The sequence below is a fragment of the Trichosurus vulpecula genome, chromosome 4, assembly GCF_011100635.1.
Source record: "Trichosurus vulpecula isolate mTriVul1 chromosome 4, mTriVul1.pri, whole genome shotgun sequence".
NCBI classification, from domain to species: Eukaryota; Metazoa; Chordata; class Mammalia; order Diprotodontia; family Phalangeridae; genus Trichosurus; species Trichosurus vulpecula.
Genome location: NC_050576.1, coordinates 143,261,079 through 143,405,257, shown reverse-complemented (window position 1 = coordinate 143,405,257; position 144,179 = coordinate 143,261,079). Strand labels below are relative to the sequence as shown.

Below are 144,179 nucleotides of genomic sequence, written 5' to 3'. Positions count from 1 at the left end.
TTTGTCCATGTATTCTTTTATATATAGCAATACATACATTTTGGACAATGACTACTGTATTATTATGAGAAACAGTGATATAAAGCTATTAAGAATGAGTGCATTATATAGTTTCAAAATATCACTGTTATATTATATATATAAGTATATTTATATATCTTTATACACACTTGTATAAACACATACACAAATAAACATACACATATATACTTAAAACTTGAATTAAACTGTTGGATACCCTGTATATGTGTGTTTGTATTAAGAGAGACTAATTTTGGGGAACTAGAAACTAGGGGGCTTAGGATCAATTTGGTGTAGGAGATGGCATATGAGCTGAGTTTTGAAGGAATCTAAAGATTCTTAAAGTCAGAAGTATAGACGAATGGATTCAAGTCCGGTGGATAAGATGTGAAAGGCACACTTGTGTTTTACTATTTGGAGTATGCCTAAATTAAATTAAAATAAAATAAAATTAAAAGCCTAAATTACTGTAGCTACTATGCCCATGAAAAGAAATGGATGGATGTGAGAAATGTTTTGGATGTAGTACAAATGACTTGACCGATAATGGGTAATGTTAGGTGAATGAAAGTTGAGGAGCCAAGAATAACATGAAGGTTTTGGACCTAAGTAACTAGAAGGATGGTGCCACCCTTGACAGAAATAAGGTCTTTAGAAAGATAGGAGGGTTTGGAGTGAGATATAGTCCATTTGGTCTTGGACATGCTGACTTTAAAATGCTTATGAGACATACACTTGAAAATTACTTTAGCACCAAGCTTGATCTACATAATAAATGATAATGTGAAAGAATAGGTTGATTCTCTCATAATAATGTAAATCTTTGATATTTCATATAGAGATTCTTATAAACTGAGACATACACTATAATATCTAGTTCCATATTAAATACGGACATCTTATTTCATGTTCCCATAAAGTTTTTCAATGAACTCCCACTGACTTCAATTAACAATCCATGGATCAAAGAAATAAATTTGTGCAGTGCAAGACTTCCTTTGAAGTTTTTAAAACATATAATTCCACTCAATAAAATTAAATATCTATTAAACCTGTACAAGAATTAGATTCGGTATTCAGTAATGGGTGAGATACAAATTCTTACCGAGAAATCACCAGAGTTTATGAAACTTACACTCTACAAAGGGCAAACAGTGTAACATACACATTACATATCTATACATATATGTATATGTATACATACTTATATATGTGTATATATTATATATACATACATGTATACACATATACACACGTATATACGTATATATATATATATATATATACACATATATATATACATACACACACACACACACATATATAACTGTGTCACTTTGATGAATCTGTGAGGATACTTCCCATCCATGTGAATAATAAACCCACTATACTTTCTCTTCCTGCAGTATTATTGTCCACAATTGTGGTAGAAGCCCCAATACAGGGTAGCTTTTCCTTAAATGATATTGAGACATTGTGTCTTGGTTGGCTTAGGGACTAAGGATTCAAACTTTTGATGTTACTTCATTACACGAGTGCAAAACCAGTCATGAGGAGCTGGGGTGCCTCTTGAACCAATCAACTCAGTGTCATCAATGCCTAATCAGTTGAAAATTCTTCTCCTGCTAGGGTTAAGTAAATCTCTTTTAGCTGTTGAATGACCTTAGTATATCAGTATCAAGTTTAAACTACCAGGAGACTACTCTGTCAGACCAGTCCAGGACATCTTCCCATAAATCTAATAGGGACCATGTACTCATAATGTAAGCTTCTCTTTAAATCTTTTAACTGTTGGTGGCTACTGGAATAATAAAGGAACTGTCCTGAATTTTTTCCCTTGACCCTAAGATAGGACTGTTCCAATTACGTTTTTACTCTAATTATATATTTACTCTGTAATATCTTTATTATTATTTCTAGTGCAAAAATCATTATGGGTAATTTGATGAAGCCTATTTACACTCACTACATGTCTGTCCAGTTTCCAGTGACACTGCAATTTTGTATTAAGGTCATTGGAAGCATTGCACAATTTCCCATGCATAATACAGTCCATTCATTTCCTATTCAATTCAGGGCTCAGCTGACTGCTCAGTTGCAATGCCTGTCCAAGATATATGAACTGAGGGACTACAAAGGTTGCCTATCCAACTGCATGTTACAATTTGTTTAATAGTTATTCTTCACCCTCTGTATGTCATTATCTTCTGAGTAATCATGAATCTCTTAAAGGAGAAATCTTGTAGTATTTTAGAGGAACTGGACTTCATAAATAATGTCATTCTTACTATTAATGAACCCAGAAGATATAAAGAAGTTGCAGGTAATCCACAGGTTCTCCTCAGAGGCAAATCAAGAAATTGGTGGAGTTGGCTTCATTATATGCCTACAGGCAACAGGAAACATAATTTCATGTAATACTTGCTCATCCAACCTTACAGTACTAATGGTGAGAAATTTAAAAAAAATCATTATTGACTTGAGAGAGTTGGAGAATAAGAAAAAGCTTCAGGGAAAATGTAGGACAGGGTTAGGCTTTAAGCAAGGATTAGGAATTCAACAGGCAGAGGGAGGGAGGAAGGAAGGCATTTCAAGTGTAAAAGGCAACATTAGCCAATGGTAGAAAGACAAATATATTTGGAACCATAAGATGTGTGCCTTTGAACAGAAATAAAAAAGTAGGGAATACTTGGAACATAGAGTAGTTTAGTTTGGCTAGAGCATAAGTTTATCCAATCATTTCATTTCACAGAATAGAAAACTAAGGTTCCAAATGGTGAAGAGCCCTTTCTGAGATAAATAGAAGAGCTGGGATTTGATCTAAGGTTGCCTGTTTCCAAACCCCTTGCTCTTTCTAATATTCTGTGATATCAGAATATGAAGGAATCAAAGAACCAAAGACCATCATGGAAGGGAAGAACAAGATTTGTGTAAGTGAGGAATTAGAGTGAGTAGAAAGATAAAGAACTGTTCACAGATGGAATTTCCACCTCTGAGATATCAGATGTAGAACAGTTCTGAAAAACAGTATATGCCTTTACTTATTTCTTCATTTTGCAAATTTTATTGAAAGCTTATTACATGCAAAATACTTGTTGGGTAACATACTATCTTCAAAGACACTAAATTAAAATGAACTGGATGAGACAAGCACATGACTAACTCTAATACAAGGTAGAATGTGATAAATCCTTAATATTAGTAATATACACACACACTAATGTTATTTGAGTTCAAAGAAGAGATTGCTTCTATCTTTGGATGTCAGGGGAAAAATCTGTGAGGAGGTTGGGTTTGACTGATCTTTACAGGATGAGTAGCATTCAAAGGGGGCGGGGGGGGGATGAGTTATTCCAGGTGGGAGGAAAGAAGCACAGAATAGTAAAGCATAAGGACATTTAAAAAAAAATAGCAAGTTGTCCAGGTTGTTTAAAGGCTAAAATATATGAAAAATAGGTGAGAAGATAAATTGAGGGTAGATTTGGATGTCATAAAGTTCCAGATATTGGAGAGCCCCTGAAGATTTTTTGAGGTGGATGATAATAATTACCCATAAGATAAAAGTATACTGGAAGCATTGGTTGAGTGTTGGAGGAATTCAATAATTCTAACAGAGAAAAATGAGGAAGAAAAGCATTCCACGTCTGGAGGTCAGTCACTACAAAGGCATGAAAAACAAATGAGGTGCTGGATGGATTAAAAGGGTTAGCAATTAGACCTAGGAATTCACACAGCTCAAATTTAACAGAAATTATGAATTGCTTGGGAAACAAACAAAAACATTTGGTTAGGTGACCAACATCTTGTCAGGGAGAAAATACTTTTTCTTTTGCTTTATTTTTTAGGTTTCATATATTATAGTGTATTAGCTTAAAATTATATTTTTTAAAAACCATTTATCCACACATTATATGTTTGTTAGAATATAAACTCCTTAGGGCTATGGGCTATTTTTGCTTTCTCTTTCTATCTTTAGCTTAGGGAATTGCCTAGTACATGGTAAACCCTTTATAAATGCTGGTTGATTGATGGGTAATGAATCAGTGTTATAGGTCCTATAAATTCTATGCAGTTGAGGGGAAGATGGATTGCAGACTTGAACAAGGGGGTACAATTTAAAGGTTTTTGCAATATTCCAGGAAAGGCGTAAGGAAGATCTGAACCAATGGATTAGCTACATTTGTGGTGAAAAGGGGATTTTTGAAGAGGGAGATTGTGAAGACAGAAATGACAAGATTTGATGACTGAATGAACTGTGTGTGGTGATAGAAGGTGACAAGGTGAAGCTGACAATGAAGTTGTGGACCACAGCGATTGGAACAATGGTGGCACCCTTGAAACCAAGTAATAGCAAAGTTGGAAGATGAGTAGATTTGCGAATAAAGATAACTAATTCTGTCTTGAACCTACTGAGTTCAATATGTTTATGGGACATTCAGTTTGAAATGTCCAACAGGCAGTTGTCAAATGGTATGTGTCAGGAGAAGGACTAGGGTTGGATATTGAGACCTGGGGGTCTCCTAGAGTTGATAATTTTACTTGTAGGACTTGATGAGATCATCAAAATGTGATTACTAAAATATATTTCCACCTTTGGCCTAAGTTTAATATACTGAATAACAAAACAACTTATATTTGCAGTCATAGAATTTTACATATGGAATGGGAGTGGGGCGGGTTTGGTGCATGTGCAGAAAACTGGGGAGATGGCTTCTAGGAGAATTATTATATGTAAGGGAAGAGCCATAGAGAGACTCTGGTACATGTATGGAAATTCTATTGTTGGTTCTAGATGGCTAACCCACATGATTGGGGTGGGGGGAGAGCATGTTTTAATTAACTGCAAAGCTAAAACTGGTTGTGTTTCCAAAAAGCTTTCGGCATCATTGACCTCTATTAGCTTCATTTAAATCTGGAGGGAGCTCAGTAGCTCTCTCTAATGGTATCTGGTGAGAGCAGAGTTTGTTGATCTTTAAGAGTGATCTTGGGCACCCCATCCCAGCAGAAAGACTAACACAGCAAGGCATTAGTGTTCAACATCTAGACATGGTGGAACCAAAGCTATTTAAGAATTTTTAGCCACTCCCATAGAATGATGTGTAGGGAAGAATCTGCCCCAGAGGTGATGGGGAAAAAGGTTTATAATTTGTTATTTCTATGTATTTGAAGTAAATATCCATTTAAAAAAGCTACCAGGTATAAATGGAATTGGAATACTAGTCACTGGCCCCTAACTAATGAGACAGCTAGTGGTGGCTCAAGCCAGGCAATAGAGAAGAGACAACCTCTCTCTCTCTTTATATCCTAGCACTCAGAAGGGGAGATGTACTAGTAGGTCCTGAGGGAGAGAGGACTAGAAAGTACACTACACATACATTATAACTTTTGATTCTCTGATCAATTATATACAGTATGTAACACAATTTTTATTTTTCCATGTCACAGATGAGGAATCTGAGTTCAAGTGAGAGTAGTTCACTTGTCTAATGAAAACACATTTTTGTGTCTTTTATAAACCCGTTATCCTGAGGGGTTCCTCATCCGCACATATGGAACCTACTAACCACATAGGGCCATTGAGAGGATCAAAGAAAATAATGTGTTACTTTGTAGTGATACAGTGTTATACAAACGTGAGTCATCAATCATCACCATCATTTGTAACTTTTCCCTTGAGCATCTTTTCCCAGTCAGTAGACCTTTGCTCAGATGCTTTCTGGAAGCCCCTGTCTTTAGAAGTAACTTTCCAGATGAATGAAATGAAGTAGGTGCTCGAGAGTGTTTTGAAATGTCATTGAAGATCTAGTACACAGGCTTCAAGTCCTTGACCAGACCAACAAAAAGGTCACTGCCTGCTATGCTGTTATTGTGTGGCTGGCAAGAAATCAATGTGAAGAGCCTTGTTGCCAAAGCAGAATGATTGCTCAGAGGTGTATGTGTGTAAGCGTAGGGGGAATGTCAATTAACTGGGGTGAATCATATTGCTAGACTTTGAAAATAAAAACCAAACTTTTAAATTAATGGCAGCCTTCTCTCTGGATCATGTCTTGATAGCTTATGATCAACATCCGCTCACTTTGTGCTGAGTTATAAAAAGGAAATGCATTTACGATAATGAAATGTTGAAAGGAATTCAAAGCCAATTACTTTTCTTGGCTGTTCTATCTTCTCCTTTGACTACATTTTTTAAGGTTATTATATGCAGAGTACATGGTCATTGAAGAGTTTTCGTTTAGAGTAAGGGATCTTAATATTTTTTGTGTGTTCTTGGATTAATATTTTATATGCCTAAAATTGTGAGGGAAACCAATTATATCAAAATATCTTATAAAATATTAAACAATGCCAAATTCACAACCTCAGGCTAAGAACTCCTGGTTTAGGAGAGTGAAGAGTTGTAGGGTTGGTGTACCTACATGGGGTTCTAGCAGTTCTGGTAAAGAGGGGAGGCCTAGGAAGTTGAATTAATTGAACAGAGGATGTGGAAAAGAGAAGAATATAGTTCTGAAAGGTACATCATAGAGACCAGTAAGAACACCACCTTATTTTTATATGAGGAAACTGAGTCACAGAGAGGATAGGTGAGCTGTCATTGACAAACAGTTAAAAAGTGTCAGAGTTGGTATTCAAATAAGGTTGATTTGCTGGATTTTGCAAATCCAGTGTCCTATCCATTATATCACACTGCTGAACAGAAGGAAAGATGGGCACAGTCTTCACCTGTGTGCCTAAACTATACAGACTTCATGTCTGTCTTGTAAGCTGGTTATGAAACACCTCTTTTAAATATGCAAATGGATTTCAAATCCATTTATCCAGTCATAATCTCTTTCTAGAATTCTGGTAACCAACAGCTGCCTGCTATAGATCTTCTCTTGTATGTCCCATAAATATTTCAAACTCCACATGTCCAAAAGCTACCTCTCCTTCAAACTTTCTTCTGTTGAGAATGTGAGCATCTATCCAATAACCCAGGTTCATAATCTTGGCATCATCCTCATCTCTCTTCTTGAGCCTTTCTATATTTAGTCATTTGTCATGACTTATCTATTTTATCTCTATGAGGCCTCTCTCATCCACATCCTTCTCCCCACTCTTATAACCATCACTCTAATTGAGGTCTTTTATCACCTCCCACCTAAACTACTACAATACTGTCTCTCATTTCTACTCCATTCTCCCAAAGGTAAGACAATATTCCTAAGATACATATCTGATCATGTTATTCCCCTAATGAAAAACTCCATTGGCTGCCCACTGCCTAGAGAATAAAATAGAAACACTTTAACCTGATATTTATGACCCTCTATAGTTTGGCTACCATCTACCCTTCCAGCTTCATTTCATATTTCTCTTTATAACTTCCATGTTATATAAAGTAGACTATTTCTAGTATTTGATGTGTCCCCTAAACACAATAGCATTTTACAAACTACTCCTCATGCCTAGCTTGCCCTTCCTTTTCATCTCGAAGTCTAATCATAAACTAGTAGTATCATAAATATATCCAAATTACCTACACTAGAATTAAATATGTTTCATTTTGTAAAAGGGAAAAGCAATAAGTAAAAACTCATATAGAAATGAGAGCTTTTCAATAATGCTGAAATCAGTCAGATTTCACTCAGGTTCTTGTTGGTTTCAGGTCCAACTTTCATATAATTATATACAAATAAAATTGTTTATAATTTCTCCAAAATACGATAATTTAAAATGGACAGAAATAGAATACTACAATTGTAATAGCCCCAGATACATAGTCAGAAGACCACAGTTCAAGTGCCAATTCTGACACTACTGGTTAGTAACAAGCTCTTGGTCTGGATTTCTTCATCTTTAGAGGGAGATAAAAGCATTTGTACTAACTACCTCACAGTTTGTAAACCAGAAGAATAAGGTCCTTGAGGGCATGGCCTGACTTTTCTTGTATCCCTAGAACCTTCTGATGTTGATATATGGCTTCTAGACAAAGAATACCTTAATACTGAAGTATTGAAAATGAATATCACATAGAGAAATGGAAGGTGCAGGGTGAATGTGAATGACTACTTGCTATAACTTCTGAGAAGAATTAAAGATATCATTAAGAAAATGTACAAAAGGATGAAAAGATAGACTGGACAGCCAGAGTGCTCCATGGGAGGCCTCTAGCATATTGGGTGGACTCCCATTAGTAAATTTGTGGGAGAACATAGACAATAGTCATAGAGAATTTTGCAAGCATAAAGGAGTTCTATTTGCATAATTTGAGGGAACATCCAAATCAGTGAGTTCAAAGACATATTTGCCTAATGATTTATTATTACCACCTAGCATCGTGAATTTAATAAGTGCTTATTAATGAGTAAAATAAATATGAACTATTATTTTAAAATATTTTTCAATCAGCAAAACTATACTATTCCTACTTGACTTCAAAGCTGGGCTCAAATATTGGCAAGTCCCTTAATCTGTTTGCACCAATTTCTTCATCTGTAAAATAAGGTGAATAATAGCACATACCTGTCAGGATTGTTGTGAGGATCACATGGGATAATTTTAAAACATTTAGCTCAGTGCCTGGCACATGGTAAACATGATGTAAATGTTAACTATTGCTTCTATTACAAACATGGATAGTCAAGCAAAACAAATTGCTGCATTAACCATAATGTACCATCTTCCCCATGCCCCTGCCTCCACATGCTAAAAAACAAACACAAAAAACCAGGTCTCAATCTGCACCTTGAGTCCAACACCTCTATCAGAAATTGGATACAATGAAAAACTATCCTGATTTCTGGCTTATTTTTTAATAGTCCATCTTCCCCAAATTCATAAGTTTTGAAAAATAAACACCTAAATACATTAAGTAAATTCATGTGTAAATGAAACTTTGGCTAGATTTTTTTTTTTGTAAAATGAAGACTCACATTTTAATACTAGCAATCATTATCTAATGATCTTTTTTGTGAATTCAAATGAAAAGATTCAATTTTAGGAGACTCTTGTATACTTTTCTCTCAAATCAGGACTAAAATGAATCAGTTTTCTCAAAGTTGGAATTATTCATACAAAAATAATTATTCATTTTCCTTCATCCCAAAATGTAAGGAAAACAAGTGGGCTTCATTGCAGAAAAGGCCGTTTTTGAAATTGTTTGGTATATTTTACAACATTTGAAACGGTATACAAATTCTTCATATGAATCATAAGATCTTTGCAAATAGACATTTTTCTTTATCAGAATGTGAGTCTGAGATTTTCTAAAAGATTGTTGTCTCCTCTGTTCCCTCGGTTTTTTCTCTTTCATGTTTTGATCAGTCTTGCTTCAAAAGTTCCCTCTGTATATATATGAGGGCGTGTTTTTAATCTGGACTTCAATGACCATATGTCTTTGTTTTCAGCTTTTCAATTTATTGGTTATTTTCTTCTAGCAAATGTCTCCCTGCTGAACCCTTCCATTTTTTGTTTGACCTGATTTCTGTTTGTGCTCACCTCCTTTGCTTTTGTTCTTAGTAGAATTCTCTATCTCATTTTGTATTCTTATTTAGTTTCCCACCCATCCATTTGAATGCTTCCTTTAAAAAAAAAGGCATTCTAGATGTATTGGTAATTAGGGTGGGACTTTTTTTTTTTTTTTTTACTGTTTTCTCTTTTAAAATACTGGAGTAATCATGTGCCTTTGAGTCTGGCCTTTATTTCTTTGATTAAATCAGTAGTCTTTGATGGCCTGCTTATGTCAAGAGAAAGCCTAGTTCACATAGGTTTGAGTCCTATGGTTGTGATGCCTGAAGAAGTGTCACATGGTTGTAACACCCTTTGACCCTGAACAGGGTATATAAATTCAGAGGTTAGTGTTTTGCTTGGGGCTCTCACTCACTGGAAGAGTGTTGGGTGATTTGAGCAGATGAGACTCTGGGTAGCTAGTGGAGTCCCCTGACTTTGAAAGCCCAGATGTTAGTGCTTCCCTGGTAACTACATGATTTTTGTCAGGCAGAAATGTCTGTTGATCTGTTTATATTGTCTCTGTTTGTAATTTCTGTTTGTATTTATTCTGAAGTTCAGGGTGCTGACTTTTTACCCTGAACTAAGTGAATGATATATGTATGTTTGATTAAAGTGAGATTGTTAACTCCTTAAAGTTGCTTTCCTTAGAAAAGCAGATCAGAGAACCTATGCTAGCAGCCTTCTTGTGTGCTGGTGTTGTTGGTCATATGCAACCACAGTAGAAGCAAGCAACATTCTTGTTATACTAGATCTCGACCTCCTACCTTCATAAAACAATTTTTTGCATTCTTATTTTTCTGTTTAGAAATTATTGTGGCTATATTTTTCTCATGTACCAATCAATATATAAAAGAAGGCTTTTGATATTCCATCAGTGTAAACCTTTGCTTTAGGTTGCAATTATAAATTGTAAGTCAGAGGCAACTCCTACTATATAAATCCTAGAATCTCTCAGGGTAGATATAGAATAAGTTTTATAGTGACTTGTTACTTGGAGTCAAAGAAGTCAAAATAATTATTTTTTAAACAAATTTATTTATAGATTTTTAGTTTTCAACATTCATTTCCATAAGATTTTGAGTTCCAAATTTCTCCCAATTTCTCCCTTCCTCTCACCTCAAAACAGCATGTAATTTTACATAGGCTCCACATATGCATTCATATTAAACATATTTTCACATTAGTCATGTTGTAAAAAAGAATTAGAACCAATGGGGGAAACCATGAGAAAGAAGAAAGAGGGGGAGTGAGGGAGGGAGAGAGAGGGAGTGAGAGAGAGCAAGCAAACAATATTCTTTGATTTGCATTCAAACTCCATAGTTCTTTTTCTAGATGTGGACAGCATTTTCCATCTTGATTCTTTTGGAGTTGTCTTAGATCCTAAAAATAATTCTTTCTTAAAGTGTTTTATAAATGCTAAGAAATTCTTACTCATTGGCCTTCCTTTTCTAGACCCCGTACAACCTTTTGATCTTCTGTTATGATACAGTACAAATAAGTAGATTAGAAGTTATTTTGCAGTTAATTAGAGCTGGTCATCTTAATTTGATTTTGGAGGCTTTTCTTTTTCATCTTAACTTAGTTACCTTCAGGAGACATACTTTTAATGTTACAAAACAGTCGAGAAGATCTTGCCTTATTTTATTTTGATTAGACTTCATGTTTTACTTTCCCAAATAGTTTTATGAGCTATCCTAAAGTGATCAACATCCGTTTACTTGTCATTCATTCATTTATGTATTTATTAAGCATATATGAATGTGAAAGAAGACATTGTAGTAGGCATTAGGTTTGCAAACAGATACAAACAGTGGACTATTCCACATTTATAAGCTAAAGGGTAAATGAACAATTAATTCTGAACTTAATGCTTGCATTTGATTGCATTCATCATGTTTGTATTCCCAGTGAATGCCTAGCACAGTCCCTGGCACATAATAGGCTCTTGATAAATGTTTTTTGCTTGCTCTCCTCAAAAGAGAGGTATAGGAAAATGCTTTGAAAATTTGAGGAAGATGAAATCGCTTTCGCCTGGTGGAGCCTGAAAAGACTTCATGGAGGAAGTGGTGTCTGGATTGGACTTGAGGGAAGTGAAGGATATTAGCAGAAGGAAATGAAGGAGAAGAATGCATTCCAGACATAGGAAATAGTGTGAACAAAACTATGTGAAAAGGAGAGGGCAGGATCAAGTATGGTCTAGTTTTGTTGGAACAGAAAACACAAAAGTGAGTAATATGAAAAAGACATCCCCTTACCTTCGCATATTTCAATGTCTTTTCTCAGCTGCTAAATTGAAAGTTTTCTTGGGGTGGACACTATCTCTATGTTTTCCACCTTTTTATATTTATTCAATATGCATTTGCTGACTGGGAAAAAAATAGTTTATTCGTTTTAGTTTAAAAGTCCTTCCTGTACAACTATTTGAACTATTCATTGACCAAGCCTGTCAACTTGAAAGCTTATTTTTAGCTGTTAATTCAGATCCTTCATTCACTGAACTACCCCCTCTGCCCCCATCCCACATGTCTAAATTTGTGAGTATTGCTGCACTATTAAAAATGTAAACTTCCCAAATCCATTCACGGCATTAATATGCTTTACTAGGATATTTATTAGGATTTTAATAGGATTTTAAAAACCCTTACAATGGCTATTGGGTTGAGGAGAACCCAACTCTTATCCACTAAGTGGTCCATACTTTAGACCTATACATATGGACCAAGGTCAGTCCTAGGGGAACCTGGCAATACACTTTCTCAGGCCTTTTTTTTGGGGGGGGGTCCTCCCAAAAGAGGAATGTAATGGTACCCAACATACAATGTAAAGCATGTATAAGCCAGGGGTATTTTAGAGACATCTCTAACTGGTTTTTAAGAGCCCATGGAGAGAGAACATTTACACTTTAGGAATTAGCAATAGGTACAAATTAGGCATTGATTTATTCTTTTGTTGAATATTAAGTCTAATGGAAATGTTAGTAAGGCAGATTAAATTTAAAAATGTGTTCATATATTCTCTCTGTGACTTCTTTCCTCTTCTTCCCCTCTCCCACCACCCAGTAATTTATGAGCATATCACTGGAATAGGACATTTATTTGTTTCCTCCACATACCAAAAAATGTTAAAAACACCTTAAACTCACAATCGCAATTTGACAAGGACTTGAATATGAAACAGAAACTTACAACTGTTATAATGTCCTGGGAAGTGGATACTTAAAGTATAAATACATGGAACATTTTGTGGGACTAATGAAATCAGCATTTTACCTTCTACTTGGCTCTGTATTGTGTCCCTGAAGTTCCATGGGTCTTTTTGAAAATCAGGTCAGGGATTCGACTTCTCCTGCCAATGGCATTCTTCTCCAAGAAGTTCTGTAGTAGTTACAGCAGGTTCCTCCTGAGGTAAAGTTGGCTCCACATAAAGACCCCACAAGTTCCCATACTCATATTGATTCCAAGGTTGGAAATATCTACCTTAGGTTTTTTCTTTGGTAACTTATACACAAGAAAAAGAAGAGGGGTGTGTGGGAGGAGGGGGTGGGGGAGGCGGAAGGACTCCCAAGAGGAGGTGGGGCGACCCCGGGCACGGGGTGGGAGTGGAGGAGGCGTACCCAGTAATCCATAGCTCTGGGCTCCGCCCCACCTCGGGCGGAGATTCCGGCTGTCGTCCTGTATAAGGTCTGAGGGGGGCCGCACCACGCCAGAAGCGCTCTTCCAAAGTCCGTGGACTCGCTGTAGCTGTCGGCGTGTTCGGGTCCCAGATCGAGCGTGTCTTACAGCCCGCGGCCGGCGTTGACGATGGAGCCCCTCACCATGAAAGCCTACTTGATGCACAAGGAGGACGCGGCGCCGGAGATGCGCCGCTTCACCATGGAGCCGCTCGACGGCCCGGGCCGCTGCGACCAGCTGCCCCGACGTGTCGCCGAAGTGTTTCTGGCGCTGCGGCCCGCCGGCTTCCAGGCGTACTACAGAGATGAAGATGGGGACCTGATAGCCTTCTCCAGCGATGATGAGCTGAGCATGGGGATGCGCTACATTAAAGACGACCTCTTCCGCATTTACATTAAAGAAAAGAAGGAATGTAAGCGGGAGCATCGGGACCATAGTCCCCCCTGTGCCCAGGAGATTCCCATGGACATGGTGCATCCCAACGTAATTTGTGATGGCTGCAATGGGCCAGTGGTGGGTAGTCGCTTCAAGTGTACCATCTGCCCTGACTATGACCTCTACAGCACTTGCGAGGGCAAAGGTCTTCATAAAGAGCATAACACGATTGTCTTTCAGAATCCCTTCAACCCCCACCTGCCTGAGTGGATTTCCCGCCGACGTTGGTTTCAGAAGATGAGACATGGGCCTTTCCCCCCTTTTGGGTGGATGACAGGCTGGGTATTCCCTCCTCACATGCATCATCATCCTCCACAGGCAGAAGCTAATGGGACTCCCCCCAATCCAGGAGCAGAACAAGCTAGTACCAGTTTACAGCAGGATCCCAATGTTACCTTCCTGCGAATGTAGGTGAAAGTGTGGCAGCTGCCCTTAGCCCTCTGGGTATTGCTGTTGACATCGATGTGGAGCACGGTGGAAAAAGAAGCAAGGTGACTCCACCCTTTTCCCAGTCCAACGGTGAGGACAAGGGCAGCCCTCAGCCAGGCACCTCCTCGTCCAGCCGGAGCCAAGCCGAGCCAAGGTTTTTCACTACAAATTATGCAGAAGTTTTCCATGGCCTGTATATTAAATCAAATATGTAATAGGTTTTCTCCGTATGTGTGTGTTACACATGCATATGTATGTATATATATCCACTACATTTATATTTATAGATATAGTAGATACATACACACACAAAGTAGTTTTATCTGACCCTTCTACTGTTGCTACCAAGATTTGCAGTCTGATAATGACAATTGACATATAGTCTAACATCATTTGAACTCCAAATGGCTTTACAGACCATTTTAAACTCATTTACCCTCTTCCTGTACTAATTTTCACTTATGTAGAACACATTTTTATCAACTTTGGAGAATGCTAGAAATGTTAAGTTTTCCTTAGCATTTATTTTAAGTCTCAGCTAATATGGCACTTTCGGTCATGTCCTATTCTTCATTACCTATTTGGCGTTTTCTTGTCAAGGATGCTGGAGTAATTTACCATTTCCTTCTCAGTTTCCTCATCTATAAAATGAGGCAAACAGGGTTAAGTGACTAACGCAGGGTCACATAGATATTAAGTGTCTAAGGCCAGATTTGAACTCAGGAAGATGAGTTTTCCTGGCTGTAGACCTAGCACTTTCTCCGTTGTGCCACCTAGCTGCCCATATGATACTATAAGCTTTATGAAATCATTATTATACTCATTATCATTCATTAATCTTTTTTAATCCTTCTTCTCATAAAAAATCTGAGTACTTGTTTTAGTTTCCTGTGTGGCCCATTGGTCTTCCAAGAATCTCTATCCAGTCTGAATCTTGGACATTAAATGTACTATCTCTAGTTAACAAAACCAAGAAATTATTTTTTAAAAAGCTGGTTATTTCAAGTTTATTTTAGACATATTGTGGTTAATGTTGGAACTTTTATGTACGAGTAGTAAAAAAGCACTCTAATCATCTGTCATGGTGAAAGAATTTAAAGTAAGAAAATAGAGTGTATACTCCCTCATCCACCACCTAGGTGGAGAGGTGGTTCAGTGGATATAGGGGTGGGCCCGGAATCAGGATAACCTAAATTCATCCACTTATTAGCTGTGTGACTCTGAGTAAGTCACAAAACTCTCTGACCCTTAGTTTCTCCATCTGTAAATGGAAATAATAGTACTTATAATACCTATATCACTAAGGGTATTGTGAATATAAGATAATGTATATAAAAGCACTTTTTAATGTTAAAAATTTATAAAAATGTGAACTATTATCATTAACCTGATGAAAGATTATAGCATAACAATGTATTTAAATAATTTGAATATTTTAATGCTATATAAGTTTTATTCATATATCGATTTGATCAAATTTCACTCTTTGTGGTTAAATTAAGCAAAGTTAATAGTACAGTTCTTATGATCACTTGTCAGTTCACTCTTCTGCCTATGTGGTCATAGCATCAGTAAGTAAAGAACTAGAAATATTGGATGACCCAGTTGTATAGCCAGAGCTGTAACCTGAACAGGGCCCTGGTGCTGAAATTTTGAAGCTGTAGACAATATTTATTCTTTTTCATCGTTATAGAAATGACTTACCTTAACAGTAAAAATATTCAACAGGATTTGTCAACATCCTCATATTGGAACTCTCTGGTCCTAGGGAATTGCCTGAGGAAACTGAGGCAGAGGTTAAGTTACTTGCCCAAGATCATATAGCTAGTGAATGTCTGAGGCATAGATTTGAACTCAGGTCCTCCTGGGCTCTATCCCCTGAACCATCTAGCTGTTTTAGAAATGACAGACCTTCAAAAACTTAAAGAGACCTATCATGTCCTTATCCCCTTAGGATCAATCTTCTCCTCTCTAGGCTAAAATCCTCCCTTCCCCCAACTAATCAAGTTCTACCCAACTCTAACACATACTAACTGTTTGACCCTGGGCATATTTCTTAATCTTAGAGCCTCAGGCAACTCTCTTAGACTTTCCTTTCCTTGATATTTGTGGAGAGAGTTTCTATACTAAAAAAATTAAAGATCCAAATAAAAAATAAAAGCATAAGGGAAAAAATAATACTATGCACATATACAAAGGTTCTGATCTGCCATTCCTCAAGGCAGAATTTTTCCAAAGCTTTCCCATTCCTCGACTCCTGAACTGTGCTGCTCCTTGTCTGTTCACATATGAGACTTGGATGAGATTTGTCATTGGGTTCTTTCAATCACGTCTGACTCTTCATGACCCCATTTGGGGTTTTCTTGGCAAAAATACTGGAGTGATTTGCCTTTTCCTTCTCTAGCTCGTTATTACAGAAGATGAGACTGAGGGAAACAGGGTTAAGTGAATTGCCCAGTGTCACACAGCTAATAAGTATCTGAGGCTGGATTTGTACTCACATCTTACTGTGTCATCTAGCTCCCCACCTAGCTGATGACAGGAATTATCAGCTCCATTCTTTCTGGTGGTATCAATAGGCCTTACCATGTATCCTGCAGCTAACTCTCTTTTAAATCCTTCCAGGCTTTACAGGAAGGCCCTTGACACTGTCATCTGACCTTCTGGCATAATCTAAATGCCTGTGGACCTTGTGGTCTGCCCTTGAAAGGTATGCCTAAAACTTGTAGGCTGAAATTTCTTTTATGTGTTGTCTTACCTAAGTCGAATGAGCTCCTTGAGAAGAGGGTACTTAACTCAGTGCCTGGCACATAGTAAATACTTAATAAATGTATTTCAATTATTTTCATTCATGTAAAAAATAATAGCATTCTCTCCTCTTTTAAACTATTCACCTATGAGAGAGGATGCTGACAAGGGAATGCAGAAATACAGCACAAATGCTATAATGTCAGAAAAAAACCAAAATTCTAGATAAATGCAGAAATATTGTAATTGGGATCCATATTTTGATAACAGGCATGCATAAAGTTTCTGTGTTTAAGGAACCATGATAGATGACACATTGCTCATGAGCATTCATCTGCAAATTAAAATTTAATTATTGAAGCACATAAGTCTTCCACACCTTCATTAAGTGCTAATCGCTCAAGAAGAAACCACCTGGAACAGATGGTTTAACAGTAACATTTTGCCATATTTCTTCGATTTTGTGTGAATCATCCATTGCTTTGTAGTGTTGCCTTTGAAAAGGACAGGGGGAGGGAGGCAGCTGAGAATGACTAAGACCGTGACTCAGGACTATTAACTATTATTGCTAAAGAAGGTGCTAAATCAGATTTGGTTCATATTATGGTATAAACAGACCCAAATGAGGAAGGAAGTAGAATTTGGCATCCTGAAATGGTGACATGAATTGATTTTTTTTTTTTTGCTTTTGATAGCTTTCTCTTGCTTCAGAGAAGAAAAAACCCCTCAGTTTCTCTACCTTTTCTCCTAATTCCATTTATGTAACAAAGAGCTAAAATGTTCTGATAGATTCAAGAAAACCAGACTCTGCAATGAGCATTCTGAAATAATTTTGGGGGTATGCTTATGACTACAATTTAGCACTAAGCAAACATTATGTAATTATATCGAGACAAACTGTTCTCCATGACTGCAGCACTTTCTGCATTTCTAAAGTCAGGCGGCCTGTTAGATTCTAGAAGCTAAACTGTAAGCAGCTTTTGAATGGCTAATCAGAAGCTATTTTGCAATATAATTTTTTCCTAATCTAGCTCAGGATTTTACATACCTAATGATTAAATTGCTACACTCAGTATTTTTGGTTGAGAGGAAGGCAGCTCAGAGGTTCAAATTTCATGAAAAACTTTTGGACTCTCAGGTCAAGAAGTTCATATTAATTTAAAACCCCCAACCTTAAATGAGTCTTGCTTAGTATACAGATAACTTAGTTCCAATTCTCAGGCAGCTTGAAAAAAAAGTGTGTTTTCTTCTCCATTTCTTTTGCTCCAAAAACTTAACCTTTCTGTGTTTTGGAACTACACATTTATTATTCCCATCCCCATTACCCCCCCCCCCCCCAGTCAATATGTAAAATACTTTCAAGGACAGAAATTGTCCTTCTAGTTTGTTATTTACATTTTCACCATAATTTATTCTGGTTGAGTACATTGTGCAAGTATCTTTATACCACTACCTTTGCATGGTCACTCTAGATCATGAAGCCACTAAGTCAGACCTTTAGTTATATGCTAGAAGACAGAACCTTTTTTATTTACCAGAATTTTCATTTGTTTTCTCCATTGTAAACTTCCTATGTTATTCTTTAGTTCAGAAAATGTTGCTGCCAATACCATTTATAATTATTAATAACAATCCTTTCAAAGGTAGCTTTAGCAAGAAACTCAGAAATTCTTCCCATTGGTGATCACTATTTTCTGACAGACACCCCAGTTTCCAGCCATTTGGTGTTAACCCTGCTTTGCCAAAACAGGGAGTTTCCTTTTGCTACTATTTTCAAATGCTCATATGGCTCCTCACAGTCTAAATATAAATATCAGTCTTAACCCAGATTGAGGGTCAGAACCACAAAACATATTTTTGCCACTTAAAAGTAACTTTTGGTAAAGCTTATTTTCTTTTCTTAATGCCAGAGATCATTTAGATGGATCCATGTTTGTATCACTGTAGGTGCCATCACCACTGGGATCATGCATAGCCCTTTGTGCCTTCCTATCTCCTTCAATTTTCACTCATGAACTGTAATATTCTCTTTAGAAGATCTGCCTAAAAAGCTTGAGGGCCTCCTGTGGTTCACTGTACACATTTGAGAGTATAAGTGAAACACTCAAGCAAGTGATCTATCTTGTGTCTCTCATTTTCCCTACATGACCAGTTCACCTCCATTTCTAGTCACATATGTGCTTAAATATTTTTTTTTACTTTTTCAGCTTACAAATATTTACTTTTTCTTTTTAGCTTAGCATCTCCTCACCCACACTGAGAAGGAAGAAAAAAAATAAACCAAACCTTTGTAACAAATATGCATTATTAAGTAAAATAAATTCTGAACTGGCCATATCCATTTACAGTTCTTGTGTGCATCTTATCTTCAATGATGTTACACATCCTGTTTACACCTATCACTCTCCATTTCCACTTGGGTCATCTACTAACGTGATTTTTTTTTGAGATTGTGACGTTTCCTGGTTTGTAGCCCTACAATATCTCTCCACAAATACTAGTGGTATTCACAGAGATGAGCACTGAGTCACTTAGAATCATCAAAAGCCCTGTGACCCAGGGTGATCTCCCAATACTACAACAGAGTGACATCAAAATCAATCTTAACTTGTATACATTCAACTGCGATATGATGAAGCAAAGAGAAAGAAGAAGGGGAAGGGAGATAAAACACTGACCTTACGCCAAGGGTGAGAAAAATCTCCCTCAGTTGGCCTCATTTCCTGTGTGGTCATCTTGCCATTCTAGAATTTCTAGTGTGACTTAGAATTTCCTTTTATTCATATAGATAGTCATTTCATTCTACTTACACTGGTACAGCCAATAAGGACTGATGCAAATATTCTGTTAAGGACTAGAAAATCAATTCAAAACAGGTGATTTGAACTGGCTCAAAAGGAGTTCCCTGCTCCAGAGAAAATTATGGTGAGAAACTCCTTTAAAAAAGAGTCAAAAAAGGAGGAGAATGCCATCAAAGTCTTAAAGAGAGCACTTCCAGGTCATTTGACAAACAAGATAGAAGCCTAGATGTTTTTTCTTATTGTCATGACCTCTCAAACCTCTCCAACATAAATATTATGCACCAAAGCTAAAACAGTGTTATTGTCTCCATGGTTTAGGACACCAAGCACTCCAAAAAGGTGAAAACTCCATGAACTAAAACCTTTATGCTTACTCAGCATGAACTCTTCCACAAACCACTATAATCCAGGTATATGTTAACATAACAGAGAACTTAAAAATGAAGGAATATCTTCAAAAATATAAAATACTCTAATTTTGAGAAGACCAAATAGAGATATAGCTATAAAGGAACTACCAAAGATGTAGTAGGGTGAAGCGTGGTAGAAAACTCCTGGTCCTGGTGGATTCTTAGGCAAGTCCCATCAAAATTCTAAAGCAAAATTAAAACCTATGTTGCACAGATTGTTTTCAAAAATTGATATAGAAGTCCTTTATCTGAATCCTTTTATGGGATAAATATAGGCATAATACCTAAACCAGGGAAGGACCAAACACATAGGAAAACTATACACCAAAATCACTAATGTTCAAAAATGTTAAACAAAATCCTGTCAGCATTTTATCCAAGAAGTCATTCATTATGACTAAGTTGGATCTATACCAGTGATGTAACGATTGCTTAACATTATAAAAATCATTAATATAGTTAATCATATTAAAACCCAAAATATCTAAAACTATGTAGTTATGTCAGTAGATTCAGAAAAAAGTCTGACAAAATGTAGTATCCATTTATGTTAAAATGCTATGAAATATATACATAGAAGTACTTTTTAATACCATAAAAAGTATGTCTAATTTTTTTAAATTGTGCAGTTTAGATATACAAAAGCCTTTTCAAAAAATGGGACTAAAGCAAGAGTGCCTACTTTCCCCACTATTATGTGATATAGTTCTGGAAATGCTAGCAACAACAAGACAAGAGAAGGAAATTAAAGGTATAAAGATAGGTAAAGAGTAGTAAACACCAGCCCTGTTTGCTAATGATATGATGGTATACTTTGAAAATCATAGAGAATCAACAAAGATACTAATTTAGACAATTAAGAGATTCAGCAAAATTGCAGGTTACCAACCTTGCAAGAGAGAATGTTGGTAAAACAAAAAGATAAAACTTGCTAGGGACTTTTGAAGTCTTGTGGTTTTTAGCAAAGTAAGAAACAAGTGGCAAAGCAAACCTAGCAATGAAACTTTGTTTAATGAAATAGCTGATACTAAGTTGAAAAAGCTACAGTGGATCAAAGTTTATAGATTAAATAAGAGACAGTATTTTTTTGTACTTAATATTTTTCCACTTCATTTTCTTCTCTTTATTTTGGAAGTATCTCATTTACGTATACTTGGGAATATGAATTGGTTTCTGTTCTTAGAAATGTCTGTGTATATATTCAACATGAAAATTAAAACAATAAAATATTTTTAAGTATCACACAACAGCAACATACAACATCATACACCAGAACCTAAGAAAACACAAGAAACCTATTTTCTTTACCTACAATATTCTTGATGGTTCTGTCCTAGTGATTCTAACCTTGTTTTAACAATCAGAATCAAGTTAACAAGAGAAGACAGGCCAAGGGATAGATAGCTCAAGAAAGAAAAGACCTTGTCAGATCTACTCCAAATAGTCTTCTGCATCTGAAACTATTCTTTACTGGAGATTTTTCTTGACACAATCTTTGTCTTTTTGAATTATTGAGATGAAAGGACCAATCTCACTTGTCCTAAAGCTGATGACTGTTTTTCTTTACAGAGTACTATGTGACTACTCCTCTAGACAAAAGGATCATGATGGAACTAGAGGAGTCTTTAAAGGTCATTGAGTTCATCCCCTTCTTTTCATGTTTAATGAGTTACTCAAGATTATACTTAAGTAAATGGAAGAGCTTGATTTTGAACTCAGATATTTTGGTTTCAAGTTTATCTCACTTTTACTATATGCCAAGAATTAGTTTTTGTATAGCTAAATTAACTTGGACCTTATCCACAGATTGAAGTTTTCACACAAATCTTAAACAAAGATAATATAAATGAGAGGCGATGTTTATTCCTTTAAGTCTATTCCCTTTTATATCTGTTTCCAGCTTCATCAGACCTAGATTCATTTTTGCCAAGGAATTAGGAAAAATATTCTATACCCCATACTCTAACGACAAGCTGAGAAATTACCTCAGTTTGGATTAGAGAGGGGGTAGCTCATTGGGCAGGAAAACAGTCAGGAGGGTGGAGGTGATAACGACCTGAACTAGGGTAGTAGCAGTGTGTGAGTGTTGAGTAAAAGCAAGAAAAATTTGGAGCTAGAAAAGGCAGAATATAGCACCAAAATGAAAAAGGCTTAAAGGAAAGGAAAAGAAAGAGTCCAATATAACTCAGAAATTAAGAGATTGGGGTAGCTAAGAAGATGAAAGTGACCCTAATAGAATAAGGAAGTTGGGAGGAAGGATGAATTTAGGGGAGAAAGAGTTCAGTTTTTAAAATATAGTGTTTGAAATGTTGGAGAAATGGATCCAAGTCGAGATGTATATTAGGTGGTCAGAAATAGGGGAGAATTTGAAGTTGCATATATAGATTTGTAGATCATCATCATATCTCATGTTTACTTAGCACTTAAAGGTTTACAAAGCACTTTCTTCCCGATACCCTTGTGAGTCTGGGAGTGTAATATTACTCCCATTATACATATGAGGAAACTGAGGCTAAGAAAGGGAAGAGCCAGGATTTGAGAATTTTTTTAATCATCACAGAATTTCAGGTTATAGAACCTTCAGGGGCAATGTGTCCTAACCCATACCTGAACAAGAATTTTCTCTACAACAAATTCAGGAACCTAGCCTGACCTAGCCTGGTCTCTACTACTTCTAGACAAGTTGAACTTACTACCTCCTCAATTCAGTAAACCATATTATATCTTACTATGTTTTCTGCAGTGTTAAAATTAAACTAGGTCACCTGATTGGGTCACGTGGGGATAATGAGTAGAGAGAGAAGTTAGGTACACCACCTTGGGAAACTGACGCTTTAGGGAAAGGTGGTCAGGGAACCAAACAATAAATAAGAATGAAAAGGAATGGGTAGTCAGATCAGAGAACAGGGGAAGAGTCTTGAGGACTCTGAGTGTAACCAGAAGGGAAGAAAAAGATCATTTAAAGTGTCAAATACTGTAGAAAGGTCAAGGATTATGATAACTTGTAAAAATCCACAGGCCTTGGTAATTAAAAGATCACTAGGAATCGTGGAGACAGCAGTTTCAGGGGCGTGGCAAAATCCAAAGTCATTTTATAAAGAGTTGAGTAGGCAGTGAGGCAGTGGAGGCTGTTACGTATGCCACTTTTTCTAGAAATGTGACAGTGGGGGAGAGGGAAGATGTAGGGCAATAGCTTTCACAGTAAAGTTTTATTTATTTTAGACTTTATTTTAGGATATGTGAGACACATGCATGTTTGTCTCATGGGAAGGGGCCAGTAGATATGGAGAGAATGAAAGTAAGCAAGAAAAGCAGTGATTGATGGAATAAGTCCTAGAGAAGATTAAAAGTGATGGACTCAAAAGTGGAGGTGTTATCCCTAATAGGGAGGTGAACCATCTTATCCTATAAGAATTAAATAAAGAAAGAGATGATGAGTGAGCACATAAAAATGTAGTGTATTATGGAGAATGGGGGATTTGGGAGCTCATGATAGATAACTTCAATTTTCTTGGTAACAAAGCAGTTAAGATCGTATGACTGAGCAATGGGTGGGTAAAAGTAGAGTTAGGGCTTAGGGCTTGAGGGAAAAGGAGAGGGTCTGGATTACTCATTGAGGGAACATGACAGACCACTACTCCAAAGGCCCAGATGAGGCAATATGGCAGAAGATCTGCATAACTTCTTAAAGAATTGCTCAGGGGCTAGAGACAAGTAGGAAAGGTAGATGATGGGGTGGTTGGATACTGGGGCTATAGTATCGAGACTATAAAAGGAGGAAAGTCAGATGGGAACAATGATGAGAATGGACATAGAAAAGAGATAGGTATTGAGGGAACATATTTGGATTGAAGGTAAAATATCCTGCCATTTTAAACCTCCCAGATCTTCTAATTTAGTAGCTATCTGACTTTGGACAAATTACTTCTAGTGATGTGGGGATTAGTGTTTAACATTTGTTTTTCCTGGAAAAAAGTACACGACTTATGTGATATTTCTGTCATATCTTGTGGTTTTAAGTTTCATCTGCATTATTAACATTTCTTTCCATCACTTTAAGTCTAGACAATCAAGAAAACAATAACTCAAGTTCTGATTTGTAGAGTTTGCTGATTTCCAAGGTGTTAATGCTCACACTGAAAATTTAACCTTTGACTCTTGCACACTGTTGGAGCTCACTCCAGCACACCCCTGAGTTAATCCTTCTTGGCCTCATTTTCCTAACATACAAAATGAAGGGGGTATAATGATAATTTTTAGCCCTACATTTAAAGTCTTGAGTTATTTGGAGATTACTCAGAATGTGGCTGATAAGAAGTTCCCTTTGTAATCATGCCAAAGATCTGATATGGATTGTTTCATTCCCAGAGTATTTTGCTTCCCCAAAATGTACTGTCAGTTCTACTCTTACTTTTCACTGCAGAATCTCAAGTTATTCTTTCTCCCCTGAGTTCCACCAAAATGGTTTTCATCTTATAACTTCTCACTATAATTGTTTTCTTGCATTGGAATTGTCAGGAGTCACTGCTGGTGTCAGGAGAAGGCTGCTCAAATGATAAATGTGTGATTCTCCTCTGTCACCTGATTTTCACAGTCATGATACCATCTGCAGCAGCATTATTGCAATTGAGATCTGTGGGCACATTCAACCTATTAAACAAGCAGAAACATGTAGACTAATCAAATAGATGCTAATGAGCAAATAATTGTGGACATGATTAAGCAACTGATGTTACTCATGAAATTGTTTTGGAGTAAATGTGGAGACTACCAGATATTCAGTTTGTGATAAAGATGTGATTTTACTGAATAAATTCTCTGATAGCTATTGATCAAATTTGCTCACAATGAAATGCTCATAGAACATCATGCTCAAATGAGTGGGACTGATCAAACTTCTATTCTTTCTCAGAGAATTTTTTTTTCTGACAAAAGCTGTACGTTTATGTAAAAGCACATTTTAATTGGGAGTAGCATCAATACCATTAGATGTTCAAATTAAGGAAAACTATACTTGAATCATTTGAAGAAACCTCCAATTTTATAATCTCAAAAAAGGAAATATTCACCAAATCTATCAAAATTAAATTTGGAACCACAAAATATGACAGAAATGTCATATAAGATAAAAGTCATATGAAATTACATCAGAGGATTTAAAATACTCTCTCAATTCCTAGCCTTAATTCTCTTAAAAGCCTCTCTCAGTTCCTAGCCTGCTCTACAATACGGGATATAACCTGAAAAAGCAATTTGGTAGATTTGTGTTTCCATATCCCTTTCTGGCTCTTCCTCAGCAATATCTCATTTTGAACCACATATATATCCTGCCAAAGAGGCAAAAATTACTTATCCTGCTCAGTCAGGTGAAAGAATGAGAGTATATCTAGGAGTGGGTGGCTGGAGGACAGGAAGTCATTTGGCAAATTAGAAGGGAATGGCACTAGAAACCTTACAAGTCAGTTAAGGTCTTTGCCCAAAGTCCCTGAGGTGAGACCCAGCCTTTGCTCTGGGTAAAGACGCAGTTAGACACTTATACCCAAGAACTCAACTAGGTAGAGAATGTCTAGCTTCAGAGGAAAAGCCATGGATTACAGCTGTAAAAGAGGAAGGGGCCAAATAAAAAAAGGAGGGAGGTGAGAGATAAGTTATTGAGAATATAAGATAAAAACTAAAATTCAAAACTCCAAGACAACATGGCTATATTTAAGACAGGGATGTGTTTGTAAAGACTTGCCAACTAGTTCTCTGAAAAAAATGTAGCGAGGACATACTTCATTATTAAAACTTTATCCATCACTTTATTAAGGCCAGACAATCAACAAAACAATAAATCAAGTCCTCACTTGAAGTGTATGCTAATTGACAAGGTGAAAATGCTCAAATTGAAAATTTATCAGTAGGCCCTCAGGTTGTTAGAGCATGCTCTTGATTAAATTATAGCACCCAAGCAGGAAAACCAACAACAAGATTCATAAATACTGAAGGAAAGAATGACTATATAACTGAAGACAAAGTGAAACAAAGCCCTGCAGTGAAAAATTTCTGAAGGGTATGCAGAAATCTTGGAGCAACAGTTAGACATTCCAAAACGCTTCAAAAGAGAAATAAAACTTTGAAATGAACGCATTAGTATGGAAATCAGAGCTCCCAAAGAAGAAATAACAAAGACATACAACATAGCAAATAATATACAATGCATGATTGAAAACCTCCAAAGTAGTAAAGGTTCTGAAAAAGACAATGATAGATCAAGATCTCCAAAATAAATAGAAGGAAATAAAAGTTGGTAGAAATGAAGCAAAAGCAACTTTGAAAGAACACACAGATCATATGAAAGCCAAAGCATGACTTTGAATACAGGATGGGCAGATGGATCTTGTGCCTCATAGGCCTCCTCAAAAAATATGATAAGCACCATACAATAGAAAATGATATAAGACTGCCACAAATTGCTAGATGAGAAAAAGTCCACATGAGAAACTGAGGCATGCAGTATTTAAATTTCACAATTTCAATGGCAAACAACAGTGTGCAAGCAGTCAGGAGAAATGCCTTCAACTATGCAATAACATAAATTCAAATGCCTGCCATTACTCTGCAACCACAAGAAATACACACACAAGCACATACATATGGTATAGTAGCACAAGAAAGCAGAATAAAACGATAATGAAAATAAATTAAAAGGAGGGTACCCTTGACACTACCAAAACTCAAACTAACTAACCCATACAAACGTGCATAATATTTTAATTTTTATAAAAGAAAAGAAAATCCATGGAATAATCTAGCTGCAAACAATAGTCATGAGCTTAGTAAAAGCCAGAACACAAATTACTGGAAAATGGATAAGAATTGTAGGGAAAATTAGAAGTCAGTCAAATAAAAAATGGATTTTAAAAGTTGTCTTACACTTTATTTGGTAACAAATTACAATAAATGTATTAAATATAAGAAGTCTCAATTGAAAAATATTATGGCATTAGAAATGAAATCTTTTTGTTACTATGTGTGCATACAAAAAGTGTCAAGGATTTGGCCTCTGCTCCTCCATCATTTCAAAGTTTCAAGAGGCCCTGAACCAAAGAAAAGGAGATACAAACAGCAGTCAGTCTTTTTTCAGACACAAGCTTACCAAGGAGGCCATACCTTCACCCCATGATAATAAATGACTCAGAGCCCTATTTCAACATATAACAAGCAAAGTTGGCAACCTGATTTCAAGTAGTTGAGTAACAGGGTGATAAGTCAGTGATATTCTTTAAAGAAATTCAACACTGAAGGGCAGAAGAGACACAGGAACGTAGTCTGAGCGACTGATGAGATAAGGAAATTTTGCATTGTTTATTAGGGTAAACAAAATCTGAGTGTCTATAAATAGGATGGAAGGTGATATTATACAGGGATAGAGATGAGGCAGTCAATTATAAATGGATAAAATTCTGTAGGAGATAAGAGAGGATGGTATACGTGCAAGTGAGGGGTTATCTTTGGCAAAAAAAGGAGAGCTGATGTCCTCTGAAAATGGAGCAGGGCACAGTAAGTATATAATAAGACTTTAAAATATTGAGGATAGATGATGAAACTCATGGTAGGAAACCTCAATCTTGTCAGTAGAGTAAGATATCATACTTGAGGGAATACCTCAATCCTTAATCGTGTAGCTACTTTGGTTAGTCTGTGGATCATATAAAGGCGCAGAATGGTAGAGTGACAGAATGCTATACTTTAGAGTCAGTATGCCCTGTTTCAAATCCTGCCTCAGAAACTTAAGAACTATGTACCTTTGGGTAAATCACTTAAACTTTATCATTCTCAACCTTCCTATTCTTAAAATAACCATAGGGCTTCCCTCACAAGTTTGTTGTCAGTCATTCAAGAAACATTTATAAGTACTCACAATGTATTTTAAGGATCAGAAACATTAATAAATGTAAAGTTTTTCAAATAGTGCATTACATAAATGTCAATTATTAGTATTATATTTCTTGATAAAAATTTTAATTTTAACCTGGAATTATATGTTGTTTTAGGAACATCAGGAAATACCACTGCTCTTATGAAATAAAACTTCTGATCACACAGTGAGTAATGGAGAAGTGCAGGGTGGAGGTGAACAATGAAGAATTCTAAGGAAGAACAAGAGTAAAAAAGCCATCAAGGACTTGTATGATAAGAAGAGATGACAGTTTGGTCTGTGGCACACATAAAGAGGCGTGATATCTAGACTGCAAGTGTGCTCCAATACCAACCCTGCAACACTGGGAGAAAGTAAGGAGACCTTCTAACATGTTGGGTGGACCCCCCATGTGGCAAACTTTGGGAAGTCATGGATAAAATGCTAAAGAAATTTAATCTGCATGGTTGCAGGGAACTCCATTCAAATTGGATTGGTATGACATCATAGACAAGAATATATACATTTTTGGGGAGGCTGTACCCAAGTTGAATCAAAATGGCTTACTTTGAGATGTCCAGGTTCACTTTCATGCTTTATCTTTTCTACCAATTGTGTGTTTTTATCAATTTTCATGGAATTCACTTCCTCCTAATTATTGACCTAGGAGTAGAATTATAGATAGGAAAGGCATTTGTTGGAAGGAAAGGTTCATATAAAGGATTTCTCCTGAACTATCTAATACTCCTCTACTATCCAATACAGCCATGTAGCTATCAAAAAACATGAACATTGACAACTAATTTGTGGAAATAATGGGCATAATTTAATCTTTGAGCTTCTTTTTTTCCCCCTGAGTCTGATTCTTCATCTGTGTGTATGCCCTTATATTGAAAAATATTCTACGGCCTGAGCAATAGTTTTCTTTATCGAGTCTGGCTTGATCAACAGGTCAAAGACCTATATCTATGAATGTCATTACTTAGTAATGATGGCTAAGCAGGCAACTGCTTGCAGGTTTATAAGATTACGTTATTCTTCTGAAATCATATTTCTGTTTAATTATTTTTGCCCTTACCAATCAATTGGTCTGACTAGTTCTATAGCTAGTATCATATACCCTACTTTATTCTTCGTATACTCCATCTTAGTTCACTCCTATTTATGTGAAATAATAAAGGAATGATATTCAAACTATAGTAAAACATTTGGAAGTGTTTCAACTCTCAGTCCTGTCTTTTAGAGAGAGGTTGTTCAGTTCCTAAAATTTGTTTTATAATGCAGTTAGTTTTGGGGAGGGGGTGGTGGCGGTGAGGATTGGGAGAGGGCAATAGGAGGAAGTTCCTTAAAATTCCATTAATATGATCTTCAACTATAAAAAGGGTAATTTGTCTTATATAATTGCAATCAAAATAATGAACATAAAAAAAATCATGTTTGCTATGGATTTATGCAAAATGGCAGTTACAATTAATGTCGGGACTCTAAAGTTAAGTGTTACAGTACATTAACAATCATGAATCAATATCAATTTTACTGAACCGGAGTCATGAGGGAACCTGAAATGAATTATGAAATTTGACTATATTTGATATTTAAGAAAATGATTTATGAGTCATTAATATTACAGAATATTTTACTATGCAAATACAATAAGTCATAGATAAGGAAGCAAATCAATGGACCTTTAAGCTTATTTTTCAGATCACTTCATCAATTTGATGAAGAAAATTTTGAAATGGATGCGTAATGAAGCATTCTTTTAAAATAATTCTTTGTTGTCTATAGTTGGGACAGCAAAAACTGAAGGAAATAGTAATCAAAACAGAGTAGACAGATTTTAAAAATAAAAATGGAGGGGGGCGGAGCCAAGATGGCGGCTGGTAAGCACGGACTAGAGTGAGCTCCGTACCCGAGTCCCTCCAAAAACCTATAAAAATGGCTCTGAACCAATTCTAGAACGGCAGAACCCACAGAACAGCAGAGGGAAGCAGGGCTCCAGCCCAGGACAGCCCGGATAGTCTCTGGGTGAGCTCTATTCCACACGGAGCTGGGAGCTGGGAGCTGGGAACGGAGTGGAGCAGAGCCTAGCCTGAGCGGCGTGGACGATCCAGTCCAGAAGCCGGGCGGAGGGGGCCCTAGTGCCCTGAATACGTGAGCAGTTACCAGACCCTTCGACCCACAAACACCAAAGACTGCGGAGAAGGTTAGTGGGAAAAGCTGCAGGAGTGGAAGGAGTTCGCGGTTCGGCTTCCAGCCCCGGGGGCAGCGGAGGTGGGGCAGCTACAGCTGTTGTTACTTCCGGCTCCAGGCCCACCTGGTGGGGGGAATTAAGTGGCGGATCACAGCAGGGGTGCACAGCCTGCCGAAGATCTGAGCCCAGTCTGGACTGGGGGTCCTTGGGGAAGGAGGAGTGCGGCTCTGACAGAGCTGGCACCTCCCCCCCAAACGTAGAACATAGAACTCTGTAATCTACAAGCAGTCATACCCCACTGAAAAACTCAAGGGTCAAGTTAGTTGGTTGGGAGTATGGCCAGGACGCGAAAACGCGCCCAGATTCAGTCTCAGACTTTGGATTCTTTCTTTGGTGACAAAGAAGACCAAAACATACAGCCTAAAGAAGACAGCAAAGTCATAGAGCCTACAACCAAAGCCTCCAAGAAAAACATGAACTGGCCCCAGACCATAGAAGAACTCAAAAAGGATTTGGAAAAGCAAGTTAGAGAAGTAGAGGAAAAATTGGGAAGAGAAATAAGAAGGATGCGAGAAAACCATGAAAAACAAGTCAATGACTTGCTAAAGGAGACCCAAAAAAATACTGAAAAATACACTGAAGAAAACAACACCTTACAAAATAGACTAACTCAAATGGCAAAAGAGCTCCAAAAAGCCAATGAGGAGAAGAATTCCTCGAAAGGCAGAATTAGCCAAATGGAAAAGGAGGTCCAAAAGACCACTGAAGAAAATACTACTTTAAAAATTAGATTGGAGCAAGTGGAAGCTAGTGACTTTATGAGAAATCAGGATATTATAAAACAGAACCAGAGGAATGAAAAAATGGAAGACAATGTGAAATATCTCCTTGGAAAAACCACTGACCTGGAAAATAGATCCAGGAGAGATAATTTAAAAATTATTGGACTACCTGAAAGCCATGATCCAAAAAAGAGCCTAGATACCATCTTTCAGGAAATTATCAAGGAGAACTGCCCTGATATTCTAGAGCCACAGGGCAAAATAGAAATTGAAAGAATCCATCGATCACCTCCGCAAATAGATCCCAAAAAGAAATCTCCTAGGAATATTGTTGCCAAATTCCAGAGCTCCCAGATCAAGGAGAAAATACTGCAAGCAGCCAGAAAGAAACAATTTGAATATTGTGGAAACCCAATCAGAATAACCCAAGATCTGGCAGCTTCTACATTAAGAGATCGAAGGGCTTGGAATGCGATATTCCGGAGGTCAATGGAGCTAGGATTAAAACCTAGAATCACCTACCCAGCAAAACTAAGTATCATGTTCCAAGGCAAAATATGGACTTTCAATAAAATGGAGGACTTTCAAGCTTTCGCAGTGAAAAGACCAGAACTGAATAGAAAATTTGACTTTCAAACACAAGAATCAAGAGAAGCATGAAAAGGTAATCAAGAAACGGAAATTGCAAGGGACTTACTAAAGTTGAACTGTTTTGTTTACATTCCTACATGGAAAGATGATGAGTATGATTCATGAGACCTCAGTATTAGGGTAGTTGAAGGGAATATGCATATATATATATATGCATATATATATGTTTATGTATATATATAAGTGAATGTGTATGTATGCATGTATCTATGTGTATATGTATGTATGTGTATGTATGTGTGTATATATATATATATATATATATATATATGTAAAAGAGAGAGAGCAGACACAGGGTGAGTTGAGGATGAAGGGAAGATAGCTAAAAGAAATAAAATGAAATTAAGGGATGAGAGAGTAACTTACTGAGAGAGGGAGATAGGGAGAGATAGAATGGGGTGGATTATCTCCCATAAAGGTGGCAAGAGGAAGCAGTTCTAGGAGAGGAGGGGAGTGGGCAGGTGAGGGGGGAATGAGTGAACCTTGCTCTCATCAGATTTGGCCTGAGGGGGAATACCATACATACTCAGTTGGGTATCTTACCCCACAGGAAAGAAGAGGGAGGAAGATAAAAAAAAAAAATAAAAGGCAGGGGGATGATGGAGTGGAGGGCAGATGGGGGTGGAGGTAATCAAAACAAACACTTTGGAAAGGGGACAGGGTCAAGGAAGAAAATTCAATAAAGCGGGATGGGTTGGGAAGGAGCAAAATGTAGTTAGCCTTTCACAACATGAATATTGTGGAAGGGTTATACATAATAATACATGTGTGGCCTAGGTTGAATTGCTCAACTTCTTAGGGAGGGTGGGTGGGAAGGGAAGAGGGAAGGGAATTTGGAACTCAAAGTTTTAAAATCAGATGTTCAAAAAAAAAAAAACTTTTTGTATGCAACTAAAAAATAAGATACACAGGCAATGGGGTGTAGAAATTTATCTTGCCCTACAAGAAAGGAAGGGAAAAGGGGATGAGAGGGGAGGGGGGTGATAGAGGGGAGGGCTGACTGGGGAACAGGGCAACCAGAATATACGCCATCTTGGATTGGGGGGGGAGGGCAGAAATGGGGAGAAAATTTGTAATCCAAACTGTTGTGAAAATCAATGCTGAAAACCAAATATGTTAAATAAATAAATTGCATTAAAAAAAAAAAGAAACATAAGCAACTTAAAAAAAAATAAAAAATAAAAATGGAATATTTTGTTTAGAAATTGAAGATAGATTTTTATTAATTTCTTCCCTTTTTGATTTTTGGATTATTTTTTTTTTGTTATTCTTTCCATTAAAGTCACTCTGAGAGGTAGTTTGGAACAATGTATGTAAAGCTAGGCAGAAGGCATTAAAACCTGGGTTTAAATCCTGCTTCAACACATAATAGCTACCTGACTAAGGGAAAGTCACTTATCAGCTCCATTACTTGAGCAATTCTCTAGGTTGTGGAACAGTTGCTTATCTGGGACTGTGTTTCAACAATCCAGCTAGCAGCTGCTGTGGGGGGTGTAAAACCAACAACAACCAGCTCACAGAATGCTGCAAGCCCAGGTTCTTTTGATCTGCTTTACTAAGGAAAGCAATGTTAAGGGGTTAACAGTCTCAGTTTAATCCAGCATACAAATATCATTCACTTAGTTCAGGGGAAAAAGCCAGCACCCTGAACTTCAGAGCAAATACAAACAAATTACAAACATCAACAGATCAATTACAATTCATAGTTATCAAGAAAACCATCAACATCTGAGTTCAGCTGGAAGGCCCTTAAAACAGCTGCCCAGAGTCTCATGCCTTCAGGAGTGAGAGCCTTAAGCAAATAGCTCTGTTCTCCCTTTTTATACAGTTTCATCAAACATCATCTGAGTGACCAGGACTCAGGCTTCTATGACTAGCTCTGGTGTTAGCACCTCCCTTCATTGGCCCCACCTGGAGCCCCACCTTAGTTACCAATTCATACCCACATAGGCTTAGCACCTAGTAGATAGGAGCTTGGGCCTGGGGCTTAGCACCTAGTAGGACTCAATCAAAGACACTGAATTAATCAAAGGAAACAAAGGCCAAACTCTTCAAGGGCACTTGGCTGAACAAGTGTTAAGAGCCCATCCTGAACCCCAATACACTCCACCCCTTTTCAAGGTTCCATGGCCTAACAAAAATCTAAATTAAATGTCCATGGATCCTGGAACAAATAGAATCATTATACATTGTGATCCAATCAACATATCATTCACAACAAAGCAAAACATATCATTCAATGTCATTCCCAAATACTTGTTTACAATACAAACATGATCCACCCCTAGGTCCAAGCAAGTTAATCTCTTCAATCAATTATTCCCAAAATACTTATTTACAATTCAAATGTCCACCCCTAGGTCAAAGCAAGTTAATCTCTTTAGCTAATACAGAGTGTCCAAATAAAATTCTCTTGGGGATGTCTCCTTCTCCCCACACTGCAGCTGCAGGCTTCCTCTTGGTACCCAAAGTCCCAATTCAAAGAAAAGTCCAAACAAATTTCTGCTGGGGGTCTGTCCTCTCCATGTTGTTCCAGTCCCCACTTCCAAGTCCTGAGGGGCAGCTGGGCAATAAAGCCAACAGGGTGGGGTCCCTGGGGGTCCAAGCCACTTCCTCCATCCCACCATAAACAAATCTACTCCTCCTTCCTGGGTCCCAATGCACACTGGTAGAGAGTTTCCTCATGAAAGCTCCTTATACTGAAGAAATCACATATCTGTCCCCTTCCCCATAATATTCCCACCAAAGAAAAACAAACAAAAAAATAAAAAATCCTTCATCAGACAGAGGTTCACCAGTGAAGATAATCCTCACTTCTTAAAGGCTATGACAAAGGAGTGAATGCTTTGGTACCACATTTCAGGGAGGGCATGTACATGTGCTATTCAAGAACCATTCCCGTTAAATTTGGAAAGGAGTGATGTATTTTTCAATCACAACTACTCACAAAGATAATATACTAAATTATAAAAGGTTTATATGATTGATGTCCAAACTGCTTAAAGTAGTAAGTACTTCTAGCAATATTCCTTTGCCTAGTAGTATTTCCTATACATCAAAAACTGAATCTCACACAATCCCTGAATGTCTTCCAATTTAAAACTATAATCTCTAAGAAGGGGGTCTTTAGACTTCTGTTTCCATTCTCAATGCATTGACATCTAATGATCATTTTAAGACAATCTTGCTTAAGAGTTTATTAAGGTAACAACATTCTCATGAATCCCAAGTGAATTTTTGTTGTTGTTCAGTTGTGTTTTACTCTTCATAATCCCATTTGGGATTTTTTTTGCAAAGATGCTAGAGGGGTTTGCCATTTACTTCTGCAGCTCATTCTACAGATGAGGAAACTGAGGCAAACAATCAAGTGACTTGAGGCTGAATTTGAACTCATATCTTCCTGACTCCAGGCCTGAAGCTCTTTCCACTGCTCCACCTAGCTGCCCCCAAGTGAATATTAATTCTATACTAATAGAATTAATTTTCCCTAATAGAATGAATATAAATTCCAAGAGAGCAGGAACTGTTGATCTTTTCTCTTCATATCCCTAGTGCCAATCTAGTATAATGTGCTTGACACACATAAGGTGCTTAATAAATGCATGCTTATTGATTGATCTAGAAAGAATGTTTGATAATCCAGTTATAGGTGTGTAATACTCTCTTCTCAAGATATAATACTGTATTTTATATCTGGCACATTTTTCATTGGAAAGCAATTCAAACATTTGTGAATGCTTGGCAGTAGAAAGTCTGGCAGACATTTGGGGTCTTTTAACAGATTGTCACAAAGCTATTTACCACTTAGTGTTTTCCCACCTAGAAATGAGTGGCAACATTCATAAAAGCCTTTGGTTGCACCTCCAAAATCAATATGTGGGCATATCAAAATGAATATGGCCAAGTGCTTGTTATGCCTTGTGAGAGAAAAAGTAAAGATTTCATTGGGAACATACTTCCAAATGCATATGTCTGTCAGTCTCTGTGTATATCTCACTGTTTCAAGAAGAACTATGTTATTAAAAGACCAAATATCTGAAAAAATAAAAATTTAGTTGTGTATCTAGATGTTTCAAATCTTTTAATTAGGCCCATAAGTTAGAGGTGTATGTGATCTTTGCTAATTGGCTGGCCAAAAATAGCACCAGACCAACATATGATTTATTTATTTTGAAATAATGGTCATAGTGATATGGCTTTCACACATGTCTGTGATAGACCACTTTTTGCTTCCTATCTCTCTAACTTGCTTCCCTGTCTATCTCCACCAATTGAGCTACACTCACAAACTTTATTAAGCAGCTACAATGTGAAAAGCACTTATTGAGATTGTCAGTAGCACTTCTTAAACTGTGGGTCACAATCCCATATGGGATTGAAAAATATTGGCAACAGTAAAAGGTTTCTGAACATGCAATACCAAAAATTAATTAAAAATCAAATGTGCAATAAATCCGAGGTGTTTCTGGCAATGCTTGCCCATGTTTCATCATGTAACTTCACTGTAGCCTTGGTTCTGAACAGAAAGAATGCACACTTTGCACTGCACGTGCCCTCAGGCCATGTAACATCAACTAATGCTGCTGAAATGCAAAGAGGGGTTCTGAGCAGAAAAAGTTCAAGAAGTATTTATCTGGAGGACACAAAAATTAAATAAGGCATGGTGATTACTTTCAAAGAATTTGTTTTTGTGGATTGCCAGAGTTCTGTACTTGCTCTATTCCAAGCACCAATTTTATTATTGACTTAACTGAAAAGCATAAAAACTATGCTTTTCAAATCAATTAAATGAAACTGGAGTAAATATTCAACGGGTTAGATCCAATAAAATGGAATCTGCATAGCCTAAGAGCCTTACGATTACAACAATTCAAAAATGGAATCAGGAAGGTCAGGAAATAACCCATTTCCCCAGGGGGAGGCTCTAAGCAGAGGTATTTCATAAAGACCAATCTTGTTTCACTTTGGATGGGACTAAATGGCCTGGGAAGTTCTTTCCAGTTCTAAAATGTTGTAATCCTACAAATCTTGCCTTCTTTGTCTTCCCCAAAATCTCCCCCACTCCTTAACCCAATTTGAGTCCTTTAAATTGGTTTCCGATAGCAAAGCATATTATACCCAGCAGTGTGCTGGTAGATGTTCAACAACCAACTTAAAAAAAAATATATTCAAGACATGATGAGGTCAGGGAACTATATGTTTTTAGGGTTGCTTGAGACCCCAAAATACCAACATGCCGGGTCCTGCTCGAATGAATTCACCTCAAGCCTTCTCACAACCAAAGCAAAACAGTTTATTACAGATTCACCATATTGGTTAGTCTTGAGAAATCTCACCATTTGAGACCCTTGTTTTCACAAGCAGACCAGATTCCATCTACTGAGCTAGATTGAATCTGAGCACCTTCATGGAGGCAAGATGAAACTTATATATAGAAAGATTGTGGGAGGGATCTAGAGTGGTCCTGGGGTGGTGGGAGGAAGGATTTAGAGAGGGTCTTGAGGAGGAGTCTAAGGAGGAGCCAAGAGAATGGGATTAAGGGTGGGAAGTAGTTTAAGGCTACCTGTAGATAACAGACAATGTAGGGCTAGGCTAGTTTAAGGGTAACAAATTTGGGCATAAACATTTTGATAGTGTCAAGGTGGAAACTAGCCAGAGAATGGAGGGCTAGGCCAGGTTAAGAGTAACAAAGATTTGAACGTAGTGATAATGAAAGACTTATGGCCTCAGGCAAAAGCCTCATCCAGTGGGAAGATTCAAGGAGAATTCAAGGGGGCTCCCAGATCCTATGCCCCATCAGACACATTTAGAAATTTAATAAGCCCTACTATTTTCTTTTTTATTTCTTAAGTTTGGACCAGTTTAGGCCAAACTCAAACAGAAATAGGACCAATAAGGGACTACTAATCCATATAGAAGGATCCCTGTGGGCCATATTAACTTAGTTATAAAATGAATGTTATCTTTTTCATTGAAATTTAATTTATTTTATTAAATATTTTCCATTGATATTTTAATCTGGTTTGGGCTACAACAGGAGTGTTTGATACCTCTGTATAGATAATCAACAAAACAATAAATCAAGCCCTGATTTGTAACATTTCTGAGGTAATATTGTAGTTTAGCTACACGTGGGTCTTACCTGAATGAATTCAATCCAAGCCTTCTTTCAGACAAAGAAAAACAAAGTTTATTAAAGATCTGCCATATTGGGTAGACTCTTAAGGAATCTGAGCATTTGTGAAGCTTGTATTGACAAGCAGGCCAGAATGAATCTGAGCCAGATTGAAATCTGAGCTATACAGAGAAAGACTGTGGGAGGGATCTAGGGTTGACCAAGTAGTCTGGGGTGATGGGAGAAGGGGTCCAGGGAGGATCTTGAGGAGGAGTCTAAGGAGGATCTTTTTTTTTTCTTTTTTTTGGAGAGGGTAAGGCAGGGCAATTGGGGTTAAGTGACTTGCCCAAGGTCACACAGCTAGTAAGTATGTGTAAGGAGGATCTTGATGGGATTGGAGTGACTAGAGGTCAGATTCCAGGAACCAAGAGAATGGGATTAAGGGTCAGAGGCAGCTGAAGGCTACCCAGAGATAACAGAGCATGGAGAGCCTAGGTCCAGAGTAACAGAGATTTAGGCCTAGAGATAATGGAAGGCTTATAACCTTAGGGGAACACCAGATCAAGTAGGGGAGATTCAAGGAGAGTTTAAGGGAGTTCTCAGAGCCTATGCCCCATCACTAACATTTCAGCTTACACTGAAAATATAACAACTGGTCTTTTCTAGCTAGTTTGAGAACAACCTTGGCTTAATCCATCTCAGTCTTCCTCCCCTCCTTATTTCATTTTTTTTTTTGGTTTTATAAGAAAGGCCCATAATAGATACTAGACTTCTTTTAAAGGTAGCTTCTATGAGGAAATAACAAAAAACACCTCACAGAAGGTACGGACAGGAATCCAAATCACTTACTGAACTACAGTCAGTGTATATTATAGTACTCTGCTATAAAGAGAACTATACTACAAAGCAGGAAACTTGGGTTCTATTCTGTTTCTTTGTGTGTCCTGTGTACGCAGACGCATGCACATGTGTGCACGCACATACACTCACACACACACACACACACACACACCCTCTTCTTGCTAGAAGCATTTAACTTCTTAGGTCTAGGTTGCCTCATTTGTGAAGCAGGAATAAATAATACCTATCTTTCCTGAAGCCAGGAGCATAAACAGATGATCTCCTGAAGTCTCTACAAACTCTAAGACTTGATTCTCTCAACTACTCATTCAAATAAGTCCATTATAATGAAGATTGTCAAATGGAATTTCTGAAGGTCAGGATTTCTTTTCCTTTATCTTCATCTAAAAGTTGGAAATACTTCTTAAAACAGAAATCCAGAAATCTCAATTATAACTTCCTGACAACACATGGTTTTTGAACAGTTTATATTGTCAATTTTTTTCATAATTTTAATATTGTACAATCCTAAGCATTCCATGATACAGGTACATACCCTGTATCTATCTTCTAAATTAAAAATATGGGATTTTAAAAGGTAACCAATCCATTAATATTTATTTAGGACATTTTTGTCTATTTGAGAAAACTTCTGGAGAAAACACTTGGAAACAGAGATAAGGAAACAGAAGTAGGTCTCATCAAATGTTGCTTCCTTTAATTGCGTGCCCAAATGTTAAAGTATAATTAAATGCTGGTGGAATGATTATGTCCTAACAATAAGCCATTTATTTGGCTGTTATAATACTAAGATTATAACCTGATTTGAGTTCTGCAAGGGACCTTCATCCCTTCTTCTGATTTGTTCTGTTAATACTAATATTTTCTTGGTAACTGCTATGCTAGAAAAGAGGTGGAGCCAAGATGGCAGAGAAAAGGCAGAGCTCTCCCCCAAACCCCTCCAAATACCTAAAATAATGCCTTAAAACAAATTGTAGAATGGCAGAATCCACAAAAGGATAGAGTTAAACAATTTTCCAGCCCAAGACAACTTATGTCGGCAAGAAAGGTCTCTTGCACTAGAGTGAGAGTGGAGTGCCAGCACAGAATGGGCCCCAGCAAACCAGGACTAGGCCACAGGGCAACACAATCAGTGGCACCAGTGGCAGTTTCTGGACCTCTCAGCCTACAGATGGTAAGAGGCATCAGACACCAGTCAGAAGGACCAGGCATGGGGTGGAGGGAAGGGCAGGACTCTGTCGCATCTTGGATCTGGGTTGCAGTCCTAGACTTCAGTTCCAGGTGAGAAGGAGCCTTGCTACACTAAAGGTTGTGTCCACAGGGGAAATTGATCCTGGTCACACTTTCAGGGCTGAAAAGAGTGCTGGTAGTCACTCACAGACCAGTGCATATTACAGGATAGTAGTAAACACACTTCACCCTAGATCATACCATCTTGGCAGAACAAAAACTTACATATCCTCAGAATTAACTCAGAAAACAGCTGCACAAAAAAATCTGAAGCTCGACTGCTCCTTCCACTCATGAAGCAAAGTCCCACTTCAGCATAGAGTTAAAAGTCAAGAATTAGGCTGCAAAATGAGCAAACAGCATAAAAAAGATCCTGACCATAGAAAGTTACTATGGTGACAGAAAGATCAAAACACAAACTCAGAAGACAACAAAGTCAAACCTCCTACATCCAAAGCCTCTAAGAAAAATAGTAATTGGTCCAAGGCCATGGAGGAGCTCAAAAAGGATTTTAAAAATCAAGTAAGAGAGATAGAGGAAAAATGGGAAGAGGAATGAGAGTGATGCAAGAAAATCATGAAAAATAAAGTCAACAGCTTGGTAAAGGTGGCACAAAAAATACTGAAGAAAACAATGGCTTAAAAACAGAATAGGCTAAATAGGAAAAGGCAGAAAAATCCAATGAGAAGAAGAATGCCTTGAAAAGCAGAACTGGCTAAATGGAAAAGAAGGTAACAAAAGATCACAGAAGAAGATGATTTCTTAAAAATTATAATTTGGCAAATAGCAGCTAAAGCTTTATGAGACATCAGAAAACAATAAAACAATATCAAAAGAATAAAAAAATAGAAAACAATGTGAAATATCTCATTGAAAAAAATCCTGACCTGGAAATAGATCCAGGAGAGATAATTTAAGAAGTATTGAAATACCTGAAAGCCATGATCAAAAAAGAAGAGCCTAGACAGCATCTTTCAAGAAATTATCAAGAAGAACAGCCCTGATAGTTTATAACTAGAGGGTAAAGTAGAAATTGAAAGAATCCACTGACCACCTCCTAAAAGAGATCTCAAAACAAAAACTCCCAGAAATATTATAACCAAATTCCAGCTCTCCAAGATAAAGGGGCATAGGAAGAATCAACAATGTGGCAATATCCACTCTATCACCTGAAGGCATTGGTATTTTTTTAGAATGAGGCACAACAGGAAAAAGGGGAGCAACGTTTACAAATCAGTAACAGAAATTACTTAGAAAGGAGAACCCAGAATGGGTACCTCAAACACTTTACTTCCAAAGGAATAAAACTGGACTAAAGTATAACGACTATGAACCAATAGGGAAAAGGCTAGAACAAACAGAAAATAATAAAGGAAGAGAAAAATACTTTCTGGAAAAAGATGCATAAAATACGATTTAAAAATTAATAGACAAACCAGGAGAAAAGATTTTATTTGACTGCTCGAGAGAAAAAAAAAGAATTAAATAAGTAGGAAAAAAATGAAAGGAAAAGGAAATAATAAGCAAAACCTCAAAACCAGGGAAAGGGTTAACAAGTGATGAGGGGGTGGAGGGAATGGAGGAGGAAAGACGAAGAGAGCTGGTGGAATAGGGGTACCTTAAAAAATATGTTAAAAAAAAACCTGAAGAGACAGCACTGACTTTACAGGACAAGAGAGAGAAAACAGTATGAGATAAATTGAGGAAAACAAATCTAATTCTTATAAATTTAAAATGAATGGATTAAACAGTCCAATAAAATAAAAAGTGATATATTGGATAAGAAAATAAAACCCAATGATGTTTTGCTTATGAGAAACATTTAAAAATCAAAGACATACATAGAATAAAAATGAGTGGTTGGAAAAAATTACAAATATGCATCAAGTAATTTTTAAAACAGTTGCAATCATGTTATCAGAAAGCAAAAAAAATTCAAAACACAAAAAGGGATAAACAATTTAATTACATTTTGCAGAAAAGAACCAAAGACAAAAAAACAATATCAGTACTAAACTTACATACTCCAAATACTTTAGCATTCAAACTTATAAATAAAACATTAATTGAAGCTACAAGAATATATAGACAGCAATACAACAGTGACAAGAAATTTCAATGTCTCTTTCTCAGTTCTGAATGTCTATCACAAAGATAAAAAAGAGAAAATATAGAACTGAAGAAATTGTTGGAAAAACTTGAGCTTAAAATGTAGTGTAAAATAATATACATATATGTCAGCACCATGTGGAACATTTACCCAATTTTGCCATGTACAAGGGCACAGATATATGGTAAAGAACAAATAATGGAATCAGTTATTTAATGAAACAAAATGATAATGATAAAAGCATGCAAAAATTTCTGTGGTGCACCTAAAGCAGTCGGGTGGGGAAAGTAATCACATTCTACACAAGCATACATTCAGAAAATAGAGAGATCAATGAACTGAATATACATTTTAAAATATGCATTTTAATTCACAATTCTTGGGTAGTACTTCATACCTATTCGATTGGCTAATAGGACAAAAAAGGAAAATGGCACATGGAGGGGATGTAGGAAAATATGAGGCATTAATGTTTTGTTGGTGGAATTGTGAACTGATTCAACCATACTGTAGGGCAATTTGGAGCTATGCCCAAAGGGCTATAATACCTTGCATACCCTTTGACCTAACAATACAACTATTAGATCTGTATCCCAAGAGAGATAAAAAGAGGAAAAGAACCTAATGTACAAAAATATTTATAACAACTCTTTTCTGGGTACAAGTAATTAAAAATTGAGGGAATGAAAATCAATTGGGTAATGGCTGAACAAGTTGTGGTATGTGGTTGTGATGTAATATTATTGTGCTATTGGAACTGATGAGTGGGATGCTCTCAGAAAAACCTGGAAAGACTTGGGTGAACTGATGCAAAATGCAATGTGCTGTCTACAGTGTAACAGCAATATTGTGAGATGATGAGCTGTGAATGACTTAGCTATACAATGATCCAAAATAACTCTGAAGGACTTATGATGAAAAATGGTATCCAGCCCCACGGAAAGAACTGATAGTGTCTGAATACAGATTAAAGCACACTTTTTTTGCTTTATTTCTTTTCCTTTCTCTCCTTCTGTTCATATCTAGGGGTATGACATTCTCCTCTTTCCCTTGTTTCCAGGTGAAAACTGGCAAAGTGATTTAGAGGAGGACGATCTACACAGAAAAAGGAAACAAGTGGGAAGTAGAGAATGTAACTGTCTGGGAGTAGGATGAGTACAGGTGCTTGTATTGAGAGTTCATATGGGCACAGTCATACATAATCCTATTGGAAGGAAACAGCTAGCACTTAAGTGTCATTTGACAAATTGTTGGAAATTGCCACAGGTGTGTGATGTTGGAACAAAACCATCAATTTCTCAGGCATTTTTTTTCAAATGACAAAAAGTCTTTAAGACCTTTCATTCTCACAGATGAACTCAGCATGGATTAGAGAAGGGAGGTGCCCAGAATGAGTTAGACCAGTTAGACAGCCAATAATCCTGCGTGGTGGTGGAGGAAGTAGGGAGTGATGAGAGACATTTTGACAAGAAAATACACAGGACAATGACTTATTTATTGAACAGGAAGAATGAAGGAAAGTAATGGGTCAAAGACAATTTCAACCTTTCAGGACAAATTACTAGGGTAGCAATGGTACTGGCTATAATCAAGTCAGAGAAATCAGAAGGAAGAGAGAAGTTGGTTTATTTTTGCAGTTGGTTAGGGCATGAGTTGAGGTAGTGAAATCATTATTAGACATATTGAATTTGAGACTTTCACAAAACATCAAAGTGGCAATAGCCATCAAGCGGCTGGAAATATGGGCCATAACTCAAATGAAAGAACAGCAGGGTTATTCCCAAAGGTAATATAAAGTATTCAAACCCAAGTCTCCTTGACTGCATGTCCAACACTCTACATACTACACTGCTATTCCTTTGAGTTGATGATCTGCACTGGCGACAGGAGTTTCTGTTTTTGAAGTCCCTAACATGAATGAAATAAAATATCTGGAATCCTCCTCAACACCTCCCACCCACACACAAGAGCTGTCATATAAGTGTCTTTATGGTTAGCAATGGGCAGATAAGTGGCACAGTAGATAGATTGCCCACCTTGGAGTCAGGAAGACCTGAGTTCAAATCCAGCGACAGACTAGCTGTGTTACCTTGGGGAAGCCACTTATCCCTGTTTGCCTCAGTTTCCTGATCTGTAAAAATAATCTGGAGAGGAAAATGGCAAACTACTCCAGTATCTTTGCCAAGAAAACCCCAAACGGGGTAACGAAATGAAGGACACAACTGAAACAACTGAACAACAGCAAACAACAACATGGAGTGAAAAGAACATTGGAAGGAATGTATGTGTGGAGCATATATTGGATTGCATGCCATTTTGGGGAGGGAGGGGGAGAAAATTTAAAACTTATGGAAATGAATGTTGAAAACTAAAAATAAATAAATTAAATATATTTTTAAAAAAAGAAAAGAAAAGAACATTGGACTTGGATTCAGGAGAAACTAGGCTTGAATTCCAGTTATGACCCTGACCTTGGGTTAGTCACTTAAGTAACTTCTGAGCCTCAGTTACTTGTCAATATTCCTCTAAAGTGTTTTGCAAGCCCATAAACAATGTGAACATTAATAATTATCTCATTTGGTCTTAGCAACAAGCCTTCAATGTAAGGACCACAGGCATTTTTATTCTCATTTACATTGTCACATAGCTAGGAACAAAAGTGGGATTTGAACTGAAGTCTCTTATTGACACCAAGTCCAGTGCATTTCCCCTTCATCCTACTGCTTTCTTGATCAGTTTCCTTTAAGATGGTGTCATTACTCACATTTTCAAACTTTCTTGGCACGAGACTCAAGGGACTTCTTAGAGTTAGAAGGAAAGTTAGAGAAATAATTTAGTGTGACCTCCTCTTTATTTGTGATAGCCCTTATAATTAATTTACCACTGTTCATTGCCAAAAAACATAAATGAAACCAAGCATACAGATTTTTTCTCAACAGGTTTTCAGCTCAATTTTATACCTCTTTGATATATACAAGATACCAAAGAATAAGATTTATGGATAAAATATATTGCTAGTTATCTGATTGCCAGGTCCACATTAGACGTGTCAAACATGTCACCTGTAACACTCCTTGGCTAAACCACATTAAAATTTAATAGGGAAATATTTAATAAAATAAATGAAAATGCAGTGAAACATATGTGGCCCACAAGGAGCCTTATATATGGATTAGTAACCCCCATTCCTTCTGGAGTGTTACATCTCTGGTCTACACAATGACCATTGAAATAGTTTGAACAACTATTTTCCCTGAAATTTTCTGAAGCATTGCATTATTTAAGTTTTGTATAGCTACAAACTCTATAAAACAGTCATATAAGTAATTTATCAGTAGATATTCAATAAATGTTGACGTGATTGATGCATTGAATGAATGAATATATTCTAAATGTATGGTAGAACTCCTATGGAAAGACCACTGGCTATGGTGTCAGAGAATTGCCAAATTCTGTTTGAACTGTTCAAATCCTGCCTCTGACACTTATACCTATGTGACCTTGGGCAAGTCAATTAACTTCCCTAGGCCTAGGACTTCTTATCTATTAAATTAATAGCATTGGACTAGAGGGCCTCTGAGGTTTCTTCCAGGTCTTGATCTATGATCCTAATTCTAATTCAGTGTTCTATTAAATTATTTTCTTAATGTGTATGAAATTCCTATTAATATTATTACAGCTTGGCCTCAGTATTTGAGATAATCTTCTTTCTTGAAGCTATAATATTCAAATCCAATAAAAATGTTAATTCCAACAAATGTTTTGAATCTCTAGGCACAATACTTCAAAAATTAGAATTGAAACTGAATTCACAAAATGGCCTTATTGTTTTAAGAGATCCTTTTTAAAGTAGGTGTTAATGAATCTGAATTTTCATGGGTTATTTAAAAAATGCCCCCATCCATAAGTGGAAAGATCATAGATAGGGACTGGATCTAATCAATGAGATAAAGAGAAATTAAAAAAAAAATCAGTAGGATAGAAATTTATATGCAAACCCATATTCTGATCTTGGATGTTTAGAGATGAAGTGGATAAAGGAGGCAGCATGCTATGCTGTGAAGAGCCCTCAACTTAAGTGTCAGAGTTCAATTCGTATTTTTCAACTTAACAGACAATGGAGTAGAATTGCAGGGGAGGAGATGGTACATCTGCTTTTTTATCTGCACAAATGATATCCACAATGATAAGATCAAAGGCCATTCACATGTACAAGTGTAAGAGGTGAAGTCTCACTGGAGCACTCCATTTAGAACAGTAACAAGCAATTAAACAAGAGGTTAAATGTCCATTGCTTGAAGACACTATGCTGAACCTCAGATCTTGAGTATACAGTCTAGTAGATGGGTTATATAACTATCCTACTTATTAGGAAATAAGTATACCTGAGAGACCATTCAACACTTGGAAACTTGGTAATAAAATTTATTACCTCTGTGATCTTGAGCATGTCACTTAAGCTTTCTGAAACTATTTCAGTATTTGTAAAATGGGGATATTAATACCTGTCCTGGATATCAAAAATGGTTGTTTTGAGGATCAAATAATATAATGTGCATCAAAGCACTTTGTTATTTTTTAAATTATATACAAATACAAGCATTAATATCATTAATGATGGCAACATTGAGAACAACAATAATAAGCAATACTTTACAGTTATTTCACACTATGTAGTTTTGACCATGTCATTGAAGCAGTAGGACATAATGAATGGAAAGTGTCGAGACCTTTCTCAAAAGCACTCAAGAAACTTCCATTTAAATACCAACTCACATTTTTAATTGCCTAAAGCTGTACAAATTTCTTGACTTCTTGGGAACTATATTTCCTTGTTTATAAAACTGGAATTTTGGGGAGTACATGAACAAGTGTCATATGGCATATGACAAGAATAGATTGCCATCTTCTCTCTGTTCATACTGTATATCTGAGTGTATATATATATTTTGATGGACATGTGATATTATTAATGTGGGTACTCTCTCTGACAGTGCTGATTGGTATCCATCTATACCTTTTTATTTTGTCTGACACTTGTCCATATTGTCTCATAAATCACAAAATCACAGAGCTTCTGAAAAGTCAAAGTCCAATACCTGGTAGGAATAATTTTCATAACATCCAGTCTCCACTTGAAATATTCCATTGATGGAGAACCTACTTCTCTTCACGACATTCGAGAAAATAGCCCTCTTAGGGCTGAGAAGGAACACTCATCCCTCTGAACTACAAATCCCAGACCATTCAGTTCTCAAATTCTTTTGACATTCCTTTATAGCATCTGATCTTTCTTAGTCCTCTGTGGATAAGGTACTTTGTCTCCCTGTTAAATCCTTTTCCTTTTCATCATGTTATTTTCCTTTCTGAGGCAGAAAGCTGCTTGGGTGAGTGGAAAACTCAGTTCTCTTGCTCCCATGTGAAACTTCTTATCCACCTGCTCTTTTTGGCATGGGCCAATCTTCCCTTCTCTTCACACTATGTGCGAGGGGGTAAGCACCTGGATTTACATTACAAATATTCTAGTTTGAATCACATGTGTGTCTTATTCTTATAATTATAGATGTGTTTAATTTAGTTATTCATGGAAGTATTCCAAGCTGTTTTCCAAATTTCATTTCATATTTCCTGCAGAAATGAGAATCAACTTTGCTTAGGAAGGGTTCTATTTTATTCTATCAATCTTTGTTCAGATGTTGGAAGCCCAATACTAAATCTGTTGAATAAAGTCTTTAGTCCACACAATTTGTAATATATACATATATATTACATATACATATGGATACATATATACACAAATATATTGCACAGATACATATACTCTTTATAATTATGTTTACTATAAATATGTATATACGTATATACATACACATGTATATATGCATAGATGCATACACATATGTATATACAAACACACACCTACTCTTCTAGATCACTGCCTTGTCAGGGTAGAGGGGTTTGCATAGCTTAGTGAAACTATGGGGTATGCTATGCAGTGTTACCTAAGACATACAGGTCATAGTGGAGAGTTCTCATAAAAGGTGATCCACTGGACAAGGAAATGGCAAACCACTCCACTATCTTTGCCAGAAAAACCATACACCTACACACACACACACACACACACACACACACACATTGTTGGTGTTTTAGGCTTTCTATCTTTCCCAGACTGGACATTCAGGGACAACTCAAGGGCCAGGTTCCACTCTGATCAACACAAAAACTTTGATCTGCTTACCTGGATCAGTCTGCCCCTGCTAGGCAACCCAGTGGCCCATATCCCACTTGTGTGGGCTCATCATATAAATGCTTAATTTCATGTGAATATCCAATACTTAGCAAACTAAAGCCTAAAATTGCAAAATTCAAGAGATCTCCCAGACTCTGTATCCCCAGTAGCAGAGATTACAGGTACATGCCACATGTTCAATTATAAATACACACACTTATACACATACATACATATATATATATATATATTTATCTGTATCTATATTATATAATCACATATATATTCATTTGGTCACACATTGTTTAATCATAATAAGCCATAATTTCATATTCTTAATGTGTGAGATTATTCTATACAAAATGATAACCCAATGTTTTCAAGATAGGATTAATTTTTCTTCTATTTTATGAGCAAGAAAGAATTGTAGGGGCAACTAGGTGGCACAGTGAATAAAGCACCAGTCCTAGAGTCAGGAGGACCTGAGTTCAAATCTGGCCTCCGACACTTGACACACTTACTACCTGTGCAACCTTGGGCAAGTCACTTAACCCCAATTGCCTTCCCTTCTCCCCTCCGAAAACATCAAACAAACAAAAAGAGGAAAGGATTATAAATACAAATTTAAACTATTTATTCAAATAAAGAACCATTAAATATAATATACAGTGAATTGATGGTTCTGTAAGATGTTTTCTGTAACAAAGAAAAATGAAAACAAATAGGGATTTATAGTACTTCATGAATAATGTTCGACTTCCGTTCAGGTAGGCTTGCATTAAAATTCTACCTCTGACATTAGATGTGTAATGGGACAAATTACCCTTCAAAGCCTGTGTCAACATCTAAGAGCATCAGTTATAGATGGGCCATAATTTACATGGTTGGAGGAATTTTGGAAGGAGGCAAAATCACACGTCCTTAACATTATTGTAGTGACTTACTGATAGCGTCAAAAACAAAGAGATTTTATAAATAAGAATTCATTCTACCCAATGATAAATTATAAGATTTTGAGTTCAGAAGACCTGAGTTCATATCCTACCTCTTATATTACATGCGACCATAGGCAAGTCACTTAATCTCTCTCTGTTGTGTCATCTGTGAAATGGGAATCATGCATGTATTATCTGACCTTTTTAATGGTTGTGAAGCTCAAATGAGACAATACATATGAAGTGCACAGTGAAGTTTAAAAAACTCTATAAATGTCAACTATGATTATAAATCTTAGCCAATTCTATTTTCTGGATTGGAAAAAAATATGTTTCCACAAATTTCTGTCCAAGAGTCATCTCCAAGATATGTTGCATCCTTCTTTCAAAGAATTTTTTTCAGTTATCTAGCAACCATGTTATTGGGTATTGTAGACAGTTAATGAAGGACTACAGTATAAAAGTGCTTCTGTTTCAAATAGCTGTATAAAAATCTAAATAAGCAAATGGATAACCTCTCAAACACTGTATATAGGTTAATTTTGAGCATATATTCTCTGGATGTATTAAAATTTGAATATAGATGACTCAGGACCTTTCTCATGCCTAAGAAAAGGTCCATAGAACAGAGAGATGTCTGGCTGTATGGGTTGGCACCTTGGAACTCCTACAGGTACACACTTCCCTGATGCGAAGGATATAGTTCCTTTTTGAAATAAATCTTTTCCCTCCACAAAATACTCTATATAAACTGAAACACCAGATAGAGAATTGTATAAATTATTTTTATTGGAAAAACTCATATCTGTATGTGCCTTTAAGAGTATATTGTTTTGTTTTTGTCCAAACCTATAATTTCATTCTTGTAGGAAACTCCTGGAAATGAAATTATTTCTGCCAGTGCAGATAAGTAAATATTCTGTGACTTATACTGTATCAAAGAGAAGTTCAGTGACTTGCCCAGAGCCACACACACAGTAATAGAAGAGTCAGGAAGATGCAAAGCATATTTTCTTGACTGTTAGGACAGCTTCGTATTTGTCATGCCACATGCCTTCACTCCTATACACATGTTGCTGAATGAAGGTCATGAAAAAAATCATGCAACAATTTTAACTGGGTTCACTACAAATTTAAGTTATACAACCCTCAACTGGGCCCTCATTGCTTCAAGGCAATTTTTCTCCACTGCCCTTATCAGCTTACTATTCTACTTTCCACAATGACTCTTCCAAAACTTTTCATTGAACTTAGACCTCTCTTTCCCCTCCCACCATCTCAGCTGAGAACCTTGCCTCATATTTTACAGAAAAAATGAAATCATTTACAGGGAGCTATTTCTCTGTTCTCACATAACTCAGATACCTTCTGTTCTTCCTTCACCCCTGTCTCTCACAAAGAGGTGGCCGTACTCCTTGCTAAGGGAAACCCCTCTTACATGCACGAGCGACCTTACTCCATCCTATTTCCTCCAAAAGGTTCACTCTCTGTCATCCCCACTTTCATTCATTTTCAATCTCTCCCTGTCTACTGGATTCTTCCCTACTGTCTTCAAAGATACCTATGTCTCCTCCAACTTTGATTAATCCTCACTTGATTCTTCCATCTCTATTAAAGAGTCCTATATCTCTTCTACCCTTTGTGTCTAAACTTGAGAAAACTGTTTACAATAGGTATTTTTTGCTTCCTCTTCTCTCACTCTTTTAGTTCCCTACAATCTGACTTCTTACCTTATCATTCCACCAAAACTGCTCTCTAAAGTTACCAATGTTCTTCTAATTGCCAAATTCAATGGCCTTTTCTTAATTCTCATGTTTCTTGACTTCTCTGCATCTTGTGACACTGTCAATCACCAACTTCTCCTTGAAGCTCTTTTTAAAAATTTCTACAATTTAACTCTCCTATCTTACTATTCCTTCTCTGTCACCCTTGCTGGATCATCATTCAGGTCATGACCACTAAATGATGTCCCACAGGTCTCTGTCTTGGGCCCCCTTCTCTTTTTTTGTCTATACTACTTCACTCAGTGGTCTCATCACTCTGTTTGTGTTTGTATATGTACTCAACCCACATCTAAAGTCACACAGGATGTGGTTTCCATTGACTGGAATATTACAATTTTTTTTGTCATAAGGGGAAAGAAAAAGGAAATAATCACCATTTACTTCCATTTAGTCACAGATTTTTTTAAAGGAGTTTAGATTTCAAGGATCCTTGTAAAGAGAGCATTAAAAAACTTAATATGCTAGCCTGTATTGGTTTTCATAGCATGCTTTATTTAAATCTAATTTAGCAGGATTTGAACTGTCACTTCCCAAGTATATATGTGTGTATATGCATATGATATTTATTTATATATGATATATATGCACATATATTTATATCTAATTTATGCATATATACATATAGATATATTATTAGCATTTCTTACTATGTCATCTGTGTACTTATTCATATTGTCCTCTCTTACATTTGTTAAATATGTATGTCTATATCTATATGGATATATAGACACATATAGATATACCTATGTATTACCTATCTATATCTCTAATGATGTATCTGTATATTAGATTTCAGTTAGTGCTCTCTAGAGTTTAATTTGATATAAAGTAAAATTCATTAGTTTATGAGAACCATATTATATACACATTTATTCCTTTGCCAGTTTCATTTGTCTTTTGTGCCTATGCTGACAGTGAGGCATTCTGAAACGACAAATTGCCATAAGGAAACACAAGGGATATGATCTGGCTTTTAGCATGGAGTAAGTTTGTTGTGGATTTTTTGCTGTTAGGAGGCCTGTAACCTAGATTTAGGCAAGTCAAGTGTCAGTCGCTTAACATCAAACTTACTGAACTATAAGTGGAACAAACTCTGGTCACCAAGCTTGTTCATTATATGAAAACTTCAGCAGTGTGGCTTTTTTTTAAAAGCTCCAGAATGTGAAGAGGAGACTAATTTGAAGTTTGGGGAATGGAAGGGTCATTCATTAACTTTTGTTTACTTTCTCCCCAATCATGAAACCCCTCTTCCACAAGTAGGGAAAAAATTAATAGTTGCCTGTATACTGGTTATAATTGCATATGGAGGACATATGAAAATAGACATACTGCCTCTACATTTGGGGATTTAAAAAAAATTGATTCAACCCGTGGAGCACCTTTGCTGCTGATTTCTTATTTTACATGGTATTTTAATCTGGGCTCTTCAAACTCATTAGCACAGTAATTCATTTAGTAGTGACCAAAATAATGTTGCCTGATACATAACCTCATAATTATTGTCAAATAAAAAGGTGTTGAAGAGATTCACCAGTGGTACATCACAATTTTAGAAAATCATTACTGAGCCAGTCCCCTTCTGGCCTTCTCTGTTAAACATTTATTATCCTTGTAATCCATACCACAAAATCAAATACGTGATTTTATGCTTTGGAGTTCAACAAGAAAAGAAACATTTTTTTTTTAAATCTGCTGTGTGTGCTAGGGATATAAAGACAAAAATTTTGTAGTCCCTGCCTTCAAGAAACTTACATTAAACTTGGGGAATAAAGGAGGAAGAGGAATATAATACACTTCTTAATAAATTCAAGGTGAATTCAGGAGGAAGATGGCACTAGATGGTAGGAATTAACATTTTACAAGAATCTTTGAAGACATTAGGAATCATAAGAGGTACAGGTGAAGAGGGACTTCAGTCCACTCCTTGACAAGGGGGGCAGTTTAAACTAGAGCATGGAGATGGGAAATGAAATTATTGAATGCTGAGTTCAAAGAAATAGCTTGTGGGCTAGTTTGACTAGAACAAAGAGGGAATGATGGGGAAGAATAGCAAATGTGTGGAAAGGCAGATTGGATCTAGATTTTGGAGGGCTTTTAATTCCAGGTTGAGAGTTTGTGTAGTCCTAGAGGCAGTTGAGAACCAATAACTATTTGTAATTCACGAAGACTAGCTAAAACATCTGTAGTACATTTAAATTCAGTTTCAGCACAAATCTTAGTTATTTTACTTTTAAGTTACAATTCCATTGCTCCCATAAGTTCAAAATAAAAGGGTTAGTGAATCTCCTGTTAGATCTTTAGTGTCATGCAGATTTCTTTTACAATTTGTTCTTTGAAGTGAGCACCTCTGTCACTGTTAATAGATGAAGGTATTCAAAATCTAGGTATTCATTTTTAAGGGTCCTGACTGTATCCTTTTTTTTAAACAGGGATGAATAACGACAGATATCTAAATACTATTCCTTTGACTGTTTACTAGTCATTGTGTCTATGTATTAAGGATATGTGAACTCAATGTCAGTTTGATCTGCTTCCTCTGAAGTCTTGTGGAATTTATATGGTTTGTCCACACAAACGAACACTTATTTATATTCTATCTTGTATCATTTGGAGTTTTCCAAATATATTACTTTTATGTGCTCAATGAGATAAATCACTTTTGAGGGAAAGAACTATTACTATCCAGCTCAAAAGCAGTGCAATGGATTGGGGCCTAGGAGTGAGACTGGGATGTTGGTACTTGCTTGGATTACTTAATATGATGTCAGTCATATGGAATATTCTGGAAGTCTAGTTTTTATATCTTGTTTTTAGGGGGGTTGGAACGTAGCTGGACATTTTCCATTACTCCACTATCTTGTTAGGAACAGCCTTTCCCATTGACAGCATGGTTGGAAAAGTTCAGTACTTTTAAAACATTCTGACTCAGCAATTCATGTGCCTTTTCCTGCATTTAAAACTGAGGGTAAAGGATTTACCTCATATCATAATTCATAAACCCCTTTGTACCATATGACCCTGAGAAACAGGCCTGGGGTTTGGAAATTTTCCTCAATCCCTTTCTTTTCTAGGTAAAAAGGGTCATTCTTTGCCTCATTTCTTACCTAGTCTTAATCATTGAATGGGCTTTGCCTCAGTCAAACTAAGACCTGGGAAAGACCTTAGCTTAAAAAGGTGAAGGTCTCCCATTACATCCAAGGCCATCTCCAGTCATCCTGATTTATGTCTAGCCACTGGACCCTGATGGCGTTAGAGGAGAAAGTGAAAGTTGTGTATTTGCACAGCCCTCCCTCACTTAAATCCAGTTTGCTAGCAAGTTATATGGCATCACCTTCCTGATGCCATGGTCCTTTTCGAGAATGAAGGACAGGCGATAACAATAATTCTAGGTAGAAGGAATGGTGCATAGAATTGAAGAGCTCATAGCATGGGTCTCTGGGAGTCTAAGAATCCAGGTCAGGTTTTGCAACTACTCTAGCAGTGAAACCCTGAGTAGATTGGGTCTGGGAAGCCTATGAGCCCAGTGGGGGCTTGGAACTAGAAACTGGTGGGACTAATACTAGTTAGAAAATGAGCTGAGGGGCAGAGCTACGATGGCAGAGAAAAGGCTGAAACTCTTCTGACCTCTCTCCCAAACCTCTCCAAACAACTTTAATTAATGTTGGGAAAAAATTCTAGAGTGGCAGAACCCATAAAAGGTCAGGGTGAAACAATTTTCCAGTCCAAGACAACTTATAGGGTTGGCAGACAAGATCCGTTGTACTTGGGTCAGCATGGGCCTCACCCCAGAAAACTACCAGTAGGGCTCAGGGGTGACTGAATCAGTGCTGGCAGAGGCAGTTTCCAGACCTCTCAGCCCACAAACCATAAAGGGGTCTGAAGACTGGTCAGAAGGAGATTATAGGGTTCCCTTTGCTGACACCAGGGGCAGGACTCTGTTGCATTGTCCATACATGTACAGCAATCATGAACTCAGAAAAAAAAACAATATAAAGCTATAGATGATTAGACAAGAGAAAGGAAATATTTTTCCTTAAATGTAACACAGACAATAAATATCAATAATAAGCATTTGAACCAAATGGTATAACATCTAAATTCTTAAAGGAGAAGTTAAATGAGTTTTAGGGAAAAATAGGTAGCAAAACTATAATAGTATCTCAAGTCACCTCTTTTATACCAAGATAAATTTAACAAAAAAGTAATGAAATAATAATAATTATTATTATTATTAATAATAATAATTATTAATAATAATAATATATATAATATATATATAATAAATAATAAAAGTAGAAATGAAAGACCTGAATAGTGTTTTAGAAAAGTTATGTGATAGACCTCTGGAGAGTAGTGAATGAAAATAGAATATATACATTTCTTAGTTGTACATGGCAATTTCACACAAAAGAAACCCAACTAATGATGTATTAGTTCATAACAATCTCATAAAAATTTCTGCAGAAAACTAGAAATTCCAAATGCACATTTTATCAAATATGATGCAATAAAAATTACATTACATAAAGAGTCTTTGAAACAAAGACTACACATTATTTGTAAATTAAATAAGCCTATGTAACAACAATGTTGCTAGCAGCTGCTGTGGGGGTATAAGGCCTATAACACTACAACACAGAAGGCTGCCAGCACAGATTCTTTGATATGCTTTTCTAAGGAAAGCAACGTTAAGGGGTTTACAATCTCACTTTAATCAAACATACATATATTATTCACTTAGTTCAGGGGGAAAAGCCAGCACCCTGAACTTAAGAGCAAATACAAAAAGAAATTACAAACAGAGACAATATAAAAAGATCAACATTTCTGTCTAACCAAATCACAATATACATAATTACTAGAGAAGCACCAACATCTCGTTTTTTTTTTTTCAAAGTGGGGAGGTGGGGTTCCTTAACAATGGCTACCCAACATCTTGGCTCCTCAGATCACACAACACCACTCTTCCAGTGAGCAAGAGCCCTAAACAAAATGCTGACCTTTGAGTTTACCCTTCTTAGGGCCTGAAGGCTTCAAACCTAATCAGTAAAAGGGTGTGGGCCTAGAGATTGGAGTAAAAATACTTACAGAAACAATAAACAACTTAACTAATGATAACAATGAAACCATACCAAAATGTGTGCCAAAGCAGACAATTTATATCCCCAAATCCTTTCATCAATAAAAGAAAGCAGAAATCAATGAACTGACCATGTAGCTAAAGAACAACTCCAACCACCTAGACCAGTAAATTAAAACCTCTAAATAAATATCAGACTTGAAATCATGAAAATTAATGGAGAGATGAACAAAATTCTGAAAAAAAATGAGTAAATAAAACTGGGAGCTGATTAAAAAAACATTAAATTAAACTATTAGCTAACTTAAAAGAAAAAAACAATTACCAGTATTAAAAATAAAGAGATGAATTCAAAACCAATGAATAAAAATATAATTATTAAGAATATTTCACCCAACTATAATTCAATAAAACTGACAATCTAAGTGAAACTGGTATTTACAAAAAAGATTTTCTAGATTAACAGAATAGGAAAGAGTACTTACTGTCCTAGAAAAAAATTAAGTAGATGATAAATGAATTCATCCTCCATATCCCCATTATCAGATGGATTTTTAAGCAAATTCTACTAAATATTTAAAGAATCATTCCATTATTACATTAATTGTTTTAAAAAAATAGCAAATGACTAAATGACTAGTAATTAAGAGAAATGTGAATGAAAACTACTCTCAGATACCAGATCACACCCACCATATTGGCAAAGTTGAGAGAAAGTTAAATAATAAATGTTGGGTTATAGGAAAATAGGTATATTATAGTGTTACATAATGTTATGCATACAGTTAGGCACTATTGATGGAGCTGTGAAATGGTCCATCTGTTATGCCAAGCAAATCAGAGCCATGCCTCAAAAACTATTAAAATGGCATTCCCTTTAACACAGTGATATAACTATTAAGCCTATTTCTCAAACAAACAAAAAAACCACATGAATATGTATATATTTGTTCCTATGGGGCGGGGGCAGGGATAAAGTTATGGCTGTATTTTCTTCTTTCATCCTAAAATGAAATTGCTTCCATTTTATTCCTGTGAAAATATGGCTTAAGATATATATGTGCAGATATAATCATGTGAATGAGTGAGTAAATATATGAATGTTATATACTGAATGCTAGTTATTGTAATTACAATTATTAATGATATGCCATGTGTGTTTGCATGTATGCATTCTCAGTCATTTTTTTTTAAAAAAAGCTCAACTGATTGTTCAGTGATAGAACCACTTCTGTTATGTAAATTTATTGCCATTGTTCATATCATCCAGACAATAGAAGTCTAGTTCATCTTCCCTAGGATATAATTTTACTTCATCATTGTCTTTGCTGAAGAAAGTGAAGTCTGAATATTTAGATCTCCCATCTTCACATCCTGATGATTAGTTTTGAGTCTGAGACCCTAATATACAAATTTTAATATAAACCCATCAAAGTTCAAGAGGATATTTCTTTTATGAGGGCAAAAAGCTAAAATGTAAAATGTTACTTTTTCAAGTTATATCCTTTAGTCTAGTCAAATTAGGCTATGCCTGTTAATATTTTCTATTCCAGTCCTTCTGACAGGGACTACACCTACCACTCTTCTCATTAGATCCCAACTAGCCTAGCCAAGCTAAATATTTAATTAAAATCAATTATCTTAGAAATAGCATATTTTTTATAATTTAAAGTGTAAATCATTGCACTTAGATTCTTAGACAAAATAAGTTTTACGTTACATCGCACTACATTAAGGACTAAACAATTTTTTTCTTATGTTATCTACACATACATAGCTATCAAAGTTAGGTTATATCATGCGTTTCATATATAAAATAATGTTGTCATATATGTTGGAGCCATCTGGTACCTAAGACCCTACTATCAAGAGAAATGAAAATCCAATCTATGAAGTCCACCAAATAATTCAAGCAGAACAGATCTGCCAAAAAAAGATCATGCCAAAACTTTGGTACAAGCCTGTCAGTATTAAAGCTGTATATCACCTGGAAATTTAAGTATTAATATCAATAATAACTTTGCATGAATGGAAAGATCCTTTCCATTATGAACATCTCCTTTAAATGATTGATGAATAATTTTTTGCCTGGACAATGCATTATATACCATTTATCTCCAAAGCAAAAAGGAAGGAGAGAGAAAAGAATGGAAAGGAAGAAAAATAAGAAATGATGGCAAGATTTTTTTTAATTTCAGGTTTTCTACTTTCCAGCTTATGTATGGGAACTGTATGGAGGAACAGCTAAGTAGGAAACAGATTTTTTCACCAAGGAAATGATATTTCCTAGCCTGGTTTTCAATCATCAGCTCCAAATAACGATGGCATTTTCTTTTGAATCCTTCTTCCCCCAATGTTGTAAAAATATTTTAGATGTATAATGTAACAGCTAAAACAGAGGTTAGAAAAGGTGGCTTAAAACTAATGAATTTTCATTCTTGTTCATTCCATTACATAAGATGTTTTCTGTCTTGTCACTTGTCCACTGTTTTCTCCTACCTTTCCTCTCTCCAACCTCCCCTCCCCCAACACATCCCCCTACTGAAATCCTGTTAATCCATTCTGTCATAAGTTCAAATGCTGCTTCTTCCAAAATACCTTCTGTGATCACACATGTTGTTTTTAATTTCCCTCACTATCTAGTGCAATATTTTACACATTATCTACCTTCATGCACTCTGTAGTCAAGTTGGCTCTCTTTATAGTCTCTTAACATAGCATTTTATTTCCTGTCTTTTGGATAAAGTTTTCCCCTATGCCAGGAATCATTTCCCTCTTTACCTGTTGCTCTTGGGAACTTAAGGCTTAGCTCCAGGGCCAATACCTTGAAAGAGGCCTTTCTTAATTTCTACCACTGGTTGTATTTGGCTTTATTAATGTTGTTTCACTACAATAGAATGTGAGATTCTTAAGGGCAGAGACTTTTCATTTTTATCTCGGAATTCCAAACACCCAGCTTAGTGCCTGATACACAGTAGGCACTTAATAAATATTGTTCAACTGAATTAATTAATAGGTACTCAAAAATGTTGTTAAAGGGATATTGGATGTCATCTTTATATAGAATGAGAGAACTGTTTGCTTGAAATAGATTGAGAATTCAGCTTAACAAAAGAAATGATGGTAGTCAGCCAACAAGTATTTTTTAAGTACTTACTGTGTTCTAGGCACTGTGCAAAGTGCTAGAGACACAAAGAAAAAAAGACTAACATTTCTTGTGCTTAAGAGGCTTATTATATTCTAATCTGGCAAACATCATATGTAAATTAGAGCATATAAGATAAATACTGAGTAAATGGAAGGCAACCTTACAGGGGTTAGCACTAGCAGAATTCTTCAACTTTGTCAAGCTTCTTGAGATCTAGAAGTATTTTTAACTGTTGGTTCTGCCTCCTCAGCATCCAGCATAGTGTCTCTGTCCGTGGTTGGTGTCTAATAAATGTTTGTTTAATTGAAATGAAATGGAACTTTCATTACCTAGATTTTCAGTCTGATGATGTCACCCTTGGGGATGATCAGAACTTATACCTCACTGTAACCTGTTAATTTCTCTGCCTTCATGTTTCTGAAATCTGATTTCTCTTCTCTAATCTAATCTCCAACCCATCCATGTCTCTTTTGTGTCACTCATCCCATTTGTCAGTTTCCCTGCAACTTTTAGTCTCTCCACTCCTCCTTATTTTCCTAGACTGTTACTTCTACTCTAACTTAATTTTCCTTTCTTCTTTATGAAACTTGAGTTTATGCCATTTCAGCTGTGTACGCTCCTCTACTTTTGGCTTGCTTGCACCTCTATCCTATTTCTGTTCACAATTTGCCAATCCTTGACTGTGGGTGATCCTCACTATCTTCTATCTCTGCTTTCTCCCTTGATCAAGGAATGAAGCTCAAGAAAGTCGTATCACTGTGTTGAATGGGTTCATTATAAGTTTTGTTATCTCACTTGAGGTCTCACTGCTGATCAACAATCTTTTTAGATTTTCCTAAATGACTATCACAATCTCCAGAAAGGCTCTTATAAACTTCTATCTTCAAGCCCCTTATGGTATCATCTTCCTCTCAGAAAAGATCCTCGCCTTGTGAATTCTCTTTCTCCTCTTCTCCTTGCCTCAAATTCCTGCTGCAACACCCCCAACTTGGTTCTCTTTTACTTTAATCAAAGAGGAAGTAGAGGCCTTTTTTACCAAGACCAAACCTTGCTGAGACCTTGATCTCAATTTTTCCATCTCCTCTAGGAACTTGCCGCTTCAGTAATAACCTCTCTTTTTCTCATCTTCAGTCTTTCTGTATTTAACCCTAAAACATATTCCCAAATCTTCCTTAGCAGGTCAAAATCTTCTGAAACTGACTTTAACCATTTACCAATACTTTCTGCCTTCTAGCTGGCCACTTAAAATTCACTTGGTGTACTTAGCAGGAGAAGAAGCTGTAATGTTCTGATATTTTTTAAGGCAAAAAGGAAAAAAAAAAGAGCAGCTGCTTTCTGTGGAAACTAAAGTTCAATCTTCACAATTTGACTCTGACAGGAGAATTGTATTAGAGCTTAGAAGAAAAGAAAAGAATGCTCCATTTCTGAATCATCCTTTGTTCTTGGTTGCATAGAATTGTTACCACTCTGTCCACATAAATGACAAATTTAAGCCAGTGACCTTCAGCAGTCTAACTTCCAATACATATTTGCATATGTGGTTATTTCAGTATATGTCAAAAACAAGCAAAAATTTTTCAATTAATTTGCTGAACCTACAATGGCTTACATGAAATATATTTATATTTTTACATGAAAAGGCAGCATAGGAAAAATCTTATTTAATTAATTAATGGAAAAGCTATAAATAAATCACAACATATTAACTTCATGAGATATACATTTTTTCTTAGCTCAACAGATTCTAATTTTGGTCTTTTCAAAAAGGTATTTTTTAAAAAGAGTGTATAGGTACATTTTATATTAGAATGTATAGATCATAGAATGCTAGACCCAGAAGAGCATCTAGTCTAACACTTTCATTTTATAGATATAATATATGAGACATAGTAAATTTAGATGACTTGTTCAAGGTCACCAAATGTTGCAGTGTCAAATACGAGATATGAAATATAATATCACCCTAACGTCTCCCAGAACTTGTCTTTGTACATCTGGCTGTTTTGCATATTGAAGTTAAGGTTAAATGAGGGAGAGCATTAGGTGAGCTTATAAGAGTTTTAAAAGAATGCAAAACAGATATACATATGTATATAAATACATAAGTATACATTTAAAGAATTGATAAGGTGATTAGTTTAGAAAACACAATATTAAAAGTCTATATTCAAGATACAGAGAAAGCTATCTGTATCTGTCTACCAAAAGGAATTCAGAATTAGACCTTTGTAAACACTGCTATTATTTAATTGACTTTTGCAAATGGAAATATAGTTTTATGTGTGTTTTGTAACCATTTCAAATAATGTCATATTAATTAAAAATAAATTACAACAAATTTCCTTTGGAAGGAGAAATTTCATTAAAACTTAATACCATGCTATGTCACTATGATTAAAATTCCTGTTTTCCCCTTCTCCTGCCAACCACAAAGATTGTTAATTAAACAGTTGATATACAAATATGCACAGGCACAGGCATACACAGTTAAATACACATTTCCCCTTTATGAAAACTATTATATGGAGCTTAGAGATTCACATATTTCTTATTGTCTCCCTTTAGAAGAGATTTTCTTTTCTTCATAAAAATTATTTTTATGACATTTAACCACTTAATGTTAGGAAAGAAAAAAGCCTGTATGTTTTATATTGAATAATAGCCAAACTACCTCAGCAACAGGTATTATTAGCATATATCTCAGTCTTTACTTACTAAGACCCGCCCCCTTCCCTTTTGCCCCTACTTTGTACATGCTTACTTATTTTTACTTTAAAACAAACTTAAGCAATCTGTCAGTTACCATATGAGTTGACAATAGACATCTAGGATAACTTACATCTCTAAAGCTATTTCTGTGTGGTGCAACATATACATGTTTCTAACTCTCCAGATGTATGGTGTTATGTAGGCTAAAGGTTCATAGGATAAACTTTTCATCAAGATGGTTTGTTGTCATATAGACTTCTGATTGAATTGTAGATGGAGGATTTGTAGTATAAAAAATTTCAGAACCCTATTCTAGTGATTTAATTCATTAGCAAGGATTACCAGTATTATACTAACACATTTCAGGAAGTCATATACACTTTCTTTGAAGTTGTAATTCATGGAATTGTCTAAAGTGTTTAAGAATGGCTGGCATTTTGACAGAAAATTTTGTACATTTTGTCATTCATCATAGCTCAATGCTAAAACAATTTTAAAAGCAAATAACATAACCCTTGTTTGAAGAAGCATTTTATGTAACTAAGAGGGAAATTATTAACTTAAGAGCTTTGGAAAAAAATATATATATAATAACCTTTAACAATTTATATATACCATTTTTATATATCTGCCACCAATCACTTTGGCATCTACATAGACAAATGTAACCAGTATATAAAACAGTATTCATGGTAATCAATCATCTCTTAGTACAAGATGTTTCACTGAAAAGAAAGGAACAAAGGAACACAGTCCCCAGCATATAAGTATATAAATTGCAAAAATAATGGCCTGACTGATCAATATTACTAACTGCAAGTTTATGTTGCTTGTAAAAGCTTACACAGTATTATTGTTTTGGGGTGTTATCAAAGCACTATAAGATAAAAAAGGTGAGATAGTCATAGCAAGAAGGATAATTGATGTGTCAAGAGGATCAAGGTTACTTTCTAGAGTCTAGACCACTGGGTAGATTTGTGGGAGGACACTGATATGGTCACATAGGGCGGTGTGGCATGGATAGGTTGGGTTCTATATCACTTGAAGGAATACCAATATAATGAGATCATGTATCCATCACAGAGTATTGTTTTCAAAGTATTCTTAAGTCTTAAATATTAACCAACCACTGATAATTCTCTCTTGTTATAGAGGGTCATTCAATTCAACTCCTTTACTGTATAGTTGAGGAAACAAATCTATAGAAATTAAGTCCACAAAATTAGGACTAGATTTCTTGATCTTCTTACTTAGAGGAAAACATTCTTATTACAGGTCCAGATTATGGGTCCTACTCAATCTTGGACATGAGTGCTACAGCCAAAGCCGTATTAGGAAGAAAAGATTCTGATTATGAAGATTTGTGTTTCTTGAAACAGTGTCATCACTCCCTGTGACAGGTTTTTTTCTCAGTTCTAGCTTATGTGACCTTGACCTAGCTGAAGGATGTTGAGATAGACACAATGTCTTTGCAGCAGAGAATAGCTATTAATACACGCAGATAATTTACAAAATATCCTTAATCTTCACATGAGTAAATGAGAGTTTACTCTAGACATCTGGTATCCAAAATGAAAGTGCCATTGCTTCTTAGAAGTGAATTAGCCAGGGCGAAGTAGGATCATTACCTGGGGCCCTGGTGATAAATAATCAGCATAAGTGCAGAAAGGGAATATAGTGAAAGTCCATTTTGAAGTACAAAGGCTTTCACTCCACAGGCAATCCAACCTTGGTTATTTCTGAGGAAACAGAAACCAGGAAGTTGAAATAATAACTATGAGAATTAGAAATGTCATAGAAGGAAGTCACAGTTATTATGGCCTTGCAATTCAGATAGCTGGAAAATTCCCAAATCTAGAAATATAGCATCTATTTTATTCCTGAGTTCCAAGTTTCTGAACTGAAAAGGTGATAATCTGTAGGATTGAGGAGTTGGGAAGCAGGGACTCATTGTCACTGAACACTGAGGTTTTTTTTTTATATAAATGGGGTAATGCAGAGGCTCTTTCAGTATTTTAATACTAACATGAAAGAAGAAAGAAAATATAACAAGGTTCACTGGCCATTTTGACAAAACGCATTCTTACTCAATTCACTGCCCACACTTATCTCTTAGGGTTGTGCAGCTATTTATACATATTTGATGAGAGAATATGGCCTTTCTGTTATGGGAGTTTACCTTTGGCATAGCTCTCAAGAAGATACATGAGGAGTCTTAAGTGAGGAAAGAGGTCTCCTTTCCATGTACCCAATTAAGCCAAATACATGTCAAATTGTACATCTTTTAAGATAAATCAGTAAAGAGGTACGAATGCAATTTTCCCAAAACATATTTCCTTTGCATGTTTAGTTTTTGGGAAGGGATGGGTTGAATGCTTTCTAAGGAACACAGACATAGACTTAGATGTTTTCTAAAGGCTGGAGTTGTTCAGTGCTATACTTAGAAATCACCAGACTTATTTATACTAGTATGTTGGGATAGCACTGAATTCCACTTCAGTTTGAAAACGTTATAGTGATAAAATTTCCCCATTTAGGTGGTACCTCTTAGGGCCAGCCACATTCTGAAGCCAAAGTATTTTCTTGGCTAGAATTTCTTATCTTGGAAATCTCAAGTTATGAAGCAGGCAAACGAAAAGCAGACTGGAAAGTGCAGATGTGGCTTCAGGACCATCTGCTAGAATACCTTCAGCAAAAGCCACACTGCTAGTAGCTTGGAGGAAGGGGAAACAGAAGGGAACATTTATTAAGTACCTACTATGTGCCAGGGACTGTGCTAAGCACTTCACATATATTACCTCATGTGAGCTATACAACAACCCTGGAAGGTAGATGCTATTATTATCATCATTTTACAATTGAGGAAAGTGAGTCAAATTAATAAGTTACTAGCCCAGGCTCATAGAGCTAGTAAATATCACCAACTAGATTGGAACTCATTTTCCTGACTTCTATGATCAATATTCTATTCATTATGGTACCTAGCTCCCTGGGCAGCTCATTAGTAGCTTTTCTACTTTGAAATTATTAGAGAATTCCAGGCCACGCAGGGTGCCCATTCATATGTTAATTTCAGGCAAATTTCTTTTGCAATTTTTAAAATAGATTCCCTAGGAGAGGAATGAATGAAACAACTTCCATAAGCACAAAGAATAGAGTGCTGGACTTGGATTCAGAAGTCCTGTGTTCAAATCTGTTCTCAAACATTTGCAAACTATGTGATCCTGGGCAAGTCATTGAGCGTCTATATGCCTCCATTTCCTCATCTGTAAAATGTGATAACAATAGCATTTAACTTCCAGGGTTATTATGAGGATAAAAATGTAACAACATTTGCTTAGTTTTTTGGAAACAATTAAATGCTATATAAATTCCAGTTCTCCTCCTCCTTTGCATTATTATTGGAATACTTGAAATGTCCACTCCATGTCTGGGATATCCATTTTGGATAGAGTACTTTTTAGGTAATGTTGAACAGATGAATAAACATAGATAGATGGATAGATGACAATTCAGCTGAAGTGGCACCTCTTATATGACACCTTTCTTGATGCCCCCTGAAGTTAGTGCCTCTCCTGCCCAACAAAATAGCCTTGCATTTAATTTGTATGCATACTGAATACAGTTAAATGTGTACATTCTCTTTTCTCCATAAAATATAAGCTTCTTGAGACTAGGGAATGTTATATCTGCATCATCTAGCATGGTGCCTGGCACATAGTAGGAATTTATTTATTGATTAATTGAATAATGCAGCACAAGAAAAATATATAGATACTCAACTGATCAACTCCAAGTTTCTTAGTTTTTCTAATCATAATTCATGACAATAAGTTTAAAAATCAACAAGCATTTAGTAAGCACTAAAAAGTGCTAGAATACAAATTTATGCGAAAAGAAAGACAGTTCCCTGTCCTTAAGGAGTTTGTATTCTTATGGCAGGAAGAAAACACAGAAAAGGGAATTGAAAATGAGGGAGCCCAGGGAAGAAGGTACTCATGTTATACAGCATGATGGTGAAGCCCAAAGAGACAGCAATGGAGCCATAAGTATGGCTTAATTTGGTCATTCCTCCAAATGGAGGTTCCAGAAAGAACTCAGAAATAAGATGAGGGGGCCATATGGGCAGAGGCAACTTTCAAGGTGAGAGATCAGTTGAGTCATGATGGTGAAGAATGGAGAGTTAGAAATAGAACCAGATGAGTGTAGTCTGGCAAATAATCTGCTCCAAACTACCTAATAACACTATTTTTTAAATCTTCACTCAGTTGAGTTCTGGCAAATAAAGCCATTTATGTCCCTAGTTTCTGTTCTGCTCTCTTAAATTCTAGCCTTTCCTTGGGCTGTTTCCCAAACCAGTTGTTAGTAAAACTTGTAAAGATAATCAGACCTGACAGAATGAAAAAAGAATTCCTTTGATACATCATATGTCTCTCATTTACATTTTTATGATTACACTGTCTATTCCTACCTGACACACTTGAAAGAAAATTGAGCAATTGAGTCTGAGGAAATCATTTGTTCTTTTTACTGCCTCACTTATAACTCTCATGTACATCAGCGGAAGATTGTGTCACAAAGGAAAGGTCACTTCAGTGGAAAAACATATACAATAGGAAGCCAATGACTAAAAAAGCAAATCCAAAAAGCTGAAAACTCAATAAGACTATTTCTGAAGAGAACAGGCATTTTTAAGACGATGGTGGCCTAACTCTTTGTAGAATTGTACTTAGGGATTTTTCAAGAGCAACATGTAGAAATATATTTTCTTTACTCATTGTTAGGCAGTGCACTAAGGATTTCTGTGTAAAACCCCATCTTTCGTTAGTCATCTTAAAATAATGGAGTAATTTATTTTGGGGGGAAGGCAGGGCAATTAGGGTTAAGTGACTTGCCCAAGGTCACACAGCTAGTGAGTCAGGTGTCTGAGGCCGGATTTGAACTCAGGTCCTCCTGACTCCAGGACTGGTGCTCTACTCACTGCACCACCAAGCTGCCCCAGGAATGGAATATTTTAAAGGGATTTTTCAAGAAAATACTTTTGGCTTGCCTTTGTAAAGAATTTTTAGTATTTCCTATCTTTAATGCTAGTGTTTGCTTCTGAAATTGTTTCTAATTTGCCTTGATTATATCTTATTTCAACATAGTTTGCTTGTTGTCTCCTCCATTAGACTGTGAGCTCCTTGAAGGCACTGACTGTTTTGCTTTTTTTTTGTATCCCCAGTACTTGGAATAATGCATAACACATAGTAGGTGCTTAATAGATTTTTTTTTTACTTGACTTGGCCATGCTATCCTGAATAGTGGGTGATTGCATAATTTTCTGTATCTACTCAACCTCAGACCCCTGACCATTCTTCAATTCAGTCATCTTCTGTCATGGCATAGCAGGTATATTCCTGAAACACCACTTACTCTGCTCTAGAAAAAGTCATCAAATCGACACAAAATCAACTTGCCTCTGGTTATGTCAATCCACTGCTTTATGATTCCACTCATAGTCCTAGTTTCCTAGACTAAACCAATCTTCCACTACTGTATATACTAAACTTTCAACTTTTTGATGTTATATAACATAACTTTGCACTTCATTTTAAAATATATAGCATAAAATAAGAATTTATTACTGAGTTCTTATAATGTCCTAGGCAGGAATGAAGATACAATGCAATGAAAATGTTATAACCAGAAAAAAAACTGGACAAAAAACTTGGACTAATATGGTAGATGAATACTTGATATCTTAACTATCTAAGTAACTATTTAAATTTTGAATGATAATCACTAGTCATTAATGGAAAAAAATGGCCAAAGTTGTCAAAAGAAGAAACAAATTATGGATTTGAAAAAAATTATTCAAATTCAGCAAAGACATGTAAATAAAAATGACCTTGAAGTACCACTTCATGTATATCAAATTGTCAAAACTAATTTAATATAATGGATACTGATAGGGTTGTGAGGAAAAAATACATTCATTGCTCTTGGAATAACAAAAAAGTAAAATTCTTCTGAAAAGTAATCAACCAAAAATCATTTAATATTATAAAAAAATATATCCCTAGTCATAATATTGACATTATTGGGACAAATACATACATATACATACACACACATTCACAGAGAAATCAGTTCAAAGATTTAAAGAAGAGTATTTTATTTATAATGACAAAAAAAGAGTGGAAACAACCTTGATTTTATCCATCAATGGGGACATGATTAAATAAATTATGGTCCATTGATGTAATGGATTCTAATACAAACGGTTGTTGTTGACGTTTTTGTTGAGTAGTTAGAGTCGTGCTGACCCTTCATGACCCTATTTGGGGTTTTCTTGGCAAAGATACTGGAGTGGTTTGTCATTTCCTTCTCCAGCTCATTTTACAAATGAGGAAGATAAGGCAAACAAGGTTAAATGACTTGCCCAGGGCCACACAGCTAGTGAGTGTCTGAGAAAAGATTTGAACTGAGGCTATGCTGACTTTAGGCCCAGTGCTCTATCCACTGTACCATCTAACTGCTCCTATAATATAATAGAGACAAGTAATGGGAACATAATGAAATCTGGAATGACCTTAACAAGATAATGAAAAGCGAGAAAAGCAAAACTAGAAAAACAGAGGTTACTCTGTCAATGGCTAGATTAAAGGAAAACTAAATTGGAACAAATAAAGAATCCTGATGAACACTGAAAGGCAGTGATGAGAATTTGTGTCATTTTCTGTGTTGAAATTAGCTTGTTTGAATAGTTACAAAGCAGGCTTAATTCTCCTGATGTTTACTATTAAGCTTATAAGAAAAATCAAAAATATATTTTGATGGATTTGGAAATTATCTATTGGGTTTCTTCAAGTTCCCTTAGGTCATTCTTGAAGAGGAACTCTGATTCCCAATTGTTTTCTTCATTCAAAATAGATACTTGTCTAAGGGAGCATTGCAGAGCCAGAGGCTTCCTCTCCAGGATGTTTATGTAAATAAAACATACCTCCATCTCTCAGGTTTGTTCTAAATCCTTCTGTTCTCCAGCTTTCCTTCCATCTTTTTAAAGGGCAAATCTAAGTGCATTGGTCAGTCATGAAAATGGCTAGCCATGATTAAATCAATTATAGGCATGGGTGGTGTTAAGAGCCAAAGAATACCCAGGACAAAGTGCATTCACTTCATAGTAATAGATTTTAGAATAATATTTTAACAGGAATTTGGTGCATGTATAAATGCCATGTAGAGAGGCTGGGAGATTGTTTCCTTCTGGGAGAGTTGAGATAATGTTTCCAAAGGCCATGGAGAGACTGTAGGGGATGCTTAGACATTCTGAAACTGGTTCCAGTTGGCTAAAGATGTGTTAAAAATGAAGCTCTTTAATGGTGTGTGAAGGCATTCAAAAATGCCTGTCAGCCAATTGTTCTAGGCACCATTTTGTTTTCACTGTTGTTGATTAGAACTGATCACTATAATCTGCCTTAGCTGGGTCTCATATCAAGCTGCTAGAAAGCTTGTTGTCCTTTTCAGCTTCTTATGATATAGCACTGCTGAGGCATCTGCTGAACTCTGTAAAAGTTTCCAAATAAGCCTGTACTTTAAAAGTGTTGTTCTTCTTAGCATCTATGTAGTTCTGCTAGGAAAGCATTTGCCAACGGAGGTGGGGACATTTATATTCCATCTTAAAGCCATTAATCTGCAATAACTTCTCTGGAAATAAAGTGATTTTAAGACCCAAAATTTCACAGTTATTAACCAACAGAATAAGCCTGCTTATTTTTTTCCCTGGTTATGCTTTAGGGAGAACCCTTTGTAATAGAAAAGGGAGTAGAAAAAAAACACCACCTCCCCCAAGAAAATACTAGGTAAGTAAGCAAACCACATAAGGGTTTTGTGCCATGGGTCAACAGTTTAGCATGGAGGGGCCCCTATTTATTGCACAGAAGTGTTTATGATGTTTTGGAGGATGGATATCTATTTAAATACTCAAAGGGGTATGCTACCAATGGAGCTAAAAGCAAAATAAGCATGAGTGAATGGGAAGAGGAGGGAAGGAGAAATGTTATCTGAAAAATACATTTCCTCCAACACACACATAAAATGCAGATAGCCAAGACAACCAAATCACATAATTTAGTGTGTGAGTGGATGGTGACACAATGAGGCTTAATTGAAAAAGGCTAAGGAATATCTGTCTTTAAGTGATAATAGTGGATAATAAATCAAATATTCATTTTATTTTAATTGAAATGTTCATTATCCTCTATCTCCCTCAGCTCTACTCTTACTAACTAATGCTAAAGCTGGTGAGATGCTTGTTTGATGTTCCCTGAACATGACATGCCATCTCTGTCTCCTATGCTTGAAACAGATGCTTTCCTTACCTCATTGTTTTAAAACCTCTAATTACCAACACTTAGCTCAAATGTCTTTCCTGATCATCTCAGTGAGGTCCCTTACCCCAAATTATTTTTAAATTTATTCTCTATAGATCTTATGTTCTTTTATCTGTGCATGTATTATATCCCATTAGAAAGATCAATGATGGCAGGGTCTGTCTTGCTTTTGTTTTTGTGCCAGTGAGTGGGACAATGACTGCCACAAAGCAGAGGGTTGATACTTTGGATTGATTGACTAAGATATTGTCAGAAGTGTTGGAACAGAAATCAGCTGAGATCTATCTCCTGAGCCCACATCTGGTACTTGTTAATTTCTCAATTTTTAGCCTATCAAAGTAAAGTATGGAATATGTACTGGCTCTGGAATCAAAGCCTCTTGGTTCAAATGTTGCTTTTTAAGGCTTAATCACTTATGAGATGGGTAAGTCACAAATCCCTCAGACAGGCCCATTATATATAAAATTAGGGGATTGAACTATTGAAATCTAAGATCTTATGATCCTAAATCACTTATCCTTCTTGACCCTTGATTTCTCATCTGTAAAATGGGGATGACAATATAGAAGGCCCTACTTACCTATTGGGAGGCTCAGATGAGATCAGATATGGAAAGTACTTTGTAAAATGTACATTGCTGGACAATTTAAAGGCAATGTTACTACTATTAGTAGCAGAAATATTTCATAATTTTACCAAGCAATTGTCCTGAGGGTTATTGGCCATCAAACTCCACACTAAGCAGAATACCCCATTCAGGAAACAAATTTATGCATCTTATTCACTAGCACTTAACATTTATGGTGAATTTGTTTCTCTTTTCTGGGATCCAGGAGCGATCTAGAGTATCCAGATAAATCTAGCAAACACATTATTATTGAATATCTTTAATATCTATACCCTGTCATATTCCTTAATGATATATCATCTGACCCATAAAAGGTTTATCCACTATGTATACTGTGACTATGTGGTTTTGAGATGAGCAATGGCAAAAGCACACCTTTAATCTCTACTAACCTCTGCCAGCCTAGACTACTGGGGGGGGGATAAACATTTATTAATTGCCTACTATATGCCAGACATTGTCCTAAGCACTTTTTACAAACATATCTTATTTGATCCTCAGGACAGCCCTAGGAGATAGGTGCTATTATTATCCTCATTTTATAGTTGAAGAAACTGAGGCACACATTGGTTAAGTAACTTTCTCAGAGTCACAGAGCTGGTAAGTGTCTAAGGCTGGATTTGAACTCAGGAATTCCTGAGTTCACCATGCCACCTAGTTGCCTTGCAGTACTGAGGCATCATGATAAAACACTGGAAAAGGAATCAATGTGCCCGAGTTCAAAACATTTTAATGAAGCTTACTACTGTGAGAACTTTGATATATAACCTCTTGGGGCCTCATATTAATAGTGTCTTACTAGGTGACCTCAGTCTCTTCCAATATTATGATTCTATGGTCTATGATCCTACTTGTGAGGAGTAAAACAATTGAGCTAATGTAGCAACTAAAGGGGGAAAAAGTATTTTCCACAGGCATCTCAGAAGAGACCTTTTTGTACTGAAGGCAGGGACTCAGTAGAAAATAAGTCTTTAATAGCCCAGGGACATTCTTAATCCCCAAGTCTGAAAGACCTTTAACATTATCAGCTGAGGTCCCATATGATACTCAAGAATTTGTACCATAACCTGGAGAAGAAAGCAAATAGAGCGAATGAGAATCTAGATTCTTGATGGAAAAAGAGGGCAGACATGGCAGAACAATGGACGGTTATGGGATGTGAGTCAAATAATGGTCGGAAGAATCCAAAACATTTACTGAGAATAGGGGACACAGAAGCACTGGAGTAATGAAACATCTATGGTAGAAGAATAAAATTTGTTCTAGTAAAAGAGGAAAGATCTCTGATAGACAAATCTATCTCCTTTTTTAAGGGTAACATTGAAATTAGTGCTATAAATTGCAAAGAAAGTGGAGAATTGGTCCCCCACCAAAAAAGAAGAAAGAGCATCAATTGACTATAGATCCCATTATCTGTATTTAATTAATTCATAAATAAACTATCTTGTGTTCTAAAACCTATGAGACTGAGTGCTTATAAGGGGAAGGGGTGGTCACTCTTAGGGGAAGGTCAGATATTGAAGGTGATGGTTTCCACATGACTGGAGATAAAAAGACAGAAATAGGAGATATATCCAAGTGCACTCAGTCACTTGATTACAGTAGGAGGACTCAAATAAGGATTCATGGGAAGGCTGAGAAGACTCTTACAATCATCTGAATAGAGAATGGTAGTCATGACAAAAGTAGGATAGGAAGGGATGTAGACATAAGCTATTTTGAGGAGGCAGAAATGAGAACAGAACATGAGCTAGAATAGGAAAGGTTGAAAATGACTCCGATTTCTAGCCCGGGTAACTGAGAATTGAATGAAAACAGAATTGTGGGAATAGCCATTTTATCAAATTGGGAAAGTAAGTACCCATATCCTCTAGTTTCAGATATGTTGCTTTTTTCTATCTACGGACCAATTTATGAGAAGTTGCTGCTCCCTATTGCTAAATGGGGCAGTGTAGAGATAAAGCTATGCTTGCCAACTCTTCCCTTAAAGGCATTTATCTGCCTCCCTACTCTTATTGTCCTTAAATTGGTCAGTCCCTAAACCTACACACAAATATATACAGAAAAGGCCTTTTTTGTTTTTCCATTTTTGTTCTTTAAGTGAGAGTAGAGATTCTATAAGGAGCCAGATGACTCCTTTCTAACCTATGTGGAGGGGAAAATCTGGTGGTCCAGAAGGGATTCTGTTCTCCATTCCTTTCTCTAGCTTAGAAAACACATCTCAGCACACAATAATTTTCCAGTAACCCAGTGTCCTGCTTCGAAATTTCAGTAAAGCAGAAGTGACAGCCCTGTAGCTTATGAACTCCACTGAGATTGCCGTGGTCTGACAAATGTGTCATAGCTGTCTGTATATAAATTAGGAATTTCTGACTCCCCTCCTAAGACTTTCACTATGAAAAATGTTATGAGCTGCCTTGATTCAAAGTGAACCCATTGATATGCTAATTGGGAAACATTCTCTTTCCTACAGAGATTTTAAATGGCTTTAGGGGAAAAGTAAATACATTTACTGTGTTTAAGTTATTATAGGTAGGGCATCTACTTTTGAGCAGAGAATGGACTGTTTTTGTATTTTCTGAGAAGACATGACACATTTTTCTTTTATTTTTTTTCTTACATTGATTTTATTTTTAATTTGTGGAATAAAACAAGCATTTTCATAACATAGTATAATAAAAAGATGATGGTACATGAAATTGTAAATCTATTATGCATAACTTGCTTTTCCTTTTAAATATATAATAAAGCTACCATGTAAATTTATTTTTTCTTCCCCCCCTTTTTATTTCTTTTTTTTAAAATTTATATAATATATTTAGTTTTCAGCATTGATTTTCACAAAAGTTTGAAATACAAATTTTTCCCCATTTCTACCCTCCCCCCACTCCAAGATGGGGTATATTCTGGTTTCCCCATTTCCCAGTCAGCCCTCCCATCTGTCACCCCACTCCCCTCCCATCCCCCTTTCCCTTCTTCTCTTGTAGGGCAAGATAAATTTCTATGCCCCATTGCCTGTGTATCTTATTTCCTAGTTGCATGAAAAAACTTTTTTTGTTGTTGTTTTTGAACATCTGTTTTTAAAACTTTGAGTTCCAAATTCTCTCCCCTCTTCCCTTCTCACCCACCCTCCCTAAGAAGTCAAGCAATTCAACATAGGCCACATGTGTATCATTATGTAAAACCCTTCCACAGTACTCATGTTGTAAAAGATTAACTATGTTTTGCTTCTTCCTAACCTATGCGCCTTTATTCAGTTTTCTCCCTTGACCCTGTCCCTTTTTGAAAGTGGAGGTGCCTCAACATCAAACAGAGGGGTTCTGATTTAATTCGATAGGAAATGGGAAGCTCCTAGGTCTATGCAGAAAAAAGATACATATTTTAAAGGACAGAATGAGGTGGGGGAGAGTAAAGACAGGAAGTACAGTGAAAAGATAATAGTGCAAAAAAGAGTTAGATTTAAAATTGGGAGAACTTATTTGGAATCTGGCCTCAGATACTTAGTATCTGTAGTTGTATGACTACAGGGAAGTTACTTAGCTTCTCAGGATTTTGTTTCTTCTTTTGTAAAATTGGGATAATATTTATAGCCCTTATTCACAAGATTTTTATAAGGATAAAAGGAGATGTCCATGTGTGTGTGTATGTGTGTGTGTGTGTGTGTGTGCATGTGTGCACACTATATATAAAGCATATACACATATATTCTTTTAGCAAAACTTCAATAGTTAATATTAAAAGTGTTCTGTTAAAAATCTTTTTTTTAAAAAAATGTTCTCCCTCTTTGGTTGTCCACCTCCTAAACTCTGCAGCCATATGACCCAGGTTGTAAAACGAAGAAAGTTAGTTATAGTTATGGACCATGTAAGCAGCAACTAGATGCAGTGGATAGAGAACCCATCTTAAAGTCAGGGAGACAAGGATTAAAACCCTGCCTTTAATATATACTGCTGTTTGACCTTGGGGAAATCACTTAACTTCTCAATGTTCTAGGCCTGAAGTATCAAACTTGTAGCCTCGTACTGCCTGCAAAATTCCCTAGTGTCCCCAAACAGATAAAAATATAATCAGGAAATGATTAACAAAATAAATACAAATAAACCAAACATAGCTAATGTTAATTTGTGGGTTTCTAAGTCAATATGTGCCCACAGGAATCTGCTTCTATCTTAGTTTGACACCAAGGCCTTAGGTAAGTCTTTAAGATTATAAATTATAGAGAAGGAGCTGACCTGTGTTAGAAGTACTTTCTTTATTAGTATTTCCCTATATCAATGAAATCATGTGGCTGGTCCCTATGTATGTGGAATATGAGCTCCTGTAAGTCTTGCCATTTGGAAATAGTACAGTTCATTCATTTTCACTATAGCTATTCTAAAATCAACTAGAGCAGGTGCTATAAACTAGGATCCATCAACTAGCCAGGTATTCATTTTGAGACTTTGTTCTTCCCTCTTTCACCCCAGGAATGGACATCACAGAGGGGTATCAAGCCCTCTAACTAAACAATTCATTCAAAGGGCAAGCCTTATTAATAACATCCCTATTCAAAATAATGAGTCAAGAAAATGCATTCTTATTTAAAAAAAATTAGCCCAACATCTGAAAGTCCAAAGTAGCCAACCTATTGATTTTGTAACTCTTATTTCTAGAAGAAAGGTGGGGCACATGGACCCAACTCCCAATCTCCAATTCTAATCAATTACACTCCCCTTTCCGCATATTGTACAGAGCTCAGCACTTTTCAAATATTCTTTTTCTCTAGAGAGGAACATTGTACCTTCTTAGCTGTGAAAGGATGAATTGTTCTGAGAAATCAAGTCCAAACCCATCTGAAAATCTTCATCTTATGCCAAGTCTTATAATAGAAGTCTTGAGAAGACATAGATCCTCTTTCTGTTCCTCTACTATAATGGTACTATGAATTTTAACTTTCTTTAGTAGTATTTGCAGAAACCTACCCCAGCCTCCAGGGAGAAGCTATTCATATCTGCAACTCATTCTTGAGCTGGCCAATAATCTATATGCTTAAATATCTTGATCTCTCCAATCTGCCCTGGAGTAATCCCTCTAAACTTTCCCAGAAATATATGAATATAAAGCTCTGTATCAAAATACTTTTCACTTGCTCTTGTGTGAACAAACACTAGTGCTTTTGTATAATTCTGAGTTTTCCTAAGTTCCTAAATATTTTAAATGTCATTTTTCTCAAATCTGCCAATTTGAAATTAATTATTTCTCATCACACTGAAAGATATATTATTAATTATTCAATCCAATCTTCTCTAACTATACATATAGGGTAATGGAAGCTCAGACAGGTTAAGTGATTCAACCAATAATGCAATTTTGGTTTTTCCTGTTTTGCTCTTTCACCTTTATCTTCCCTGTGACAACTCTCATCACTACATTTCTGTCATACTATCCCTTTGCATTGTTTACCTAATAACAAAGGAAATTTATTTATTCTTTCATTGGGTAACTTCTTTCCCACCAATCTGACAAAACAGGCAAATCAAATTCTAAGCTCCTTCCCTCCCATTGTTGTCCTATTTTTCATTACCATTCAAAAATTAAATCACTAAGCCCTAAAAGAATCCTGTATAAACCATGACTAATCCCTCTTTCCTATGGCCAGATAGACTTGTGATTTGACTCACAAAGAGATTTTTCCTATTGTTTCACAAGGGATATGATAGGGGTCTGGCACATGTGCAGAGTGCCACAGATGGCATTGCTCCATGTGGAAAACTCTAGGGAGCTGAACTGGAAGAGAATTGTGATGAAGTATAAGGAAGTCCCTTGGAGAGAAAGATTGTGGAGCATTCATAGGCATTCTGTCATTAGTTCTGGTCAGCTAACCATGTATTGAAGGAGCTCTTTGATTGGTGGCAGTGACATTCAAAATGTCTGTCAGCTTCAGGTACTTTCTCTTTACCTCATTCACTTCTGGGAGATCCTAGCAACTTCTTTGCTCATGGCGTCTCTGACCTTGGGATTTTCAAAGGTTGGAGAGTGTGAGCCACTGAAATCTGGGAGTCAGAGTCTAGGTGAAGTTTGTGCCATTGAAACATTAATGTTCATTGATTGTCTGGGACTATATGCAAAATTAGAGCATAAAAAGCTCATTGGAACACAAATGGAAAATTCATTTAAGGACACAGAACAACTAATCATTTTGTTCAAGTTTAGGTAGAACTGAGATCTAGGTTTATATAGCTCATGCTTAATTTTGGTGACTTCTTTCAAAGATCTTTTTTTGGAGCATGATCTTCCTCAGAATTTCCCCTAGTACCACCAGAAACTACTCATGTCTAGCATTTCAATACAACAACAAAACAATTCATGATGTCTCTATAAGTACCTATTCTGGCCTAACATTAAATGTTGGAAGGCTTTATTTTATCCAACAAAAAAGGACCAAGTACTTGATCTCTTGCCCATCATGAATAAAGACAAGTGTTCTTCTCTCCTCAGTGGATCTATACTTTCCCCAGGGAGCTAAGCAGTACCTCAGAATTATAGTAATGCCTTACCTTAGGTATGGCTTGTCATAAGAGAGAAGGCCATTGGAGGGAAGACCTTCAGGGTTGATAAAGTAACAATTCCTGCTTTTTTGAACTTACAGTTAATATAACTCACTATACCGGTTATGAGCTCGGTACTTTGCAATCTTCAATTCCAGTTCTCACTTGGTACAAGAATTATTCTGGAACTATATCCCTGGTTGTCTACTACTGCTGGCTTCCATTGTCATAGCTCCCATATTGGTCCATGAACTCCTTGCCTCTTTGCCATTTTCACAGTCCACTTTCCACTGGGATCATGTGGTTGTCCTAAGGGGCGCATGGATGTGGAGCTCTCTGCATTTGAATCTCTATATAACTCCTCTCCTTTTTGTCCCTTTCTCATTTATTTACCAGGTTTTGGGGATCTAAATTTAGTTTACTTTTTTTAGACAAGCAGAAGTGTATAATTCAGGTGTGTAAACTGCCAAGAATAATAATGGAGTATCAACATGGCAATAAGCATGCAGTTACAGTAAAGCAAAGAATTTAGGCTTCATCAAGTAATAAACATCAGAGTCAGAATCAGCAAAAAGAACCCAGCCCCTACATTTATGTTTGTGTGTGTATGTGTGTGTACGCACGTGTGTGTGTGTGTGTGTGTGTGTACACACACATATATGTATGTAGGTATGTATAAACACACCTATCTCTTTATCAGAACTGAATCTGAATTAGCGGCTCGACTAAAATACTGTCTTTAAGATTACCAATGATCTGTATTGACAATTTTAGAGGTCTATTCCCAGTCCTCAATTCTTTGACCTCACTGTTGCTGTTTTCATATAGTTGACCAGCCATCACTTCTTCTGAATGTTCTTTTGTCTCTTCTTTGGGGTGGGGTGGGGTAGGGGAGCACTTAATTATACTATAAATTTGGCTGATTCTCCTCAGTCTCCTTTGCTAGATTATCCCTATGTACTGCCCCCTAAATGAGGAGGCCTATCAATACAGTCTCCTGGGCTTTCTTTGTCAGGGGCGACCCCGACCGCCGCCTCTACTTACCCTGCCCTCGGGTCTTCGGACGTCTCCGGCTCCTCTCGGGGGAAACGAGAGGAGAAACACCAGGCAGAACACCGGAGGAGTAGGCAAACAGCTTTATTGCATGGCTTGATAGAAGTTCCCCCCCACCTCCTCTGGGGCGCGCCTTATATACCCTATTGGGGTGTTACGGGTTGGCTCCTTCCCAGTTCCTCCCCGAGGGTGGAGCTCCTCCAGTAAGAGCCGCCCCGGTGCTGAGGTGGCGAAAGCCACACAGGCATTGCCATGTCAGCAGGTCCAGACTCCCTGGCGTCTCACTACCCTCTCGGGGGGCCTGGGTCCAGAGCGCCCCTAACATTTCTTGGTTCTTTTTTTTCTCTTGATGCTCTCTACAGGTTCCATGGATTCCAGGATTTTATTAATGTATATGACTCTTAGATCTACATAACTAGTCAGTCTCTATCCTGAGATTCAGTAATCAATTACCAAATGTCTGCTGATATCTTCAACTGGATATTCCATAGCCATCTCTAACTCAATAAATCCAAGGAGGAATTCATTACCTTTTGACCTCCCTCTACTCCTCCAAAGATAGATTTCCTATTTTGGTTGAGGCTACCTTTCCCTAAAATTCCTGCAAGATCGCCAGCTTGAGATCATCTGTTATCCTTCTTTCTCCCTTACCTTCATATCCAGTCAGTTGTTAAGTCTTACCAATTCTAGCTTCATACCATCTACCCCCATTCTTTCCATTCTAATTCAGACCATCATCTTCTAACATGTGAAGTGTTGAGCTGGCCTCCTAACATCTGACTTCTAGTTCCCAAATTCCAAGCCATCCTCTACACAGCTGCCAAAATAATCTTCCTAAATCTCATCACGTCTTTGTTCAAGAACCTGCTATGACTCCTTTTTACCTCTTAAATGAAATGCAAACTCCTCAGCTTGGCATTCAACAAAATCTGGCTCTGATTGTTGTGAAGTCTACAAATGCTATTAAGGCTTTATTTAACATTCCTCCATATATGTAATTGAAATTCCACACAAAGTAAAAGACTTGCTATACCCTCAACTCACCACTCAAAGTCTAGACTCCACATTTTTGCATAGGCTCTAGGATATCTTCCTCCCCCACCTCAGAAATAGTTTAGCACGGAAAACCTAGCTTCCTTCATTTTGCAATTCACATTCCATCTATAAAGGGAAAGCTTGTCTGATCCTCTTAATTGTTAATGCTCTCTCCTCCTGCAAATTATCATATTTTATTTATATATGTATATGTACATACTTATCTATTTCTAAGTTTATCCCTCTAGGAGAATATAAGATGTCTAAGTTCAAGAACCATTTCCTGTTTTGACTTTGCATCCTCAGCATCTATAGTAAGCACAGTGCCTTGTTCACCATAGGTGTAAGTCCTTGCATTAGTTTGGATAAGTTTGGAATTTAGAATTTTAGTCATATATTTCTTACTCATTTTCTTTGCTTATAATTGTTTCTGTTTATATCATAATTAAGTTTATAATTAAAATTAGTTTAAAATAACAAAGTGGTTTGTCAATTAGAATGCAATTAGATGCAATTAAAATATTCTAAATGTAATTAGAATAATATATTTGGGGATTACTCCCTTTTGAATGATTTGCATTCTTGAACAAACCCAGAGGTCTTAAGGAATAAATAGATTTTTCCACTTTTGAGAACTAAAAAACAAATATAATCAGTTCAAGTTTCATAACTTCCTTTGCAGCTCTTTTCTGAGCATTGTTTGAATTTAATGCCTCAGCTCTTTACTTCATGTGCTCAACTTATCACACAGTCAATCTCTGTGACTGAAAGTTATATCAAACCCTGTATATCTTGCTAATAAAATTACAATTCAACTAGGTTGAATTTCAGAAAATTCTGCCAAGGATTTAGTTGGTTTGCAGAGTGTTTTTTTAATGTTACATTTGGCATATAAATGCAGTCTCCTCTTTTTAGCTTTTTTTAAAGTCTTTTGTTTTTATAGCACATGTTTCTAAAAAATATGTTGACTACACAGCCAATGAACCTTTCCTTCTAACAAAGAAAACCCACTGAGCAAAACAAACCATAATAACAGCTATATCTGACATCTTAAGCAATATTTGATACCAACAGTTCCACACCTTTCCAGCGTAAGGATAAAGGTTGTACTTTTGTTCATCTCTTCCTTAAGGTAAGCTGGATTATTGGAATTACATAATCTTGCATTTTAAAAATTTAAATTATTGAAGTATTTGCATATATTGTTTTCCTGATACTGCTCACTCTACTCATCAGTTCATGTACTAGTCTTCCCATTTCTCTAAATTTCTCATATTCATCACTTTTTACAGAAACAATATTCCTTTACATTCCAATTACACAATTTGCTCAGCCTTTGTCTAAGTGAATGCTACTCCCATTATTTTAATATTTTGCCAAATCACCGATAAACTTTTATAGGCATATTTTGGGGGCTTTCTTTCTGTCTAAGACCTTCTTAGGGCATATGCACAAGAGAAGGTTCTTTAGATCAAGGATATGAGCAATTTAGTGATAACAATGCATTAGGATGTCTATTCATATATCTGGGGCAGCTAGGTGGTTCAGTGGATAGAATGCTGGGCCTGAAGGCAACAAAACTCATCTTCCTGAGTTCAAATATGGCCTCAGACATACTGATTGTGTGACTCTGGGTAGTCACTAACTGTTTACCTCAGTTCCTTGTCTATAAAATGAAGTAGAGAAGGAAATGGCAAATCACTTCAGTATCTTTGCCAAGAAACCTCACATGTGGTCATCAAAAGTCATACAAGACTGAAACAATTGAACAGTGACATTGATATATCTATCTTCCCCTCTTCCCTTCAACATAAATTAGCACTGTCTGGGTCACCACCACCGCTACCACTTCTCCGATGGATTTTGCATCTATAAGGCACTTAATAAATGCTTTTTAAAATATATCCATTCATTAAATTTGGCAAGAGTGAAGTAGAATCTCAAAAGCTGTTTTCATTAACATTTCATTAATTTTAGTGACTCGGAACAGTCTTTTCTAGGGTTATGAACTTTTAAAGAAAGAAATGTAAACTATTTTTCTATGATTTTGATTACTTACTCATTTAAGAAGGTCTCATGATCTATTCCTTAATTGGTTAAGAATTCTCCTTCAGCATAAGTTGTGAAAGGTAACTTCTTCCTAACACTTTTTTTAAAATGATGTGACTGTTTGTATTTAGCTAATGTAGCCATTTGGAATGTATTTTGGTATATGGTCTAAGATATTGGCACCAACTTATTTTCTTCCAAATTGTTTTCTATTCCTCCCAGGATTTCATGGAATGCCTTTCCTAAGGATTTTATATTTTGGGATTTATCAAATACTAAATTACTGAGTTCCATCGTTACTCATTCCTGATTATGTACTCCATTGATTTACTTGTCTAATTTTTGACCAGTATCAGATTTCATAATCGTTACTGTGTTATGAGTTAAAACATGAAAATGCAATTCCCTTCTATTGCTATGTTTTGGGTTATTTTCCTTTGAAAAATCACTTTGTTCCTCTAAACCTATTTGTTATCATTTTGTCTAATTTTAGAAAGTAACACCTTACTAATTTGATTGGTGTAGCTCCACATTCCATTTCCATTACCTCTAGATCAATAATGAATTGTCTTCAGTAACACTATCTCATAATCCCAGGAGACTCAAGGAAGTGGTATGAGAGAGGAGTCTAAGTGCTTTCAGGTGATTCTCTCTCTCTCTCTCTCTCTCTCTCTCTCTCTCTCTCTCTCTCTCTCTCTCAGAAAGCCCACCAGTGGCCACTGAAACTGTGATATAATTATAATAGCAACTCCCATTTTTATAGTGCTGTAAGTTTTGCGAAGTACTGTCATAACGTAGTCACTAGTTGTCTAAGAGTAGTGCCCCAGGACCACCAAAAATACATAATACTCTATCTGGCTGGTTTATTTTTTATTTACATTTTCATTTACTTTATGAATTTTTTCACTCAGCCTGCACTTTTGAAGACTGAAGAAGGCATGAGAATGAACCATATGTGCATGGGTATAGCTTATGCAGTACTACTAAGTGCATACTTATCCCTCATCACCTGTTACACCTTTTTACTAGCATGTAGAAGGGAGATTCATGCTGTCCATGAGGTGAATCAATGTTCTACAGGGTATGATTAAGTGATCATAATTTCTTTTACCTTCATTAAAATCAAGCTTACTATTATAGAAAATTTTGGTGATCACCCTGTGTTTAAGAAGGTGATCCAATCATATACCCTTGGATTGCAACCTTCTCCATGTTTCCAATTCATTTTTATGCATGTTTCACCTCTTACCAATCAATAATAAAAAGATTTTTTTTTGCTCAGAAGTCTTCTTCCTATATTGTAGTCTTTTCTATGAATTTTGAACTGCTAGATTGGTGCTTTTTTATGTAAAGTACATCAGCTCCTCCAGAATTGCTTTTGAGGGTGGTGAGTTGGTGGAAAAAACTCAATTTAGACTTCTTTTAAACCTAAAAAGCTTGCTTCATGACTATCCATTGAATTATTTCAATGGATCATATTAATTTTCTTTAGGCAAATTGTAGTCCTAAAATAAATGTGAGGGCTTAATCAAAATCAGTATGCAGGCATTATCAAATTGTGTTCAAATATTTTTGTGTTCTCTGTAATTTATTTGATTATAAAACTAATCACTTTCCCTCTTGCTCTTTGCTTATTCTTTTGCATATTTATGGGTATTCTTATTTTCTGCATTACTATCTTTTACTATCCCCAACTCTCTTGTAAAAGGTAGCTCACTTATATTTTTCAAAACTTTCATGGAGGTCTTCGAAATTTCATTGTCCAAGAAAAATGAGGGAGGGGGGACTCATGCATTACCCTCTAAAAATAAACAATGATCCATTTCAGTTCTATAATAATAAAGGTAGTCTCTTAGGATACATACTTCATTTGGGGAAATACAATTTATATAGTACCACTCCTGCTCATTCACCCCCCTTGCAAAGAATGCTGTTTCATAAAACATTAATCACAAGATGTACATTTGCAATATTGGACATAAATATCACTTTGCCAATTTGATTTAGCTCTTAGCCACCTTTCAGATTGCCTCTCCATTTACATACTTTTTGAAAAAAATGAGGCACCTGGCCACAGAAGGCTCAAAGGAAATATTTGTCTTTTGGATTCCATTTGACTGTAATTCTGAGCCTTGAAGACCTGTACATTTTAATTAACCTTTTATGCATGGAATATAGTCCATCTTTCTACTTCATTTTGAAAAAGATATCATGCAGTTAGGCTAAATTCAAAAGTAAAAGTTACAGCACATTAACCTAAGGTTTTCATCAATCATCAAAGAGTTCAGCAAATTCAGAGGAGGCAGTAGGGTATGACTCCAGTAGATTGTGGGTCAGATGATGCATAGTCTACCTTTAAATGTCAAGGGACAGGGGACTGTGGTGGCTTAAATTTCAGAAATTTTGCTTTGTCATCTGGTGTGAGAATGCAGGGAGACATCAAGTGGTATAATATAGAGTATTGGATAGACTAAATAGAGCTGGATTTGGAATCAAGAGAACCTGGGTTCAAATTCTGACTTTGTCACTGGACCCAGATGGTTCTGGAGGAGAGAGTGAGGCTGGTGACCTTACACACCCATCCCTCACTCAAATCAAAGTCAACTGCAAGTCATATCATCATTTCCCTGATGTCATGGTCCTCTTTGAGAATGTAGGACAAACACAATAAGCTATATTGTTTATATATACACACATAAATATATATACATATGCTTATTACCATATATGCACACAGGTACATACATGTGCATATATGTACCTGTCTGCATATATCTTGGCTAAACAGTGAAGATGAACAATAAGTTGGTCCCTGAACTGAATATGAAGAAGGAATGGACTAGATTGCATTTGGGAAACTGCAAAGACTTTCCTTCCATAAAATCAAACTTCTTCCAAAAAAAATTTTACCCTTTTAATTCAAAGATTATTCCAGTGATTGTACGAAGGCTGTGAGTTGTGAAAAACAAACAAACAAAAACACATGCCTACAATTTCTGAGGGCTTGAAATTATCTCCCAAAGCATATGGTGGTTGTAAATAGTCTTATGTTTTCTTGTGTACATTGTTTTCTTGATAGTGATAATTAATAAATATTTATTAAGTGCCTACTATGTGTGCCAGCCACTGTGCTAAGCACCAGGGATACACAAAAGGGCCAAAAAAGAGGACAGTCTCTACCCTCAAGGAGCTCACAATCGAAAGGCCGCAAACAACAAGCAAACAAATCTATATAATCAAATTATATACAAAGGAAAATAATTAAGAGAGGGGAGATACTAGAATTAAGAGTGGCTGGGAAAGGCTTCCTATTGAAGGTGGAATTTTGGTAGCAGCTTGAAGGAAGCCATGGAAATCAGGAGGCATAGGGAGAGTATCACAAGCATAGGGGGTAGCCAGAGAAACTATCTGAAGCCAAGAGATGAAATAAATTGATTAAAGAATATTATAAGTGAATTATGGAATACATTGAATGACAGAAATGATGTCAATAAATGTGATAAGAAAGAGGGGAGCCAGTCCTGTGGCAAAAGTGAAGCTCTATACTGGTGCCCCCATATTATCAAGAATAAAGCTTTCAGTATCTGTGGATCTGTACTTTTGAAGGTAATAGCTAAGTTGATGAGATCATAGTTCCATTAAAGAAGTGAGCCACTAACCAGTACATAACGATCCGTGTAGGCTGCATATTGACTTAGAAAATCACATGTTACCATTATCTATATTCTACTGTATTTTTTATTTTGTTAATAGCGATGGGGTCATGTTTTGTATTGTCGTGGGCCACAAGTTTGACACCTCTGCACTAAGTTGCTGATATATGATGCGTCAGCATCAACCTTATTGGTCTACACAAATGCAATGAGCCATGCAAAAACAAGGAGGCAGCATAGTTCAGTGGAAGAAGCCTTGAATCTAGACTGAAAGAATTTGTATTCAAAGCCCCTGCTTTTCTGCCATTAATTACTTTGAGTAATTTATTAGTCACAAACTCAATTTATTCATGTGTATTTCAGGGAATTTGGACTAGATAACTTCAAAAATTCTTTCTAGTTCTAAATCTTTGATCCTATGATCATTTATTTTTGTTCTTAAGGAACTTGTTTCTCATCTTTTGTTTTATAGTTACAAACAACTCTCTCCTTGGTGTAGCCTTTAGTAAATTGGATCGCTTCAGTTTTTTCCATGCTTTACAAAGCCAGGTCAAAAATGCCCATCAAGACAAGCACCTCTGTGGCAGTGATAATCCTTCTTCAAGCTCATATTTGATGTTAGACAACAAATAAACTAAATGCTTATCCCACAATATATAAGTATAAAATTTAAATGAAGGGGTTAACACTAGATTTCTAATATAAAATAAATTCTAGAACAGTAGTTTATATGCAATCTATGTTTCATCCTCATAATTCAATTGGAATCCATTTCTCCAAAGTTACCAGTGATTTATGAATCACCATATCTAATGCTCCATCTTCAATCTCTTTGATCCCTATGCAGCATTTGACACAGTTGACCATCTTCTTCTGGACACACACTCTTTCCTCTGTGTGTGTGTGTGTGTATGTGTGTGTGTGTATAATGTATATACACACACATAGCTACATATATTTTATTCATGCACACATATAATTGAGTGAGTTGTGGCCATTTATTTCATTCATCCATTTATTTATCTATTAATGTGTGAACGCCCTTCCATCTAGGGAGTAGGGATCTGTGGGATGGTATATATCCCTTTGTGTATGGTGGTGGTGATATTTATTTTGCTATGTTGCTTCATTAAATATGTTTACTTTGAACAATGTGGCCTCAGCTGGTCTAGTAATACAACATTGTTGGGAAAGAATGAGCTAAGGCTTTGAACAGAGGCTGATTGCCAAATCTCTGCTTCAACCAATGCCTGCCCTCCACCCCCCACCTTTTTTTTGCTAGGGTAAGGGGTCTAGAGTTGGACTATAAGATTTGAAGAAACAAGCTGTTTTTTATGTTATTTTCCTGATTTCTGCTTCCTTCCTGTATGTTAGAGACCAACACATAGTCGACAATAAAACTTCATCACATATGCCCTCCAGATTATAGGGGACATTATCAATTAATACCTGGGTCTTTGACTAGTACCTCAAAGCCAATTTTTCATCATGCAAAGCCATATTGGCAAACTATGGGCCATAATGAAGTGGGCAGGGAATAGAGAAAAACCCCTGATGAGTAAATTCTCCAAGGGAAATTATTGGGGAAGTAATTGCTCATGTTTAGGCTCTAATGTACTGAGAAGAGAATTGTCCTTGTGGGGAGCTACATACCCATTAACAGGTCAGGGCATCTTGGTCAATATTACACTCAGAAGTTGGGTAGGGCAGAATAAATAGCCGTATCATCTAGATTATATGTACCAAAGAACTCGGTCCATGGTTTTCTGAAGGGGTTTGCCAAGAGAAAACCATGCAACAGGTAGAATATTCCTTAGAATTAAATAGCCTGTTCTTACTGTTTCAACTCTCCAAAAACCCAACAATTCAAATTCTCAGATGTCTTACACAGAATGAACTAAAATATATATTTACATAGCTGCTTTCTTCTATGTATCTCAAAGTTCTCTATAAGGATTTTTTATTTCTTTAAATTAGAAATGTCAGGTATTCCTAGTGTCACAACCAGAAGGGACAGTGATGCCCACAGTTACACATTAATTGCTAGCTAAAAATAAAAATCAAATTTCATTATTATCAATGGCATATGTTTTTAAGCATCCAAATGTAGAAAATTGTATCTTTGGGATTTTTGCAGAACTTGGAAATGACCTTAATTACTTGATTTCTAATAGAGACCAATGGAAAAAGCATGCACTTTCCTAAATTAAGATGACATCTAATGAGAAGCCATAATATTTGGACACTGAGTGCTGTACTGATTACTGTTATTGATGAAAAAGCTGACAACTTGATATCATTTCTGAAAGCATCAAGCACATAAATTCAGTCATCAGAAGATCTGAGATAACAATTTAGAGAAAATGTTAACTATATCAATGCTCATTAATTTAGGGTCTCTCTCTCTCTCTCTCTCTCTCTCTCTCTCTCTCTCTCTCTCTCTCTCTCTCTCTCTCTCTCTCCCTCCCCCTCCCTCCCTCCCTCCCTCTGTGTTGCTCTGTCTCCTCTTTGAGTTTTACCAAGCCACTATAAGGGAAGGACTCTTCAGACTAGTACAGAATGTATTTGTATAACAGCTGAGTCCACTAAGCCAGGGGAGGTAGCTGATTAGGTCACACAAAGACATGTTCTAGCTTACAAAGTAGAGATAAGTAGGTGGATAGATTAAGCAGGAATAATATAAGCGATTTAAAATTTTGCATTGTATTTACTTAATATAAATAAGACTCGTGCAGGTTGGGGAGTCTCCACTTCTAACCAATGTGAGAAATTGTCTTTATGATGGTTATGTAATGATTTGTATAGTCCGGTGGTGGTGGCAAGCAACTGGATATAGCACTGAACCTAGAGTCAGAGTGCAAATCCAGCCTCAGATTGTAACTAAGTCTTTACATAGGGCAAATTACTTAACTTCTGACTGCCTCCAGGTCCTCATCTACAAAATGTGAATAATGATTGCATCTACCTCCTAGGATTCTTGTGTGAATAAAATATTTGTAAAGCCTTTTGCAAACCCTAAAGCACTGTGGAAATAATAGTTGTTTTGTTATTGTTAATATGGTATTGCTGCCTTATTTGATCACCCCCTTATCCTGGCATTATCTATTGAAAGAAAATCAGTTTGATCCCTTTACCCCCGGTTAACATCATAAACCATTTATGTTACCATAGGTGGTTTTCATCAGCATCCTCTATCAGCCATCCCTTTTGAAGAATGTATAAACTATAGGCAGCTGGATGAAGAGCCTAAATATCTGATCCTTTAGTTATATAGGGGTGGGAAACCTGTGGCCTTGAGGCCATATGTGGCCCTCTAGGTCCTTGCATGTGGCCTTTCGAGTGAGTCCAAGTTTTACAGAACAAATCCTTTTATTAAGGGGATTTTTTCTGTGAAGTTTGGATTCGGTCAAAAGGCCTCACTTGAGGACTTAGAGGGCCACATGTGGCCTTGAGGCCGCAGGTTCCCCACCCTTGCCACTACATCTATTTTGGATAGACGCTATATGTTTGACAACAAACCTTGAACTCTGAATTAAACTGTATTAGATGAGGGGTAGGATTGTTTATGGAAAACAGTGGTTTTTAATGATTCCATGCTTCTTCCTGAAAAAAAAGACCTGTCTTTTTATTATCGATATTCTAAATAATGATATAGGTTTGTGAGTCATTTTATATCACCATTTCTGAAGAATTAAAATATTAGGTCAGCCAAAAGCCAGTCTTGGAGAGGCATATGGTAGACATCAGAAAAGGCCTATAAGACAGTTGCTTCATAAACACTAGAGTAACTTCTTCAACAACAAAACTTTATAGGCCTGGGAAAACACAGATGTAAAGTTATAACATGATGTCTAAACATTTGATAAATCTAATTAGGTCAACTAAAAACTGGAATAGCAGAAGAAACATTTATGGAGCCAACAAGTCCAGACAATGTGACATAGGCACCAATCTAGCTATAAAAAAGTAACTGCTGTCAGACTTACGGGATTAGAGAATTAAAAAAAAAAGACCAACCAAGAAGTTACAATGTGGGGTTTATGACAAAGTTGTTATCTAGCTAAAAATTTTTAAACATTGTTAAATTTACACTGTCTTCAAATAGGATGCTCCCTTCAAGCAAGACCTTTTTTTAACTTGAAAGAAGTACTGACTGAGCCTGTTGAATCTTAGATGCAAAAGGCTCATTTCTACCCAAGGAATAAACATCTCCCTCTTTCTCATGTAAAAATATGCCTCTCACACAAAAGGGATGTATGACCTTGGACAAGTCACCTGACCTCAGCCCCCCTGGAAATTTTCTAAGACTAAGTTTCAAAGCAGGTGCCACATGCTCTGGCATTAGAAGATTCCAAATCAGAAGTTCTACACAACAAATGTATGGGTGTATTCATGTGTCTGTATATAAATAGATGTAATTATATGTGTGTATATGTATATGTATATGTCTGTATATAAATAGATGTAATTATATATGTGTATATGTGTGTATATGTATGTGTTATATATGCAAATATGAATATAATTATATAGTATTAATACTAATATAACTTAGAAATCATCCAGTTTTTATCCTATTGTGCATGTCTATATATGTATGTCTCTTCCATGTAAAATACTGTGATATGTGTGTATACATGAAAAAGAAACATTAAAATAATTTCAAAGCTGTTTTCATTTAAAATAATTATAATTAGAATATATAATATAGTTAAATGTTATACACATATGCTGACATGCATTTGATCTATTTTAAACAAAAAATAAGTTCATATTTTATACGTATTGATGTAAATGCACAGAAACATCTATCATACTCATTAGCACACCACAATAAGCATTCTGCCTGTACGTATACTTATACACCGTTCAGTTTCAATTATTTGTTTTTAAGAGATTAGGGAGACATACTTGCACTTTCTGATACTGCTTGCCAATTCCATTCAATAGCTTCCTGGATAGAGGGAGTTTCCTCCCCTGGAGTTCCTTATAATCAACAAGCATTTATTAAGTGCCTACTATTTGCCAAGTACAATGCTAGGAAATAAGGATACAAAAAATCAGACAGTCCCCACTCACAAGCAGCTCTATGTTTGTCTATGTATAAATATACCTATTTTTCTTTTGGAATATATGCACAGTGTATGTATGTGTGTGTGTATATATATATATGTATATATATATACACACATATATATTATATATACATATATATTATATATATACATATGTGTGTAACAAAAAAGTTTTAAGTTTTCTTTTAAATTTATCATGTGTTTCCAAGAGTGTACGTAATTTTTTCATTTATAATGCATTGCCTATATACTATAGTGATAGCACTTTCTCCCAGAAATATACCACTTTCTGCAGCTGGGTATAAATCCTTTGTATCACTGAGGAGTTAGCAAATCTATTTTTGGCATAGTACCTACCAGTGACTGAACATATTCATTTTAATTTTTCAATTACTTGATAATAGCTAGTTTTTGTGGGGATGACAGTAATTATATTCTCTAAATTATCCCATTTTAAATTCAAATTAAAAACCAAAGCTGATTGCCAGGGTGAAGAAAGCTCTTCCCTGAAGAAAGTGACTTGAATTTCAGCTTCTTACAAGCTAATTCACTTTGTATTTGTAGATGGTAGTGATTGTGTGTGTCTATCTATCTGGTGTACATCTCTCTGTGTTCATTTTAGAGGGAGATTCTTTCATTTAAATTAATAAAATTTTCATTGTACAGCTATATTTTGAAGCACAATATTATTTTGTCCTATTTTGGACTAACAGAGGCAGGTGGAGGAAAATCAGTGAATTACTGAAGTTTCCATTTTAAACCATCTCCACTATTTTTCTTTCTAGTACATAACTCCAACTATTGCTGTTTGAAGAATATATTTTGTATTCTGTAAATTCATTTCCAGAATCTTGCTAAATACTTACTATATATACTTTTTAAGGTTCCAAATTATTTTAAAAATATTTTATTCTATAGATATTTCAAGTTGAAGTGCCAGGGTAAATGGGATATAGGGTACAAACATTTTATTAACATCTTAGCAGTGACACATATTTAAAGTTATGCTGTGGTAGTTACTGCTCTGAGGCAAGGTTTTCTTAAGGAAACCTCTGCTTTCAGTCCATTTCCAACCATTCAGTCTCAGCTATACTGAACAGCAAGCCAATAAATGAACAAACACAAAAAACCTATACACACAATAAAATAAAAGAAAAACAAAATCCTCAAGGGCTTACGTTGAAATGTTTAGTTAAGAGGACAATCCCAGATTCTCTCTGCAAAACTCTATGTTTGTTCAAGTATTACTCTGATGCATCATTATGGTATAAAATAAAACACAGATAAAATAAAGCACCCATTAAGGGAATGGGTGCCTTACCTCTTTATCCTTAATGCGTAGTAAAATGCCAGGCATGCTTGTTGATTTCAACTCTGCGACATCTCTCCAATATTCCCCTTTCTCTCCTCTGCTAACAACCTAGTGCAGGCCTTCAATACCTCATGCCTGGACAACTGAAATAACTCTTGGTGGGTCTGTCTGCACCAAATCTCTCCCCATTCCAGTCCTCCTCCTTTCACCCAGCACAGTGATTTTCCTAAAGTTCAGGTCTGACCATCTCTCTCTTTCTCTGTCTCTCTCTCTGACACACACACACATACCTATATAAAATTGAAAATATTATATATGTTTATTATAATATATTAATGAGATATAATTACTATATTCTATTAATATTTAGCAAACTGATATTTTATTTATATATTATATATGATTATAATATAAAGTAACAAAGTGACCTTGATATCTCAAAGGCTTTGCCCATAAAACACAAGCACCAACAACTCTTCTAAAGCCAGAAAAGCTTCAAGCATGGACCCAATCTTGGACTGTAGCTCTATTTTCTGATGACTAAGCTAAGTAAGTCTGGAGAGGCTTATCATAAGGTTGGATTCTGGGTGAGTTTTTCGGCCATATCTGAGGAATTCTCAAATACTATTTCTTACATTTTAGAGGAATTTCAGTAGAGTCAGCTTAGGGAATACACAGAAGAAAGCATTGAGTACCCAATACATGTAGTGCAATTTAACATACTTATCCATTTTCTTGTTTCAAAAGACCCATATAAAAAATTCCTTCCATAATCTACATACTTAGAATTTAGAATCAGAATGTTAGAAATAGAAGGGCCCTTAGAAATTGTCCTGTTAAACTGAGTTCTTTTTTTATTTTTTTTACTTAAAAAAATGAGATAAGGAATTTGATACCTGATGATTTTAAGTGACATGTCTAAATTTTGGTCTCTGCAGATGAACTTGATTGCTCCTTTATGTGGTAAAGATAATTATGTGTGTGTGTTGGGGGGGGGTGGAGCCAAGATGGCAGAGTGAAGGCCAGATGTCTCCCCCAAACCCCTCTAAATACCTGTAAAAATGACTCTAAACAAATTCTAGAGCAGTAGAAGCCACAAAACGACAGAGTAAAACAAATTTCCAGCCCAAGACAACCTGGAAGGTTGACAGGAAAGGTCTGTTCAACAGGCTGAGAGAGAAGCTCAGCCAAGTGCAGACTATGCTAGCATAGACTGGGTCCCAACAAACCCAGAGCAGGCCTCAGGGGAATGAATTACTGGCATCTGTGGCAGTTTCCAGATTTCTCAACCCACAAATGCCAAAGACAAATTAGAAGGTTAGTAGGAAAGGTCTGTTGGAAATGGGTGAGAGAGGAGCACAGTCCAGGGTAGTTGTGGTGGAATATATGCATGCATATATACATATATATACATATATATATCTACATCTACATCTACATATACATATACACATAGATATAGACATAGACACAGACATAGATATAGATATATAGACAGAGGGCAGAGGGTGAGTTGAATATGAAGGGGTGACATTTTAAAAAATAAAATTAAGGGGTGAGAGAGGAATGTACTGGAAAAGAGAGAAAGGGAGAGGTAGAATGGGGTAAATTTTCTAAGATAAACAGGCCAGAAAAAACTTTTACAGTGGAGGGGAAGAAAGGGGAGTTGAGAGGGAATGAATGTACCTTAAGAAAGGAATAACGTACACACTCAGATGGATATGGAAATCTATCTTACCCTACAGGAAAGGAAGGGGATTGGGGGGAGGGGTGATAGAAGGGAGGGTAGATTGGGGGAGGGGTTATCAGAAGCAAACACTTTTGAGGAGGGTCAGGGTCAAAGGAGAGAACAGAATAAATGGGGTATGGGATACCATGGAGGGAAATATAGTCTTTCACAACACGACTATTATGGAAGTGTTTTGTAAGACTGCACATGTATAACCTATATCAAATTGCTCACCTTCTCAATGAGGGGGGGAGGTTTGGAACTCAAAGCTTTAAAAACCAATGTTAAAAATTGTTTTTACATGTAACTGGAAAATAAGATACACAGGCAATTGGGTATAGAAATCCATCTTACCTTACAGGAATATAGAAGGGGAAAGGGATGAGAGAAGGGGGTGATAGAAGGGAGGGCAGATTGAGGGAAGGGGTAATAAGAAACAAAACACTTTTGAGGAGGCACAGGGTGAAAGAAGAGATAGAGTAGAATAAATGGGGGTAGGGAGAATAGGATGGAGGGAAATACAATCAGCAATACTAACTGTGAAAAAAAAATTGAAGCAAATTTCCCTGATACAGGCTTCATTTCTCTAACATATAAAGAATTGTGTCAAATTTATAAAACTAAGAATCATCCCCAATTGATAAATAATCAAAATATATAATCAGTTTTCAGATGAAATAATTAAAGCTATCTCTAGCCATATGAAAACATATTCTAACTCACTATTGATTGGAGAAATGCAAGTTAAAACAATTCTGAGGTACCTACCTATTAGATTAGATAATAGGACAGAAAAGGTGAATGACAAATGTTGGAGATGATGTGGGAAAAATGAAATATTAATGTACTGTTGTCATAGTTAAACCATCCTATAGAGCAATTTGGAATATACCCAAAGAGCTATAAAACCATGTGTACCCTTTGACATAGCAACACCACTACTAGGTCCGTATCCCAAAAGAGGTAAAAGAAACAAAAAGGAAAAGGACTACATGTATGAAAATATTTATAAGAGCTCTTTTCTGGGGGTAAAGAATTAGAAATTGAGGGGATGCACATCAATGGGGGAATGGCTGAATAAGTCGTGGTATGTAATTGTGGTGAAATACTATTGTACCATAAGAAATGATGAGCAGGATGCTCTCCAAAAAAACCTAGAAAGACTTGCCTGGGTTAATGCAAAGTGAAATATACTGGGTACAAAGTAACAGCTGTATTGTAGGGTGATCAACTATGAATGAATTAGCTGTTCTTAACAATACGACAATCCATGACATCTCTGAAGGATTTAGGATGAAAAATGCTATCCATCCTTAGAGAAAGAATTGATGGTGTCTGAATACAGATTGAAGAAACTTTTGCTTTTGTTTTGTTTTTCACTTTCTTTATTTTTCTTGAGGTTTTTTGTCTTTTCTTTCACAACATGAATATTATGGTTGTGTTTAGCATTGCTACACATATATAACCTATATGGAATTACTTGCCTTTTCAATGGGGGGGGGGTGGAGAGGGAGGAAGGGAGAGTTTTAAAAACAAATGTTAAAAATTGTTTTTTCATGTATCTGGGGAAAATGAAATACTAAACAAATATCCCAAAAAAGAGAATTACGTAACTCAATATATTTTCCTTTTTGCCTTGGCTGTCAGAAAGATAAATTTAGTACTCAGGTTCAATAACTAATGTATATCTGTATTTCCCTATTCCTCTTTAGCTGCCATGTTTTTATCTACTTTTCTCTTTACCTCATTTTGCATGTGCTTTAACTTTATAAGTCATCAAAGATCCTTTGTGGAGCATGGTATTAAAAAAATCAAGGACAACTAATGGCTAAGTGATTGACTGGAATTACTGTATCAATTTCGTCTTTATTTCCTCAGCACTTTGCCTAGTGCTAGGCACAAGGTAGATATTTAAGAAATGCTTGCTGAATTGAAATGAATTCAAGTAAAATAACAGATGTTTTATATAGTACATTATGTTTTATAGTCATATTCACATAGAACCTTTAAATTTACTGTTTCCCTCAGAATCCTGTTAATTAGGCAGGCTAATTAGGCTCATTTTATAGAATAAGAAACCAAGGTTCAGCGAAGTCAGACATTGATTCACATATTTGTAAGGATCTGAAATAGGATTCAAATCTAGGCCATGGTATCTCATGTCCCTGCTTTATTGAACAGATATGAACAATTCTATTTTTGATTAAAAACAGAGACTAACAATGGGATAAAAACAATTTTTTGAAGTAAGATATTTTAAATCACACACATATAGGTGTGCTTACACACACACACACACACACATATATATATATATATATATATATATATATATGATTTTTTTTTGTTTAGCATTTTATTTTATTTTATTTTTAAAGTAATTTATTTATTTAACATATTTGGTTTTCAGCATTGATTTTCACAACAGTTTGAATTACAAATTTTCTCCCCATTTCTACCCTCCCACCCACTCCAAGATGGCATATATTCTGGTTGCCCTGTTCCCCAGTCAGCCCTCCCCTCTATCACCCCCCTCCCCTCTCATCCCCTTTTCCCTTCCTTTCTTTTAGGGCAAGATAAATTTCTACGCCCCATTGCCTGTGTATCTTATTTTTTAGTTGCATGCAAAAACTTTTTTTTGTTTTTGAACATCTGTTTTTAAAACTTTGAGTTCCAAATTCTCTCCCCTCTTCCCTTCCCACCTACCCTCCCTAAGAAGTCGAGCACTTCAACCTAGGCCACATATGTATCATTATGTATAACCCTTCCACAATACTCATGTTGTGAAAGGTTAACTACATTTTGCTCCTTCCCAACACATCCCGCTTTATTGAATTTTCTCCCTTGACCCTGTCCCCTTTCCAAAGTGTTTGTTTTGATTACCTCCACCCCCATCTGCGCTCCCCTCCATCATCCCCCCCCCTTTTATTTTTTTTTTATCTTCCTCCCTCTTCTTTCCTGTGGGGTAAGATACCCAACTGAGTATGTATGGTATTCCCTCCTCAGGCCAAATCTGATGAGAGCAAGGTTCACTCATTCCCCCCTCACCTGCCCTCTCCCCTCCTCCCACAGAACTGCTTCCTCTTGCCACCTTTATGCGAGATAATCCACCCCATTCTATCTTTCCCTATCTCCCTCTCTCAGTATGTTGCTCTCTCATCCCTTAATTTCATTTTATTTCTTTTACATATCTTCCCTTCATCTTCAACTCACCCTGTGTCTGTTCTCTCGCTTTTACATATATAATATGTACATATACACATATAAAAGCACACATATATATATATACCTACATACACATGCATACATATACACATAGATACATATATACATACACATTCACTTATATATATACATAAACATATATATATATGCATATTCCCTTCAACTACTCTAATACTAAGGTCTCATGAATCATACACATCATCTTTCCATGTAGGAATGTAAACAAAACAGTTCAACTTTAGTAAGTCCCTTGCAATTTCTGTTTCTTGATTACCTTTTCATGCTTCTCTTGATTCTTGTGTTTGAAAGTCAAATTTTCTATTCAGTTCTGGTCTTTTCACTGAGAAAGCTTGAAAGTCCTCTATTTTATTGAAACTCCATATTTTGCCTTGGAACATGATACTCAGTTTTGCTGGGTAGGTGATTCTAGGTTTTAATCCTAGCTCCATTGACCTCCGGAATATCGCATTCCAAGCCCTTCGATCTCTTAATGTAGAAGCTGCCAGATCTTGGGTTATTCTGACTATGTTTCCACAATACTCAAATTGTTTCTTTCTGGCTGCTTGCAGTATTTTCTCCTTGATCTGGGAGCTCTGGAATTTGGTGACAATATTCCTAGGAGATTTCTTTTTGGGATCTATTTGAGGAGGTGATCGATGGATTCTTTCAATTCCTATTTTGCCCTGTGGCTCTAGAATATCAGGGCAGTTCTCCTTGATAATTTCTTGAAAGATGGTATCTAGGCTCTTTTTTTGATCATGGCTTTCAGGTAGTCCAATAATTTTTAAATTATCTCTCCTGGATCTATTTTCCAGGTCAGTGGTTTTTCCAAGGAGATATTTCACATTGTCTTCCATTTTTTCATTCCTTTGGTTCTGTTTTATAATATCCTGATTTCTCATAAAGTCACTAGCTTCCACTTGCTCCAATCTAATTTTTAAAGTAGTATTTTCTTCAGTGGTCTTTTGGACCTCCTTTTCCATTTGGCTAATTCTGCCTTTCAAGGCATTCTTCTCCTCATTGGCTTTTTGGAGCTCTTTTGCCATATGAGTTAGTCTGTTTTTTAAGGTGTTGTTTTCTTCAGCATATTTTTCAGTATTTTTTTGGGTCTCCTTTAGCAAGTCATTGACTTGTTTTTCATGGTTTTCTTGCATCCTTCTCATTTCTCTTCCCAATTTTTCCTCTACTTCTCTAACTTGCTTTTCCAACTCCTTTTTGAGCTCTTCCATGGCCTGGGACCAGTTCCTGTTTTTCTTGGAGGTTTCTGTTGTAGGCTCTTTGACTTTATTAATTTCTTCTGTCTGTATATTTTGGTCTTCTTTGTCAGCAAAGAAAGAATGCAAAGTCTGAGACTGAATCTCAGTGCATTTTCGCTGCCTGGCCATATTCCCAGCCAACTAACTTGACCCTTGAGTTTTTTAGTGGGGTACAACTGCTTGTAGATTACAGAGTTCTATGTTCCACGTTTGGGGGGGAGGTGCCAGCTCTGCCACCCCAGCACTGCTCCTTCCCCAGCCCCCAACCCGAACTGGGCTTAGGTCTTCGGCAGGCTGTGCACCCCTGCTCTGATCCGCCACTTAATGCCTCCCACCAGGTGGGCCTGGAGCCGGAAGTAACAACAGCTGTAGCTGCCCCACCTCCGCTGCCCCCGGGGCTGGAAGCCGAACCGCGAACTCCTTCTACTCCCGCAGCTTTTCCCACTAACCTTCTCCGCAGTCTTTGGTGTTTGTGGGTTGAGAAGTCTGGTAACTGCCGCAGCTCGCTGAATCAGGGCGCTAGGGCCCCCTCCGCCCAGCTTCTGGTCTGGATGGTCCACGCCGCTCAGGCTGGGCTCTGCTCCACTCCGTTCCCAGCTCCCAGCTCCGTGTGGGATAGACCTCACCCAGAGACCATCCAGGCTGTCCTGGGCTGGAGCCCTGCTTCCCTCTGCTGTTTTGTGGGTTCAGCCGTTCTATAATTGGTTCAGAGCCATTTTTTATAAGTTTTTGGAGGGTCTCCGTAGGGAGCTCACATTATTTCCTGCTTACCAGCCACCATCCTATATATATATGATTTTAAGATTTTTAAGAATTACCAATGTGTATTATTCTTTTTCTGTGAACACTAGTATTTGCTTTGTAAGACATGTCAATAGGATATGACAATTTTATTTAGCACAACAGCATAATCCAGGTGCAAATCTCCACAAATAATGTGTTCTTTTATGTTAATTAGCTCAACATTTTATATACAAAAATTATTCTGTATTTAAAAAAAAACAATTCCTTTCTTCAGACTTCCTTGACTAGCAGGTCTAAATCACTCTACCAGAGTCTTTAAACTGAACATTTCAAATGATTCTAATCCATGTCCTAGTTCTAAGGTGACTGACAATGTTGTTGAGTCAGCTTATGCAATGGGAAAGTCTCAATGACATATAAGGTAGAGATCAATAAACTGTTTTATATTTTTCCTCTTGGAAAGTTTCCTGTGGTCTCATTTGGGTGCACAATTAAGCCTGGTTGTAGTTTTGAAATGGTTCCTCAGTTTTGGGGGCTGTCCCAATTATTTGAGTCAGGTAGAAAGTAGTCCTGGAAACCCTATCCATGCTAGGCAATCTTCATCCCTGTTATAGAGCAATCCTTGAGCATTAGGTCAATTGCAGGACACTGTAGTCTTCTTCCAAAGCCAATCTTATTCCCTGGGCAATCAGTCTCAAGGTTTTCTAAAGTAATTCCTACATTCAGGTTGTATCTCTGGTTGGGAAATAAGAATGCCAGGTTTCCAGGCTAGAGGACTGATCTCTCTTCTAGAACAATTGACAGCCTCCATTAATTCATTAATTCTATCCTTATCCATCCTTCCAAAAGGAAACTTGTCCAGCATTCTTGGAAATTCTTAGGCAAAAAAAAATACCATGGGAGTGTTCAGGGAGAATGTGTGAAATAAACCAGGTGACAATGTTTCCAGACTATAATTACATTCCAATAGAAATTATCAGAACATGAAAACATGCAAATACTTAATAATATTCTGGTTTCTCAGTCAGACTTTTTTATTTATTCATCCAAGACATTCAGTAAGCAATTACTCAGAGGTTAAACAAATCAACCCCAGCTTATATACTGAGGTCAAATATTTGAGAAGTAACTAGATATGTGATAAAAGGATCAGTTGTGTAATTGGCAGGAAACTATGCACCTGAAGTTGTGATGGGAGGAGAAAATGACTAGGAACTGATACAATTCAACTGAGCAAACTGACGAAGGGGTGTATATGTCTCAGCAATACAGGTAGTGGGGCCTATACCAGGTTGAGGATAACTGACAGGCCTCAAACTCATTGACTTAGGGGGGCAAGTATGTGAAGACTTCCCTTGGTAGAATGGGCAGATGAGAATACTTTTTTCAAGAACCATGAATGTGGCTAAAGCACGTGCTGTGGAGTGCTTAGAGCTTGGCTGGACATAGAAGACACCAAGGTCATCCATTGCAATAGTCATCCTGATTTTTGTCTTGCCTTTGGACTTTGATGACTCTGGAAGAGAGAGTGAGGCTGATAACTCTGTGCAACTCTGCCTCACTTAAATCCCCCCTGTGATGTTGTCTTCTTCAAAATGAAGGTCAAACAACAATAGGAAATACATATTTAATAAGAGAAATCACTAAATAGACCTTTGGTACATTTAACCTCCTTTGTAGCAGTTCTTAACCTAGGGTCCATGAACTTAAAAAAAATTCTACAACTGTATTCTAACATAATATTTCTTTTAAATCCTGTATATTTTATTTTATACATTTAGAAACATTGTTTTGAGAATTCAATAGGCTTCATCATGTCTCTGATACCACCTCATCCTTCCACTCAAGCCTTAGTGGTTTTTCATTCTCTCTAGGATCGAATACAAAATTCTGTCCTTGGCATTTAATGCAATTCATAATCTAGACCCCCTGTTATCTCTCCAGTCTTCTTACACATCACTCCATTACATTTACTATTAGATCCAGTAACGAAGGATTCCTGGCTGAACCACCAACAAGACACTCCATCTTTCAGCTCTGGGCACCTTGTCTACCTTTCCCCTATGACTAGAATGCTCTCCCTCCTCAATTCTGCCAAAATTTCCCTGGCTTCCTTTAAGGCTCAACTAAAATCTTTTCTTTTACTAGAAGAGTTCCCCAGACCTTCTTAATTCTAGTGGCTTTTCTCAACTAATAATCTCCTATCTAATATGCATATAGCTTACTATATATATATATATATATATATATATATATATATATATATATATATATATATATATATACACGCACACACACACACACACATATATATATTTGAATGCCATCTCCTCTATTACATTGTAAGATCTTTGGTGGTAGGGATTTTTGCCTCTCAGCACACAGTGTCTGGTACATTGTGTTGTTGTTCATTTATTTCAGTCGTATTTGACTCTTCATGACCCCTTTTGGGGTTTTCTTGGCAAAGACACTAGAGTGGTTTCCCATCTCTTTCTCCCACTCATCTTTTTTCTTTACATAGCAGGTACTTAATAGTAATTGATTGCTTGATTCATCATACTTCATAAAAGGGTCCATAACACAAAATAGGTTTTATAGGTACATATGAAAAGTAGATAATCTTCACGAAACTTCATCTATAAATCTTTAATGGGCTCACTCTAGTATTTAAAACATTTTACAACATTGTTCTCAGACTCCTTTTCTAGGGTAATCTCACATATTTCCTCTACTTGTACTTTATACTCAGTTTGAACTGTAACTGCTTAATCTCCTTGGACAGCATCATGCCTTCTCACTCTTATGTCTTTCTTCACAGTGGCTTCTCCCTGTATCTCAAATTCACTTTAACACGGACACCCATTGTTCAACCATTTCCATCCTTAAAATGTCCAGATTGAAGTAAAATACTACCTTGTTCATAAAGTCCATCTCAATGCCTCTAACAGTGTATGGTCTGCTGTGGGTCCAGATATCAATGGATCTGGAGGCCAGCAGTGAGGCATTGGGCCTTGAGGTTCCATGGTGAAATTATTCAATTTTTGTTGTCCTCGTTAGGTCATTCAATCATGTCCAACTCCCTGTGGCCCCATGGACTATAGCAGGCCAGGCCCTTCTATCCTCCACTATCTCTTTAAGTCTGTCCAAGTTCACATTTGTTGTTTCCATGACACTATCTATCTCATCCTCAGGCATTAAATAAATCATTCAGGAGGACTCACCAAAAACATTCTACCAAGAGTTAGAAGATTTTTTTTCTTCAAGAAAGAGGATATTTGCCTCTCTTGGCCACCAGTTAAGTATGTAAAACAATATTACCATATTTCTCTAGATTGCAAAGTTATGACTGCAAGATGTGAAGGGTTTTGCTAATAGATTTCATCACATTGCTATAATTTTTGATTTAGTTGTTCAAATCAATGCAGATGTGGAAATCATTGCAGAGTCTGGGTTGCAGAGCATTTTGCATAATTTCAACTTTTTAATCTTAGTTTTTCTTTTCCTCTGGTGTTAATGCAACTTGATATGTTGTAAAAGACTAGGGATGCACAACAGCCTCACCAAATCTTACTAGTATGGCTTAGAATAAAGATGAACTGAGAATTGTGATTCCCCTTGATGAAGGGAAGCTTAGAGATTCAAATAACTCTAACTGTGCTCAAAAACATTTGGGGCTGAAGCCAGTTTCTACAGATGGGTCATATTATCATACATAAAACAAAAGCAGCTCGATTCCCTAATAGACTAAATTCAGACAATTTTCTCCAGAAAAGGGGATCATAGTCTATTGCTTTTAGCATGGCTTTTCAGCCACTAACAGTTAATATTGGACCAAACCAACTTAATGATATGTATAAATGTCACAAAGTAATAGAGACATTAACAGATTTCTTGCCATTATTTAAACATATAAAGCTGCTTCTTCCATAGAAATTCTCCTTCAAAACTTCATCATAGTGTAAATATGATGTGAGAAGGTAATCTTTGGAGGGAACAAGTTCTACCAAACTAGGAAGGTCTCAAATGTGGACCTAGTGAAAGACCATATATCTATTATCAAAGGACTGACTCAACTAATTTTCAAGCGGCACATCACTCAAAGTTTGGTCAACAGAGGATGAATTTTAATTGACTTCAGCAGAGCACAAAAGTAACTGTAAAATGTTAACCAAAATAAATAGAAAACACAATACAAAATACATAATATTAATTCATGGTTTCCTAAGTCAATTGGATGTCTAGCAGGGATTGTTTCCACTTGGGCTTGATACATGTGGGATACAGAACTCCTACAAACAATCTACTTAGGTAGGAGAGACTGGGATCTATATCAACACTGGTGAAATCTCACATTTTTAAAAGTATTGAGTAAAACCACTTGGTAGTTATGATATTAAATAATAACTAATGGTTTCAAAATGATCTTCCTTTACTGTAAGTGAAATAAAATATACTCTGCTGAGTAGGTGAAAAATAAGTTATTGGTAAACTGAGGTATATAATTTCCTTGGTTAAAGCTTTATAGCAACATAAGGTTATAAATAAAACTGGAAGTGTTTCCAGTGTTGTTACTGTTTTAGGACTTACAATTTCAATGATACACAATGCAGCCATAAGCCTAAGTTAATATACTTCTAAGTATAAACTGAATCCAATTTTAAATGATGTATGTAAATAAAATTCATAATTGATATTCTTCATCTCATGTTACACACAAGAAATACACTTAGAACCTATAAATAATATTTCAGAAGACTAAATATCTATTCCAAAATTGCTTTAAGGTATAGGAATATATATTAAATGTTAAATTAATATTGATCAGGAATAAAGGTTGCCATTTCCATATACTGAATCACATCACATTTCATTTTTAGTACTGTGGCCAAGACATGCCATCATCTAATAATATTTATTAACTGTATAAAGTAACCACATAAACATGGTGGCAAGCACTTTGCTCAGTATGTTACTAAAGGCAGTAAATTCACTATGTTAGTTGCGGTTTTTGCTATACCACAAAGGTTATATCTGTAGGCAACACTTTGATCACCTTTGCGGAATTGAGCAATCATTTCAGAATAATGGGACCATGCTGCCCATTCAAGATAGATCCACTTGTATGGTAGCTACAGTGGTTCCATGTTTAGCAGTAACGCTTCTGAGTCAATCTGTCAAACTATACCATCCTTGAAGTAATTTTCTCATGTCTTGTACTTATTCATTTGTTAATTCAACATTTGCAAATTGATAGTTACATGCAGAATATTGTACTAACTTCTGTGGAAGATGTAAAGATAATTAATAAATTGTCCTTGCCTCCATACCTGAGCATAGAGATACAACCCAAATACAATACACAATATTACTCATTAAGTATATATACATATACATGTGGCAATAAACATCACACGGTACAGCGGATAGAAGGGGCTAGATCTTGAATTGCAAAAGTTTAAGTTCAAGTCTCACCTTTGACATATGATAGTTATATGGCTGAGGCAGCTAGTGCCTCAGTAGATATAGCACTGGGCCAGGAGTCAGGAAGACTTGAATTAAAATCCATCCTCAGACACTTTCTAGCTGTGTGACCCTGGGCAAGTCATTTAACCTATGATTGCTTGACAAAAATGGATCCATTGGAGAAGGAAATGGCAAACCACTCCAATGTTTTTGCCCAGAAAATCCCAGATGGGGTCATGAAGGGTTAGACACAACTAAAATAAGTGAACCACAACAGAAGCTGTATGGCTCTCAGCAAGTGACATAACTTCTTTAAATGCCAAGCTATGATCTAAAACTGAAAGTTAGAAACAAACTGCTTAACAAAATTGGAAGAGAGTGTTCTCACCTAGAGTTCCACATACTGATGAAATTCTACATCTTAAACACAGCAATGAAAATAATTGTGAAATAATTATACCAAAATCAATCAACAATTTATTAATTTCCTACTAGGTGTCAGGCACTACGTGTGAGGTTCTGAGGACCAAAGTTAAAAGAAAGAAAAAATATATCTACTTAGAAGGAAATTTATTCTGAAGGGATAGGAAACAAGTACATTTATGAGTATAAGCAAAAAATAAATAGAATAAATACAAAGTAATTAAATACAAAGTCATCTGTGAAAGAAAGGACTAAAATTGGGGGTAAATCAGGAAAGTTTTCATGAACGAGAGAGTGCTTGCACCAGTCTTAAATGGAGAGGAGAGGGGTGGAGCCAAGATGGCAGCTGGAAAGCAGGGAGCGGCCCTCCAGGTCCCTCCAAAAACCTATAAAATGGCTCTGCACAAATTCCAGAACTGATGAACCCATAAAATAGCAGAGGGAAACAGGGCTCCAGCCGAGGACAGCCTCGATAGTCACTGGGTAAGGTCTATCATCCACAGAGCTGGGAGAGGAGCAGAGCCCACCATGGGTGGTGGCAGGACCAACCAGGCCAGGAGCTGGGAGGAACAGGTCCTAGCACCTTGAATCAGTGAGCTGTGGCAGTTACCAGACTTCTCAACCCACAAACACCAAAGATAACAGAGAAGGTTAGTGGGAAATGCTGCTGGGACAGAGTAAAAGGAGTTTGCAGTTTCAGCCACTGACCCAGGGGCAGCAGGGGTGGTGGACCTACAGAACTACGGCTGCAGTTGCTTCCAGCCCCAGGCCCACATGGTGGGAGGAATTAAGTGGAGGATTAGAGCAGGAGTGTAGAGCATGCTTAAGATCTGAGTCAGGTTTGGGTTGGCAGTTCTTGGGGGAGGAGGAACACTGGTGTGGCAGAGGTTACTGTATAGAAATAGCTCAAAAAATAACAGAGCACCCCCTCAAGCTTGGAACAAAGTACTCTCTTACTCTACAAGCAGTCATACCCCAATGAAAAACTCAAGGATCAAGTATTTGGCTGGGAACATGGCCAGGCAGTGAAAATGGACTCAGATTCAGACTCAGACTTTGGAATCTTTCTTTGGTGACAAAGAAGACCAAAATATACAGCCAGAAGAAGTCAACAAAGTCAAACAGCCTACATCAAAAACCTCCAAGAAAAACATGTACTGCTCTCAGGCCACGGAAGAGCTGAAAAAGGATTTGGAAAAGAAAGTTAAGAGAAGTACAGGAAAAAAATGGGAAGAGAATTGAGGATGAGAGAAAACCATGAAAAACAAGTCTTGGTAAAGGAGACCCAAAAACTATGGAAAAAAATACCGAAGTAAACAACCCCTTAAAAATAGACTAACGCAAATGGCAAAAGAACTCCAAAAAGCCAATGAGGAGAAGAATACCTTGAAAGGCAGAATTAGCCAAATGGAAAAGGAGGTTGAAAAGACTGCTGAAAAAAATGCTACCTTAAAAATTAGATTGGAGCAAGTGGAAGCTAGTGACTTTATGAGAAATAAACATATTATGAAACAGAACCAAAGGAATGAAAAAGTGGAAGACAATGTGAAATATCTCATTGGAAAAACCACTGACCTGGAAAATAGATCCAGGAGAGATAATTTAAAAATTATTGGACTACCTGAAAGCCATGATCAAAAAAGAACCTAGATATCATCTTTCAAGAAATTATCAAGAAGAATTGCCCTGATATTCTAGAGCCACAGGGTAAAATAGAAATTGAAAGAATCCACAGATCGCCTTGTGAAAAAGATCCCAAAAAGAAAACTCCTAGGAATATTGTCGCCAAATTCCAGAGCTCCCAGATCAAGGAGAAATTATTGAAAGCAGCTAGAAAGAAACAATTTGAGTATTGTGGAAACACAATCAGAATAATACAAGATCTAGCAGCTTCTACATTAAGGGATCAAAGGGTTTGGAATATGATATTCCGGAGGTCAAACGAGCTAGGATTAAAACCAAGAATCACCTACCCAGCAAAACTGAGTATCATGGTCCAAGGCAAAATATGGATTTTCAATAAAATAGAGGACTTTCAAGCTTTCTCAGTGAAAAGACCAGAGCTGAATAGAAAATTTGACTTTCAAACACAAGAATCAAGAGGAGGATGAAAAGGTAAACAAGAAAGAGAAATCACAAGGGACTTACTAAAGTTGAACTGTTTTGTTTACATTCCTACATGGAAAGATGATGTATATAATTCATGAGACCTCAGTATTAGGGTAGCTGAAGGGAATACACACACACACACACACACACACATGTCTATATATATATATGTATATATACATATGTATACACACACACACACACATATATGTAGACAGAGGGCACAGGGTAAGTTGAATATGAAGTGATGATATCTAAAAAATAAAATCAAATTAAGGGATGAGAGAGGAATATATTGAGAGAGGGAGAAAGGGAGAGATAGAATAGGGTAAATTATCTTGCATAAAAGTGGCAAGAAAAAGCAGTTCTGTAGCATGGGAAGAGGGGGCAGGTGAGGGGGAATGAGTGAATCATGCTCTCATCAGTTTTGACCTGAGAAGGGAAAAACATACACAGTTAATTGGGCATCTTACCCCAGAGGAAAAAAGGAGGAAGAAAATAAAAAAGGGGGGACAATAGAAAGGTGGGCAGATAGGGGGAGGAGGTAATCAAAAGCAAACACTTTTGAAAAGGGACAGGATCAAGGGAGAAAATTGAATAAAGGGGGATAGGTTAGGAAGGAGCAAAATATAGTTAGTCTTTCACAACATGAGTATTGTGGAAGGGTTTTACATAATGATATGCATGTGGCCTATGTTGAATTGCTTACCTTCTTAAGGAAGGCGGGTGGGGAAGAAGAGAGGAGAGAAATTGGAACTCAAAATTTTAAAAGAAGACGTTCCAAAAAAAGTTTTTGCATGCAACTAGGAAATAAGATATACAGGCAATGGGGAATAGAAATTTATCTTGTTCTACAAGAAACTAAGGGAAAAGGGGATGGAAGGGGAGTGGGGTGACAGAAGGGAAGGCTGACTGGGGAATGGGGCAGCCAGAATATTTGCCATCTTGGAGTGGGAGTGAGGGTAGAAATGGGGAGAAAATTTGTAATTCAATCTCTTGTGAAAATCAATGCTGAAAACTAATTATATTTAAGAAATTAAATTAAAAAAAGTCAAGGTAAAAAAAATAATGTGCAGATCTGATCACATCACAACCCACCCCCATACTCCACATTCAATAAACTCCAGTGGCAAAACAAAAAAAAAATGGAGATGGGAAATTTATGAGGCAGAGCTAATAGAGAGAATGCGAATTGAATAGTGCAAATCACTATGTGAGATGAGAGGAAGGGAAAATCATTTCCCTTCCCAGAACTCACAAAGCCTTCACACTAACTGCCTATAAGCTGAGCTCTATGCAGCTGAATGACTCGGATATACAGGAAAGTAGTAATAAAAGAAGTGGTAGTGGTTGTCTAAAACTTTCTTTTGTCTGTATAAAAGATAGAACATAGGAATAATAATAAATAGTAATAATAATAATGTATATTTAAATATACTTGAAGATTTGGTATAAGATTTATAAACCACTTTATATTTATTATTTCATCTTCTTATCCACATTTTAGAGACAAAAAAAGTAATGGTGAAAGAGCTTAAGTGATTTATCCAAGGTCACATAATTAATGAGTGTCTGAGGTACAATTTGAATCCTGATCCTTCTGTCTCTAAGACTGCTAAGCCATACTAGGCAACCCTTGTACATGAAGGAGAGAAGTGAACTAAATAAATTTAATATGTAGTAGTTGTGATAATGCATTCACCAATGGAAAATAGGTACATTCTTAAATGGTGAAAAAGAACTATAGAAAAAGGATGGGGCAGAGTGCAGATTAAACATGGCAGATGAAAGGCATCAACTTAGCTGAACTCTCTTAACATTCCCCATAGAACAACTTTCAAATGACAATTCAAATACAATTTTGGAGTGGCAGAACCAATAAAAGATCAGGGTGTCTCAACATTTTGCAGGCCTAAGAAACCCTAGGATGTCAACAGGAGACATCTTTGACACCAGAGTGAAGGCCTGTCTGGAGTGCACAAGAGCCACCACAGAAGCAACAGTAGCAGCTTTGAGAGCTCTTAGTGCAGAGACAATAAGGGGGTCAGACAACTGGTCAGAAAAAGATTATAGGAGACCCTTTTATAGTGCTGGGTGCAGCTGGCACTGACTGGCAACTCTATTGCCAATACACAGTTCTGGGTGACGGTTCCTAGGCAGAGAGTAGTGTTGGTGATCAGTCACAAGGGAGCCATAGCCCTGGTCTCAGTTCCAAGGCAAAGAGGGTTGCTATTGCTTGTACCTCCGGAAGACCTGAAGAACTTTCTGGATAAATATCAGAGTGCAGACCAGGAGAGCAATGACCATACCTCTACCGCGATAATACAACTTTGGAATCACCAAAAACTGCAGAAGCCCTGAAAACAGCAGGAAAAAATCTGAAGCTTGGAATAATGCCTCCCCACCCTAAGATGAGCAGAGACCAACTTTAAAAGAAGGTTCAAAGTTAAGAAACAGACTGGGAAAATGAGGACACAACAAAAGAGAACTTGACCATAAAAAGTACTACAGTGGCAGCGACACCAAGACATGAGCTCAGAAGAAAACAATGTGAAAATAGCTATAAAGCCTCAAGGAAAAATGCTAATTGGACACAAATCCAATAAGAATTCATCAAAAAGTTAAAGAGATAGAAGAGTGGTAGAGGAAAAATTGGAAAGAGAAATAAGTGTGATTCAAAAAAATTATGAAAACAGCTTGATAAAAGAGGCACAAAAATACTGAAGAAATTAACACCTTTAAAATAAAATTGTCCTAGCACGAAAAGAGACACAAACATTCACTTAAAAAAGAACTCATTAAAAAGCAGAATAGACCAAACAAAAAAAAAAGGGGAACAATAATTCATTGAAGAAAATGATTCGTTAAAATTAGAATTGGGCAAGTAGAAGCTAACTACTCCACAAGATATTAAGATACTATAAAACAAAGTCAAAAGAATGAAAAAAATAGATTAAGTATTATTGGCTATCTGAAAGCCAAAATAAAAGAAAAACCAAGACATCATATTTCAAGAAATTATCAAGGAAAACTGCCCTGATATCTTAGAGTCGTTGATATTGTTCAGTCATGTCTGTAACAACAATGTTGCTAACAGCTGCTGTCGAGGTGTAAGACCAACAACACCAGCACACAGGAAGGCTGCTCTCACAGATTCTTTGATCTGCATTTCTAAGGAAAGCAACCTTAAGGGGTTAACAATCTCACTTTAATCAAACATACACATATCATTCACTTAATTCAGAGGTAAAAGCCAGCACCCTGAACTTCAGAGCAAATACAAACAGAAATTAAAAAGTAAGACAATATAAACATAGCAAACATACACAGTTATCTACAGACAGGCCTCTAGCTGTCTGACCAAAGAATTACATAGTTACCAGAGAGAGAGGCACCAACATCTGGGCTTTCAAAGTCAGGGTGCTTCAGCAGCTACCCAGAGTCTCGTCTGGTAAAATCACACAACTCTTTTACAGTGAGTGAGAGCTCCAAACAAAATGCTAACCTCTGAGTTTATATACCCTGTTCATGGTCAAAGGGCATCACAACTATGGGACTCAAACCTATGTGAACTAGGCTTTCTTATTTCTTAAGCAGGTGATCAAAGACTCTGGCATTTAATCAAAGAAACAAAAGCTAGACTCATCAAAGGCGCTTGACTACAACAATGCTCCAAAAAAGAAAACAATAAGAAAGTCCCACTCTAATTACCAACACAGTGTCCAACTCTTCCTGATCTCATTTGGGGATTTCTTGACAAGATACTGGAATGATTTGCCATCTCCTTCTCCAGCTCATTTTGCAAATGAGAAACTGAAGCAAACAGGGTTAAGTGACTTGCCTATGGTCACACAGCTACTAAATGTCTAAGGCCAGATTTGAACACAGGAAGATGAGTCTTCCTAACTCCAGGCTTAGCATGCTATCCACTGTACCACCTATCTTTCAGCTGTGTCCAACTTTTTGGAAGCCCATTTGGCCTTTTTTGGCAAAGATATTGGAGTGGTTTGCTATTTCCTTCTGCAACTCATTTTATAGAGAGAAAACTCAGGCAAACAGGGTTAAGTGACTTCCCAGGATCACACAGCTAGTAAGTGTTTGAGGTCTGATTTGAATTTAGAAAGATGAATCTTCCTGATTCCTGATCCTGAACTCTATCAACTGCATCTTAGATACAGAGGCCAAAATTAAAATTGAAAGAATCCACCGATCAGCTCCTGAAAGAGATCCCAGAATGAAAAATCAATGGAATATTATAGCAAAATTTCAGAACCTCCAGGTCAAAGAGAAAATATTTCAAGTAGCCAGAAAGAAATAATTCAAATATTGTGTGGCCATAGTCTGGATCCCACAAGATTTAGTGTCTTCCACATAAAGAGGGTTTGGAATATAATATTCCATGAGGCAAAAGAGCTAAGACTACAACCAAGAATAACCTACCCAGGAAAACTGAATAAAATGGTTTAGGGGAAACAGTAGACTTTTATTGAAAAAGAGAACTTTCAAGTTTTACTGATGAAAAAGCCAGAGCCGAACAGAAAATTTGACTTTCAAATACAAGGCTCAAGAAAAGCATAAAAAGGTAAACATAAAAGAGTAATCCTAAGGGACTCAATCAATTTAAGCCTTTATATTCCTACATGGGAAGATGATACATGTTAATCCTAAGAACTTTATTATTGTTGTTATTGTTGTCCTTTGAAGTGGAGCAGGACATCAGGAAGGTGATGCTATGACTTGCAAGTGAATTGGATTTAAATGAGGGAGGGCTGTTTAAAGTCACCAGGCTTCCTCTTCTGGAGCCGTCTGAATCCAGTAGCAAGATATACATTAGGACAACTGGAAATGCCATTGTTAGGGAAGTTAAAAGGAGTTTACACAGACAGAGTCCTGAGTATGAGTTGCTTATATTGTAAAGATCTCAAAAAAATGAAAAAGTGAGAAAGAAGGAAGCACTGGGAGAAGGGGATGGGAAAGGCAGATGGGGAAATTTTTTTCACATAAAAGAGGTGTACGAGGCAGAGCTTTTACAGCAGAAGTGAAAATGGGTAGAGGATGCAGGCAATACTTGAACCTCACACACATCAGAATTGGTTCAGAGAGGGAAGAATATAAATACACACGCACACACACACTCAGTTGTGCATAGAAATGTAACTTACCCAGTAGGGAAAAGGGGGAACAGGACATAATAAAAAGAGAGCATCACAAGAGGGAGGGCAGATTAAGGGAGACAGAGGTTAGGGGCAAAACAGACTTTTTACAAGGGACAGGATAAAAAGAGAGAAGAATATGGGATGAAGAGAAATGCAGAAGTCAGGAATCAAAGCTAAATGTGAATGGGGAGAACTTTCTCATAAAACAGAAGCAGATAGCAGAATAGATTAGAAACCAGAATCCAAAAATATGCTATTTACAAGAAGCACTTTAAACAGACAGACACAGCTAAAATAAATGGCTATAGCAGAATGCAATGTTTCAGATGAATTTTTTTTTAAAAAAGTAGGAGTAGCAAACATTATCTCAGAGAAAGCAAAAACAAAAACAGACCTAATTAAAAGAGACAATTAGGGAAACTACATTGTGCTAAAAGGTACCATAGACACTGAATATCACAAATTTGTATAGCAAATTTCTCTGATAAAAGCCTCATTTCTTAAATATATACTGAGTATTGAACTTGGTCAAATTTATAAAAATAAAAGCCGTTCTCCAAAATGGTCAAAGGATATAAATAGATACTTTTCAGATGAAGAAATCAAAGCTATTTATAGTCATATGAAAAAATGCTCTAAATTACTATTGATTAGAGAAATGTACATTAAAACAACTCTGAGGTTCCATCTCACACCTATCAGAAATGATAAATGCTGGCAGTGTTGAGGGGAAAATAGGAACACTAGTGGAATCTTGGTGGAGCAATGAACTGATCCAACCATTTTAGAGAATAATTTGGAGCTACGTTCCAAGGGCTATAAAACTATTCCTGCCCTTTGACTTAGCAAAACCACTACTAGGTTTGCATCCCAAAGAGATCAAAGTAAAAGGAAAATTGCCTACATGCACAAAAATATTTACAGCAGCTCTTTCTGTGGTGGCAAAGAATTGTACGTTGTAGTGATGCTCATTAATTGGGGAATGGTGGAACAAGTTGTGTTATATGATTGTTGTGGAGTTCAAGTATGCCATAAGATATGATGGGGGTGGAGGGAGTTCAGAAAACATGGCAAGATCTATATGAACTGATACAAAGAAAAGAAGAACCAGGAGACAATTGTGCACACTAGTAGCCTCCCCCCCCACCCTAGAGATGGCTACCATTAGATACGTGTGTGTATGTGCGTGTGTAAAATTATTCTATACGTACTATCAGCTCTTTCTCTGGATGCAGATAGTGTCTTCCTCCAAAGGTCCTTTGTGGTGAATTTGGGTAGTTATAAAAGTCAAAATGACTTAGTTGCTCAAAGTTGTTCTTAAACAATGTTGCTGTTACTATATATAATGTTCCCTTGGTTCTGCTCATTTTGTTCTTTATTGTTTGTGCAAGTCTATCCATGTTTTTCTAAGATCATCAAGCTTAACATATAGCACAGTAGTGTTCCATCACAATCATATACCACAACTTGTTCAGCCATTCCCCAATTGGAGGGCATCCCTGAAGTTTCCAGTTCTTTGCCACCACAAAGAGAGCTGTTATAAATATTTTAGAACATATAGGTTCTTTTCCTTTTTCCCAAATAATCTTTGGAAATAGATCTAGTAGTGGTATTACTGGATAAAAGGGGATAGGCAGTTTAATTACTCTTTGTGTATAGTTCCAGATTGGTCTCCAAAATGATTGGATCAGTTCACAATTCCACCAACAATGAATTAGTGTCCAAATTTTTGCACATCCCCTCCAACATTTGTTGGTTTTACTTCAATCATTTTAGTCAATCTGAGTGGTATAAAATGATATCTGAAGGTTGCTTTAATTGCATTTCTCTAATCACCAATGATATAGAGCATTTTTCATATAACAAATTGTTTTGATTTCTTTATCTAAAAACTGTTTGTTCATATCCTTTGACCATTTATCAGATGGGGAGATCTTATTACTCTTAAGGAATCCCTCTTGGACCCAGATCCTGCGATGAATAACCTCCATCACAGTGGTGAATGGTTTTGGCAAACATGTTTTTTGCTTTGCCTGATATTTGTTCTCAGTGGGTCATTGAATAGGGTTCTATCTGTTGCTAAAATTTCCCAGAGAATCTTGAATGATCAAGGAAGGAAGGAAAAAAAAATGAGCATTTATTAAGGACCTACTATGTGCTAGGCATTGTGCTAGGCATTTTACAAATATTTTCTCACTTGTTCCTCACAACACTGCTCCCAGTGTTGCACTATTTTTATTCCCCATTTAAAATTTATCCCCATTTTGCAATTAAGGAGCTGAGGCAAACAGAAGTTAATGGAAATTCTCATGATCCCACAGCTAGGAAATATTCTAAAGAGTGATTTCAACATGAGTTTGTGACTTGATGTCCAGAGTTCTATTCACTACACTACCCAGATGCATCTAGTACATGAATATATATATGAATGACTTATATGAATGGGAAACACTTTGTGTGAAAGGTGTTCATTTAGTTCTACCGAGTTTATTATTTTTTATAATCAAACAATAAGTCCTATTTAAAATATAGTCTATTACAAAATTGTCATTTATTAAAACTTGCTCAAAGATGTCTTCAATGTTTGTGTTGATGAATCTCAAAAAGATATTATATAAATGGAAGATATACAGTTTGGTAGTTATTTATGTCCTCTATTACATTTTTTGGCCATTAATTAAAGATATGTCCTGTGTTTTTTCCCATTTCCCCCCTCCTTTAAATACTTTGTAATTAGGTCTCTTAATGCCTCTGCATTTCCTCTGGCAACTATATCCTGAAACTTACAACTGAGCTGCTTTCCCCATCTTTTCCCTCTCTAGTGCCATTTCTTTCTTTTTAAAGGTTTTTTTTTTAAAATCATTATTTATTTATTTAATATTTTTAGTTTTCAGCATGAATTTTCACAAGAGGTTGAATAACAAATTTTCTCCCCATTTTTATCCTCACCCTGACTCCAAGAAGGCATATGTTCTGATTGCCCCATTCCCCGGTCAGCCCTCCCTTCTGTCACACCACTCCCCCCCATCACCTTTTCCCTTACTTTCTTGTAGGTCAAGACAGAAGTTTATGCCCCATTCCCTGTATAATTTAATTCCTAGTTGCATGCAATAACTTTTTTTTTGAAAATCTTCTTTTAAAAGTTTGAGTTCCAAATTTTTTCCTCTCTTCCCTCCCCACACATCCTTCCTAAGAAGGCAAGCAATTCGACATAGGCCACTTGTGTATCATTATACAAAACCCTTTCACAATACTCATGTTGTGAAAGACTAACTATATTTTGCTCCTTCCTATACTGTCCTTCTTTATCCAATTTTCTCCCTTGACCCTGTCCCTTTTCAAAAGTGTTTGCTTTTGATTACCTCCTCCCCCTATCTACCCACCCTTCTATTTTCCACCCCTTTTTATCTCCTTCCTCCTCCTTTCCTGTGGGGTAAGATACCCAGTAGAGTGTGTATGTTATTCCCTCCTCAGCTCAAATTGATGAAAGCAAGATTCACTTATTCCCCCACACCTGCACGCTCTTCCATTCCAACAGAAGTGATTTTTTGCCATTTTTAGGGGAGATAATTTACCCCATTTTATCTCTCCTTTTCTCCCTCTCTCATCCCTTAATTTGATTTTATTTTTTAGATATCATCCATTCATATTCAACTCACCCTGTGCCCTCTGTCTATATATATATATATATATATGTGTGTGTGTGTGTGTGATACATATATATATATATATATGTATATGTGTATGTGTGTGTGTGTGTGTGTGTGTATATATATATATATATATATATATATATATATATATACACACATATATTTATGTTCCCTTCAGCTACACTAATACTGAGACCTCATGAATTATGCACATCAGCTTTCCATGTAGGAACGTAAACAAAACAGTTCAACTTTAGTAAGTCCCTTGTGATTTCTCTTTCTTGTTTACCTTTTCACAATTCTCTTGATTCTTGTGTTTGAAAGTCAAATTTTCTGTTCAGCTCTGGTCTTTTCACTGAGAAAGCTTGAAAGTCCTCTATTTTGTTGAAAATCCATATTTTGCCTTGGAGCAGGATACTCAGTTTTGCTGAATAGGTGATTTTTGGTTTTAATCCTAGCTCGTTTGACCTCCGGAATATCATATTCCAAGCCCTTCAATCCCTTAATGTAGAAGCTGCCAGATCTTGTGTTATTCTGACTGTGTTTCCAAAATACTCAAATTGTTTCTTTCTGGCTGCTTGCAGTATTTTCTCCTTGACCTGGGAGCTCTGGAATTTGGCGACAATATTCCTAGGAGATTTCTTTTTGGGATCTATTTGAGGAGGAGATTGGTGGATTCTTTCAATTTCTATTTTATCCTCTGGCTCTAGAATATCAGGGATGTTCTTCTTGATAATTTCTTGAAAGATGATATCTAGGCTCTTTTTCTGATCATGGCTTTCAGGTAGTCCAATAATTTTTAAACTATCTCTCCTAGATCTATTTTCCAGGTCCGTGGTTTTTCTAATGAGATATTTCACATTGTCTTCCACTTTTTCATTCCTTTGGTTCTGTTTTATAATATGTTGATTTCTCATAAAGCTACTAGCTACCACTTGCTCCAATCTAATTTTTAAGGTAGTATTTTCTTCAGTGGTCTTTTGGACCTCCTTTTCCATTTGGGTAATTCTGCCTTTCAAGGCATTCTTCTCTTCATTGGCTTTTTGGAGCTCTTTTGCCATTTGAGTTAGTCTATTTTTTAAGATGTTGTTTTCTTCAGTATATTTTGGGGTCTCCTTTAGCAATTCATTCACTTGTTTTTCATGGTTTTCTCACATCATTCTCATTTCTCTTCCCAATTTTTCCTCTACTTTTCTAACTTGCTTTTCCAAATCCTTTTTCAGCTCTTCCGTGGCCTGAGACCAGTTCATGTTTTTCTTGGAGGCTTTTGATGTAGGCTCTTTGACTTTGTTAACTTCTTCTGGCTGTATGTTTTGGTCTTCTTTGTCACCAAACAAAGATTCCAAAGTCTGAGTCTGAATCTGAGTCAGTTTTTGCTGGCTGTTAATGTTCCCAGCCAACTACTTGAGCCTTGAGCTTTTTGTCAGGGTGTGACTGCTTGTAGAGTAGAGAGTACTTTGTTCCAATCTTGAGGGGCTGTACTGTTGTTTTCAGAGCTATTTCTATAAAGCAAGCTCTGCCATACCAGATGTCCTTCTCCCGCAAGGACCACCAACCCAGACTGGACTCAGATCTTAAGCAGGCTCTGCACTCCTTGCTCTGATCTGCCACATAATTCCTCCTACTAGGTGGGCCTGGTGCCAGAAGCAACTGTAGCTGTAGTTCTGTAGCTGCACCACCCCTGCTGCCCCTGGGGCAGTGGCTGAACCATGAACTCCTTTCACTCTGTCCCCACAGTTTTTCCTACTATCTTTCTCTGTTGTCTTTGGTGTTTGTAGGTTGAGAAGTCTGGTAACTGCCACAGCTCACTGATTCAGGGTGCTAGGGCCTGTTCTCCCTGGTGACCAGTCTGGTTGGTCTGGGCACACCCCACGCTGGGCTCTGCTCTGCTCCCAGCTCTGCGTGCAATAGATCTTACCCAGCAACCATCCAGGCTGTCCTGGGCTGGAGCCCTGCTTTCCCTCCAGTATTCTGTGGTTTATGCAGTTCTAGAATTTGTTCAGAGCCATTTTTATGGGTGTTTGCGGGGTCCTGGGGAGAGCCCTAGGCAAGTAACTACTTTCCAGTGCTCATCTTAGCTCTGCCCCTCTAGTGTCATTTCTACTTCCCCTATTACCTCCTCTAAGACTGTGATGTTAGCATCTGAATGTGCTCGTCTATCATCCTTGATGTAGAAAGTAGCTTAGTATAACAGTGTTTTCATTTCTCATCTGTTTATAGTCCTCTTTCCATTGTCATTCTTGAATGCTCTTGGGATGACTTTGCTTAGTTGTATCTTGGCAAGCATATTTTAAACCAGTTTTGCTCTCCAGAGCTTGTCTCTGATTTATTAGACAATGATCATGGCTATTTATTAGCTTTCTTCACCAGATTTTGTAAATGAATTCATAGTCTAATCCATTCTGCCTTTGGTATACATATCTTTTTGCAAGTAAATCAAAAGTTTGCTAAGGAACTTTCTGGGGCTCTTTTAGGCTCCTTGTTAAAGCAATTAACTTAATGATTTAAATTCTGGATGAAATCATTATAGTCTGAGGCGAAGTCATATCTTCTGTCCAATTTCAATTTTTTATTTTGAATAGCTTGTTTAAATAATTCAGTTTTGACTCTTAACTTTAAAACACCTTTATTCATTACAATTCTTTCTTCTAGTTTATTATGAATTCCAATCATAGCTCTGATTAATCAGTGATCTGGCCATGCACATATAGCTGATTCAGCATTGCCTTGCAAGTCCAACATATGTCTTTTGCTGTCTGTTAAAATGTAGACAATTTTATTCTTTCTGAGGTCTTTTTGGAGGAAGAGGAGGAGGAGGAGAATCACGATGTCTAATATATGTCAATTCTTTTTTTTGGAGGAAATTTTTCATTATTTAAAGACATGAAGCCTCTCCATAATCTATAGCTTTGTGCTCTATCTTTTTTTTCCTCCTGAACCACATTCTCCCATATATTTTTTCCAAACTTCATCTCTTTTGCTTTTTTTCACTGAAATCGAGTATCAGAATAAATATTAGTTTATCAAGTTATTCTTGAGTTTCTCTACCACTTTATCCTCAGCAACTGATGTTAATTCATAAGCTACAATTATTTCCATTGTCATCTTACTGAAAATAGTTATCATTAGTACTAAACATATGATGATCAAATATCCCATTGAAATAAGATTTCTTGGGTCATACAATGAATTCCATTCTTCCATCTACTCCTTTGTCTCTAAAGAGTATCAAAGTAATATCCTTCCAATCAGCAGTCCTCACTACTTTCTCCTTGTTTGATTTCTAGCAACAGTATCAAGATTAATATTTTTAAGCTCCTTTACCAATATTTCTACTCTTTAGTCACTGGATTGTTAATATTCTAAAAATCTGACAGTCTATTACAATTACTCCAAAAGTACATAGGAGCTTGATAGTATTGAGGTATATTTTTCATTTTATTTTTTGTTGCTTCATGGGTTTCCATTGCCCCCCTTCCCCCAAAAAAATCATCATCAGTTAGTCAGCCTACTTAAGATGTACAAGTCATTTTGAACATCCACACAGAAAAGACCAAATAGATGGAGAATGTCTATTGCTGAGATTTCAATACTTATCTTAATGGATATGCTATTTTGCCCCATCTTCCTGTAAGAGCGAAATCTCTCTTTTCAAAACAAATATATTACTAATGTTGCAATATCACAGCAAGACCTGGAACACCATTGCCTCCGAAGATACAAAGATGAGCATCACATAGAAGGAAGTGTAGAGCTGCTGGGTGTTTATGAACAAGATATACCATATATTCAGTGAAGAATACTGAAGAACAGAAGTTAATGAGGGCAAAGAGTTTTACAACAAAAATCACATGACCTGGCTGATGGATGATGGGTGAATAACTAGATAGCTCCAATGGTACTCTTATAAAACTGAGAGAAAGCAAGGAAAACCTCAAAGATATTGGGTAGATCTGACAAACTTCTGGGAGACATGGATGAAACACACAAGATGGATAGGCATGTATGGGTTCAATTCTCTGTTACAGGAGATATTCTGAAATTAAGAATCACAGATCCATTTGAGTAAGAGTATTAATACTATCTCAAAAGTAATTCAAAGAATATCAGTAATTCACATTTGATGTGATTATTTTCTGAACTTTGAAAGAGATTAATGAGAATAAGCCACATACATAGCAAAGTTTTACTAGTCAATTTGTGATAAGAATATATAGAGGCTTTTGTAAATATTAATATACAACATAACAAATCATACTAGCAAGCTTCATATATACAAGATCTTTTCATGTTCATTTTTTATTTTCCTTACTGTACACTCGCACACACAACATACACACACTCATAACTTGGTAAGGCAAAACATAGCCTTAAAATGTTCTTTCAAAAGAGTTTCTAATGCATGTGTTCACATCATAAAAGATTCATAACTGGTGCATAACTGTTAATGACATCTTCTTGAAGTGAGGGAAAAAAAAAGATTTGTGTCCATCAAAGGTGCTGCCTCAATATAGTAATTTTATTAGGAGAAATATTTTATAAGCTCATAGTCTCACAATACCAGATTTTAGCCTTATGATTTTTATGTCTCCAAGATAGAACTTAAGTCATATAGAGTTTCGGTTATTTGCTCAAACTTAGAAAACAAAATAGTAGGAACATCGGAAATATGCTTTCAGGTCTTTTCTCTCTTTTTATCATCAAACATGCTGTGTTTTAGAAGAGTTGAAGTGATGTCCTCAGTGACACAAACAGCCTTAACATCTCACAAAAATGTTGCATTGGCAAATCTTTCTGTATGCTATGGTCATCTCAATTTAGCGTAAAGGGGAACTATTTGAATTAATTGGCTTCTTAACAGTTCATAGCCTCAAGTTTGAAATGAATTCTAAAATGTTTTACATGACCTGTTTTTTGCTCTAGGAAGAGGCTTCTATTTGTAAAGGTCTAGTTCATATTACTTAAAAAAATACTGACAGTGGGAAGAGACATCAAAGTGACCAAAATGATGTCAGCAGAACATTGTTCTCCTATAAGAAGCAGCCAAGAAGACATGGTATAAAGAGACCCTCTACTTTTCTATCAGCGGCTAGAAAGGCCTTTCTTCCCCTACTCCCTGTCTTCCATATAACACCATATAAGCAAAAGCTGACTAAGCTCTGCTTTTATATTTAGTATAGTTAAGGGTAGATGTGGGAGGTACATTTCATATGGAGGGGTTGAAAATAGAAATAATCAAGGTTTTATATAAATATTTATTCATCATATTTAGCATTAGAATTTCTTACATGTTTACTGGCTTCTGCCAAAAAAACTTATTCTGTTCCTTCTTGTTAAAAATATACGTATGTCAAAAAGGATGATTTTCTGGGAAGGAGAAGAGAAGAAATACAGGGAGGCAATTAAGGTGATATAAAAATCAAATTTAAAAAAAATCTGTTTTTAAAATAGCAAACATTCCCTCAACTGTAATTATAAGACCCAAATATGCCCTTTGGTGAAAGCCTGTACATTATGCTTAAGCCATTTGTTCCATTGGAAATCCGTATGTAATTTATTTGCTGAAGGTAAGGATTCCTTGCAAAGCAGGAGAGCTTTCTGACTATCTTACTTTTCCTATGGGGAGGAGGATGTGTTCAGAGAAGAATAGTACCTCTGATGTGAGTGCTACTGAACTCTTTCAGGGGTACTTTTCACCTTTAATGTCCACCTGATCCACCTAACTCTCAAATGTGGCTTCAAGAAGCTGTAGCATGGACAGTAGCCACATCCTGGTAAACCCTTTTGGCAGATGGGCCAAACTAGGTTGAAGGTAACTGAGGGGTCTCAAACCTCTCAAACCCATGACAAGTTAGGGGGGTGTCTACCCTAAGCATGCAAAGAGTTCCCTTCGTGGAATGGGTATATAAGAACTATTTGTTCCAACAGCCATGAAAGGCAGCTGAAAAAGTTTGCTGTGGAGCATTCAGAGCTTGGTTAGACATTAAAGGTGCCAGGGTCATCCACTGCAACTCAACCACCACTTTTGCCATGATTACTGGATCAGAGAAAACTAATTTACACAGATACCTAATTTGTTTTTTATTATTATTTTTATTTTAAACTTTATATTTTACTAACATGGAAACATTATGAAAAATATTTCTCTTAATAAAAATTAATTTTATAAAAGTTCAATAACTAATGATTTGTGTGTCTAATGATGTATATATATATATGTCCTCCATTGATGTAGATTCTGACTCTTATACATGTTAGCAAACTATCTTTGTGAGATATGTCCTAAAACAATCATTGCCTAGTTGTCAACATTTTAGGGATGAGCCTTTCTCAACTTACCTATGCTTGTTCTCAGGAGACAGAATTACAGTCCAATGTTAGAATATATTCGAGGGTTTTACCACTGATTAGGACATACTAGAGTCTCTCTTCCCCAGGCATAGCCTTGACAAAGTCAAAGTCACCTCTATGGGATAAGTCATTGGAAAAGGAAATCACTAGAAGGCCAGCCTAGTTAAATTCAAAAGAACTCATGAATAGAAGGCAGACAATAGGTAATGATCTTCCACCCGCACCCCCAACACAGAAACAGTCTATGCCCCTGTCCCCTTTTTACTTATGGGAAATCATTTACTAAGATATTGAGTTTATGATCTGAAATGGGAAAAGGTGTCTTACTGTATATGAAATTAGAGATCCTAAAAATAAAAATAATGTACCATAATTTCCAATGATGGAGTTAGTGATGGAGGGTGACACCATGGATAAAGAGTTGTCTTCAGAATCTTTAAGACTTGCTCTAGGAAAAAAGCTGGTTCAAATCCTGCTCTTACATATATATATATATATATATATATATATATATATATATATATATATATATATATATATATATGTGTGTGTGTGTGTGTGTGTGTGTGTGTATGTGTGTGTGTGTGTGTATGTGTATGTATATCTGTATATAGTGTGCGTGTGTGTGTGAATGAAATTCAAACCAAAAGTTAGTCTGCTTTAAAGATATATTTTATTTATTCCTCTGACAACTTATCACTTGCTCCAACCAAACAGAAACATCAGTAGATATAGAAGAATTGGTTTGCCAATGAATATATGCTACTAATGCAGGAAAAAAGGGACTCAATATCTGCCTTTTGTATCATTTTGTTTAGCAGAGATGAGATGGCACAATTGAAGAAAAGTACAGTGATTCAAAACAATGCATTGGATTGGATAGGTTCAATATTTTACATAGCTCGATGATTTGACATTTCAGTAGGAATACATTTCCTACCAAATAAGTAATTGATTGTCCATAAATCTGTTTAATTCACATCTTTTCCACTATTTCAAATGCATATTTGGGAAATGAAGCTTAAAACACCAAAGAAGGAATAATAATGAAGGTGGAAAATGAAGTGGAAAAAAGAGGCAAAGATAAGAACTCCTTCTTTGATGAAAATATAAAAGAGTAAGATTCTTTTCTGCCTACTTTGATGTTGAAGTTTTTCTTGATAGTGGTCTTTATGTCTCTTTTGAAATCATAGGATGAAAAACCCCCCATTAAACATAATTTAATATTTATTGACTTGTTTTGATGTGTAGCAATCTTTTATTTCCATCAGCAATGTCTGTTTCATGCCTGTTTGCTATCCTTGAGGTTCTTGGAGTATGGAAGCATTACGGGGTGATGTGATGTAAACAACCTTAAGTTTTCCATTAAGGATGTGATCAATAGCTTTGATGGCTCTAGTCAGCTGGTTGATCATGCCAAGCCACTCTTCAGGTTTTGGAACTGTGAGTGGCACAATCCTAGGAGTTTTTTCTTCATCATTATCTTCACTCTTCTGAAGAACTTTCTGATCTAACATATTGAACCCCACATTTGTCAGATTGAGTTTGTTCCTACAGGAAGTCTGAGACATCTTCCTCTTCCATATCCCTGAACCCTTTGCCTCCAATGGTGTATGCTAGACACATGATTGACTTAATATTCTCTCTGCTTCATCAACATCTTTAAAGCTTTCAAAATTCCTGGTAAAAGCAGGCTGGACTTTTTTTCCAGCAGCTGTTCAGGGCAGCCTATAAAACATTTCCTCAGGCTACATTAATGCTGTTGATGACTTGAAGCACAGTGATAGGTTTCTAGAAATCCATCATGGTGGTTTTTGGATTCGTTTTCAAGTAATCATAGTCAAGGTGGTGATGGGGTTCTTGGGTGCTTGTGCTTGGACTAATTCTAACATCACATTTCTCCTTAGCCTGTGCTTGGCTGCCTGTGCCTGGACCCCAATTCCAAAACCACATCCTGCTCTAAAATCACATCTCTCCCTAGCCTCAAAATACTGTCTCAGGCAGTTCCTCTCCGGTTCAAGGGCAGCATGCATTAGCAAAACCCTTATCATTCATTCTGATACTGTGACCAGCTGCACCTATAGAACTTATTAGTTTGCACTCCCTGTGTATGTGTTAATTGGCTGTGCACTGGGCCATAATGATATTTCCTACTTACTGACCTTACTGATATGCATCCTAGATATAGTCAAATGTATACTTCCTTACATTCATCTTGTCTAACAAGACATTTGATGGAAGCAACCCAGATATTTCCAGTCAGCCCTGTTAGTTAACTTAGTGACATTTCAAAGCAAAAACCACACCTCCAGGTGGCTCCAGCTTGGACTATTTCCCAGTGAACTCTGGGTAAGATACTTGTGCAGTAGATATGAAAAGTGCATGTTCCTTTAAGAACTGACCACCCCTTAACCACTCCCTAATCCCATCCCAAAACACCTAATTGACATATTTCACCCCAAAATCTCCTATAAAAACTTTTCCTGCACCCTGTAAGGTTGCAGGTTCCATAAGAACTCTTGCCTGCTGTACTGCATAATAAATCTTTGCCACTTTGACTTAAAGAATGCTTGAGAGTGTGAATTCATTCCAGATGGCCCTGACCCTCTCCTGTATTCAGGTCCTTGAGGGGTACTCCTCCTCAATGACCCTGTCTGGCAACAGCAATCTTGGGGTTCCTGGACCTCATCTCCCTTAACCTTCAACAGTGGTAGATTTCCCTGGTATAATGGGATTTGAAGGATGTTATGATTCCCTATCCATAGACTGGATCACAGATGCGCTCATGTGTGGCATAAAAACAACTTCTACATTTTCATGGGCATTTTCCAGCTGCTCACAAATACAAAATGGCATCTTGTCAAATATTAAAAAATTCTTAAATGCTGTGTTCTTTCCCTGCAGATACAGTTCTATGTCTGAAATGAAGCAGTTATTAAATCAATCCCAAAGAATCTCTTAAGTATCTACCCTTTTCTATTTCAGAGCCAATGCATTGGAATTCTTGCCTTTTTTCTTTCAAAACACTGGGATTGGGGGCTCAGTAGATTGTCAGTGGCTTACACTGGCATTGGTGGAAAATAGTAGTACCCAATAAGCCTTAAAAGCTTTGAACCCCAGGACTTTGTGATGACCTTTGTTGTGTATATGCACTTTCCTACCTGTTTCATATACAGACTGGTCTCATTAACATTAAATATTTGTTTAGGTAATCTTTTTTCTCAATCAGCATTTTCAACATATTATGAAATCAGCAGAACCAGCATCATCAGAAAGTTTCATATTTTTAAAACCATACCATAACTTAAAATAACTTAAATCCACCCTTGGTTAGGTACAAAAGGCTTCATGTTTTCTTGGCCCTTTGTTACATGCATATAAATTTGTTGGGCCTTCAAGTGTATTGAACATACTCTTTTATTAAAAACTTCTACCATCTCATTTACCCACAAATCCAGATGCTTTTCCACTTTTTCAATTCCCTTATTATGCATTTAAGAGGTTACTTGAGCACTTTCTGGAGTGGATTCATGAATACTTTCATGAATACTTTCCTCGTTTTTGTAGACATAATGAATAGTTGATTCATTAACACCAAACTTGCAGCTGACAGAGGCTGCAGACATTCTGGCATGAAGTTTATCTAACACATTTATTTTTTCACTAAGTCACATCACTGACTTTGTATGCTTGGGCTTAGAGCCCAAAAGATTTCTATTATGCTTTGGTGGCGTAATTTCAACAAATTTTAAAGGTAAAAATAAAAACATGCAACAAATGAACAGGGAGCTCTTTACAGTGGAAGAATGAACAAAACATACCTCTCATTTTGGTTGTTGTTGTTTTTCTCTACCGTGCATAGCTGCAAATGTGTCTGGTTGCCAATGTGAATGTGAAAATGAAGTTACTAATAAAATCACGCAAATGCTTGAAGTCGTAAATACACTAATGTTGAGAATTGGCTGTACTTAATAGTCTTAGCAAGAACAGTAATTACAAATTTATAGTCAAGGAAACTCACAATTCTGAAACAGCAGGGCCTCTAATTCCTTTATTTCCATGGAGAGTCTTCATAAAGTTCACTGCAGGGTGAAAGCATGAGTGTTTGTGATCATAAGTCTAACCATTGCTAGCTGACTCACTAAATAGCATGGCATCTCATCTGGACATGTGGTTTAGCTGTGCTTGTTTCTGGCAGGGAATTTTATCTACTTCTGGATGGGTAGATATACTTAGCAGAAGGGCAGGCAGATCACTCAGATTCTAGGAAGGCTCTTCAGCGGGTGTGGTATCTATAATGAAGAGTTGCACTGCTGACCTAAATGGGCTTGCTATTCAGTGGACCACTGCAGTCTCCACCACCCACAGGCTAAATACTACCCTTGCTCTGTCAGTTGGAGTGGGATCATGCTCTTTCAGTAATGGCAGAATCAATAGCCTAAGGCTGACAGAAACCTGTCTAGTCTATACCTCAGGGCTTCAGTCCTTAGGTTTTTCAACTTAGAGGAAGAAGACGGCAAAGGAAAACATTCTACTGAGTGACATATTATCCTAGTGGAGGACAAGGTTCCCTTAGTGAAGGACTTTTCTCTATGTTTGGCCATATGCAATCATAGACCTTTATAGTGATCATTTGGTAAAATTTCCTGTATTCCCTTTGGGTCATATGGCAGTGGTGGGATTCAAATAAATTAACACCCGGTTTTCCACGGAATTGAGCCAAGGCACTGATGCCACTGCAGTGGAAGGCACAGGCCCTGCCCCCACTAACAAACTGTTAGGCTGAACTCAACCTGAAATTAAGTATGGGTTCTGCTGAACCTGTATGAACTGGCTGAATCCCACCACTGGTCATATGCAAAATGAGTTCTTGGGAAGACAGGTATTGTAGCATTCTGTTTCCTAGGGCAGGTTCTTTGCCTAGGGTAGCCTTTTCAGATGTGCTTAAGTTATTCAAATACTTAAAATTTATTTGTAGGGGAATACCTAGAATGTAGAAGGTATGTGTCTACCACTTTCTCCTCCTTCACCCATGCCTCACATAATGAAATGGCCTTGCTCTTTACCAATGCTCACCTCTCCACCTGCTCAAGAAATCCAATTCCAACCTGTCTCTTTAAACAGATTGCCCTATTTGTCTTCCCCACTCTATCACATATTTTCAATCTCTCTCTTTCTACTGGCCCCTTTACTTATTGCCTACAAACATGTCTATCTTTTCCCCATCCTGAAAAACCCTTACTTGATCCTTCTATCCATTCTAAGTGTCATCCTATATCTCTTCTGCCCTTTGTAGCTAATCTTCAAAAAGGCCACCCACAGTAGGTGCCTCTACTTTCTCTTCTTTTACTCTCTCTTTTACCGCTTACAAACCAGCTTCTGACCTTATCATTTCACCGAAATTACTCTTTCCAGAGTTATCAGTGATCCCTTAGTTGTCAAATCCAATAACCAAATCCTCATACTCCATGGCACTATTGATCCCTCTCTTTCTTGATACTGTCTTTTCTCTAGGTTTTTGGGAAAGCACTCTCTCTCCTGGTTCTCTTCCTTCTCATCTGATCACTTCTTCTGCCTCCTTTGCTGGATCCTCTTCTAGATCACATCCTCTGACCAAAGGTGTCCCTCAGGGTTCTGTCCTGGCCTCTCTTCTCATTTTCCTCTATACTATTTCACTTGATCATCTCATCATTTCCCATGATTTTAATTACCATTTCTATTCTACTGATTCTCAAACTTACCCGTCCTGTCTTAAACTCTATGCTGACCTCTCATTTCACACCACCAACTACCTTTCAGCAATCTCAAACTGGATGTTCAGTAGACTTCTTAAACTCAGTATGTACAACACAGAACTCATCTTTCTCCCTAAACCCCTACCACACTGCTTTCCTATCACTACAGAGGCAACAACATCCCAACATCCTCTTAGTCCCTAAGGCTCAAAATCTAGGAGTCATCTTGAACTCCTATTTCCCCCCACCCCATGCCCAATCTGCTACAAAGGCCTGTAAAGTTCACTTTTGTAACATCTCACTAATATGCCCCTTTCTCTCTTCTGACACTGGCACCCATCTAGTGCAGGTCCTCATCACCTCATTGCTGGTGGGTCTTCCTCCCTCAAGTCTCTCCCCACTCTATTCCATCCCCCATTCAGCCACCTTGTATACCACATAAGAACAGTGATTGGACCTTTGATTTCATAGGGAAATCCTGGATGAGGAAATTCTACCAAGGTACCTTCTTTGCTTCCTATAGTATTAGCTGCCTAGAGTAATGAAATAGTGTCACAAAATTCAAACAAAAGCCTAGTATGTGCTTGAGGCAGGGCTCTAACTTGGGTCTCAGTGACTCCATGGCCAGTTCTCTGTATAATGTCAAGCTGCCTATCACAGCACATACAATGCTATTAACATATGTTAGTTGAGTTTTGTAATCTTCTCAAGAGCTTCTGGAGAGTTTATCCATATTTAGGCCAAGATTCACAGAGATCTAACAACCTAATTGTATTAGGCCATTCTAAGCCAAAATTTTCATCATTTCACCTTCTATACAAGGCATTTTAAAATTTAAGCCAGCAAGTATGTGTATATATTCTCTACATAAAGATATATACATAACTATGTGATGAGATATATCCCTGCCTGTGCATGTCTCAGTGTCTTTTGACAATTTTTTCTTTTCCACTTCATCAGAATTGTTTCTCCTTGTAGCTTTCAAATTTTAATTCTTGAAAGATTCCCATTCCCCCTGGGCTGATTTTCTATATAGAATTTCAGTCCCTGTACTTTCTTTGACCTCTTTGAAACCTGTTCTCCTAGGGTGCATAGGGATAGGGAAAGAGGTTTGGACTGGACCTGTGATTTCATTAATATAGGAAAGAAAGGTAGGGCAGGGACATTAATTAAATCCTTACTATGTGCCAGGAATTGTGCTAAATGCTTTACAAATACTATCTTGCTGGATCCTCACAACAACCCTGGGAGGTAGGTGCCAATATGACAGTTGAGAAAATTGAGTTGGATAGCAGTTAAATGACTTACCTAAATTTACAGAGCCTAGTAAAAATCCAAGTCTAGATTTGAAACCAAGGCTTGTAGAACCTGTGTCTACTGTTTTATCAATGGTGCCACCTAGTACTGAATGAGAAATTACCTTTATCAATACAGGCTGGCACTTTTTCTGCAGCTTTGTTTTTAAGAGTAGTCTATTGTTCTAGAATATTAAGTCAACGGATTTTGGTCACACACAACTCCTATGTATCAGAAATGAAATATGAACCTAGGTCTTCCTGCTTCCAGAGCTGGTCTTCAACACACTATACATTCTTGCTACTTTTATGTCTGTTTTGTCCTTAAGAAACAAACGAAAAACCCTTTTTTCCTCCAAAAAACATTCACTTTATCTTACCCATCTGTTCCATCTATTCTACATCTCTTCATTTTCTGGCTAAATTCTTAGAAAAAGCTGTTTACCCCTGATGTCTTTGCTTCTTTTCCTTTCCCTCACTTCTTGCTTCTCTGCAGTCAGGCTTCTACCCTCACCACTCCCCTCTACAAACTTACTAATGATCTCTTAGTTGCCAAATCCAGTGGACTTTTCTCAGTCCTCATCCTTCTTGAACACTCATAGTTAAGGGCATGACTTGACTTCAGTCTCTGACACTATCCATCACCTTCTCCTTAACATTCTCCTCTGTCTAGGTTTTCATGGCTCTCTCTTATTTCTCCTACAGTATGCCTGACCATTGCTATTCAGTCTGTTTAGTTAGATCGTCAGGCTGGTCATGACCTTAACTAGGCATGTTCCCCAAGGCTCTGTCCTGAGCCCTCTTCTCTTATTCCTTCACTTAATGATCTCATCAGCTTCCATGGTTTTAATTATCATCTTTATGCAGATGAATGTCAGACTTATTTCTTCAGTTATAACCTCTCTCCTGACCTCCAGTTTTGCATTTTCAACTGCCTAGAAGACACTTGAAGCTAGATGTCTCACAGATATTATCCACTCTACACGTCCACAACTCAACTTGCTATCCTTCCCTCCAAACCTTCCCTTCTTCCTGAATTCACAATTAATGTGGTGGGCATCACCATAATTTGTGTCATCCGGACTCACATCCTAGGTGTCATCCTGAACTCCTCATATCTTACCAGCAATATCCAATCAAGTGTTAAGCTCTATCATTTATATATTTACAACATTTCGTATATATTCTGTCTTCTTTGCTCTAAAACTACCACCATCCTGGTCCATGTCTCAGATCTGCTTTCCCCTGCTCATACCTGGGAGAAGGGACCTGCCTGGGTCATGACAAAAGCATTAATTATTTAAAAAAATATATCCAAATATTTCAAGTATCTGTGTGGTAGAAATTATTGAAAATCATCATGCTGTAAGATAAGGCATGGATATGTGGAAACAAAGTTGTAAGTCTCAAAATAGGAGTGCCATTTACCCAATTTCCTCAGCAAAGGATGCTTTCATCAGAGTTCACCCTAATCATGGAAGCTGATTCATATCTCACACCTACATCTCTTAAATATGAATAAAACAATTTCCTCTGCCTTAGGTATTCTTTTTGAATGTTATCAGTTTGTGAAAATGTGAAATTAATGAATTGGCAAGATTTTTTTCTATTCTTTAATTAACTTGTTTATGTTTCATAAGGAAGGGGCTATATAGAATTCTTAAAATTTTATTTCTTGTTATGCCAAGAAAGCAATTTCACCCTATTTCCCATTTGTCTCCTTCAGGCTTATTGTTTTTCAGTTATGCTCTGGAAATAATTAAACTCAGTTTGATCATAACATGAGCAAGTAGCAATACCTCATATGTGTATCTGGGTATTTCACAAGGTTACCATGAAAAAAATAGTGATTATATCAATTTGTTTCAGCCCCAAAACAATAGAAGAATTTTCTACTGTGACTTTTCTGCAAATTGTTCCCATCATACCTTTGACTGAAAAATAGCCAAAGACATTGCTTCCTGAAATAAGATTCTCCCAGAAATAAATTATGTTGTTGTGGTGACTCAAAAATTGACTAGTGCTACTCCAGCAGATTCCATGCAATGCTATAAACTACACCAGTCTGGCAGCAACAGTTAAAGTAGCACACACAATATTTGTGTAAATGGCTGTATATAGTCACTAAAGTTTTGACCATATCGGTTTTCTCCACAAGATTTAGCAGTTTCTATGTTAAAGGACCAGAAGACTTACAAGACAAGAGGCAGGGGTGATGATAGAAGGGAGAGTAGAATGGGGGAGACAGTGGCCAGAAGCAAAACACTTATGAGGACAGGCAGGATAAAAGGAAAGGGGGTGGAGAGCAGGGAGATGCAGAGTAAAGGTAAGGGGGCTGGCACATAATTATGCTTCAGCTGAATTTTTTTTAAGGAGACTTATCGATCATGATTTCAGACAAAGCAAAATCAAAGTTGATCTAACTAAAATAGATAATCAGGGAAACTGCATTTTGCTAAAAAGGTACTATAGACAATGAAATAATACAATAGTAAACATATATGCACCAAATGGTATAGCATCCAAATCCTTAAAAGAAAAATTAAATGAGTTACAGTAGAAAACAGTACAACTATACTAGTGGTGGACATCAATGTTCCCTTCTAAGAACTAGATAAATTTAACAAAAAATAAACAAGAAAGATGTTAAGGAGATGAAGAGCATTTTAGAAATGTTAGACATGATAACTCTCTGGAGAAAATTGAATGGGAATGTGCAAAATGGATGATTTTTATTATGTTAAAAAGTTTTTGCACAAATAAAATCATTGTGTCCAAGATGAGAAGGAAAGCATAAAATTGGGGAGAAATTTTTGCAGCAAGTTTCTCTGATAAAGGCCTCATTCTCAAAAACATAGAGAACATAATAATATAAGTTGTTCCTCTATTGATAAATGGCCATAGGATACAAACAGGTAGTTTTCAGACAAAGAAATCAAAGCTATCTATAGTCATATGGAAAAAAAATCTCTAAATTACTACTAATTAGAGAAATGTACATTAAAACAACTCTGAAGTCCCACTTCACACCTATCAAATTGGCTAATATGACAGAAGAGAAAAATAACAAACATTGGAGGATGCAGAAAATTGGGACACTAATACACTGCTGGTTGAGTTGTCAAGTAGTCCATTTTGGAACTATGCTTAAAGGCTATAAAACTGAGCATACTCTTTAACTCAGCAATACCACTACTAAAGTTCTATGTCAAAGAGATAAAAAGGAGGGTGGAAGTACTTGTATGTAGAAAAATATCAATAGTAGCTCTTCTTGTGGTGGCAAAGAATTGGAAATTGAGGGGATATTAGCAATTGGGGAATGGACAAACAAGTTGTGGTATCTGTTGGGATGGAATGACATTATGCTATAAGAAATGATGAGCAAGATGGTTTCAGAAAAACCTGGGAAGATTTATATGAACTGATGTAAAGTGAAGTGAGCAAAACCAGAAGAACATTGTACACAGTAACAACAATATCATATGATGATCAATTGTGAATGACTTAGCTATTCTAAGCAATACAATGATCCGAGACAATTCTGGAAGTCTTATGCTATCCACTTCCAGAGAAAGAACTGATGGAGTCTGAATGCAGATTGAAGCATATTGTTTAAGCTTTGCTTTTCTTGTTTTGTTTTTTTTTTTGGTCAGTGTTTTCTTTCACAACATGACTAATATAGAAATATGTTTCGCATGACTGCATATCTATATGTAGGTATGTATGTATATGTGTGTGCATATGAATGTATGTGCACATATATATTTTACATATGCACATACATATCTATATATACAAATATGTATCTACACATCTACATCTATCTATTTCTATATCTATCTATATATCTATCTATCTATCATTGCTTGCCTTCTCTATTCAGGGGGAAGGGAGAGAAGAAAGAAGATAATTTGGAAAGCGAAATTTAAAAAAAAAAAGTCAAATGTTAAAAATTGTATATGTAATGGAAATAAACACATTGCAGATATATATGTATATGTGTTTGCATATATATGTTGTGTGAGTGTATGTGTATGTAATGTACTAGAACATGGACTGAGAGGAAAGATCCCAAAAGTAAACCTAATTAGCTATAGGGCTTTACCTTGTGATAATTTCAATTTTAAAACTTTCCAAGCTTGAAAATTTTTATTCTAAGCACAATCCCAAGGATAATCTTTTCCTGGCAGTGTTTCATAAAGCACTGTCCAGAGTGGGACCTCTCTGCTAATGAAGGACTAAACGTATGGCATGAGAGGAGCATGGATATCTGAACCTTTCCATCTCTACTTTTGTTGGTGGATTTGATGGTGATGGCTTCTTCAGCAGTTTCCCCACAATATTTAGAATCAGAGGAATCTAATAAGTTTTAAGTGCTTTATGTTTAAGTATTTGTCCATGTCCTCCTATGAATTAACATCTTGTACATTTTCCTTGAAGAAAATAAAGCTACCACATAACTAATACCTATATTGTACATCGCATACCTTGTGAGGACTGGAGACCCTGTCAACCACTAATCCAAAAATAGACAAAATTCACCCCAAGTTTAATTTTAGAGATTTTATTGAATAAACTGCAGATAAGGGTAACAAATCAAAAAGAAACTAATCCTCTTGTGCTGAGATTATGCTCCAAAGATTGAGTCTGTTATAAATAGTTCAATATGGGGGCGGGGCCAAAATGGCTGCTGGAAAGCAGGGACTTGGGTGACTTTCCCCCCAGGTCCCTCCAAAAATCTATAAAAAATGGCTCTGAACAAATTCTAGAGCTGCAGAACCCACGGAATAGTGGATTGAAGCAGGGCTCCAGCCCAGGGCAGTCTGTAGGGTCACTGGGTAAGGCCTATCATACAGAGCTGGAAGCAGAGTGGAGCAGAGCAGAGGCCAGGATGGGCTGCGCTTGGACTGACCAGACTGGGAGCTGGGTAGAACAGGCCCTAGCACCCTGAATCAGTGAGCTGTGGCAGTTATCAGACTTCTCAACCCACAAATACCAAAGACAACAGGGAAGGTTAGTGGGAAAAACTGTGGGGACAGAGTGAAAGGAGTTTGCAGTTTGGCCACTGCCCCAGGGGCAGAAGGGGTGGTGCAGCTCTGAGGACAGTAGTACAGCTGCAGTTGCTTCCAGGCCCAGGCCCACCTGCTGGGAGGAATTAAGTGACCAATCAGAGCACGGAGTGCAGAGCCTGCTTAAGATCTGAGTCCAGTCCGGGTTGGTGATTCTTGGGGGAGGACGAGAGCTGCTGTGGCAGAGGTTGCTGTGTAGAAATAGCTCTGAAAACAACAGCACAACTTCTCAAGCTTGGGACAAAATACTCTTTACTCTACAAGCAGTCATACCCTGATGAAAAACTCAAGGGTCAAGTAGTTGGCTGGGAACATGTCCAGGCAGCAAAAATGGACTCAGATGCAGACTCTGACTTTGGAATCTTTCTTTGGTGACAAAGAAGACCAAAACATACAGCCAGAAGAAGTCAACAAAGTCAAAGAACCTACAGCAAAAACCTCCAAGAAAAACATGAACTGGTCCCAGGTCATGGAAGACCTCAAAAAGGATTTGGAAAAACAAGTTAGAGAAGCAAAGGAAAAATTGGGAAGAGAAATGAGAGTGATGTGAGAAAACCATGAAAAACAAGTCAATGACTTGCTAAAGGAGACCCAAAAAATACTGATGAAAATAACACCTTAAAAATAGACTAACTCAAATGGTAAAAGAGCTCCAAAAAGCCAATGAGGAGAAGAATGCCTTGAAAGGCAGAATTAACCAAATGGAAAAGGAGGTCCAAAAGTCTAGTGAAGAAAATACTACCTTAAAAATTATACTGGAGCAAGTGGAAGCTAGTGACTTTATGAGAAATCAAGATATTATAAAACAGAACCAAATGAATGAAAAAGTGGAAGACGATGTGAAATATCTCATTGGAAAAACCACTGACCTGGAAAATAGATCCAGGAGAGATAATTTAAAAATCATTGGACTACCTGAAAGCCTTGATCAAAAAAAGAGCCTAGATATCATCTTTCAAGAAATTATCAAGGAGAACTACCTTGATATTCTAGAGCCAGAGGGTAATCCTGAAAAAGATCTCAAAAAGAAAAGTCCTAGGAATATTGTCACCAAATTCCAGAGTTTCCAGGTGAAGGGGAAAATACTGCAGGCAGCCAGAAAGAAATAATTTGAATATTGTGGAAACACAATCAGGATAACATAAGATCTAACAGCTGCTACATTAAGGGATTGAAGGGCTTGGAATATGATATTCTGGAGGTCAATGGAGCTAGGATTAAAACCAAGAATCACCTACCCAGCAAAACTGAGTATCATGCTCCAAGGCAAAATATGGATTTTCAATAAAGTAGAAGACTTTCAAGCTTTCTCAGTGAAAAGAGCAGAGCTGAATAGAAAATGTGACTTTCAAACATGGGAATCAAGAGAAGCATGAAAAGGGCACCGCATTTAAGAATGGACATTGGCAAATTCAACCCTGTCTAATGGAGGACAGCTAAGAATCCGAGAACTTCAGAATTGGAAGGGACCGGTAAGATCCTTTAACCAACCAGGTGCCTGTAAAAATCCTCTCTGCACCATCTCATGCATTCCCGGACCCTGCAGCTTTTGCAGCCCAAGATTGCTGAGATTCAGAAGAAGCCATAGAGATGTGGACATGAAGAGATGAAAGGATTGGAGGAAAATGTGACTTCTGAAGAGCAAGTTATCTTCGTCCATTCCACTTCTAACAATTTATGGCTTACTAATTCTGTATGTGGAATTAAAGACATCGAAAGAACTGAGGTAACCATTTAAAAAAATAAATTAATAAATAGCTCAATATCTTCAGAAGACCCTTAGATACAGAATGATCACTTGTGCTTTCAGAGCACATTGCAGTTTATAAAACTTGTTATTGTTCAGTCATTTCAGTTATCTGTTACTCTTTTTGACCCAATTTGGGGTTTTCTTGGAAAAGATACTATAATGGCTTGCCATTTTCTTCTCCATCTAATTTTTATAGATCAGGAAACTGAGGCAAATAGGGTTAAGTGACTTGCTCAGGGTCACACAGGTAGTAACTGTCGGGGTCAGATTTGAACTCAGATATTCCTGACTCCAGGTCCAGCTCTCTATCATTGAGCCACCTAGCTGCCCATAGTTTATCAAGCAAGTACCTGTATATACAGTATTTCACTTTGTTCTCACAGCTATGTGAATTAGACAGTTCAGGTATTATTGCTTTCATATTTTCAGTTAAAAGGGAAACTGAGTCTCAGAGAGGTGATATGACTTAACAATATAGTAGAGTGAGGTAATGATAGGAGCAAATCTAAAACCCATATCTCTGATTAGATTCCTTTTAGTATATGTGCTGCCTCCTCATGGGACTTAGGTTTAAATTTTACTATTTTTTTCTAATTCGGTAGAGACAAATATCTCAAAGGAGGTAATATACACACATATACATGACAACAGAAGGGAAAAATACAACTTTTTGCATTTGTACCTTGTCTGTTGCAGTTCATACCACCTTAGCCTTACCCTATCCTCTTTCTTCCCATTTAGATATCTCATGCTTTACTTCTCTGTAAATGTATGATTCCACCACCATGCAACCTTCTTCAGAATATGGATATTTGTGTTTTTGCCTTTGCATTCTCATCACCTACTTTTGTGCCTTGTAATTAGTAGGTGCTTAACAAAAGTATTCTGAGGTTGTTTTTAAATGCTCGAAGGACCCTGGATACCCCTGGGCATTTATCCCTGTTTGCACCTCTGTAGGTATTCACGAAAAAAAAGATCTCTTAAGGTTAAATATCTTGTCTTATCTTACCTTTATCTAACTCCCCTACACTAGCATAATACTTTATACACAGAAAGCACTCTAAATAAATGGGGTTTTTGTATTGTATTACTCTATATTTTCGATATTTCCTGGTTCTGAAGGGTTATTGAGATATGCCAATTTTATCAAAAAGCTTTATCTGCTTAAATATATTATATCAGTAAATCAGTAGTCATTCTTACTCAAGACAAACTGAAACACATTCAAATTTTCAGAGAATTGCTGTTTACAATCTGTTCCTCCATAATAACACCTGATTATTGTAAGATTATTTCCCCCATTCTGTTTAGTGCTCTGAACATCTGTACACTTTCCATTTTTTTAAATTCATGTTTTATACATCTTCTATTCAAGAGCATCTTGTTTATTTTTACTGAACACATCCATGTCTCCCACACCCTCCCATGAGCTAAAATAACTGATAGTGATGCTTCTATTCTTCCACTTTCCCAACTCTCCATCATATTATTTGGTTTCATAACAAGTACTTTTAGAAATTTCACATGAGCAGATATTCATTTGATTTTCTTTTAATTCAGTAAGATAAAATATTTTTAAAGAAAAAAAATCTTCAAATGGTGACTGGGTAAGAGAAAACATAATGATTCAGCGAAAACTGCTATAATTTGTGCTAACAAGTTTGTTTTCCCCAATGATCAATGCAAAGTTACTTCTTCACTAATAATCAAGCTTTTCTTCTCCCAACAAAGCACCTCATGTGTGTAATGGGTATAATATGTGCATGCATGTGTGGTGTTTTCAGAAGAACAGAACAAGTATGATGAGATGGGAAGGTATCTTCCATTAGCAGTTCCCCAATTTCTTTTCTATTAACATGGTAACATGGAAAATACCTTGTGCCATGTGTTGGTAAACAAAATGGGCTCTTAGCACCAGTTCAACCAAGTGCCCTTGAAGAGTTTGGCCTTTGTTTCCTTGATTAGGTTTGGGAGCCCATGGTGGCCTCCTTGCCTCAGGGGAGGGCCTAGTTTATACATGAGTTTGAGCGACATGTTTGGGAATCTGAGGCTTTTAGACCACATGGGTTTAAGTCACCTCTTTGTGACAATTCTAGGTCATGTGGGTGAGTCGCATGTGTAACTCACCCTTGACCCTGAAAACGATATAAAACCAGGGTTGGTTTTCTCTTCTTTGGAGCTCTTACTCACAGCAGTGTAGGCATGCATGACTCTGGGCCAGCCCCTGTTATGAGCTCCCAGGCTGAACCTAGATGAAAGTGTGAGAAACGTGGTTTTGGGGATCACTGGACTTCCTAGGCAGGGCCAAAGTCCTGAAGAAGAACCCTGTGATAATACCTAGGGAAGGCTGTACAGACCACAGGACTCCCACAGGAAGACCAAGTGGTAGCCATCCCTTAATCTGTGGGGATCACAGGGCCTCCTAGGGGTTAGACCCTAAGGAAGACCCAAGTGATGGCCCCTTAGGATGGCAGTAAGATCACAAGGCTCCCGAGACAGGGCCGGAAGTCCCATGTGATGTCCCCTTAAGAAGGCTGTGCAGACCACAGGGTTCCCCAAGGGAATCCAGAGTGGTAGCCCTCTTAACACCGCAGTGGGGATCACAGGACACCCCAAGACAAGATCCAGGAGTAAGCCTGGCAAGCTTCCGCTGCCTGTTGCTTCCCTTCACTTGACCTTAGGAAAATCCATGTGATTTGCCCATTCACACCCAAAGAATTCAGGACCAGAGTGGGCAGAGGAAGGCATTTTATTACGCTCCCTGAGAGAGCGGGTGTAGTGCTCGTGGGAACACTCACACTGATACAGCTGCAGGAGCAGGGGTAACCATTCCCTCCGCTCCTGCTAGAGTCATGGTTAGTTTACAATCTTTGTTTTTTTACATAGTTTTCCTAGGTTATACAGCTTATATAAATAGGATAATAAGGATACAGAAGCAAAAGTGAAGTTAATTAGATTTTCCTTGTCTTAGTTTAGGATTAAACTATATTCTTTTACTTCCCCTACTTTCCCTTTTTAACATATACAAATTATACAAGTCAGTAGGCCTGGATTCTTGACTACGACCAGACCCTAGATAAGCTTGAACTGGTTCAAGTGGGTTTGACCTCTCTAATTCCCTAGACTGCTTTCTCAGAAAGTATGCACATGCGTACAAGCCTCTAACCTCTCACCTGACCGACCTTGAGGCCTGGTCTCTGCTAAAGCTGGGGAGGGGGAGGGCAGGGAAGCACACCTTTAGTTCTGTGGAAACAAAACTCCCCCTCCCATTTCTTACATTGGTAACTATGAATTGATTTGGGTCTGTTGATGTTTGTAATTTGTTTGTATTTGTTCTGAAGTTCAGGGTGCTGGCTTTTTCCTCTGAACTAAATGAATGGTATTTGTATGCTGAATTAAAGTAAGCTTGTCAACCCCTTAATGTTGCTTTCCTTACTAAAGCAGATCAAAAGAACCTGGGCTTTTGCAGGGTGCTGGTAGCGTTCTTGTTGTCAGGCTTGTGTTGGTCTTTCACACCCACAACAGCTGCTAGTCGGATTATTGAAACATGCCATTAGTCAGCACACATTGATGGGGTTTAGACTGTGGGAACCCCCTTGAATACCTCCCTGAATCTTCCCACTTGATCTAGCTTTTCATGTCAAGTAGCCTAGCCTAGCCTTCCACTGTCTGGTTACCTCTGGATTGCCTTCTGGTTGTTTCCCACCCTTGCTCCTGATCAAAATATCTATATCCTAGCTCTGTTACCCTAGCCCTCCATTGTCTGTCATCTCCACATAGCCTTCAGCTATTTCCTACCCTGGAGTCTGATCTCACCCCAGTCACCCCAGTCCTCCCTAAGCCCCTCCTCCCATCACCCTGGACTCTAGTCTTTCTGTATATAAGCTCCATGTTGCCTCCATGATGGTGCTCAGATTCAATCTAGTTCAGCTTAATCTGGCCTCCTGGCATTAGCATCACAAATGCTCAAACTCTCTAAGAGTCTAGCCATTATGGCGAATCTTTAAAAAACTTCGTTTTTCCTTGGCTGAGAAGGCTTGAGTGGAATCCATTCTGCAGGACCCAGTGATGTTGGTATTTTGGGGTCTCAAGCCCCCCTAAAAACCTATGCTTCCCTACTCTCATCATTTTCTTTTACCTCATCAACATGAGTTTCATTCCTGGATGGTACATTACCTTTGTTAACTTGGGCAATTCTATTAACCTCTCTGAGCCACAATTTCCCCATGTAAAAAGGCAAATTTTAGAGAACTTCATAGGTTTCATATCATGCAGAAAATACTTTTGAAACATAAAAAACACATCTGTTTGTGTGTATATACAAAACATATAATTATATAGGACATGGAGCCTAGGAACTTTGTGATTCCATCAGTGTGGAAGCAGTTTGACACCTTCTCTGGAATTGTCATGGTAAGCAGGTCAGGATTTTTTTTGCTGTTCTCTATTGGCATGCTAAGACTATCAACTGCTTTTAATGAGTCTGGTCTTTGTTTGAATGGGGTAGGTAAAGTGGGATCTTTTGTCTTGGACTGCTTCTTGGCACTGGGAATCTAGAGAGTCATTGATTTGTATATGAGTGGTGCTAGTGGTTGAGAAGCTTTCTCACACCCTGGTTTCCCACACCCTGAATAAGTTGGCCCCAGCCCTCAGAGTCCTGAACAGGGTATATGTACTGGAAGGTTAGCGTTTGACTTTGGGGGGTACACTCATTAAAAGAGTGTGTAACAAGACTCTGGGCAAGTGCTGAAATAATCCTCTGGCTTTAAAACCCAGATGTTGGTGCTTCTCTGGTAACTATTGCGATTTGATCAGACAAGGTCTGTCTGTTGATCTGTTTGTATCTACTCTGAAGTTCATGGGGCTGATCTTTTCCCCCTGAACTAAGTGAATGATATACGTATGTTTGATTAAAGTGAGATTGTTAACCCTTTAAAGTTGCTTTCCTTAGAAAAGCAGATAAAAGAACCTATGCTAGCAGCCTTTCTGTGTGCTGGTCTTGTTGAGTCTTTCACCCCTACATTAGCTGCTAGCAACATTGCTGTTACAGGACTTTAGAGAATTAGCTAGAAGACAGAGGCTAAATGACTTGCTTAGGGTCACAAAGTCTGCATATTTCAGGTTCAGGATTTAAACCATGGTCTTCTTGACCTCTTGGGGAGAAGTCAGATATGGGACACACACACTGGCTTTGTGACCTTGAGCAAGTCACTGTACTTGTTAGTCCTCTAAGCAACTAAGACTCCTTCCCCCTCTCTCTGTATATGCATGCACACGTATGTATTTATACACATGCACACACATATGTTCATACATGCATACGCATATGTATTTGTACATGCACGCAGCTATACACACATATATTCATATGCACATACACACATATTTATACATGCACACACATATATGCATGCACATATATTTATACATGCACACATGCATATACACATATTTATACATGCATACACATATATACATATATGTATACATGCATGCACACTTTACACACACACACAGTGTCCTCAAGTGCGGCTCATTGACTAAATTCAAACTTTATAGAACGAATCCCCTTAATAAAAGGATTTTATCTGTAAAACTTGGAAGCAGTCAAAAGGCCTGACCTAAGACCTAGAAGGCCAAATGTGGCCTTGAAGCTTCAATTTCCCCACCCCGATACACATACAAATACATATGTATACATATACAAACATATCTCTGTATCTGTGCATGTGTATACACACACATATATGACTCTGCCTGTGTATATGTGTATATGTGTTTACCAAAATATTTATAGCACCACTTTTTGTGTTACCAAAGAATTGGGGGAAAAGAAAATTAGCAATGATTAAGGTATAGCTAAACTGTTTATAGTACATGGATATAAACAGAATATAATTGTGTTGTAAAAGATTATATATATATATATATATAACATACATACATATTTCTGTATCTACACACACATCTATACGTATATACACATACACACACATATAAATATATCTACACACATACATATACACACACACGTAAGTCTCTCTGTGTTTATACATTTATTTATTACAGGAGCAAGGGTGGACTTCACTGAACTGAAACAAAAAAAGAAGTAAACACAACTAGGATAGCAATGTGCACATTGAAGCTTTGGATTCATATCCTATCCAACCACTCACCCAACCTCTGTCACCATTTGTTTGCCACTGCTGACCTATTCTCCCCATCTAGATCAGCATTCTCCATAATAGACCTGAGATCTGAACCTAGACAATAAGGTTCATCCAGAATCCTGTCTGTAATCCCATGGGAAGTGGATTTATGCATCTTTGGAAACCTCATCTGAAAGTACAACCTAGTCCATTAAAGAATAAGTGTGTAAAACTATCACACTGTATGAACTGGTTGGCTCTGTATACCAGACTATGTTCAGTTTCACATCTCTGGCTATTTTTACAAATTATAGGTCACTTTTCATCGCTTGCTTGCCCAGTCCCTGGGGCAAAACTCTCTTACCAAGTCAGTCTTCCCCATATGCATTGTCTTCCTCTTTTTAAGATAAATACTTCTTGTGGGCAAGAATTCTAGCTTGAAATATATACCTGCACAAACATAAATATATATGTATATGCAAAACATATGTACACATACATGTGTATATATGTATGCATATGTGTATGCACCCAAAATGTTTAGTAGGGGGTCAAGCATTAGTTAGTGCTTAATAAACTTTTATTTTATTCATAACCTGTTAGCAGAAAGAACAAGAAAATGTAATTTTGTGTCATTGTGGCTGAGCTTGGATCCAAAGGAAAAACAGGACAATTTAACACCTTTTACTCTTCACAGATGTGGGGAACTATGGATCTTTAATATTGCATATACTTTCAGACTCTGTTATGTGTTGATTAGTTTTGCTGAAGTGATACTTCTCTTTCTTTTGCATTTCATTGTTTAGGGAGTAAATAGTATTATATTAAAAACTGAAGATTATATAAAAAAACCAGTAATTTTAACTGAACCTGCCTTATAACACCCAAAAAGTTACACTTTCTAAAACAATTTAATGAGATCCTTCTGGAAAGACATCCATGATAGTCTTCCTATGTTATCTGGGGGAGAGGAATTAGACTGGAATAATAAGTCTTTAAGGGAACACTTTCTGGGAAGGTGAGAACTACTGTAGAGATAACGATACTCATTTACCTGAGCAAGCATCAGATAATCTCAAGGTCTCTTTTTCCAGATCCAAACTTAATCAAAATGCTTAGACCCTGTGTTCCTGGTGGGCAGGGACTGTCTTCCTCTTTATTCGTATGCCTGTATCCCCTGTGCTTGGGCAGCTAGGTGGTTCAGTGGATAGAGCACCAGGCCTTGAGTCAGGAAGACTCTTCTTCGTGAGTTCAAATCTGGCCTCACACATTTACTAGCTGTGTGACCTTGGGTAAGTCATTTAATGCTGTTTGCCTTAATTCCTCATCTGTAAAATGAACTGGAAAAGGAAATTGCAAACTGTTTCAGTATCTTTGCCAAGAAATCTCCAAATTTGTTCACCAAGTCAGATATGATTCAAATGATTGAATAACAGCAAAAATCCCCAGGGTTTAGCATATTATTTGGTACATGGTAAACCCTTAAAAAACTCAGAAATTCAATTATGATGGGGAAATACATCCATTTTGCTATAACTTTGCTAAGGGTTTAGGGATTCATAATAGAAGTCACCATTTTTTCCGTAAAAATCTCCGTATGAGTTTCACAAATGGAAATAGTGAAGCAGTGCACCTACTGGGCCATACTAGAATCAACAAAGGCCACCATCTTTCCCAGAGGCATATAAATGTCCAAAACAAACAAAAAGCATTAGGGATGAAGCAACTTCTCTGAAACTATCCCTATCAAATGTCACTTGTACTAACAGTTCGGGTCACCAGAGAGAAAACTTACCACCTGGAAACCTAGGGATAACCCTGGGGATAGCTTCTTTGCTTTCTAGTACCTTGTCCATTACCTCCCACATGCTAGGGCTCCATTATGCCCAATATGGCCTTTCATTGAAAACACAGGAAGGATAATTAGGTGAGGTTGAAACACTAGCCTGTGCAGATAGATGTAGCTGTTGCCACCATCTCACAGACTTCCTAGGATATTTGAACTTTTTAAAACTTACAAGGACACTGGGATATTTTGAATTATAGATACTTGGTCACCTACTCAAGAAAGCAACATAAAAAGGGCAGCCTAGATCCAGGCTCGAGCTATCCCTAGGCAGCACAGAGGATGTAGATGCCACACGCTTTACCCATAATGAAGCAGGATGGCAGACAAAGTAGGAGACAAATCCTTCTCCTAGCTAATCATTGTTGTTAGTAGTCTTCATGTACAGAGCCCAAATGTGGGGGTCCGAAGTGAGCCATACTAGAATCCTCTGTGTATGTGGCATATTCATTGAAAGAATCAGTTTGTCTACCAAAAGTCACAGTTGATTTTTTTTCTCCCTCTTTAAAAGAATTAAGTTGTACATTCTGAATGATTCTTGCCTAACAAAAACAATTACTGGTATTAGGATTAATGTAAAAATGATATTTCTACTTAGAGAAATAATTTTAAATTGCTGAAAGCCCACATTTCCTGACCTATTTAATACATATTCTCTGGTATTCATGTACACATATACACAAGAAATTGAATTGCACATTTCCTAAAGGTGGGGAAATCTAGAAATATATCTTCAGAATGATGAAAAATCAATCAGCAAAACAAAGCACTGGAAAAGCATGAT

At 36.8% G+C, this 144,179-nt stretch overlaps 1 protein-coding gene across 1 annotated transcript; it reads left to right on the top strand.

The window, feature by feature from the left end:
- Positions 1–13,310: 13,310 nt before the first annotated feature.
- Positions 13,311–14,260, top strand: LOC118846849 (sequestosome-1-like). Its single transcript, XM_036755550.1, is given in 2 exon segments — positions 13,311–14,016; positions 14,019–14,260. Coding segments are annotated over 2 exon segments (948 nt in total).
- The last annotated feature ends 129,919 nt before the right edge of the window (positions 14,261–144,179 follow it).